This window comes from Mytilus galloprovincialis, chromosome 1, assembly GCF_965363235.1.
Source record: "Mytilus galloprovincialis chromosome 1, xbMytGall1.hap1.1, whole genome shotgun sequence".
Lineage (NCBI taxonomy): Eukaryota > Metazoa > Mollusca > Bivalvia > Mytilida > Mytilidae > Mytilus > Mytilus galloprovincialis.
Genome location: NC_134838.1, coordinates 15,084,914 through 15,201,705, shown reverse-complemented (window position 1 = coordinate 15,201,705; position 116,792 = coordinate 15,084,914). Strand labels below are relative to the sequence as shown.

At 32.4% G+C, this 116,792-nt stretch overlaps 3 protein-coding genes and 3 long non-coding RNA genes across 8 annotated transcripts; 4 read left to right on the top strand and 2 right to left on the bottom strand.

Moving 5' to 3' along the window:
• Positions 1-5,529: 5,529 nt before the first annotated feature.
• On the bottom strand, positions 5,530-57,790 carry LOC143066735 (4-hydroxybenzoate polyprenyltransferase, mitochondrial-like). 3 transcript variants are annotated; one of them, XM_076239554.1, is made up of 8 exons: positions 57,709-57,790; positions 19,146-19,564; positions 18,171-18,337; positions 17,381-17,502; positions 16,490-16,575; positions 15,949-16,079; positions 9,656-9,844; positions 5,530-6,436 (listed from the first exon to the last, which is right to left on the bottom strand). In XM_076239554.1, coding segments are annotated over exons 1-8 (1,269 nt in total). In that variant the 5' UTR covers positions 57,711-57,790; the 3' UTR covers positions 5,530-6,283. The 3 variants fall into 3 exon arrangements, with proteins under 3 accessions (XP_076095669.1, XP_076095664.1, XP_076095676.1); XM_076239549.1 differs by lacking the exon at positions 15,949-16,079 and adding an exon at positions 11,751-11,884; XM_076239561.1 differs by lacking the exons at positions 15,949-16,079; positions 57,709-57,790 and adding an exon at positions 11,751-11,884.
• Positions 30,114-42,992, top strand: LOC143066714 (uncharacterized). Its single transcript, XR_012975762.1, has 4 exons — positions 30,114-30,391; positions 31,727-31,766; positions 36,504-36,593; positions 38,505-42,992. It is a non-coding gene; the product is annotated as an uncharacterized LOC143066714 (long non-coding RNA).
• On the bottom strand, positions 33,621-36,137 carry LOC143066707 (uncharacterized). Its single transcript, XR_012975755.1, has 2 exons — positions 34,766-36,137; positions 33,621-34,335 (listed from the first exon to the last, which is right to left on the bottom strand). It is a non-coding gene; the product is annotated as an uncharacterized LOC143066707 (long non-coding RNA).
• LOC143066757 (uncharacterized) lies at positions 55,540-56,637 on the top strand. The gene is made up of 2 exons (XR_012975765.1): positions 55,540-56,036; positions 56,266-56,637. It is a non-coding gene; the product is annotated as an uncharacterized LOC143066757 (long non-coding RNA).
• A 4-nt stretch (positions 57,791-57,794) lies between the features above and the next one.
• On the top strand, positions 57,795-93,541 carry LOC143066724 (uncharacterized). The gene is made up of 9 exons (XM_076239539.1): positions 57,795-57,920; positions 60,922-61,084; positions 61,548-61,825; positions 62,074-62,151; positions 64,417-64,554; positions 71,005-71,113; positions 75,051-75,136; positions 84,479-85,769; positions 89,764-93,541. The coding sequence occupies exons 1-9, from the start codon at positions 57,882-57,884 to the stop codon at positions 89,808-89,810; spliced, it is 2,229 nt and encodes a 742-aa protein (XP_076095654.1). The 5' UTR covers positions 57,795-57,881; the 3' UTR covers positions 89,811-93,541.
• A 622-nt stretch (positions 93,542-94,163) lies between these two features.
• LOC143066695 (universal stress protein YxiE-like) lies at positions 94,164-108,448 on the top strand. Its single transcript, XM_076239520.1, has 5 exons — positions 94,164-94,258; positions 99,090-99,183; positions 104,203-104,283; positions 105,013-105,104; positions 108,131-108,448. Exons 2-5 carry the CDS (start codon positions 99,111-99,113, stop codon positions 108,320-108,322), a joined length of 438 nt encoding a protein of 145 aa, XP_076095635.1. The 5' UTR covers positions 94,164-94,258; positions 99,090-99,110; the 3' UTR covers positions 108,323-108,448.
• The last annotated feature ends 8,344 nt before the right edge of the window (positions 108,449-116,792 follow it).

Here is a 116,792-nt window from a genome sequence, read left to right as displayed (position 1 = left end):
GTAGGCAAATACATAACAGAGAATAACATATAACATATATTTAAAAAATGTATTAAAACTGAAAAGGCTGCATTTATTCAATTTATTATACATCCATTTTTAGAAAGATTTCTTGTGGGTAACTCATGCATATATATTGTTTCTGTGATAATATTGTTGGGAAGAATTGTTAAGGTTTATGAAATTGTTTTTATGAAATAAATTATTTATACAATGAATATAAGTTTTGTAATAATACAAATTTAACGTGTTAGCATTAGAAATCATTTCAGGTAATAATGATTCCCATCATAGAATCTTTCTACTTTTTTCATTGTACAATAGTCCTCATTGTAAGGACATGTAGCAATGACAGGCAGACATTTTAAAAACAAGTTATTTGTAAAATTGAGAATGGAAATCATGAATGTGTCAAAGAGACAACAACCTGACAAAGAGCAGAAAACAGCCAAATGCAAACAATAGGTCTTCAACACAGTGAGAAAATCCAGCACCCAGTGGCAGGCTTCAGCAGGCCCTAAACAAAATGTGTACTAGGGTACTATTTCAATGAAAATGGATGTCACATCAAACTCCAAAACATATAAATGAACTAAAATTGAAAATCATACAAGATTTACAAAGGCAAAATAGAGGCTCCTGACTTGGGACAAAAATATGACGGGGTTCAACATGTTTAGTGAGATCTAAATTCTTCCCCTAATCCTCTAATCAGTGTAGAATAAGCAATCACAAGAAATATGAGACCAATGTCAGAATAGGAAACAAAAGAAACTACGCAAAATGACAATGATAAATTAATTAACAAGGCACTAGTAGTCTTTTTGCTGTACACCAAAATTAAAAACTACCACCATAGTGGACTTCCCTGTACATCAATGTCACATCAGTGTACAATATTTCCCTCACCCTCATTTTTCCAAGACTAATAAATGTTTCCTCTGTCCTTTTTCATTGGAAACTGACATCCTTATGAAATAGACTTCTGTATTCATCTCTGTGAGTTTTCATTTCTACAGAGATATTCTTGCTGGTTTCTTTTTGTAAATACAGCTGTTTCACAAACCATGTCCCTTTTAGAGAGATATATAATATTCATAGATATTTTGTTTTGTTGACAATTTATGCCTACATTTTTTTGTTCATTGACAGTGCAACTAGCTTTTGCATTTAATCAAAGAGCTGAATAGCTCTGAGGGGAAAGACGGCCCTTGTTTCTATTTCATTTTTTTGAGGTGGGGGTTGGGGGTTATCTTTTGATAGTCTTCATATAAAGAATGAAAAAAAGAACAGCTAGAACATGTGGAAGGTTGACACTATTGGAATCAATTGTTGTTTAATGTAATTTCGTTTCTTTAGTTTAGGATTCAATTTAGACCAATGGAAGAGATCTGCATCTTCTAAATCTAAACATTCAATTAAAGTTGATAGTTAATTATCTAAAATTCAACTAGTTGAATTCTGTCATTTAACAACAACTACAATTATTTTTATACGACCGCAAAAATTTTAATTTTTCGTCGTATATTGCTATCACGTTGGCGTCGTCGTCCTGCGTCGTCTTGCGTCTTGCGTCGTCGTCGTCGTCCGAATACTTTTAGTTTTCGCACTCTAACTTTAGTAAAAGTGAATAGAAATCTATGAAATTTTAACACAAGGTTTATAACCACAAAAGGAAGGTTGGGATTGATTTTGGGAGTTTTGGTCCCAAAATTTTAGGAATGAGGGGCCAAAAAGGGCCCAAATAAGCATTTTCTTGGTTTTCGCACTATAACTTTAGTTTAAGTAAATAGAAATCTATGAAATTTTGACACAAGGTTTATGACCACAAAAGGAAGGTTGGGATTGATTTTGGGAGTTTGAGTTCAAACAGTTAAGAATTAGGGGCCAAAAAAGGGCCCAAATAAGCATTATTCTTGGTTTTCGCACAATAACTTTAGTATAAGTAAATAGAAATCAATGAAATTTAAACACAAGGTTTATGACCACAAAAGGAAGGTTGGGATTGATTTTGGGAGTTAAGGTCTGAACAGTTTAGGAATTAGGGGCCAAAAAGGGGCCCAAGTAAGCGTTATTCTTGGTTTTCGCAACATAACTTTAGTATAAGTAAATAGAAATCTTTGAAATTTAAACACAAGGTTTACGACCATAAAAGGAAGGTTGGGTTTGATTTTGGGAGTTTTGGTCCCAACAGGTTTTTAGGAATAAGGGGCCCAAAGGGTCCAAAATTGAACTTTGTTTGATTTCATCAAAAATTGAATAATTGGGGTTCTTTGATATGCCGGATCTAACTGTGTATGTAGATTCTTAATTTTTGGTCCCGTTTTCCAATTGGTCTACATTAAGGTCCAAAGGGTCCAAAATTAAACTTAGTTTGATTTTAACAAAAATTGAATCCTTGGGGTTCTTTGATATGCTGAATCTAAAAATGTACTTAGATTTTTTATTATTGGCCCAGTTTTCAAGTTGGTCCAAATCGGGGTCCAAAATTAAACTTTGTTTGATTTCATCAAAAATTGAATAATTGGGGTTCTTTGATATGCCAAATCTAACTGTGTATGTAGATTCTTAATTTTTAGTCCCGTTTTCAAATTGGTCTACATTAAATACCAAAGGGTCCAAAATTAAACTAAGTTTGATTTTAATAAAAATTGAATTCTTTGGCTTTTTTGATATGCTGAATTTAATCATGTACTTAGATTTTTGATTATGGGCCCAGTTTTCAAGTTGGTTCAAATCAGGATCCAAAATTATTATATTAAGTATTGTGCAATAGCAAGAAATTTTCAATTGCACAGTATTCAGCAATAGCAAGAAATCTTCAATTGCACAGTATTGTGCAATAGCAAAAAATGTTCAATTGCACAGTATTGTGCAATAGCAAGAAATCCTCAATTGCACAGTATTGTGCAATAGCAAATATTTTCAATTGCACAGTATTGCGCAATAGCAAGAAATATCTAATTGCACAATATTGTGCAATAGCAAGAAATTTTCAATTGATTGGAGTTATCTTTCTTTGTCCAGAATAGTAGTTGAATCAACTTAAATCATTGTTTTATACAATGCACAATGTATATTCACTTTTACTACCAACTGATAAATTAAAACACTCTTTACCATTCAGTGATAACAAGCACTTTTTGTTACATTTTAATATTTTATGATGTATTTAAATGAGTAGTTATTGTTGCAAACTCCATTAGAAATTTGAATTGAGATCAGTTTTGAAAAAAGGGAAAGGGGGATGTGAAAAAAAAAAATGGTGGGGGGGCGGGGGGGGGGGGGTTAATTTTTCTCATTTCAGATTTCATAAATAAAAAGAAAATTTCTTCAAACATTTTTTTGAGAGGATTAATATTCAACAGCATAGTGATTGCTCAAAGACAAAAAAATTATTTTAAGTTCATTAGACCACATTCATTCTGTGTCCAAAACCTATGCTGTGTCAACTATTTAATCACAATCCAAATTTAGAGCTGAATCCAGCTTGAATGTTGTGTCCATACTTTCCCCAACCGTTCAGGGTTCAACCTATGCAGTCGTATAAAGCTGCGCCCTGCGGAGCATCTGGTTGAAATCTTAAAAGTGTACGACTGAACTGTAGGCTAGGGCCATTTTCCATTTTTTGTGACAGTACTCTTAAAATTTTTAATTTTTTTCTTAAGAAAGTTAGGACTGAAAAATCTATTCAGTTTTAAATTTCCATTGATAAAGTTCCCAGTTATATCTCTCATCACAGGGATACAGGTACTAATAAAAATAACAATATGATTGATGTAAACTGTGTGAATCTTGTTTCCAAATCCTACATTTTGAAATATTTGTAAAATTTCATGAATAAATATATTTGTAAAATTTCATGAATAAATATGTTTAAACTACAAAATGCAACATTTGTAATTTTTTTGTAACTATTACAATGATTATGTTGGTACACAAAATTTAGTTTTAATGAAAGACTACTTATCATATACTAAATGTCACATTTTAAGTGTTTATTTTAGTGGATAATTAGCTCATAAATTGAGGTGCTCCTGAATTGGAGGAAGATTCTCAAAACAGAGTTTCACAGAAAAAAACGGAAAAGATCGTTTCTCTCCCCGGACTTCCTGTTTACTTTGAAAGTTGTTGACCTACAAATTAAAGTATTGCATGTTTTGCAGGGTTGATGTTTAAATCATCTACAGCAAACATCATTATGTTTAAATTCAACAAATAGTATTTTTTTAATAAGTGCACAATCTTTGAGAACGATTTAAATAACCAGTGAAGGATATCCCTGCTTATGCGTAGTGTGGCATTCCAACAATGACTTCACTATAAAATTTAATGTAGGTTGGATATATTTAGAATATCTCGTCATACTGATTTTTCCAGATTGTAAAAGAAACGTAAATAGTGTAAAGGAGAGCTCGATATACGATAATTTCGAGAGAAACAGAAGGGAAATGTGTAAAAAAGTGTTTAAAGTCAATTTATTCATTTGTGTCTCCCCATCTCATCATTCTTAGTAAGATTTGTTGGGAGGTTTTCCACACTATAAAAACAAAATGAATGATGTGAGGGAATGTCACTCTGGTCAACCCCATTGAGGATTGACGGCTTGAAGCCATCTTCCCCAAAAACCCTGTAAATATTATTTAAGCATAATTTTCTTTAAATGTTGGTATCTTTTGAGAAAAGAATCAGAATGAAAACAAAGGTATCATTTCATTTTACCCTCACTCCAGGACTAGGGTCCATATTGCAATCACCTTGTCTGGTGTCTGACAAATCATTTTGTCATACAATTTGGCTGAACTATTGAATAGAGTGACTTGATATATAGTCGGTCTCTTGATAGTGACGAGTTCTATTGTGTAAGTAAATCTCTTACCTGCAAGACACATCAGAGTATTTCTTTTTTGTTGATACTTGGGAATTGTTCAATAAGACGAAAGAAACAAATATTTTCATCAAACTTTTCTTAAGAATCACTAACCAGAATATTTCCTATTTGGTCAGTAGCCTGATAGTGATGAGTGCTTTTGTTATATGTAGAACACCTACTTCCTATTTTCTGATACTTAGGTATTCTTAGCTCAACTTCTTGTTCCTTCTGACCAATGTAAGGTTTGTGCCTTCTGACCAATGTAAGGTTTGTGCCTTCCAAAGGAGAGATTTGTACTTTGAAGTTTGTTTTTTTTAAATCGTTTTTCTTGTTATCTAGATACCTGGTAATCAGGAGATGTTTGAGATGTTTTTAAACTTTTCTACTAAATGCATATGGTTGTATAGCAGCTCATGAATATAGAAAGAAGTCTTACATCTCTGGCTTGTCTGATTTGATATTTTCTGATCATTGTAAATTCCTTTTGCTCATTCTTTTAAGCCAGCATAGTTTATTCTATGGTTTAAGCACCTGTTGGATACTGACAACCACTGGATGAGCTTATTTCGTTGCTATTAATGCTAGTTTGCTGTCTCATCTTTGTAAACCTCTTATTTTCCTGGTATGTGAATACTACTGTCAGCAAAACAAAAAACTTTATGATAAATTTTTAATTTTATTTAAAATTCATTCAAGTTTGTAAACATACAAAATGATGACACAATAAATATATATATTTCATTAACAACCATGATTCACCCATATACTACTATCATACATTATGCTCAGCTGACTGTATTGCTCATTGGTGCTCTAAATACACAAATGTAACAAAAGTATTATATCTATCGGAAACATTTCTTTGAACTCAAACATTATTAAGTAATTTCATACCTGTATTTTCTCTTAGTGTCTTTATCCATGGAAATCTATTTTGGTATTGTATAAATTTTGTTTGCAGTTAAATCAGAGCAAATCAATGAATCTTTGTACCTTAGATTCCTCATTTCCATTCAGTTATTTTTTTTTTAATTCAATTGATATGAAGAAAATTTAGATAAACAAATCAGCACCATTGTGGCCATCCATTTTGTTTGTTGAAAAGTAAAAATGTAGGCTTTTATAAACAAAACTTCATATAAAAACAAGAAGCTCTGGTATGGTTGCCAATGAATCAACTCTCCATCAGATGTTTTGTTTAGATACACTTTTAAGTTTAGTTTAGGAATGTAATGTTAAGGTTCAATGGAGATAAAGAATTGAAGAATGCAACGTGATGGGCATATACCGGTAGTTAACTGGGTTCTTTCATCCAGAATATTTAACAAAATAACAGATTAAAAATATATTGTTACAAATCTTATTGTCATATAAAATATAGAAAAAAATAATCAGTTCAAGATAACAATTTCATTCTACATTATCAAGTTGATCATTTTTATTTTTCTGTGTTTTCATCAATGTTCCAGTAACTATGCCGATAAACATCACAAAACCAAGTCCTGTATTAGATCTAAATTTTGCAGCACAATCATCTGCATTGTTCAAATCTACTGTATATAACTGTAAAAAAATAAAAACAATTGCATATTAGATAGGCTACAGATAATTTCAAGACACTACAATAGATTATGATTTCACATTTAACAACTTTATTAACTAACAAGAGGCTCTCAAGAGCCTGAATCGCTCACCTTAATTCTTTTGGTTAAATCTCTCATCAATGATTATTTTGGCTTTTCAATTTATTTAAATGTTTTTTGGATCGTCCTATTTTCTTCAAAAGCCAAAAAAAATAATCATTTTCTCCTATGTTCTATTTTAGCCATAGGAGCTATGTTTCTTGACATACAAGGAAATAAAATATAAAATTTATACTAGATACTCTGAAACTCATTTAGCCTAAGTTTGGCTGAAATTGATACAGCAGTTTCAAAGGAGAAGATTTTTTAAAGTAAGTCAACATGATGAACAAATTGTGAAAAAAAGTCTTTAAAGGGCAATAACTCCTTAAGTGGTCAATTGACAATTTTGGTCAATTTGACTTAATTGAAGATCTTACTTTGCTGAACATTATTGCTGTTTACAGTTTATTTCTATCTATAATTATATTCAAGATAATAAACAAAAACAGCAAAATTTCCTTAAAATTATCAATTCAGGGGCAGCAACCCAACAACAGGTTGTCTGATTCATCTGAAAATTTCAGGGCAGATAGATCTTGACCTGATAAACAATATTACCCACGTCAGATTTGCTCTAAATGCTTTGGTTTTTGAGTTATAAGCCAAAAACTGTATTTGACCCCTATGTTCTATTTTTAGCAATGGCGACCATGTTTGTTGATAGATCATAACTTCGGATACAATTTACAAACTAGATACCCTAAGGAACATTAAGTTAAAGTTTGGAAGTATTTGGCCCAGTAGTTTCAGAGGAGAAGATTTTTGTAAAAGATTACTAAGATTTACGAAAAATGGTTAAAAATTGACTATAAAGGGCAATAACTCCTAAAGGGGTCAACTGACCATTTCCTTCATGTTGACTTATTTGTAAATCTTACTTTGCTGAACATTATTGCTGTTTACAGTTTATCTCTATCTATAATAATATTCAAGATAATAACCAAAAACAGCAAAATTTCTTTAAAATTACCAATTCAGGGGCAGTAACCCAACAACAGGTTGTCTGATTCATCTGAAAATTTCAGGGCAGATAGATCTTGACCTGATAAACAATATAGTCCCATGTCAAATTTGCTCTAAATGCTTTGGTTTTTGAGTTATAAGCCAAAAACTGCATTTGACCCCTATGTTCTATTTTTAGCAATGGCGACCATGTTTGTTGATAGATCACAACTTCGGATACAATTTACAAACTAGATACCCTAAGGAACATTCAGTTAAAGTTTGGAAGTATTTGGCCCAGTAGTTTCAGAGGAGAAGATTTTTGTAAAAGATTACTAAGATTTACGAAAAATGGTTAAAAATTGACTATAAAGGGCAATAACTCCTAAAGGGGTCAACTGACCATTTCCGTCATGTTGACTTATTTGTAAATCTTACTTTGCTGAACATTATTCCTGTTTACAGTTTATCGCTATCTATAATAATATTCAAGATAATAACCAAAAACAGCAAAATTTCCTTAAAATTACCAATTCAGGGGCAGCAACCCAACAACGGGTTGTCTGATTCATCTGAAAATTTCAGGGCAGATAGATCTTGACCTGATAAACAATATTACCCCATGTCAGATTTGCTCTAAATGCTTTGGTTTTTGAGTTATAAGCCAAAAACTGCATTTGACCCCTATGTTCTATTTTTAGCAATGGCGACCATGTTTGTTGATAGATCATAACTTCGGATACAATTTACAAACTAGATACCCTAAGGAACATTCAATTAAAGTTTGGAAGTATTTGGCCCAGTAGTTTCAGAGGAGAAGATTTTTGTAAAAGATTACTAAGATTTACGAAAAATGGTTAAAAATTGACTATAAAGGGCAATAACTCCTAAAGGGGTCAACTGACCATTTCCGTCATGTTGACTTATTTGTAAATCTTACTTTGCTGAACATTATTGCTGTTTACAGTTTATCTCTATCTATAATAATATTCAAGATAACCAAAAACAGCAAAATTTCCTTAAAATTACCAATTCAGGGGCAGCAACCCAACAACGGGTTGTCTGATTCATCTGAAAATTTCAGGGCAGATAGATCTTGACCTGATAAACAATATTACCCCTGTCAGATTTGCTCTAAATGCTTTGGTTTTTGAGTTATAAGCCAAAAACTGCATTTGACCCCTATGTTCTATTTTTAGCAATGGCGACCATGTTTGTTGATAGATCAAAACTTCGGATACAATTTATAAATTAGATACCCTAAGGAACATTCAGTTAAAGTTTGAAAGTATTTGGCCCAGTAGTTTCAGAGGAGAAGATTCTTGAAATAGTTTACGACGACAGACGACGACAGACGACGGACGCCAAGTGATGGCATAAGCTCACTTGTCCCTTCGGGACAGGTGAGCTAAAAAGGTGTGTAAAATAATAATTTGGTGTTTTCCATAAATATCATTGATACCTTATCCAGAGTTACTGTCTCTTGATTGTCTAGCAACATCCCCATATAATGGGGCAAGGTGCTAATAAAATAAACAGATGATATATATATTCTATTTAAAGCAGAATTTGTATTATGCTGTTTTCAATTTAACAGTATTTAACTTATCTTCTAAAAGACTACTGGACATGCTTTATTACTAGTACCAAACCAGTATATTATGGTTTATATCAGACTACCAGATGTGCAGTTATTGCAACTCCTGTTTTCTATGATCTACTATGCTTATTTTGATTGATTGATTGGTAAGTGATTTCTTAACAGCATATCAATACAAAAAGGCTATATTGCAGCAACAGAGAATTTAAAATCTAAACAAAAGACAGTGTTTTAAAAATCAGACAAAAGGCCCTATCTTCTGAAATTCTATCTGATAGATTTCTTTCTGTTTATAAAATAGTATTTTTCATGAATAATCTATGCATAGTTGAGCTTTTTTGCACAAGCTCAATTTTGTACAGCTTGAAGCTTGAAAAATAACATGGTGACACATACTTATAATTATATATTTGAAAAAGCAGGGTAAATCTACATATTGGCAAAGTATCAGAAAATTGTATCAGAGGAATTATTTAGGGGTGATCCATTGGTAACCTTATATGGAATTGCCCATCTCTTGATCTCAGATCTACTGCTATTGTTTACATAACTTACCTGATATGCTAAATGAGCAGCTGTTATTGATACACCAGTATAATACGGCCAGGTCTGATCTAATGCTACCCCTGTCAATGTCAAACCTCCAATCATTATAGTTCCAAAACCAGTCAACCAATGCTTTGTCTTATCACCAAATTTCAATGCTGTTGATTTGACCCCAATCAGCATATCATCATATTTATCCTGAAAAAAAATTAGTCTTATTGAAATTACTTTTTATTTAAACGTTCTGAAATATTGTACAGTATGTTGAAGTACAAATGTATTTAGTATTAAAATATATATATATACAAATGTATATCAATCATTTAAGCTTATAAATCATTTTATACTAAACTAAAACACTACATTACATGTATGTTTCATTAGGATCTCAATATTATATTTTATTTTCTTATTGAATACAAAAGCTTTGACTGCACATCATGCTTAGCTTATCAGTGACTTAGGTTGAAGAACACAAAGCTTGATAAAACTCTTATTTCATAGTTTTAGCTTCTTTGAATAATTCTATAGGGCTGTAAAAGCATTTCTTAATAGGAACACAAGTTGTTGATTAAGAGCTGCTCTTTTACTGTTTGTTCTTTACAGAGAGGTAATGTTACTTGAGTGTTGACATCAAAACTTAGTTTTTTTACCAATCATATAAAATGAAAGCTTCGAAGCTTTTTCAGCATTTTAATCTTCTTTACATCAAGTCCAGAGTTAATAAAAGCAACCAATAAAATGAGTGCATATCCGTTTTGAAACATTTAAAAGTAATCATAATAGCCAGGGATCAAACTTATGACCTACACATGAAGCAAGACGGTCTCCACAAGGCCATCAAATATGCTGAATGTCAGGAAATGTGCAGACAAAAATACCTTCAAACAATAAAAGAGAATGAGCCCTAAAAATGACTAAAAAGTAGATTTACTCTGAAAGGGATCCTATGCAAAAAGTTAAGCTCTGAAAGGGATCCTATGCAAAAAGTTAAGCTCTGAAAGGGATCCTATGCAAAAAGTTAAGCTCTGAAAGGGATCCTATGCAAAAAGTTAAGCTCTGAAATAGTCATTCAAATTGATCAAAAGATTTGATGGTGATAAGTATCCAGCTGCAAGTATTACATGCATACACAGGATAACAAGTTGATATACCCTTTTTTAAATGTGTTTACCGTACATACCCAGTCAGACTATATAAAATTACCTTTCTCAAGTCTTTTCTCCTGATTTTTACAACATTGAGTAGGTTTGTTAAATTTTAAGTACTTCCAAATTGATTGTATACTTATCTACAGAACGCTGAACTTGTAATATATGACCTGATTATGCAGGTGAACTTGTTACAAATACATTATAAATAATCAGAAAATATTTTACTTTGTAAGAATTTCAATCCCATGTGTTGGTTCACTGCTGTAAAGTACACAATCAGGGTTTACATATAATATATTATGGGTACAGGTATTAATCTGTGATGTGCTGAGGTAGGAAGAACTATATATATTTCTGAACAAACAAGACATTTTAAGATTACTTTTAAAAAATGTCTTTGTTAAGAATAGTAGATTTTTAACTTTAATTAATATCTCTTTCCAAGACAAAAAATTACTAACCAAAAAACCATAACTTTTTCAAGTGTGCATCTTTTTCCCAAGAAATATGCAGGAAATATGTGGTCTATATTATAAAATACTACCACATTTTTGTGGTTATTTCACCAGTGTACACAAAAATAAATAGGGAATTATTAGAAACACCAAATGAGTTAAGGTGTACAAAAGGAATGTGTATTTTTGAGCACTTGACTATCAATTAAACTTTCTTCATTTACAAATAAAAACAAATTTTTTTAAATTTCTAAATTTCTAAATTGTACTAAATTCAATTTTTACAATTTTTAAAGAATGTCATAAATAAAAGTACAAAACGTAACAGAGAAATCATACTGGAATATTAAAAAAAAAAACTGAATTGAAAATAAATATAATTGAAGTGCTTCACTTACCTGCTTCAAACAACGTACCAACAAACTAGAATTAACAAACCAAAATGAAGTGCCAGGAGAACAGAAACCAAATCTATAAGTTGTATATCTTACTCACTTGATGAGCATATATTGTGTCATAGGAAAGAGTCCATGCCATACTGCCAATATAAAGGGGAAGAACAACGGTCCAATCTATCCCGCCTGTAACTGCAGCCCAACCTAACATAGTCCCATAGTTGAAGGTTAACCCTAACAACAAATATGCATGTAAATGATAAGAAAGCCAAGCAAGATTACTGAGCTACAAATTAGGACTGGTCTCTAATGGGGTGTCCTGAATAGCCATAGCAAATTGATGATTCCATTTAAGTGACCATTCCAAGTAGTAATTATAGAAGATACCAGATACCACATGTATATCTTGAGGGTTGGTTATTTTTAGAATTTGTGCTTCTATGTGCTCTTATGATATCCTACTTCAATGTGACTTAAAATCACCATTTTACTTCAAACTCAATTTCTCCTCCAAAATTTAGATGAGGTATTTGGGCACATGGGCTCCAAGTAGCATGTATTGCTCACGCAGCTACAATACCTCTTTAGAAAAATGCAGTGACAAAATATTTTGGTTTTCAAAAATGCTAAGTTATACTATAGATAAAAAAGTCTGTTAATTTTTCACAAGAATATTTTAAAATCACAGCTTAAAGTTTTTAAACATTTCACAAACATTCCGATTGCCGAAGAGCTTTTTGGTTGAGAGCTGATCTTTTTTAAATTTAATATTCTGATATTGAAATTGATTATAGGGAGGATGAAGTCATTGTTCACCTATTAGTATTTTCACCACCTCAAAAACACTGCAAGATGTTAAGAAAACTATAGATGACAACAACAAAAAAAATAAAAAAATGGTTCAATTCTGCCAAAAATATTTTTTTGGAATAAATTTTTGATGCTTTTATCTTTTCTAAGTAGCAGTAGTCACCAAAATAGTTGGGAATTTGAGTTCTTAAAAATTGTGGAGAAAAGTGGCTTTATACTATCCTTTTTGATAGATTTTTAATCAAATTTTCTATTATCAATACTAAAGAGTAATAGTTGAAGCTTTTGTTTGGGTTGGCAATTATCTTTCCTAAGACAGATTGCAAACCTGCTATAATTTTTATTTTTTGTTTTATTTGGTTGCAATTGGTTCAGTGGTTTCTGAAGAAAAATTCTGTTTTACATTTAAATGAACACTGCATTTTCATGAAAAGAATGAACAGATAACAAGTGATGGCAACAGCTAATATTGGTCATTTCATGATTTGGACTAGCTACAGCCAAAAGCAGCAAGCAAAGATCTACTTCTATAATGCAATGTTAGGATCACACATTTTAAATCATTCTATTTTAAAATCGCATCTTGAAAGCACAAGTACATCAAAATTTTAGCTTTTATATGAGTTTTAACATTTCAATTTTGTACAAAGTTAATATCAGACATTTCAACTTAACGAATAAAATTATAATTTACAAGACTGAATGTCATATAAAATATTAAGAATTATAGGTTATGATTAATTGTCAATTGTCAGTGATGGTCTGTTCACATCAGTAAACCCTGGTAAAAAAAACATTGTCCACCAGACAAAATTTCTAGTGGACCATCCAGCAGTGCTGCACATTTCCTCAAGGAGGAATTGAAGTCCAATGTAATAATAAATACAATTTACTGTAAATGCAGAAATTATTGCGAGGTTTTTATGATGGTGAATGATGTGACTGGATGAGTATTGCAATAATACAAACTCACATTTTGATATCTAGATATGTTCATTTGTATGAAGATTTTTCTGAAATCACAATGATGAATCTTCCATTTTTGTGTACCTCCAAAAATTTCTGAATTTACTGTAAATTCCTAAAGTTTACAGATTATTATTAAAGAATAATATTTACAACAACAAAAGAGTAAATGCATATGATTGTATAATTTTGTTATAAAAATAAAGATAGAATAAATATCCCAAACTCATATGAATTTTGCATTACAATGCTTGATTAATCAGTTGTAATTATTTTCAATATCTTTGCTTATTAAGGGGTTTTAAGGCCAAAAGAAAAGAAACTGACTTGTTATTAGATTTATAAACACCCTTAGATAGATTAATTGATAGTTAATTGATTTGTGTTAAACACCACTTTCATCACACCTGGTTATATAATGGTGGTCACTTTATATTGGTGGAAGAAGCTAGAGTACTCAGAGAGAATCACTGACCTTTGGCAATAAAACTGGTAATCCTATTCAATTAAGATCAGAGTCAAATGCACCTTGCCACAATCCCCATTCAAACTCACAACTTCATCAGTCCAAAAAACCAACATATTTTCATTAAGTAATTTATAAACATTTGTACTTCAAATTGACATACAACCATATATGACCATTGTTCTAAAATAAAACTCTCCGTCCTTCCACAATTATTCTAAAGGAACTCCACTTGGTTTTGACATGAATCACATGCAATAACATTCCAAGAAATCATTAATATAGATGGATTCATTTCTCATAAAAAAAAACTTCCAGGGCACTTAAAAACTGGCAAAATATATGCTTTCTTATAAAAATACATATTAGAAGTGGCTATTCTATGATATCATTTTCCTCAAGTTAAGTACAAGTATAAGAGTTTATCTTCAAAAGTTTTTCAAATATTACATTGAGTTGACTAAGGGTGCTACCGTTTACCTGTAGCTCTTGTTCAACCAGATTGAAACATTGACAATACAATAGGGACATTTAAATTGACCAGTTGGTTTTGTTAGATTTAAATCTACCTTGATGCTACCTGTAAAGATTTTTATTCACCTAACCAAAACTTTCAGCATGCTTTTTTCCTGAATTTTTTCTTGACCTAGGATTATTCTATCAAAAAATTAAAAGAGTAGAACTGTTTATGGTTTTCATTGTTTTAAAACCCTTGTATTGATAATATTTCTAAAATTTACCAAAAAATTGATCTAACACTGACACACCAAGTCCGAGTGGGATAACTATTTTACATCCCAGCTGTTTTTGATTAGACGAAAAAACCATTTACAATTCATACAATCTTGTTTAAAACACCATACAACCATTACAGTATATTATATTTCATATATTACTATATGATGTATACCCTTTATGATCCCCAAACACGATGAGTAGATATCAAACAATGTCAACTCGCCCCACTTGCCAATCGGCCCACACTATATCGCCACTTTATAAAAAAATCGCCCAACTCTTGTTTACCGACTCGCCCCACTTTTGAAAAAGTGTAAAATCAAATTGAACAATCAGTCTGTAAAATCACTTATTAACGAAAAAGGTTTAAACCCCACTGAATAAAGGTCTGACAACTCGCCCCACTTAAAAATAGATCTTGCTTCCTTTAAGTATGTCAAATTACTATCAATTCGTATCCAGTTGTCCTGGTGTAGTGGTAAGTGACGTGGCTTGATATGCTAAACGTCTTAAGTTCGAATCCCAGCATATACATGTACACTGGATTTTTTTCTACGTGAATTTTGATAGATAGTCTTTTCCGTATAATTAACTATAAGTTTTATAGTGGATTTGACATTCCCGCCAAAATGTTACAGAACAAAGGAAAGCATGCATAACAAAGAAACTCAAACTGGGGTGATCTGGCTCAGATCACCCCTGTTAGAACAAAGGAGCTGGGATGTAACTATTGTATTGTCAATGTTAAAATCTGGTTAAACAACAGCTACAGGTAAACGGTAACACCCATAGTCAACTCACTGTAATATCAAATTTATCTATCCCTTAATTAAAATTCTTTTACCACTAAATTTATTTATATCAAACATATGACACTTTTTTGTATTAACGGTCATAAAGAATTGTTGGAGCATGCTTTCATTGTTAGTGGTATATTTTAGGAATCTATTTGATTTCTGATATGAAGCAAAGTATTATATCACAAGCATTATAATACATAGTTTATAAAAGATGAGAAAAGAATTTGTGAATTACACTAGCAGAAAAGTTAAAGGAGCTAGCAGATCTATACAAGTTGCAAAAAAAAATCATGCTTCATGCTTATACAACAAACAGACCATGGAACTTCCTGTTTATATTTTCTCAAAAGTATGGCACAACCTTGTGGGAAAATTACATTTTGATAAGCTAACGACCAATTTTAACCGACCATCTTAGGCAAAAACCCACTTCTAGAATTTTTGCCTGTGATTATAAGGACTACAATGAAAGTTTACCATATCCAAGGCATTATTAAAGTACTACAACTGTTAGGTACCTGATGGGAATAAATGGAATCGTAGATCATTGTGTACAAAACACAAGCTAAGTAAAGGGAAGCAACTGGTGTTTGAATACTTCCTTGTATTGCAGACCAGGCTATCAGAACACCCCAATTTAAAGTCACTCCTAAAATAGAAAACTAGCATGTATACAACAAAACATACAAATGTTATAAATCATTTTATAGAATAAATAATACCATTTTTCTAGTATCTACATGTATAAGAAAAAAACATTTATGTAATGGTAAGATATTGAGTAGTCTAAATACGCTCGTGTTGCATTTCATGTTTTCTTAATATTGCTTGAACATCAATTCTGAATAACATTACAGTTATACTGTGCTTTTTAATTTTCAGTCAAATTAAATTGTCTTCTATAATTTACAATGTTAACCTTGAAAATGTAAAGTATACACTGCTTCATGTATAAAATATTTTCGATGTATAAAAACTTAGTACAGTTTATTTTGTTGCAACCAATTCTCTGTTGCTTTAACTAATATATTTCCAGCAAAATTTGATTGCCATACTTACCTAGCATTGCCTGTGGCCAGAATGTTACCCTCTTGGCAAGTGGATATGTAATGACCAGGACCATAGAAGCTGCTCCCAAAACAACACTGTCAACAAAATTACAATGTGAAACATTTGCATCTACAGCTTTACTATTGAAATCATACTTTTTAGTCACGAGTGTCCAGTATTATCTATTAAACATGAAAATGTACAATATCTATAGACATACCGGTAAATATTAAGGAAGCTGGCTTGTCATGTTTTAGATTTTTTGTCAGATTTTCTGAATCCTCTGGTTTTATCCATTTGAATGTCTTGAAAAAATTTGCCCGGTGACCCCCATTTTTCTTTTTGTAAATCTTTTACATGTATAATTATAAGCCATCTGTAAAAGTCTTATAAAATTTTAATTACATTTTAACAGTTTTTGAGGACTTCAACTTGTCAATGATAAAGCTATGAAAAGTCAAGAGAGAATATTTTCCCGCCAAAATTTCAATGGCTAATATCTCGAAAACAAGCATGGTGACCTATATATTTTTTTTGCTCTTTGGATTCCTTTATTAATCCCCTATCTATATAAACTAGTTTTTTGAAAAGTTAATTACTTTGAAACTGAGAAGCGAACTACCTTAAGCTGATTGTAAGTATTTTTGTTTCCAATCAGTAAGTATTAAACCTGTGAGTGTTGTTCTTTTTTACTTTCTTTAGAACTTATAACTGTGTAGTCCTTGAACTAAACATTTCTATTTTCATGTGTTTTCTGCTTTGTTATTTAATGGTTCATGCAAATAATGTGCCTTTTTGATATTTTTAACCAACTTCATGGTCATTAGACTTATAAATCTCATGTTTTTGTGACACTTTTTCTGCAATATATTATAAATGGACAAATACAAAGTAACATACCTGTACCAGTTTAACTGTAGAAGGATTCCTAGTGAGACAGACAACATCCCACCAAGACAACACAAACCCTGGAAGTACGTCAATTCTCCACTAGCTAAAGGTCGAAGCTTTGTTCTTTCAACCTGTTTAATAATAAGTGTGGTTTCTTCATATCCATTCACTATAATATTAATAGCTTGCATTTAATGTATCTCAAAATATAGAGGCTGACTTTGTGTTCGATAGTTTAGTCTCCTATAGTTTAGTTTTACATGTCATATTCAAACATATCAAATTTGGACATTCTTTAATTTCCATTACTTTCAGGTTAAGGTTTGGATCTTACAATGTAATGTTTTTGTTAGGGATAGATCTGATACCATTCAATAAGAGATACATGTATCAAGGTATAATAATCAGAAACTCTTTAACCCCTCATACATGTCATACATGTCATACATGTCATTGGTATTGGTCCACAAACAAAACTAAGGTAAAGCAAGCCTTAATCTGTTTCATTGAAGCCAGGTCTGGTAAAAAAAAAAGAGGTATGAAATCACATAACAAAACAAAAATATTTTCATAGTACACAATTGCCCCACCTGCACTATCATTTACTATGTTCGGTGGAAATTATTAAACGCAAAGAGTCAAAACTACATTCCCTCTTAAATTTCCCACTGATTAAAGGGTTATAGTATTGTAACCCCCTTGTCAAATCCACCCTATTCATTTGGCCACATTGTCAATACAATGGGGCTGATGTGCACATATTTTTAACATTTTTCCAAATTAAGTAGTTATCATTCACCTTTTTATCAATATCTCTGTCCCACATATCATTAACAATACAGCCAGCACCTCTCATGAAGAATGCACCTGCTCCAAACAAGGTCAAAAGCCAAAGGTCAGGAAGATGACCTGGTGCTGCAGCTAAACCTATGCTCCATGTACAGGGCCAGTACAACAACCAAGTTCCTACAATAATTCACCAGATATAATTGTATTTGTATACATATCACCTTCAAATAAGACAACAAATTATCAATAAAATAGTTTTATAGCCAGCATTTTTCATGTTTGTTGTACATTGTACTTGTACATCTGATTACAGTGGCTGACTTAGGGTATGATGATTTTGTCTCTTAGGCCAAATAAAAAAGTATGTGTGGTTCCAGTTACATCTGAAAAAAAGTTAGGGTAGGTAGATAAGGATTTTTTTATTTTATGTTTTTTTTCTACATTGAGTCTATGGGAGCAACATTCTGACTTTAACAGTGCTTAATGAAAAATTACAATAAAATCTTTAGGGTAGGCTTTTTTTAAGCCGAAAAAGTAGGGACGGTAGGGTTACTGGAACCACACATATATTTTTATTTGGCCTTAATAGTTTTACATGTCATTTTGATGATTTTGTCAACAATAATTTATTGTCATTTTTTTAAGTTATCATAATCACACTTCTGTTGTCATCTTGAATTTTAAAGTACAGTTATGTTCCATTGTTTTAGTATCGAAATTAATCATACTTTAAAAGCATGACTGCTTGTTGTCATGAAAAGACTAATATTAATATCAAGTTATCTTTATAATAACTGTAGATTCAGAATTGCGAAAAATGCGCCAGGATTATAATAGCAACAATTAAAACTCACATTTTTTTATATATGAATCAAACATGATTTTTCTAAAAATCCCAAAAAATTAAAATCGCATTAAAGTTTAAAATGACAAAATCGCACACACAATATTATAGTTTCTGAATTTACAGTAATTGGGAAATTACCTATTGGTTTATCAAATCTGATAAGTCTCAGATATGGCTGTAAACTTTTTGGGGATGCATCTAAAATAGCTTTTGGTGTTACACTTAAGTTTCTTGTTTGTTTCCTATAAGCATCCTTCCCTTTAAAACAGCTGCCATCTGGAGGAAAGTTGTGCTGTCTGATACCACTAAGCGAAGTTTTTAAAGATTGTTCTGGAAAAAAATTTGGTTGCAAAAATTTTCTACCATTTAGTTTATTATGACTGAAATGGTATCCACTAGAGAACTTCCTTGAACGGCTGAATGTATTATTGTTCTGGTTATGTAAACACTGACAGCATGGTGCTAAAGACACATTTATTCTGCTATGAACATCTACTACACTTTTGCTTGTTCTGCTTTTCAATAGCAAAACACTTTTTGAAATGTTCATCTTGAACCTGAAAAGATACATAAAATATTTTTATCTTTAAATAAAATAATATTTCAACTTCAACTTGTTATCCTGACTGCTAGACTATAGAAAAAGAACTTTTCTAAACAATTTAATTTTTTTTGGACCTGCATTAGTATTTATTACTTCAATCTAGTAGTAGTAAGGAACTCTTGTAAGACTTTTGTGTATTCCATGTTTATCCCTTCATCATTGCCAAGGGAAGTAACTCAAACTCAACAAACATCATTTTAAACCTATAGACGTCACTATGTGCGCACAATCCCATAACTTCAGTTCTTTTATTCATTATTTTATACATATTATATAAACATGTAATGATGTATTAGATTCAAGAATTTTTATCATCCAATCATGGGCCCAAAAAAAAACAACAATTTTAAATGATTATTATCATGACATTACAAATTATTGTTAAAGGTTCATTCACATTGGTAGTGTACAATTTGATTTGATTTTTGGTATTTGAGGCACTTTTAAGCACCGCATTTAGGCTAATTCGTGGCAGGTAGTGTACAAATGTTTGACAAAAATGGAACGAACAATATAATATTGTAATGATTGTATAATCTTATATACCCAGACATGTGACAGAGTTGTCAAGCCACAACTGGAGATTTGGAAATTTTCAGCTGGAGTTTGGACTTCATTACTGGAGATTTTTAATCGACCTTTTATCGACGCACGCAATGTTTTTTTTGAGTGTGTTCAAACTGCATATATCTTCTTTTTTTTGTTAACAAAGTAATGATTCCATACCTTTTAACACCTGCATAGCCATTTTTACTTGAAAAAATAGAAGATAATGGGTTTTCAAATATTTATTACTATGTATAGTTCAAGAGTAAGTGAATAGCCATGATACATAGTTGGCAAAAAGTATCTCTGCTTAAGCTACATTGTCAACTTTTGGTACCACTATTGATCATGCTAGTAACAGAAGGTGTTGAAATGATAAACATTTGTAGTTGGCTTTCTGTTGGGTAGCTGTCTCCATATTTGGTCATGTCATTAGGGCCACCATAGTCAGCTTTGCATGAAGTGTAGTAAGCATGGTCTTGTCCAAGGCTAACATACTCATATTTGTATCCCATTGGCTTTGATGAAATACAAGCCATAAATGTCATATTTGAGTTCGTTTCATTAGTCTCTCAGATTCAGTAACTGATCCTTGCAGAATTGTTATCAACAGCATCAAATTAATTAAAACATAAAGTCATTCATTTGTCATTGTTTATACAACTAATCTGTTGTCAGTATTTCGCTTTTTACCTTTGAAACAAAATCAAAACAGGAAATAGTGACTTCCGGTTTTCTCGGACTTTTCCCATATCAATTTCGAGTTTCTCGGACTTTTTCTCTGCCTGTAATAAAATTTTGTAAACAAAAATGTCTACTGAAGTTTTCGAGGTTGACATTTTCAAAAAGCGGAAGATTTCACATTCTAACGGGAGGGACGGAAGAGGGTCTGAAAAGCGGGAGATTTTGACTCCCGATTGAAGAATCACATGTATGTATACCAGTCATTATAAAAATCACCATAAAGTATATTAATGATTGTCTTTTATTAAAAACATCTGTATAACTTTTTTTAATATGCAACCTAATTTTTGTTTATATTCTTTTTTTTTAATTGTTCATGAACATTAACAATGTGTTAACTGTTGATATTTATAGCCTTTTTCTTCTTCGCTGTGAATACCACTGTCACTCTAATATAATTATAATCAATTTAACTATTGTCAGTTTATTGTCTTAATTTTGTATGCCATAACCATTTAATGTAAATGTGTTTGTGCGAATAAAATATTGTCTATTGTCTATACTTGTATGTAATGTGATGAAAGCTCTTTTTATAGGTTTCTGTTAATTGGAAATAAAATATTCTTATTCTTATAATACCTTGATTTTTTTTTTAATGTAAAACGTAAGTCAAGCTGTATCAGCATGCAATCATAAAAAGTAAAATCACAAAAATACTGAACTCAGAGGAAAATCAATTCGGAAAGTCCATAATCACATGGCAAAATCAAATAACAAAACGCATCAAAAACGAATGGACAAGAACTGTCATATTCCTGACTTGGTACAGGCATTTTCAAATGTAGAAAATGGTGGATTGAACCTGGTTTTATAGCTAGCTAAACCTCTCACTTGTATGACAGTTGCATCAAATTCCATTATATAGTCACCGATGCGTGAACAAAACAAACAGACATAATAGGTAAAAATGTCAAAAATAGGGGTACAGCAGTCAACATTGTGTTATCATCTTAATCACTATAAAAACAACAAATGTAACGAAGAAGCACAAAAAGGCATACATCAAATTAACATCCTCATTTTGATTATATTATACGATTATATTTGTCTATGTAAAATGCACCCATCAAGGAAGGAGGGTATGGGTACTGGTGTAAAATTGCGCGTTTGAAATTCGCACAGGTAGACATGAAATAATTTTGTCGTTCAAAGTATGACGGGATGCATAAATACAGTCACGCAAAATAGATATAACAAACACTGACTTAGCAGTTAAAGTAATAATAATAAATATAAAATAATAGTGTGGTTCAAAGTATGACGTGATACATAAGTACAGAGTCACGTAAAATGTATATCACAAACAAAGTTGGTTAACAGTAAAAGTAATATTAATGAATAAAATAATTTTGTCATTCAAAGTATGACAAGATACATAGGTACAGATTCACATCATAAAATAATTTTGTCATTCAAAGTATGACAAGATACATAGGTACAGAGTCACATCATAAAATAATTTTGTCGTTCAAAGTATGATGGGATGCATAAGCACAGAGTTACGTCAAAAGGATATCTCAAAAAAACAGACAACAGTAAAAGTAATATTAATAAAGACAAAAAAAAAAAAAAAAAAAAAAAAAAAAAAAAAAAAAAAAAAAAAAAAAAAAAAAGGAATAATATAACACGTAATTAAGATGATAAACAACGTCAGTACGCAAAATCTATACTTCAAGACCATCGTGTATTATTTGTGAAGTTGATACGGAATATTTATCAACAAGTTCTGGGTACCTTCCGATGAACTTTTTTAGAAAAAGGACGAGACGTTCTTTGACATACCCCTGGTTCATCAACTTTCTGCTCAGACACTGGTGACGTTTTACAAAGTCTGAGTAGGAGCTGCAAGCTCTTGAATACCGAATAAGTTGGGAAATGTATATTCCATATGCAGGTGAAGTTGGTATGTTGCTACTAAGGTGGGGGAAGTTGATAATTTCAAAATCAAAATCGTCTCGTTTGTCATAGATTCTGGTACTAAGATGACTGTGTATGTCAAATTCGAGGTATAAGTCTAAAAATGAGGCGGATGAAGCCGTGTCTGTTGTCTCTTTAATTTCTAGTTCTGGTGGATATATTAATGGAACCCAATCAGAAAAGTTAGGATTGTTAATGGAAAGAACATCATCAATATATCTGAAAGTGAAATTAAATAACCTGGCTTCTTTGATCTTCTTGTTTTTGACAAGTGTCTGAAGGAACTCCGATTCATATGAAAACAAGAAGAGGTCAGCAAGGAGAGGCGCGCAGTTCGTTCCCATAGGAATGCCGACAGTTTGTTGAAAAAGTCTACCTCCAAACTCAACAAATATGTTGTCGATAAGAAACTCCAGCATACTGACCACTTGTTCTTTTGTGTAGCAGGTTTTACCTTTTTGTTTGTCACTATTAACGAAATATGCCTTATGAAATCCCAAAGTAATAAATTTATAGCGTATGCTACCATTTTTATGTTGAAAGGCATTGTGGATTATTTCTTTTAGGCGATTTTTCAATTTCACATGGGGAATGGTGGTATACAGGGTTGAAAAATCAAAAGTTTTGATAGAACTAATTTCAGAAATAGACCGAGATTTAAAATTGTCTAGAAGTTCTTTAGAATTTTTAAGAATCCACATATGGTTAATACCACTACGCGAGTAAACAGTTTCACAGTATTTCTGAAGACCCTCTTTCACTGCGGATAAAATTTTAGTCAATCTAATGGACAATTCTTTAGTGGAACATGAAGATGAGCCAGCAATATACCGTTGTTTGTACGGAATTTTATGAAGCTTTGGTATCCAATACAAACAAGGTAAGTCCTCCGATTTGGTGTTCAATGTAATGTTTATGGAAGCCATGAAGGACTTATGATTTGCTAAAATCTCATCCTTGTCAAATGATATGTCTTTGTATGTGGGATTACCTGAGTGCTCCTTTATACCCAATTCTTTTACAAGACATTCGTAGTAATACGATTTACATACAAAGACAATATTATTTGAAGCTTTGTCCGCAGGAACAACAACATACGTATCATGAAGAGATGATAGACATTTCATGGCCTCTTTGTCTCTGAAAATGGACTTTGGTCGATCGTTAACACAGTTTTTCAACTTGTGAATGCGACGTTTTATCAGAGACCTGATAGTTTTAACCCATTCTGACAAAGTGTCCAGTTCAACTTCTTCTCGTTTAGCCCATGCTCTGGCGTAGTCCTCAATGGAATCCATAATTATTTTGAAGTTATGGTTCCAATTGATGTGTTGGGGTTCTCTAAACTTAGGACCATGAGAAATCACCTTTCGGAGATTTTCATGTTGAATTATGTTTAGATCTCCAGTTATAACATGACCAGAGGGGCTGTAATTATAAGGCGAGTGGGAACAGTTACATGTCGGAGGGCTTTTTAAGTATTGTTCTAAGTCAAGGTCCTGCAATGCTTGTTTATAGTTAAATATTTTAGGTGCAATGGTTTTGGTGTAACTGTAGGATACAATAGGAACAGATTGATTTTGAAAATAAATAGGAATTTTAGATGTTACCTCCTTGTGATGTAGAACGTTGCCGAGATTGATTGCATCAATTCCTCTATTGGCAAAATCAACAGGAAGGAATTTCCTCTTTTCCTCATGTAAAGGTTCCGATCTTACTGGTTTGAAAAGTCGGAAAAGAGCTACATCACAAATAATACTGACTAGTCTGTATATTGCAGAAAATGTATTGGTGCCTCCTTTGTCAAGTGCATAATCTCTCAAACGTTTTAGAAAATTAACTGGCAGTGAAAAGAGAATAGTTCTTATGTAATGTAACCCTAGTGGATGATGAAGATGTGAAAGAAGGTCATCAAAGCTCCCAGAGAGTGATCTAGATTTGGAAGACTTTTTAACATTAGGCCGATGGTAATGTTTTTGCCCATGACTACGTTGTTGTCGTAAGGTAGTATTAAATAAACTCATTACATTAATATCACTGCAGGCAGGACTTGACAAATTTCCTACTCCTTTAATATTGTCATTGCAACCATATGGCATTGCAGTCCCTAACTCCCTTATCCAGAAATTTTCTCTATCTTTGCGGAAAGGAGTACTTAGTACGGGGCTATTTGTGTGGTGATAAATTTTCTCAATGATGCGTACTTTCATAGATAAAGAAGGATCATGGTCCGGTTGATTAAAATGGTTATAAAGAACTCTAAATTGAGGATCTTTATTATCCGACCGGTGTTGATTCATTCTTTTACGCAAAGTTTGACGAGTTTCACCAACATAAAGTAGTCCACACAAAGTACATTCGATTCCGTACACGACATTGTCCGTGGAACAGTCCAGAGGCTCGAAAGATTTAGTATAATAAGTTTTAGATGTTAAATTACTAGTGAAATCAGGAGTCGTGATTAACATATCACATGTCTTACATGTGCTCCTTTTTCCTTTTTTATGTTTACAAGAAGAAATAATAGGTGTTGATTCACTTGTAGCAGGTGTCTTTAAACAGTCAAAAATATTGACACAACATGGCTTTAATTTATGAAAGGTATCTGAATTTTTGAAATAGTAATTACCTTCTGGCTGAACATATGTCAAATCAGGGGTATCCCGGAGGATATTTCGTGGAACACACAAATCAAATGCTACAGTGTTCCGTGCAGCAAAAGAGGACCTTGGTAACCCGGGCGACGTCCCAGCCGGTTTGTTCTTCGTATTATTTGTATTCATCATGCATAAAGCTACCAAGTTAATGATGCCCTCGGGGAATAATCCACCAGCAGTAAAGTTTCTTCTGTGAAGAAACTTGACATCGACTTGGTTGTAGTAAAAAGTAAAATCACAAAAATACTGAACTCAGAGGAAAATCAATTCGGAAAGTCCATAATCACATGGCAAAATCAAATAACAAAACGCATCAAAAACGAATGGACAAGAACTGTCATATTCCTGACTTGGTACAGGCATTTTCAAATGTAGAAAATGGTGGATTGAACCTGGTTTTATAGCTAGCTAAACCTCTCACTTGTATGACAGTTGCATCAAATTCCATTATATAGTCACCGATGCGTGAACAAAACAAACAGACATAATAGGTAAAAATGTCAAAAATAGGGGTACAGCAGTCAACATTGTGTTATCATCTTAATCACTATAAAAACAACAAATGTAACGAAGAAGCACAAAAAGGCATACATCAAATTAACATCCTCATTTTGATTATATTATACGATTATATTTGTCTATGTAAAATGCACCCATCAAGGAAGGAGGGTATGGGTACTGGTGTAAAATTGCGCGTTTGAAATTCGCACAGGTAGACATGAAATAATTTTGTCGTTCAAAGTATGACGGGATGCATAAATACAGTCACGCAAAATAGATATAACAAACACTGACTTAGCAGTTAAAGTAATAATAATAAATATAAAATAATAGTGTGGTTCAAAGTATGACGTGATACATAAGTACAGAGTCACGTAAAATGTATATCACAAACAAAGTTGGTTAACAGTAAAAGTAATATTAATGAATAAAATAATTTTGTCATTCAAAGTATGACAAGATACATAGGTACAGATTCACATCATAAAATAATTTTGTCATTCAAAGTATGACAAGATACATAGGTACAGAGTCACATCATAAAATAATTTTGTCGTTCAAAGTATGATGGGATGCATAAGCACAGAGTTACGTCAAAAGGATATCTCAAAAAAACAGACAACAGTAAAAGTAATATTAATAAAGACAAAAAAAAAAAAAAAAAAAAAAAAAAAAAAAAAAAAAAAAAAAAAAAAAGGGATAATATAACACGTAATTAAGATGATAAACAACGTCAGTACGCAAAATCTATACTTCAAGACCATCGTGTATTATTTGTGAAGTTGATACGGAATATTTATCAACAAGTTCTGGGTACCTTCCGATGAACTTTTTTAGAAAAAGGACGAGACGTTCTTTGACATACCCCTGGTTCATCAACTTTCTGCTCAGACACTGGTGACGTTTTACAAAGTCTGAGTAGGAGCTGCAAGCTCTTGAATACCGAATAAGTTGGGAAATGTATATTCCATATGCAGGTGAAGTTGGTATGTTGCTACTAAGGTGGGGGAAATTGATAATTTCAAAATCAAAATCGTCTCGTTTGTCATAGATTCTGGTACTAAGATGACTGTGTATGTCAAATTCGAGGTATAAGTCTAAAAATGAGGCGGATGAAGCCGTGTCTGTTGTCTCTTTAATTTCTAGTTCTGGTGGATATATTAATGGAACCCAATCAGAAAAGTTAGGATTGTTAATGGAAAGAACATCATCAATATATCTGAAAGTGAAATTAAATAACCTGGCTTCTTTGATCTTCTTGTTTTTGACAAGTGTCTGAAGGAACTCCGATTCATATGAAAACAAGAAGAGGTCAGCAAGGAGAGGCGCGCAGTTCGTTCCCATAGGAATGCCGACAGTTTGTTGAAAAAGTCTACCTCCAAACTCAACAAATATGTTGTCGATAAGAAACTCCAGCATACTGACCACTTGTTCTTTTGTGTAGCAGGTTTTACCTTTTTGTTTGTCACTATTAACGAAATATGCCTTATGAAATCCCAAAGTAATAAATTTATAGCGTATGCTACCATTTTTATGTTGAAAGGCATTGTGGATTATTTCTTTTAGGCGATTTTTCAATTTCACATGGGGAATGGTGGTATACAGGGTTGAAAAATCAAAAGTTTTGATAGAACTAATTTCAGAAATAGACCGAGATTTAAAATTGTCTAGAAGTTCTTTAGAATTTTTAAGAATCCACATATGGTTAATACCACTACGCGAGTAAACAGTTTCACAGTATTTCTGAAGACCCTCTTTCACTGCGGATAAAATTTTAGTCAATCTAATGGACAATTCTTTAGTGGAACATGAAGATGAGCCAGCAATATACCGTTGTTTGTACGGAATTTTATGAAGCTTTGGTATCCAATACAAACAAGGTAAGTCCTCCGATTTGGTGTTCAATGTAATGTTTATGGAAGCCATGAAGGACTTATGATTTGCTAAAATCTCATCCTTGTCAAATGATATGTCTTTGTATGTGGGATTACCTGAGTGCTCCTTTATACCCAATTCTTTTACAAGACATTCGTAGTAATACGATTTACATACAAAGACAATATTATTTGAAGCTAACTGACAGTCAGTAAGAGTAGAGTTTACAGACGATCCGAAGTGTCTCATCAACCAACCCAACTGGTCTTGCCACATTATTTATGTATGTGCCTGTCCCAAGTCAGGAGCCTGTAATTCAGTGGTTGTCGTTTGTTTATGTGTTACATATTTGTTTTTCGTTCATTTTTTATATAAATAAGGCAGTTAGTTTTCTCGTTTGAATTGTTTTACATTGTCTTATCAGGGCCTTTAATAGCTGACTATGCGGTATGGGCTTTGCTCATTGTTGAAGGCCATACTGTCCACGGTGACCTATAGTTGTTAATGAGTTATAGTTGTATGGGCCGTTGCCAATTATTGTAATTGAGTTTGTGCCAATAAAATATTTGTATATTTATTTGTATTTGTTAATGTCTGTGTCATTTTGGTCTCTTATGGACAGTTGTCTCATTGGCAATCATACCACATCTTCTTTTTTATATATTGGTTGGGATTTTAGGAAAAATCTAATAGTTAACTACCACAGTGAGGTAACCCGCACAGTGAGGTTTTAAGACACGCCTCTTTTCATAAATTAACGCCCCAAAAAGCGATCTTTTATATAAAGGTACAAAAAGCGTTGTATTTTCATATTCCAGAGGGATCAAAGTGCCAGACAGTAATGAGCAGGGGCGGATCCAGCCATTTAAAAAAAGGGGGGTCCAAACACAAGACAAAGGTGGGGTTCCACCTATGTGTCCCCATTCAAATGCATTGATCGTCAAAAAAAGTGGGGTTCAAACCCCGACCCCTTCCCCTGGATCCGCCACTGACATTTTTTTTTTGCCAGACCAATGCATTTGAATGGGAGCAATTAGGTGGAACCCCCCCCCCCCCCACCCCTTTTTAAAATGTCTGGATCCGCCCCTGCACTGAAACGCCACAATATAAACCATTTGTAAGCACTCATTGTTTGAAGGAACTAGGAACAGTAAGTCAATATATATATATATGTTCCTGGTGGAAACGATCAATTGAAACCAACTGGCAGATAAGGTAATGCATGCTTCTTCTTTAGGGTATCAGGTCCATTTCGCTCCCAATATACTTTTGCACCCTACACGTTCGCACCCAAGGTCTGTTTGCACCTAATTTTAAATCAAATTCCTGTTGAATAATTAGAAAATTAGATTGTAGTTTTAAATACACCTTATTGCCAATCCCGGCTGACCCGGCCGCTTGTACTTTTGACACATACAACAATCACTTTTCCATTGTGGCGTCAGATATTTTGTTTTATGAACAAATACACTAACCAAACATGATTAAAATTTATTCAACATGTGAGAATCTCACTTTATTTTGAAACAATGATTTTTTAAACTTGACTAACCAAAGATTTATCAGCACAAAAAAAAACGTTCTCACTTCAATTTGAGACAATGATATCAAAAATATTTATAGCAAAAAACTTGCCAAAACTTGATTACAAAGTTATTAGACACAAAACCAATATAAAAAGGGTGCGAAAGTACAAGGTGGAGAATGTGAATGGGCGCGAACATGTTTTTGGGCGAACGGACCTGGATTTCTTCTGTAGAGGCATTCAATACCGCTCTACAGACACACTGCTCATAACAACAGGGCTCTTCTCCACCTTGTACAATAAAGTGGTCGGCCATTCCTTCACACCGAAGGTACATGTTGGAACCATTGTCACATCGGCATTAATTTAACGAGTCTTTAAAGTTCTATGATTCACTACGGAATTGATCAATTATATTAACAGGAACTTGACCGCAAATGTTAATACTGTGATGCTGCAAAATAAATAAGTATCTGTTAATTAACTCCATGGTGACAGATAAATACCCCACGAGCGTGTTATTATGTTCTTCATAAACTGAGTCGGTTATTTTCTTTTCTTTTATTCTTTTAGAACTCAGTAGGTATATAAATGTGCTAATTTCTCGTTTGATTTCCTATCTTTATAATTTTCTCAGGAACAAGAGAAAAGCCGCTGGAAAATGATCATGATAACTACCTAGAGCTGGTTTTGATAAATCGTGATTTTATACTGCATATATATAGGAGGTCATATGTCCATGACAACTATCCAGGACTGATCTTGATAAATAATGAATAAATTATGTATTTTTGTTGTTTACAGAAACGACAATCATCATTTATCTTTTCCAACATTATTGCTGGATTACACATTTCTGTAAAAAAAATGAAGACAATGAAAAATTGTAATGGCAGTTTTGTTCCTGTGATACAATGTTGTCCATCCATTTTGTTTTGGAAAAAACAGATGCAGCCATCATGCTGATAAAGCAGATTAGCCTGAGTACATGTACTTTAAAAGCTGTAATTGTGAGGTAATTATTAATTAAAAAAGAATCTTGATATGATTTGAATCATTTGTTTCAGTATTAAAATCAGTTTGTCAACTTTTATATATTTGTGTCAAATTAAACACAAAGCCATGGTAAACGATGAAATATTCAAATATCATAGCTCAACTACTATGTCATGTATGTACTGATACAAAAGTTGAAATGAGTTTAAAGGGTGTTTCCATGTACATTGTACTACCCTTGTTAAGTAGCAAGTATATGCAGTCTTACTCTTACATTGAGTGTTAATGAGGAAACTCAATTGAAAATTGCACCTTTGATAAAAGTTGTATGCCACCAGCAGCACATTTTTAAGGAATGAATATAACTATAACAACAACACATTTCATACAGAAAATTACAAAAAATCAATGTACAATAATATTTCGTTTGTAAATAATATTGTATGTTTTATAGGGCTAATGCAGCTTCAAAGAAGAAACATATCATCAGTGACAACAAAATTCTTTGTACTTTAAAGACAAAATAGTCTATTGAGTTAGCACATTTAAAGAGCAACAATTTCATTTAACAATATCATTGGAATAAATTTAAACCATCTGCTTTGAAATACTGTAAGTCAAACTTTTGAGTTCAGAAAATGAAATGAAAATATGTAATTACTTATAAACAGCTTTTGGTTTGATATTGCAGTATTATTATACCCTAAAGTAAATTCTAAGCCTAGATGCAATTGTACAACCATAAATATGGTTGTTATAAATGCTGCAATGCTGATAAACATATATATGATATTGTTTTAAGCCAATGAAAAATCTGAATAATTGAATCTGAGATTTGTATCAATGTCAAAGCCCTATGACATCGTTATTTTAAGTTCAAAGCCAAATATTTTCTAATATGATATGTGTAAAAGAATGTTTTGTATCAGAAACAAAGATTGATTTTCCAAGCTGTATACAAATTGTAAAACTTGTAGATTTATGGGAGTGGTAGTTTATGGAGAAGTTGTAGTCGCATCAACTTTAAAGGAATTTACGTACCCATGTTCAATATAATGCTATGTTTCTTAATCTTGTGCCAAATTATGATTTTGATCCTATGTCATGATTCATTAATGTTGAAAATGATAGTGCGAGCGAGCATTGTGTAGACTTGCAAGGTTATGCTTTTATAATTGTCAACTTCAGCCAATATTCACCTTATTGAAATAGAATCCACCATACTGAACTCTCCAGTTTGAAAACATTTTTAAGCTGAATGTTCTTCGTAACACCATTTGTATTTCAAAGTCAATCAGTAAAAAATCAATACTTATTAACAATGTTTTGTATCTTCTTATGTTGTTTGATTTAGATGGAGGATGGAAGAAAGCAAACAGAAGCAATAAATACAAGTAATTATAAAATTACACATTTAAGATTGACTTATTGCAATTACACGTTGTCATATGTAGTATTTTTCACATGATTTACATTAAAGTTATGTATAAAAAAAGAATTTGCATCTATTATTGTTTGTTTATAAGAGGAAAAATATGGTGTCCAATGCTGTAACAATTAATTTAAAGTCATACTAACTAGTGCTGACAATTAATGAACCTTCTCATTAATTTAATCAAAGCGCGAAAGCGCTGTAAAGGCAGTTAATTACAGGTTGTGTGTATTTCTAGTCCAGTTATATCATTATCTTCCATAGAACAGAGGTGGTTTGTAGTATTTAAGATTTAGAGTTCTCTTGTACCTAGTTCACCTATATCTATAGTCTACTGTTTACAGTATATTTTCTGTACCTCGCCATGAAATGCATTTTTAAGACATAAGAACTTTTCATTTTTAATGTAAATAAAACTATTTTTAATTATTGATTATATACACATATTCAATTACTCCTATCCTATGAAAAATAATTCACAAAGATTGACTAGTCTCCGTTCTGTGTGTATTGCTAGAACATCAAGTAACATAATGGTTAATGTACATAGTAACATGTCAACTCTTTTGAAGACAGAACTTTTTTAAAATTCTCCCTCCAAGCAAAATTATTTTTCAGTATAAACATGATAAAGTTATCTACCTGTATTAATGACCTAGAGACTCTCAAGAGCCTGTGTCGCTCACCTTGAACGGTCTATGTGCATATTAAACAACGAACACATATAAAATGACAAAATTGTGTTTTTGATGATGGGGATGTGTTTGTAGATCTTTCTTTACTGAACATTCTTGGTGCTACAATTATCTCTATCTATAATAAACATGGCCCAGTATTTACAGTTGAAAGTATTTTTTAAAAATTAACAAAAATACAAAAATTTATGAAAATTGTTAAAAATTGACTATAAAGGGCAATAACTCTTTAAGGGGTCAACTTAAAATTTTGGTCATATTGACTTATTTGTAGATCTTACTTTGCAGAACATTATTGCTGTTTACAGTTTATCTCTATCTATAATAATATTTAAGATAATAACCAAACTCTGCAAAATTTCCTTCAAATTACTAATTTGGGGGCAGCAATCCATCAACGGGTTGTCAGATTTGTCTGAAAATTCCTGGGCAGATAGATCTTCACTGAAGAGACAATTTCACCCATGTCAGATTTGCTCTAAATGCTTTGGTTTCAGAGTTATAAGCCAAAATCTACATTTTACCTGTATGTTCTATTTTTGGCCATAGTGGCCATCTCGGTTGGTTGACCGGGTCTAACCACACATTTTTTAAATTAGATACCGCAATGATGATTTTGGCTAAGTTTGGTTAAATTTGGCACAGTAGTTTCAGAGAAGATTTTTTGTAAAAGTTTATGGACGACGAAACCAAGTGATGAGTCAGGTCAGGTGAGCTAAAAACGAGTTTTTAATCAAGGTAACAATGACATCTGGTGGCCATAAAAGCTGTCTCATTAGCATTTTAACCACTTCCCATATTTGCTTTTAAGACAATAGAAGAAAATTATTCAATGCAAAAACAAAACTTACTTGTAAATATGAAATTCTCTTTACAGTATGAGTTTTTCTCATTGTTGGAGATTGTACAGTAGTACAGTCCTGTAACTGCTTATACCCATTTCTTATCCCCTTTAGTTTGATAAACTCACAGAATATCATATATTTACATTGTGCCACATCTCCTTATTTTTATATGCATTACAATAACATGAACAATTGTAATTCAAATCTATATATCAAAGCAAAATGAATTTCACTACTTTCATTCATGCATCCTTTGGAAAAATATAAGTTCTAAAATGACACAATATATGTTTATTTATATAAAAATGATATTTAGTTTTCGACTCTTAACAGGTATAAACAAGAATGTGTCCCCAGTACACGAATGCCCCACTCGCACTATCATTTTCCATGTTCAGTGGACCGGGACATTGGGGTAAAAACTCTAATTTGGCATTAAAATTAAAAAGATCATATCATAGGGAACATGTGTACCAAGTTTGAAGTCGATTGGACTTCAACTTCATCAAAAACTACCTTGACCAAAAACTTTAACCTGAAGAGGGACAGACGGACGGACGAACGGACGAACAGACGAACGGACGCACAGACCAGAAAACATAATGCTCCCCTACTATCGTAGGTGGGGCATAAAAATGCACAGCTGTGTCATGATTTGTGAAATCTGTGCTAAAAACATAGGCATTTATGGTGTTTGAGTAATTCCATCTGTGAAGCTCAACATTAGCTCGTCAGTTGGTGGTGGACAGTTATAAATCTTTCCTGCAGGATGAATGTACATCTGTTCAGGAAAACCAATTTCACAAATCAAAACTTTCCTCTAGATTTCTCCTACAATATTCATCCAGTTTAGTTCTTTTGGTTTAACGGGACACGTACCGTCCTGATTTTTAATTTTGTAAACCATTCAGTCTCTTGCTTACAAATGGTGCATGAAAATAGGATGGGAATGCATGGCAGTAGACAAGTCTCTATAAAGTGGGTATGTGCCCTGAAAAAAGTTTTATAACATTAGCTTTTTTGAAACTTGTGAAAGACTTGTGCAACACACATACCTAAATAACTATAACATAGGTGGAGAGCATCATTCATGTCAATGTTTTGTTCCTGTTTACATTGTCATTGATATTTTTCAAGAAAGCCCGAAGCATAGCTCATGAATTCTTGTCATTACAACCGAAATTTACATAATTACTGTTAAAATAATTATCAGTATAATATATCTCTTGTAGAAAAACCATACAATTGTAGTATTAACCAAAAAATGTCAAACAGATGATATTGAATCGTAATCCCAAAAGTTATGACGTCTTGAATTCACCCCCCTTTTTATTCTAAAACGATAATTGCGGTTGCAAACAGACTTGCATGGCGATTATATAAATAACAGTATATATTTCTTAAAGAAAATAAAGTTTTACCATGAATAGTTTCCTGAACGTAGTCGTTTTCAGTAAAATGTGCCTTGCAAACAACAGCTGATTGATATGGGTTCTACGATTGCATCGCACATGACAATCTACGTTTGAGCCATGGCGTTGATCCAACTTTTCCTTCTTATTAAGTCATTTAGAAATGCAAGTCCTCCTCTTAAATGACACTCAGGTACACACCAACAAGGACTAGGCATCGTTAATGCAGTGCAAAAACGGAAGTTAAGGACGGAACTGACTGGTCTCACTAATAAGAGACAAGAAGAATTTTAGAGACAAACAGCGACAAGAAGTTTAATTTAGTGACGAAGCGACAATCACTAACAAGGGACAAGCGAATCGTAATTCTCTCACGAGGCTATTCTCATTTGATGTGATAGGGTGAAGCTACACCTATCAAATATGTCCCTATGAAAAAGAAGAATTTCACTGTTAGAAAGGAAATGATATTGCATGGTTTTGATTCAATAAATTCTTTAAAAGGAAATTGAAATTTTTTTGTTTTGATGGCCAATTTCTAGCGTGTGCATAAAATATATTTTTTTTTTATATCTAATAAAAACTAATCCCTTTCTTCTTAATAAAAACATATTTTTATCTATCAATGTACAGTAATATAAAAAATGTTTTATAACCGCCCCTATAATAAAAAATAATGCATGTTTTTTTTTTAATATCTATGGGGAATAAGTTTTTGCAATGACATTTTTTTTATTTATGTATAGTCGCTATATAGTCTTCTTGACGCTTCTTCTCGCTAAATTAATTATATTGTCGCTTCTTATCGCTATTTTAATTTTATTGTCGCTTCTTATCACTTTTTGACGCTTCTTGTCTTTAATTAGTGGAACCCTATTCAGGAACGATAATTTCATATTTTACATAACTGAGACCGAAATAACTATAACGTCATACGGCTTCACGTACAGAAATACTTTAAATTGTATATTATGCAATATAATTCACGGTCAGTCGACTTTTAATTATAATATCATGTTATATCAACGAGTGAAATGATTTTAAAATATCTTTAGATCGCAAATAGTACTCGAAATTGAACGGACCTCTTTCCACACGGAATTCGAATAATGATAGTTTGTAATCAGATTGACTGCTTATAATGCAAAAGACACATTAATAAACAGATTTTTAAAACGAACAATACACACTGATCGTTTCTTTATTTCCCAATGTAAATGAAAGGAACAAAAACCAATACATACCACAAAAAGTAGAGGAGAAATTTAAACATTTCCGGATCTATTTCTTGCAAAATGACCCCCAGCAAAGATTTGCGTAAGGAAAGATGAACCTCATGACTTGAAAGTCAGGCCTTAAAGCACTGCCTTTAAAAATAATTGTGTTTTAATATAAAAAAAAAAATAGGTATGATTGCAAATGAGACAACTCTCCATGTGAGATCACATGTGGTTGGTGTCAGCAACTTCATTACTTACCATTTATGATACAAATCGAACAAACTATAAAGAGTCACAAAATGACAAGGATAAAACAATTTAAACAAGAAAATAAGAAAATAAAAAGGCTTGTTGTTACTAAGTTTACATGCTGATATGAATAAGCCATCATACTAAGAGGAAGAAGTGTCTGGTCATGCATGTATTCATGTAGTAAATGTTAAGATAGGTAAACTAGTTTTGTTCTTTGTTATATATGTAATATATATAATTAATATTTACTTATATTTTTGCACACTTATAAATAGGTTCATGTATGAATTGCTCCTCTTATAAAAATCCTGGAAAAGAAAACCATGAGCAAGCTTCAAAAGATAAAATTTTTGATAATGAATCCGGTAAGTAGATCATTTATTAAAATGCACCTATGGTTGTAAATTTTAAAAGCCTTGACCTTTTAGCTCACCCGGCTTACACAATTCACCATTGGTTATACTTGGTATAATAGATCAAAGTAACCACCAAGATGAGGTTTTATATAATATGACCTCTTTATTGGTTGTACTAACTGCAATAGATCAAGGTAACCACCAGGATGAGATTTAATATAAAATGAGCTTTTTATGGGTTGTACTAGAATAATAGATCAAGGTAACCACCAGGATGAGGTTTTATATAATATGAGCTTTTTATTGGTTTTACTTAGTATAATAGATCAAGGTAACCACCAGGATGAGATTTTCTGTAATATGAACTTTTTATTGGTTGTACTAGTATAATAGATCAAGGTAACCACCAGGATGAGGTTTTATATAATATGAGCTTTTTATTGGTTGTACTAGAATATTAGATCAAGGTAACCACCAAGATGAGGTTTTATATAATATGAACTTTTTATTGGTTGTACCAGTATAATAGATCAAGGTAACCACCAGGATGAGGTTTTATATAAAATAAGCTTTTTATTGGTTGTACTAGTATAATAGATCAGGGTAACCACCAGGATGAGGTTTTATATAATATCAGCTTTTTATTGGTTGTACTAGTATAATAGATCAGGGTAACCACCAGGATGATGTTTTATATAATATGAGCTTTTTATTGGTTGTACTAGTAAAACAGATCAGGGTAACCACCAGGATGAGGTTTTATATAATATGAGCTTTTTATTGGTTTTACTTAGTATAATAGATCAGGGTAACCACCAGGATGAGGTTTTATATAATATGAGCTTTTTATTGGTTTTACTTAGTATAATAGATCAGGGTAACCACCAGGATGAGGTTTTATATAATAAGAGCTTTTTATTGGTTTTACTTAGTATAATAGATCAGGGTAACCACCAGGATGAGGTTTTATATAATATGAGCTTTTTATTGGTTGTACTAGTATAATAGATCAAGGTAACCACCAGGATGAGGTTTTATATAATATGAGCTTTTTATTGGTTTTACTTAGTATAATAGATCAGGGTAACCACCAGGATGAGGTTTTATATAATATGAGCTTTTTATTGGTTGTACTAGTAAAACAGATCAGGGTAACCACCACGATGAGGTTTTATATAATATGAGCTTTTTATTGGTTTTACTTAGTATAATAGATCAAGGTAACCACCAGGATGAGGTTTTATATAATATGAGCTTTTTATTGGTTGTACTAGTATAATAGATCAAGGTAACCACCAGGATGAGGTTTTAGATAATATGAGCTTTTTATTGGTTTTACTTAGTATAATAGATCAGGGTAACCACCAGGATGAGGTTTTATATAATATGGGCTTTTTATTGGTTTTACTTAGTATAATAGATCAAGGTAACCACCAGGATGAGGTTTTATATAATATGAGCTTTTTATTGGATGTACTTAGTATAATAGATCAGGGTAACCACCAGGATGAGGTTTTATATAATATGAGCTTTTTATTGGATGCACTTAGTATAATAGATCAAGGTAACCACCAGGATGAGGTTTAATATAATACGAGTTTTTATTTGTTTGTACTTAGTATAATAGAACAAGGTAACCACCAGGATGAGGTTTTATATAATATGAGCGTTTTATTGGTTGTCATTTTAACATTTAATAGATCAAGGTAACTACCAGGATTAGGTTTTATAGGATATGAGCTTTTTAATTGGTTAAGGTCTGAAATATTATGAGCTTTTTATTGGTTATACTTAGTATAATAAATCAAGGTATCCACCACACTATGAAGTGGTACTAAACTACAAAATTTAAAGAATTTCTACCAATATGAATGCAAGGCTATGTATTTCTTTATTTCTCATTTTTGTAATCTTTTTCAGAATAGCTGATAATTATCTTTATTTTTACATGCTGGAAGAAGCTTGGTGGTTTTTTTTGGAGGAAACTGGTGAATTATGTTCTGCTACAGAAGAGCATGTAGTTAATATATTGAAGAGGAAACATCCAAAGTAGTAGATCTGTGATGGCTACACTTCTGATAATTTTATATGTTTACAATGTCTGGATTATTTTATTTTTAAGTACAAATGGATCAAAGTGTCCATTGAAGGAGTTGCAATATTTGTGTCTAATCAATGTAAAATGTTTACAATGTCATTGGAAATACATAAAGTAGAGTTATTTTTTTGGTATTTGAGATTAATCAGAAGTACAATTTTTCTGAAGATTTTAATTAATGCTATGTATAGGAGAAATTAAATTAAACAATTTCAATAGATTTAAGCGTACATGAAACAAATATGTAAACAACAGTTATTATGAAACAACTTTTTAACAAAAATGATTTAGAAATTGTGAGTACTAGATTAAAAGCGATAACCATACAATAAGTATAAGAAGAAATGTATATATTTTCCTATTTCATTTTTTTTTTTTTTTAAATTGATAGTAGTTTACTCCAATGAAACAAGTACTTATAGTCTTATAATTCTTTTTAGATTTGAATATTTGGTTCTGATTGAGCATTGTAGTCAATTTTAATTAAGCTACCTTATAGGTTGCACCTTGTAAATACAGCTGTTTCTCAAACCATGCCTTTTTTGGGAGATATAGAATATTCATATAAAATTAATTCTGTTTACGTACTGGTTCCAATACATGATCTCTATGTTTCATCTTGTAAAGAAATAACTTGGGGAAAGTTACCAGTAAATATACATATGCGTTTTGGTCAAATATGTGAGAACCCTTAAGTCAAGGTAAGGGTAGGACATAATTTTAGTGTAAGTTTAAACTCTTAAGAAGTTCGGGGCATATAAATGTTGAAAATATGCGGCACAGCCCTATATTTTGACCTTGGAAAAAAAAATAGTGCAGATGAACTTCCCATTCTAAGGCATGATTTTTTTCAAAACTTCATAGTACAATTGGTACGGTACGGTTTTAGCTGTAAAAGGAGTTCCTATGGGAAATTGCATTGTTGATATTTACAGAAATGCAACCTATAGGTAATGATACATTAATGACATCATTTTGTAAACCACATATTTATATAAGAGACAACATTTTGAAAGTTCCATGAAATTGCAATATAATTTTATTCATTTATTATTGAATGTATTATACAAGGTATTTTATTTATGCTATACTGATATTGAAAGTGTATATTTTTTCTTATTTTGCTGTCTTTTTTAAATTGATAGTAGTTAGCAACAATATGACATGAGTGTGACATGAGTGTATTAATAATTCAGCTGTGGTTAAAAAAAATGTCTGAAAAAATTTACGATACTGGTAGTCTAAAAATTCTTCTAAGATAAAATAATATGAGTATAATTGAACACTGAAGTAACTTTTTCATTGAGTAATTTTCATTGTTCTTTTCTTTCTTTCCTTCTTTGCTAGAACTTGGTGGTTTTTTTTTATAGGTTCACTTACTATATTTTATCAATTTTGAGAACATTTGTTTGCCATTTTATAGATTATATTCATATTAAAAATGTACTAGTACTTAGAATGATAAAGTACTAAGGTTAAGGGCTGTTCAAGAAAAAACTATGTCCCCCAGGGACGGAACTTTTTTTACCCCTCACCATCCATAGAAAAATGAACTAAATCAACACCCCCTTTGGTTTTTTTATTATTTCAAATACATCCACCCACATTAACTTTTTAAAAATTGCCTTTTCTGGGATGGAAATAGTATTTTCTGGAATAATCCTAAGAACAGGTTTAAGAATTAATAAAAACTAGAATTCTCACTTCTAACTAAATTCAAAAAGTCACCTTTAAAAATTTCTATAACTTTTTTAGAATGAACTTGGATTTTCATGGACCTCTACAGTTAACTCTTTTACAGATTAATCTTTCTTTCCAAATGCCAGGTTTTTTTTGGAGTTTTTTAAATTGGTGTCAAATTAAATGATTTAATTAATAGGTAAAAATAGCTAGTATTTCAATTTTGACAAAAATAGATAGTCAACTTTAAAAAGTTCTGTTACTTTTTCAAATCATTATATATTGATCTTACTAAATGTCAAGTTATTTGGTAGTTTGGTTTATTATTGTCAATTTTAACAATTTCATCAGTAGGGGAAAAAATGGAATTTCCAAGTCAGAAAAAAAGTATGACATTAAACTTTAAAGATTTCTGTAACTTTTTAAAATGAACTTGGATATTCTTAGTATATAGTAGTTTATTATATTGGTGTCAACTGTAAAGATTTCATTAGTCAACTGTAAAAGGCTCTGTAACTTTTTCAAATGGTCTTGGATATTCATAAAACTCTACAGTTTACTCAATAACATATTAATCTTACTAAATGCTAGGTTATATGGTAGTTTATTATATTGGTGTCAACAGTATAGATTTAGTTGATAGGTAAAAAAACTGGAAATTTTCATGTCGAAAAAATTTATGATAGTCAACTTTAAGGGCTCTGTTACTTTTTCAAATGAAATTGGATATTCTTAAAACTCTACAGTTTACTCAATTACATATTAATCTTACTAAATGCCAGGTTATATGGTAGTTTGTTATATTGGTGTCAACTGTATAGATTTAATTGATAGGTAAAAAAAACTGGAATTTTTCATGTCAGAAAAAATTATGATAGTCAACTTTAAAAGGCTCTGTAACTTTTTCAAACGATCTTGGATATTCTTAAAACTCTACAGTGAACTAGGTTACATATTAATCTTACTAAATACCTGGTTATATAGTAGTTTGTTATATTGGTGTCAACTATAAAGATTTAATTGATAGGTAAAAAAAACTGGAATTTTTCATGTCGGAATAAATTTATATGATAGTCAACTTTAAAAATTTGTGTACTTTTTTCAAATGGTCTTGGATATTCATAAAACTCTACAGTTTACTCAATTACATATTAATCTTACAAAATGCCAGGTTATATGGTAGTTTATTATATTGGTGTCAACTGTATAGATTTAATTGATAGGTAAAAAAAACTTGAATTTTTCATGTCGGAATAAATTTATATGATAGTCAACTTTAAAAATTTCTGTAACTTTTTCAAACGATCTTGGATATTCATAAAACTCTACAGTTTACTCAATTACATATTAATCTTACTAATTGCCAGGTTATATGGTAGTTTATTATATTGGTGTCAACTGTATAGATTTAGTTGATAGGTAAAAAAACTGGAAATTTTTATGTCGAAAAAATTTATGATAGTCAACTTTAAGGGCTCTGTTACTTTTTCAAATGAAATTGGATATTCTTAAAACTCTACAGTTTACTCAATTACATATTTATCTTACTAAATGCCAGGTTATATGGTAGTTTATTATATTGGTGTCAATTTTAAAGATTTAATTGATAGGCACAAATAGCTAGTATTTTTATTCTGGACAAAATTTAGATAATTTTAACTTTAAAAAGTTCTGTTACTTTTTCAAATAAAATTTGATTTTCATAAAACTCTACAGTTAACTCAGTTACATATTAATCTTACTAAATGCCAGGTTATATAGTAGTTTGTTATATTGGTGGCAAATGTAAAGATTTAATTGATAGGTAAAAAAAAACAGGAATTTTTCATGTCAGAAAAAATTATGATAGTCAACTTTAAACATTTCTGTAACTTTTTCAAATAATCTGGGATATTCATAAAACTCTACAGTTAACTCAATTACATATTTATCTTACTAAATGCCTGGTTATATAGTAGTTTGTTATATTGGTGTCAACTTTAAAGATTTAAATGATAGGTAAAAAAATGGAAAACAATTTTGAGACTTATTTCTGATAGTCAACTTTTAAAATTAATCAAATTTCTGCAAATCAACATGGATTTTGATAAAACTTTACAGCCATCTCCATTGTTAATTGATCTTACACAATTCAAATATAATTTGTATATTAATGAATTAAATACGCAATGAGTTAGCCCATAATTGACAAAATATTTTTTAACCTCCCTACACTCTGATGTATTCAATTTTATCAATTTATGCCCATATGTGTTTTAAAACAATTTGATCCACCTTTAAAGATATGAGTACATTAGTACTGTGCAGTATATCTGAGGTAGTTAATGCACACTTTATCTGTACATAAATCAAATTATAGCACAATTAGAACAAAGAGATTTTGCCTATGTCATGTGTAAACTCAAAATGTAAACTTTTTATTTATTTATTTCCTCTTAGCATATATTTCCAAATTCTTTTAGTTTTTATTCAACGGATATATTTCATTGTTTCCTTGTAACTCGTCAGGGATGTGATTTTTAACAGATTAAATGTATAACATATTTATCCCTGTTGAGCTTTTTGGGATTTTAAACCCAATCAATATCATTTAGTGGGATCATTTTAACAATAAAGCTGGTTTCCATTGATTTTTATGCCTCGTTTATGAGCATTATGTTTTCTGATCTGTGCATCCATCTGTTCGTTCGTTGTTCTGTCCGTCCATTCGTCTGTCCATCTGTCCCACTTCAGGTTAAAGTTTTTGGTCGATGTAGTTTTTTATGAAGTTGATGTCCAATCAACTTGAAACTCAGTTTACATGTTCCCTATGATATGATCTTTCTAATTGTAATGCCAAATTAGAGATTTTCTCCCTTTTTCACGGTCCACTAAACATAGAAAATGATAGTGCGGATAGGGCATCTGTGTACTGGGGACACATTCTTCTTTGTTAACAGGTTTTATTGTCGAGCCTGCAACTTTTGTTGCAGAAAGCTCGACATAGGGATAGTGATCCGGCGGCTACGGCGGCAGCGGTGGCGGTGTTAGCTCACTTCTTAAAAGCTTTATATTTTAGAAGGTGGAAGACCTGGATGCTTCATACTTTGTATATAGATGCCTCATGTTACTTTGTTTGTTCTACATTAAGTCAATTTTGATTGGTCACGATAGCCTTCAATGATTTGTTTCTTACTTGAAACTTTTAACATGTCTATTATGTTTTGAAATTCTAAGTTATATTCAGAATTCAAATTTGGACTATGATATCACAGTTCACTACATGGAAATGTAATCTTGTGAAATAAATACATCAACCAGTAAACACTTCTGGTTTTTGTTGAGCCTGTGACTTTTGTTGCAGAAAGTTCCACATGGGGATAGTGATCTGGCAGCGACAGCGTTAATTAACTTCTTTTAAAGCTTTATAATTTAATAGGTGGAAGAACTGCATACTTCATACTTTGTATGTAGATGCCTTATGTTACCGTCTGTCACATATACACTGTTCTAGGAATTTCTCATGTTCAGTGACTACTTGAAAAAAAAGTTAAGATTTTTTGGTAATGTTAATTACTCTCTTATTACGAGTAATATGATAACTATTTTTGGTATGTGCGTATCTTACAAGGTCCTCATGACCGTCAGACAGTTTTCACTTGACGTTGACCTCATTTCATGCATCAGTAAACAAGGTAACGTTTTAATGGTTATCTCAGATATTATAAGCAATAGGTCTAGTATATTTGGTGTATGGAAGGATTGTAAGGTGTCCAACTTGCATGTGTCATCTGACCTTGACCTCATTTTCATGGTTCAGTGGTCAAAAGTTTTGAGTTCTGATCTCTTTTTCTAATACTATATACAATAGGTCAACTATATTTGGTGTATGGAAATATTCTATGATGTACATGTCAGTCTCACAGTGTTTATTTGACTTTAACCTCATTTAAAGCACTTCATTGCTCAGCGTTAAGTTTTTGTGTATTGATCTCGTTTTTGGTAAAACTATAAGCAATAGGTCAACTTTATTTGTTGTACGGAAGGATTGTGAGCTGTTGTCTGTCTAGCAGGTATCATCTGACCTTGACCTTATTTTGGTGGTTCATTGGTCAATGTTAAGTTTTCATAGTTTAGTTTGGTTCTAAGATACTATAGGAAATAGGTTTATTTAATGCATGGATTGATTGTAATGTGTACATGACTGCCTGGCATCGTTCATCTGACCTTGACCTCATTTCCATTGTTCATTGGCAATGTTTAGTTTTCGTGGTTAAGTCTGTCACTTAAAAACTATAAGCAATAGGTCATCTATATTTAGAACATACTCACCCCTTCTCGTCTAATGAAAATTAATTTTTTTTCCCTCTAACTTTCATAGTACATGGTTTTCCATGCACTATGAAATGCTATACATGAATGACTTTTCATTGTCATTTAATTATGAAAGTGAACTCTTAATAACTGCACTAACAAAGTGTACAATTCCCTGAGGCATTTTCCTTGGGAAAAAAAGTCTACTGATTAAAGGTGAAAGAGCATAGATTAAAACAAAACATTTTTAATTTTGCAAATTTTCATACATTTTCTAATGGTAGAATTATAAACAAAAATAATTGGGATAACTTCAGGATATAGGTAAAATAGTATTTATTTAAATTATATACCTGACATTTGAGGGATTTTTTTTCTTTCAAGCAAACGATGCCAGAATGCTGATATATACAGCAAAGGATTTTTTCAGAGAAACACAATACATGTAAATTTATCAATAAAAAGTAAGCACTTAATGTTGAATGGTCTGAATTTAAATATTGATACGGAGAGTTTTATATTTATAAAAAAAAATCAAATTTCAAAAAGGGAATTTATATTATATTGTGTTGCTTTTAAAAGAAAAATATCTCACAATAAATAAGTATCAATTTTACCTGAAGCAGAAGAAAAACAATTTATCCATTTGGTCCTGACAAACTATGTCAGATCTTTTTCCTTCCATCCATTGAAATGATGATTACCTATGTTTTACATTTAGTTCATTATAAAAAGTGAACTCTTATTTAGGTTTTAATATATTACAATGGGAAAGGATCGTTTTGTAAGGTCACTCGAAAGTGTGAATATGTTCTAAATTGGTCAGACAATACTTGGTCATGTTTTATGAAGATTTAAACCCTCGGCTTCGCCTTGGGCTTAAATCTTCATAAAACATGACCAAGTATAGTCTAACCTATAATTAGTGTATGAATGATTGTAAGGTGTACATGTATTTCCTTTTATTTTAAGGGTTCTTTAGTGAATGTTTAATTTTCGTAATTATGACAATTCCTTTATACCATAAGCAATATGATACATATATTTGGTCTATGGTATGGTTGTAAGTTGTACATGTTTGCATGGTAGGGTTCATATGGCCTTTACCTCATTTACATTGATCATTGATAAAAGTTAAGTTTAAATGGAACTTTGAAACTTTCAATGGCACACTTTAAACACCAATACAATTTGATAAGTAAAGCAGGCCGGTGAGTGCACTCTTGTTACTTGTAGCAAGAAAACGAGTTTAGGGACACCATGTTTTCTTCTAGATTTTTAAAAGTACATTATAAAAGATATCTTCTTGTAATTTTTGTTTTCCTGAATGCAAAGTATAAGAAGGTTCTATCTGAGTAAATTATTAGTTCTGATCTACATTAAACTATTTTCCACAGTTATTGAATTATCATATGAACTCATAGATATGTTGACATAGAAAGCTGACTAGAAATATTTTTGTTATTCAATTAGCCTGGTGGAAAAATCCCTGCCACATTTCCACTATAATAATAATTAAATGTTCAGTCATTCATAACTGTCTGATAATGAGATGGCAACAATAAATTGGCATATAAATTTCAAATACAAAAACAGAAGGCACATTATGATAACTTTGGTATAAATTTGACCACAACTTTAACTGTCACAAGAGTGCAATGCTGAAATGTCTCACATTCTTAAATTTCTCGCCTTCCTTACTAACCATTGATATTATGTTGATAGTCCTAAATATAAAGCTTTACTACAACTATCACATAAACTTAACGTGATCCAAGAAAATGAGGTCAAGGTCAGATGAACCATGCTGAACAACATGGTACACCATACGTTTATTCCATAAACCAAATATAGTTCAACCATTGTTTACAGTATCTAAAAAAAAAATAACCATGCAATTTACATTGCCTAATGAACCATGGAAATGAGGTCAAGGACATATGAATTCTGCCAGACAGACATGTACACCTTACTATCATTCCAGTCATTGAATATAGTACAGTTGACTTATTGCCTATAGCATCTAGGAAATAAACATCGCTATGGAAACTTTCAATTGCCTATGGATTGATTGATTGATTGGTGTTGAACACCACTTTCAGCACTATTGTGCTATTTCATGGCAGGCTGTTTTTATTGATATAGGAAGCATGAGTCCCCATAGAGAACCACTGACCTTTGGTAGGAAAACTGACAATCCTTGTCCAATGTAATTGAAGTGGAGTCTACCTGCCACGTTCAGGATTCGAACTTCTATGTTGACAGACAGACTAATGATACAGTAGTTCAATTACTTACACCACCATCGATGCCCCTTTGCCTAATGAACCATGAACATTGGCCAAGGTTAGATAAGCACTACCAGACATAGCTTTATATGATGAACTACTTAGTATTGCTTGTGATTTTTGAAGTCCAATATGTGCTCTTCAAGTGTGTTCATTAACGTCTATTTGTCTTTGATTAGAGGATATAGGTAGCATTGGGAAATCACATTACATCTCCTTATGTTCATATCAAGCGTGTGTGTATCCTGACTCACAACAGCATGTGATTATGTTTAAAACTGTGCATCAAAGATAAAAGAAATATACCAAAGGGACATTCAAACATCTAAGTCGAAAATAAACTGACAACGCCGTGTCAAAAACAGGAAAGGACCAAAATTTATTTGCCAACAGCATGAGATACCAAAACAACAGCACAAACAAACAAAATACAGTTACGGGTAATACATCTCGGTCTTCAACAATTAGCAGATGTATACAAACTTTGACTCGTCCAGTAAACTTGTAAATGTAGTGTTTATAATGTAACACAAACCATATCAGCAATTAATATGAATCAAATGGAAAAAAAAGCTTTAAAAAAATGATAAAGTTACAAACATCAAGTCATACTATGGACACACTATAACACTAAATTACTGTTATCGCCACCTTTCGATAACACTATTCATTATTGTGTGTTATTTACAGCAATAATTAAAGGCAAAAATGTATTGCAAATACAAGACTATCAAATTTTCGCTAAATCCACCAGATTTATTGTCTTTGACCACCGGTCTTTATTCTTTTTGTTTCAAGAGTCCTGCAATAGATACAAACAAATAACTGTATTCATACCACACTTTTCAAGTAAAGTCTTTACCTTTTGAATAGCTGATAATGGTTAAGAACAAATCGTAGACCTCCCAACACGCAAAGAAAACACCTTGGATTTAATACTTGCCTCTCATCCATCATTCAAACTAAGATGTAAACCTTTACCATAAATAGGAAACAGCGACCATGACAACGTCTTACTTGATATAGCATGTAAACCTTTAAAGCCAAAACCAGTATTAAGAAAGATATACTTATTGAAAAAAACAGACATATATATGAGATAAAGGAAGACCTCGTAACATTCAAGACATCTTTTAAAAACATCAACAACAGAACTGTAGAATCCATGTGGCAAAGCTTCAAATCAGAAATTCACAAAAACATTAAGAAGCGAGTACCAACAAAAATGACTCAATTTAGACACGCATACACCCATGGATGAACACAGCAATAAGACGCAAGATCAACAAAAAACAAAAAGCTCACAAGAAAGGTAGGAAAACCATAAAGAAAAGAGACCCAGACAGATACAATAATCAAGACAAGAAGTACAATGGGAAGTAAGACAAGCCATTAAGAAATACATCAAAGAAGTCAGCTCAAAACTACAAGGACAACTCCAAGAAATCCTTGGCCTTTATTAAAAGCAAAGGTCAGGAATGGACAGGAACAGCACCATTAAAGAACATGATTGGATTCCTCCAAAGTGACAACAAAAGTAAAGCTAACATCCTTAACGACAAATATATGCAACTGGACAGCCTTAATCAATGAGAAAATCCCATACCGTATAGTCGGCTATGAATGATTTGACATAAAACTTGTGAAACAATTCTTACGAGAAAACCAATGGCTTAATCAATAACAAAACGATTTACGAAAACAAAAATATGACAGATATGAATCACTATCATTAAACTGCATGCTCCTGTTTTGGGACAGGCACATACCGAATGTGGCGGGGTTAAACATTTTTGTAAGCACTCAAACCCCTCTTACCTGGGATATTGGTGTAACAACGCAACATAAGAACACAATGTAGGAATCAAAAGCAATTGCATCAAGCCAAAAGATAAAAACAATAGAAATAAATCACCGAAATAAGAGTTCTTGATGTTACTGAAAGCTATCCCAAATTAACAACTAATAAATATATTGTTTTCACCTAGACTAAAGTAACAATCCGTACGCATACAACGTATTAAGTCTAGTGTAGACCTTCATAATTAGTACAAAAAACGCGTGTTACCTTGTGCAATGCCACAATATAAATATCGACAGGATGTAGGATAATGCGTTTTCATAACTACATATATAGCAATATGTCATATTCAATTATGTTTTAATAAAAACTGGACAAAGTGATGCCCCGCACTTCACTGTTAAGTAACTGTATCATAACAAAGTCAATGTAGGACTTTCTTTGAGATATTATTGTGTCTGGGAGACACAATTGATGCCCCCGGAGATGCAACGTGTTGTTTTAAATAACTATAGAATTTAACTGCTTATACCCCAGAAATGACAAAGTTCAACTATCTCCCAAAAGAGTACATAAGAATTAAAATCAAAACTCTGACCACATGCAAACCTTCAATATATGTACAAATAGCCAGCGAGGTGAAAACTTCCTAAGATTCAAACTTTAGGAGAATAACAACATACCAATAATGGAACAGACGAACGATCTATTACACTTAGTACAACCAATAACAAGCTCATCCTGGTGGTTACCTTGGTCTATTATACTAAGTACAACCAATAAAAAGCTCATATTATATAAAACCTCATCCTGGTGGTTACCCTGATCTATTATACTAAGTAAAACCAATAAAAAGCTCATATTATATAAAACCTCATCCTGGTGGTTACCTTGATCTATTATACTAGTACAACCAATAAAAAACTCATTTTATATAAAACCTCACCCTGGTGGTTACCCTGATCTATTATACTAGTAAAACCAATAAAAAGCTCATATTATATGAAACCTCATCCTGGTGGTTACCCTGATCTATTATACTAAGTACAACCAATAAAAATTTCATATCATATAAAACCTCATCCTGGTGGTTACCCTGATCTATTATACTAAGTAAAACCAATAAAAAACTCATATTATATAAAACCTCATCCTGGTGGTTACCCTGATCTATTATACTAAGTAAAACCAATAAAAAGCTCATATTATATAAAACCTCATCCTGGTGGTTACCTTGATGTATAATACTAGTGCAACCAATAAAAAGCTCATATTATATAAAACCTCATCCTGGTGGTTATCCTGATCTATTATACTAAGCACAATTAATAAAAATCTCATATCATATAAAACCTCATCCTGGTGGTTACCTTGATCTCTTATACTAGTACAACCAATAAAGAGGTCATATTATATAAAACCTCATCCTGGTGGTTACCTTGATCTATTATACCAAGTACAACCAATAAAGAGGTCATATTATATAAAACCTCATCCTGGTGGTTACCCTGATCTATTATACTAAGTACATCCAATAAAAAGCTCATATTATGTAACACCCCATCCTGGTGGTTACCTTGATCTATTATACTAAGTAAAACCAATAAAAAGCTCATATTATATAAAACCTCATCCTGGTGGTTACCCTGATCTATTATACTAAGTAAAACCAATAAAAAGCTCATATTATGTAAAACCTCATCCTGGTGGTTACCCTGATCTATTATACTAAGTAAAACCAATAAAAAGCTCATATTATATAAAACCTCATCCTGGTGGTTACCCTGATCTATTATACTAAGTAAAACCAATAAAAAGCTCATAGTATATAAAACCTCATCCTGGTGGTTACCTTGATCTATTATACTAAGTAAAACCAATAAAACGCTCATATTATATAAAACTTCATCCTGGTGGTTACCTTGATCTATTATACCAAGTACAACCAATAAAGAGGTCATATTATATTAAACCTCATCCTGGTGGTTACCCTGATCTATTATACTAAGTAAAACCAATAAAGAGGTCATATTATATAAAACCTCATCCTGGTGGTTATCCTGATCTATTATACTAAGCACAATTAATAAAAATCTCATATCATATAAAACCTCATCCTGGTGGTTACCTTGATCTCTTATACTAGTACAACCAATAAAGAGGTCATATTATATAAAACCTCATCCTGGTGGTTACCTTGATCTATTATACCAAGTACAACCAATAAAGAGGTCATATTATATAAAACCTCATCCTGGTGGTTACCCTGATCTATTATACTAAGTAAAACCAATAAAAAGCTCATATTATATAAAACCTCATCCTGGTGGTTACCCTGATCTATTATACTAAGTAAAACCAATAAAAAGCTCATATTATATAAAACCTCATCCTGGTGGTTACCTTGATCTATTATACTAGTACAACCAACAAAAAGTTCATATTATATAAAACCTCATCCTGGTGGTTACCCTGATCTATTATACTAAGTAAAACCAATAAAAAGCTCATATTATATAAAACCTCATCCTGGTGGTTACCTTGATCTATTATACTAAGTAAAACCAATAAAAAGCTCATATTATATAAAACCTCATCCTGGTGGTTACCTTGATCTATTATACCAAGTACAACCAATAAAGAGGTCATATTATATAAAACCTCATCCTGGTGGTTACCTTGATCTATTATACTAGTGCAACCAATAAAAAACTCATATTATATAAAACCCCATCCTGGTGGTTACCTTGATCTATTATACTAAGTAAAACCAATAAAAAGCTCATATTATATAAAACCTCATCCTGGTGGTTACCCTGATCTATTATACTAAGTACAACCAATAAAAAGCTCATATTATATAAAACCTCATCCTGGTGGTTATCTTGATCTATTATACTAGTACAACCAATAAAGAGGTCATATTATATAAAACCTCATCCTGGTGGTTATCCTGATCTATTATACTAAGTAAAACCAATAAAAAGCTCATATTAAATAAAACCTCACCCTGGTGGTTACCTTGATCTATTATACTAGTACAACCAATAAAAAGCTCATATTAAATAAAACCTCATCCTGGTGGTTACCCTGATCTATTATACTAAGTACAACCAATAAAAAGCTCATATTATATAAAACCTCACCCTGGTGGTTACCTTGATCTATTATACTAGTACAACCAATAAAAAGCTCATATTAAATAAAACCTCATCCTGGTGGTTACCCTGATCTATTATACTAAGTACAACCAATAAAAAGCTCACATTATATAAAACCTCATCCTGGTGGTTACCCTGATCTATTATACTAAGTACAACCAATAAAAAGCTCACATTATATAAAACCTCATCCTGGTGGTTACCCTGATCTATTATACCAAGTACAACCAATAAAGATGTCATATTATATTAAACCTCATCCTGGTGGTTACCCTGATCTATTATACTAAGTAAAACCAATAAAAAGCTCATATTATATAAAACCTCATCTTGGTGGTTACCCTGATCTATTATACCAAGTACAACCAATAAAGAGGTCATATTATATTAAACCTCATCCTGGTGGTTACCCTGATCTATTATACTAAGTAAAACCAATAAAAAGCTCATATTATATAAAACCTCATCCTGGTGGTTACCCTGATCTATTATACTAAGTACAACCAATAAAAAGCTCATATTATCTAAAACCTCATCCTGGTGGTTACCTTGATCTATTATACTAAGTAAAACCAATAAAACGCTCATATTATATAAAACCTCATCCTGGTGGTTACCCTGATCTATTATACTAAGTACAACCAATAAAAAGCTCACATTATATAAAACCTCATCCTGGTGGTTACCCTGATCTATTATACCAAGTACAACCAATAAAGAGGTCATATTATATTAAACCTCATCCTGGTGGTTACCCTGATCTATTATACTAAGTAAAACCAATAAAAAGCTCATATTATATAAAACCTCATCCTGGTGGTTACCCTGATCTATTATACCAAGTACAACCAATAAAGAGGTCATATTATATTAAACCTCATCCTGGTGGTTACCCTGATCTATTATACTAAGTAAAACCAATAAAAAGCTCATATTATATAAAACCTCATCCTGGTGGTTACCCTGATCTATTATACTAAGTACAACCAATAAAAAGCTCATATTATCTAAAACCTCATCCTGGTGGTTACCTTGATCTATTATACTAAGTAAAACCAATAAAACGCTCATATTATATAAAACCTCATCCTGGTGGTTACCCTGATCTATTATACCAAGTACAACCAATAAAGAGGTCATATTATATTAAACCTCATCCTGGTGGTTACCCTGATCTATTATACTAAGTAAAACCAATAAAAAGCTCATATTATATAAAACCTCATCCTGGTGGTTACCCTGATCTATTATACCAAGTACAACCAATAAAGAGGTCATATTATATTAAACCTCATCCTGGTGGTTACCCTGATCTATTATACTAAGTAAAACCAATAAAAAGCTCATATTATATAAAACCTCATCCTGGTGGTTACCCTGATCTATTATACTAAGTACAACCAATAAAAAGCTCATATTATCTAAAACCTCATCCTGGTGGTTACCTTGATCTATTATACTAAGTAAAACCAATAAAACGCTCATATTATATAAAACCTCATCCTGGTGGTTACCCTGATCTATTATACCAAGTACAACCAATAAAGAGGTCATATTATATTAAACCTCATCCTGGTGGTTACCCTGATCTATTATACTAAGTAAAACCAATAAAAAGCTCATATTATATAAAACCTCATCCTGGTGGTTACCCTGATCTATTATACCAAGTACAACCAATAAAGAGGTCATATTATATTAAACCTCATCCTGGTGGTTACCCTGATCTATTATACTAAGTAAAACCAATAAAAAGCTCATATTATATAAAACCTCATCCTGGTGGTTACCCTGATCTATTATACTAAGTACAACCAATAAAAAGCTCATATTATATAAAACCTCATCCTGGTGGTTACCTTGATCTATTATACTAGTACAACCAATAAAAAGCTCATATTATATAAAACCTCATCCTGGTGGTTACCTTGATCTATTATACTAAGTAAAACCAATAAAAAGCTCATATTATATAAAACCTCATCCTGGTGGTTACCTTGATCTATTATACTAGTACAACCAATAAAAAGCTCATATTATATAAAACCTCATCCTGGTGGTTACCTTGATCTATTATACTAAGTAAAACCAATAAAAAGCTCACATTATATAAAACCTCATCCTGGTGGTTACCCTGATCTATTATACTAGTACAACCAATAAAAAGACAAGACCGAGATTACACCTAAATAAAAATTCAGAAATTTTTTTTTCATCCTAGCCCCACCCCCTTTTCTATAAAAATTAAATGGTAGCTCTCTAAATTAGGATATCTTTGACATATGTATACAATGGCTTGTGTCTCTATTTCTTTTCAACTTCATCCCAACAAGAAAACCCAGGCATAGGTATGTGAAGGCTAATAGTAAAATCAAGGCAGTGGCGGATCCAGGGGGGGGGGGGGGGGTTCCGGGGGTGCGCACCCCCCTTTATTTTTGCCGATCAATGCATTTGTATCGGGACATATGTTTTGCACCCCCCCCCCTGCACCCCCCCTTTGCCCTGGGTTAGCACCCCCCCTTTCGAAAATTCCTGCATCCGCCCCTGCAAGGATTTTTATAGTTAGTTTTACTATACAAATTCTTGACAAAATTCAGGTGCCCAGACTAATTTTTTTTTACAAATTCATCTCCAGGGCTCTTAGGTAAAAAAAAAAAAAGTCCCGATATTCCTTATTTTGATGGGAATTTTTTTTATGAAAACAATGATTTATATGTAAACAATGGAAGTTCTTATTCGTATATAGTTTAAATTGATTAACAGTTGTGCATTAATATTTCACTATTTCATTAAAATATGGGTTTTTTAATTATTACACAGGCTTTTTTACCTAGGAAAATTGATATCACAGACTTTTACTATGTACGTTCTTAAGAATGTTCCTTTCTTAATTTTATTATTAACATTGATTCATTTTAAAAGGACCCTTTTCAAAACAAAAACAATAAGAATACGGTTATATTAAAATTTTCCGCTAGGAAAACGTGCCAGACATGTTTTACTAGCTATAGAATTATTTTCCATGGGTAATGTACCCATAGACTTATGCCTCGTTAACACGGACATTTAATTCGAATTGAATTCGAATCGAATGCAAATTGAATTCGCTAATCGCGTTCACACACTCTTCTTTTTTAATTCGACTTGATTCGAATTGGCTTATTCGAATTATCCAATTCGAATTAGAAATACGTTTTTGTTAATACGAATTAAAAGTTAACGTCGTTTGGACAGTACAGCAAATTTACGCGCATTGTAATTCGAATTAGAATTGACGTTAGGACGTAAATCGTTTCGAATGCGAATTAAACTAATTCGAATTAGTTAATGCATATCGAATTCGAATTACGTGTGAACTCAGCATTACATTCCCACTTAAATTATGGTCACGGACTTGATTTATACTAAGGAAGAAAAGTCTACAAATTTTACTACCGGAATGAGGATTTACTGGTACATAATTGTACAGCAACAAACAGAATGTTGAAGTCCGTATTAGATAAAAGCTCATGCTTGTGGCTATCTCTATCTATTTTCGACAGGTCAGGAACATAAAAAACATTGTTAGATATACTGTTATATTTCCTATTTTGTAAATTCGGAATTTCAAAATATATCTATAACATTTGAAATTCCGAATTTACAAAATAGGAAATATAACAGCTTTGCAAGCTTTCTTTTATTAAGTATTATATTTTTTATTCTCAAAATGAATTTGTAAAAATGGACAATTTAGAAGAAAATAGATTTTACAGATGTTTGACAAATATTGATAATTATTCATTCATTAATTATACATGCTATATTTTGAATAAAAGAAAGAGTGTAGGCAATTAGGCCTATTGTCAAAATTACATAGGTTGTCGCAACATAGGTATACGAAAATCAATAATTTAGATTAAAGTGTCAGCTTGGTTGACAAGACAAAATTATGAGTGACCAATTAAAATGTTGTGGTCAGTTATGAAATTATGTAACGATAATTTTCATTGGTAAAACGAAGAAAACCTGGGATCTCTAAGCACGTGAGCAACGACCTTTTTAAACTAGTGTTTTGGGCTATTCGTCAGTTGCCATGAGATCTCAGTTGTAATAAAATATAGTTATTTTGGAATTCTTCGTTTTTACCAGGTAATTCATTATTAATATTTTAAAGCATTCTTTTTATGAAAATTACATTTCACATTTACTTTTAATTAAGTTTTATTTATTTAGTTCTATTTATTTAAAATGAGCGTTTTTAGTTTATTACATTACGATTAAATAGATGATTTTTTAAGTGAAATATACAGTAAACATAAATTCCGTAAATGTTATTTATTTCATTAATTTTCATTATTACATGCAAATTTGTTTACAGGAGATTTGTGAATTTGACGCATAATTTATTCGTAGTAAAGTTAAATTCTGTTATTTGGTTATATTTAATATTCAACGAAGTTTAAAGAAATCTTTGTTTGTCACTTTGGTTTACCTTGACAACGCAACAGAACACAAAGAAAATATTTGTTGTTTCATGTATATTGAAATCGTACCGATGCAGGATTGATCTCCAGAACAGAAATATTTGCGTATTACGTAATAGCAAGAAACATTTAATATATTACAGCTTGACATTATCTATGTATGATGAACTATAAATATTGTGAAATATATTGTATGCATTTATATGAAATTGTATTATAGAGTTGCCATGAGATCTCAGTTGTAATAAAATATAGTTATTTTGGAATTCTTCGTTTTTACCAGGCCAGCTAAAGTCCAGACGACATAGGCTGAAAGTCAAGTACGACAATACTGTTCCCATGATAGGTATAGCAAAAAATAAACTGCTCGTAATAAGGGCGTATTATATAAAACCTCATGAATCCTGCTCGTTACCTCAATCTAGTTTACTAAATATAACAAAGAAGAAGCTCAAATACATTATACCCGGTAGACTAGTCTTCTCTTGGATTTATACTTACATCTTGTTCTTAATTTCTAATATCTTTTAAATACATTCTGATTATAGTTAACATACAAATTCTTCATGATCGTCATAAACATGCATGAAATATTTGCCACTGGAACCATCAATCAATCAATCAATCTATCAATCTTCATGCCGAAAAATGTATATTCGTAAATTTGTTACTGGATACACATTCCATAGAAGAATGATTGAATTAAAACAAAAAGCCGAAAGATATGTCTCACAGTTTAATCAAAATACCCGGATTTTTTGTCTTTTTTAAATCAATTTTGAGACACCCATCTGATCAATATTTTTCAAAAAGTTCTAGTTTTTGTCTCTGCTTATCCTCATAATTTTAGATTTTAAATTTAATTCTTAATTTAATGCTCACATTAATCTGTACCGATACAGGTTCCAAATGCTTCCTTTATACGCCATAACTCATGGTGGTGATCCTTATAAAGGATGCTTATACGGAGACAAGAAGAAGAAGTATTTCCATTTATTTTTAACTATTATTACTTCTTTATTAGTATATCTTTTCATTCTTTGACTGTGATTATGATCGGAACTACGAATATTTCTTTTATCTACATAGCTGTCAATCATCGCGTAGTCATGAATATGCATTACCTACCCTAGGTGGTTACATCATTCTAAGGGTTAACTAATAGACACAACCGGGATTTTAGGCCGACGGATCTTGGTCCGACTTGACCCATATAATTTCGGAAGCGAGTGGTCTCTATTTGACAGAAAAAAAATAAACGATTCCCTTCAGAGATAAATCATGCTACACGTGCATTTGCTGGTCTCTAAACTTTTATAAATAAGTCATGTCATTACATGTAAGTTATTTCTCAGACAACGCTGACAGTGCAATCCATCTGTGAGGACCAAGGTTGTAGGATAAAACCGGATATGTGTTCTGCCCCACTATTCGTGACGTATTCTACAAAGTACACACATTGATGCAAGAGCGGTGAAATTAAATACTAAAGATCCATCTTTCAATCAAAATGTTTGAAATTCCAGATGATGATGATAACTTTTGGGAGGTTTGTTTATTAAACTAACTATTTCGGCCTTGTTTCACTTTAAGGGTCCCTATGTAACTTTAGGGGTAGGGTTCGTTCATGCCTGTAAATTATTATTATGGTTAGGTTAGGGGATGTTTTATGTAAGGGTTATGTTTTCTGGTTAGTGCTAGTGTTATGGTTGAGTATGGGTTAGGATAAGATTTTAGGTTTAGGATAGTTTAGAAATGCTCTATAAGGGTTGGGACCCCTAAAGTAATAGAAGGCCAAAATTGTTCTCAGCACCTTTCAAGTTTCATAAATCATGATATACACTAGAGAAACTAGCACCACATTTAATTTATGTCCCATTTACTGCAGGGATCTTCATGTCTTTTTTATGATGGCGATCCGCCACCGTAAAGATATGGTAGTGTCTGTGCGTACCTGGCGGGGCGGGTACGAATAGTTAAATTGTCGTTCGTAGGCTACCTATGTATGTGCACCACATAAAATGTGTGTCCCATTTACTGCAGGGATCTCCATGACCTTTTTTATGATGATGGTCCGCCTTCGTTAAAATATCATCCGCCACCGTTTAAATATGGAAGTGTCTGCGTGTACCCGCATCATGGCGCATGGGGATACAAATGTACAAATAGTCAAATTGCCGTTCGTAGACTACATCTGGTTTTATAATAAAATACCATCAGATCGGGAATGAAATGTGAAATATAAAGGGGATTTCGTGTAGAATGAGTGAAGAGTATGAAAAACAATATTTTCAAATTGTATTTATAAGTAAATTATACATAATAAACATTGCAAATTAAAAGCACACTGATGGAAAATGAAACTGTGCAGTTCCTATTTATAAGAGAAAAACATGATAAAAAATATTACTATTATAAAATGTAAATGCAGATTCAAAGAATTAATTTAAAAATATATTTGATTTGTTACTGAATTTGAAAAATACCTTCATGAGATTTGAAAATAATCTTTTAGTAAAATGTAAAACAGAAACAGAAATTTTAAAATATTTTAAAGTAAACTACTAAAATTAAAGCTTGGATATCTATATAAAAGTTAAAGAAGCAAGTAATAATGTCCAATTAAACCAATTTTAAAAGATTCATGTAACTAATTAAGATTTGGCACACATTTTACATATCCAATAGGATTGTTTTGTCACATATTTCAACCCTGCACATTTCAAATGTTGCCAGTCCAAACAACGATCATAGTCCAAAGAGTCCAATTCATGATTTCTTTGAAATGCCTTCCCCACATGTATATCACTCTCTTCCATTTAAAGAATATTTATTATACCCCACGCAATGGGTTGCGGAGGGTATAATGTTTTTGACCTGTTTGTCCGTCCGTCAGTCCTGTTTCTTGTCATAGCAAGTCCTCTCAAACCACACATTGACAACAGAATTTCAGGAAACTCTTTTAGATAATAAGAACATACTATGTAGTTGTGCATATCAACAGGAAATTTCGATTCAATTCTTTTTCTAGGAGTTACACCCCTTTGAACTTATTTACTTTAATGTACTACTGCAACAGTTTGTCATCGCAACTCCTATCAAACCACACAACAGAATTTCACGAAACCTTATTATCTAGTTATTTTATTTCTCCAGTGACAATGTGGGGACGTGGGGTATATGAACTCACAAAGGTTCTTTAATTAAATGAGCAAAACTGGTCACTTGCCTATATTATGAATATTTATAAATTTCTGAGTATTTTTAATCAATTTATTCACTAATTGCGACAAATTTTGTATATATTTCGCGTTTCATTCCCAAACAGTAGGTGTTAAAATAAACTAAGTTGGGTTACAACTTTGAGAAGCTCCCTTTCAGGTAAAAACTGGTTTGTATTAATTGATTGTCCTTGATTGGCATGATGATATCTATAGGTGAATTAAAGGTAGAAACTGAGTTGACAGCATCAAATGCAATTCAGGTGTTTATTTATTTTTACACCTTCTGCAGAAAGCAAAAAAAATGCCCTTTAAGATCCAAAAACGATTTTATCTTTCTGTTATGCAAAATAAATTTAACTTTTATATATGTAGTGGATGCCTTAAAACTTTCAAAACTGCACAGGTAAGTCTGTACACAGAGTGGTTTTTCAAGTGAAAATACGGTGTGTCCATTTGTTATGATAAACCTTAAATTATCTTCCGCCAATGTCAAAATTTGTGTTTTTTCTAGCCTCTGCCATTTTTGTTAGTAACTATAAACAATTAACTCGTAGGTTATTGTATTGTAATCCAAAGGGTACTCTTGATACAGTTTTCAAGCTCTGAGGGATATCCGGCTAAAGATCACTAATCACTTGTACAGGTAGATTAACACACATGACAGGAGAACTAGATAGATGACAGAATGCATTATTTAATTACGTTTGCAGCAAATGGAAAGTTTGATAAAAAAAATAAATGCTTAATCCAGTAATAAAGAAAAAAATCACAAGTCAAACATGTGCTTATATTGATGACTTGCACAATCAGCATGTCCCTTTTTAAACGGGTACAAAACTAGATGTTAAACTGAACATTATTCATGCCATTAAACACAAGCACAGCAAAATTTTATCAATAATATTTAATATTTTTACAAGTTGAAAAGTAAATACATGAACTTGGTATTAACTGCAACTTGATAATATCTGAAGAAAGTTATTGTAATTCAGAATTCATTCCATAGTGTACAATCATATTGAAACATCCAGTCTTCTGGTTTTCATTCAAAATCGAAAGGTTGCAGTCTTGTCATTGACTGCTTGCTTACATATAAAACGGCTGATCTTTGAAAATGAAGAAATGAAAAATAAAAAAATGCTACATAGAAAAAAAGTGATAATCAATAAATGTTTCTATAAATAAAAACCCTATTAAAATTCCCTTGTTTTCATGAGAATACAATTCAAGTGCACTTGGTGAATGTTGATGACTATGACAAAATCATGTTTAAAGCCTTTCTATTATAATAATTTATTACTTATTTTTAGTTTTTCTTTTTTTAAGGACCTACCACTGGATGATATTACAGATAGGAGAACTCCTGCAAAGGATGGGAATTCTAGTGGCTGTAAGAAAAGATTATCCTCTGAGTCTGATCATCAATCATCTAACAAAAGGTTAAGACCAGGTCTGATACAATCACCAGATGATAAGTACATTCAGAGAGGTAGGTCCAACAAAAATATTCATTTGTTCCCAACTTCATGTATATACCTTTTAGAGTTTAAAAAACAATTGGATGATTTTTTTCCCCTATATTTATTAATAAAAAACTTTCACATTTCTTATTCTACTGTCAGTGACAATCAAAGAGACCCTTATTTTCATGGTTTGATAGACCATTCATTAGTTAACTTTCCAACAGAGACAATATGACATAGATAATAAAAACTATAGGTAACCAACCTACCTTCAACAATGAGCAAATCCCATACCACAAAGCAACTAAAACGCGTGCAAATGATAAAATGTCAAACAAGAAAAAATGGTATAAATGTATAAATGCATGAAATATTATTGTCGACAGTCAATTAACACTAGCAAAATTTGTTATAAACTTCATTACACATGAAAGCTACTAAATAGTTAAATGCAAGTCAGTACAATATTTTTTTCTTTCATTCTTACAGGGGCTTACAGGCATTCAAGCACAATTCTTCAAGAGAAACAGATTCAGAATACAAACTGTCAACAGGAAATAAGACAAGATTCCAGGATAAGTGAAACAGACCATACACAGGCTAGAGTACCAGCAGTATCCCAGCACATTGTAGTAACAGAGAACCAGGAACCAGCAAGTCATTTTACAAGACAGAGTAAAACTAGACAGCATGAAGAAAGCCATCTAAAGACTCCTGTTAGAACAAAGAGGAAATTCCCAGGTCCTGCCGGACTGTTGCCAAGGATTGTAAGGAAACTTATTTAATCAAGTATAGTTTGGTATCCTCAAGCATATGAATGTCTAGTTGACCACTCCTTCTAAACTAAGATAATAGGCACTTGTGGAAAAACTAACAAACTGTACTTAACTTTGAAAATACAATCATTTGAATTATAAAGAAATTGTGGAGATAAGCTATCATTCACCATGTTCACAATGGCTACAGTTTTTTTTTATATTTCTCAATTAAATATAAAAATTCATATGTTTTTCAGAGTCCAGGAAGCATAAAAGACAATCAACAGTTACAAAAGCAGACAGTGTCAACAAGCCCAGAGATCTTGCATCAACAGGTGGGTCAAAAAGTTTGCTGGTCCATCTGTCCATCCCATTTTCATTTCCACGCTCTAGCTTAAATTTTCCTCACCCAAATTTATGAAACTCATACACAATGCTAAAATCCAAAACAGACAGACAAAGTTCGAATATGGTCGGTGAGTAGCTTACTGTACTAGAGTTATTCCCATTTATAACCTTGACATTTTGCTAATTTTTAACGTCTTAAGTTTGTCTCATCATCCAAATTTTATGAACTCATTAACACAATGCTAAGAACCACAACACATAGACAGAGTTGGTATTTGGGTTGTAAGTCATTTACTGTTCTAGACCATGTAGACTCATCCCCCTTTTTAACTTAGGGCATCTGTATCCTTAGTCATATTCTTCTTATATTGTTATTAGAATTGCATAATCATGATAATGATATTGATAACACAAATGATTTAAATGATTAAAAAATTGAAAATAAATAGTGTTCCCTTACAGCCCTATACTTTGTCAGGAAAAACATGATGACATATGTAAACATACATAAAGGAATTAACAGTTTCTCTTATCTGTACTTCTTGCTTTTAGTTCTGCCTGGATAAAAAATTACTCCTGCCCGACAATTACAATTTTGGAGGAAAAAATGTGAAAGCCTGATTTTGATACTTAGGCCACACCAATTTAATTTCTTGTTCTACAGATTTTTGGACTCCAAAAATTGGGGCGAGCGAGCGATTTGAAAATTTTAATAAAAAAATATTTAATTTGCAAATTTTTGAGGCGAAGCTTGAAAAGTAAAGGCGAGCGATTATAATTTTTTTTTGTAAACATAAAATAGTAGGATTTGACAATATTAAGACTTGATTTATCACTTGTACTTTGACATTTCTTTAATTTATGAAGTATTTTTTTCCCTGTTTACCAAGAAATAATTGAATAATTAAATCTGGTCTTTGTATGTGTGACTTACAATGAGACAATTCTCCATCCAAGTCATAATCAGGTTGGGAACAACCCCTTAATGTTATAAATATCCCTTTTAATGAGGGGTCAATATAACTTTATAATATATTTTTTTGTAAAAAACACTTTTTAGTACAAAAGGGCTCATATTTTCCCAAAGAACTATATATCTATCTGGTATTAAATGGTCCAAGAATTTTGTAATATTTCTGGACTTTAACCATGTTAAGTTAACACATTTACTTTTACAGTTTAATATTATTCAAAATAAGTGGACCCCTCTTTTAGAAAAGTTGTTAAAATATGTTGTATTTAACCTCTTTTTGAGTAAAAAATGCTAAGTTATCAAAGGTTTTGTATAGTAGCACTTTACAAATCCTTGGTATTTCTATTTTCTTTTCTACAACAGTAAAATGACCCCTTGTCTAAAAGGGGAAGGGGGGGGGGGGGGGTATCATTGTTCCCAACCTGCTAATAACAAACACAGGTCAAAGTAGGACTTTTACACAGGGCTTTGATCAATACCAAACAGCAAGCTACAATGTATAAGGGACCCCAAAATCATTAGTGTACACAATTCGAACAGGAAAACCAACGATCTAATTTATATATCCAAACGGGAAAATACCAATGCACCACATCAACAAACGACAACTGCTGAACGACAGGTCCCTGAATCAATCAGGACAGGTGCATAAACATACAGCGGCTATGGATAGTTTTGTTTCGCCAGCATACAATATAATTGCAGTTGAAGGCAACTCTTTCAGAAGTTCCTTGTATTTAATTCTAACAATGAACATTTTGTGATAGGGAATATAAGTAAGGGGGAAAGAAACCTATGTTTTGTTCTGTATAGGTATTTCCGCTGTTATATTTCGGAGCACTCCAACTTGGGATTAATTGGTTTCACAGATATGTACAGTGTGGTGGGGTGCTAATAGGTTTTAAATCGTTATATATAGGTTTAAAAGACTTTGATCTAAAGACAAATGTTTATATCTTTTAATAATATTTACAAAAAAACGGTGCGGGAAATGGACATGATTACATTTACGGATGCGGGAAGCGGGAATATAAAAAAAATTAAAAAAATCTGTTTTGAAAAAAAATAGGTGGGGGCGGGTCCGTCGAACAAGGAATTAAATTGGTGTGGCCTTAACTAGTGTTCCATCAATATTTTTAATTTGCCTAGATAGAGTGAGTGGGGACTTTGGGTTTAGACGCTTCCCCTAGGATCCCCAACAGTGTGTCTATGTTCATTGTATCTTACATATTTTCAAAAAAATCTACTTTTAACTCAGATATAAATTTTATCATTATAGGATGAATCGGTAATCTTGAGTTCACAGTCAGGAGAGGAGGTATTTAATGAGGTGGCTTGGCAGACATTACTTAGTGATCTTGGAGAGGATGGTAGAGAACAAATGGTCAAATTCTCTATAGCTACAAGCTTTCAAAAAGTAAGTTATATAATTATTTTACTTTACAAGGACAAAAAGTAAGATTTGTTATTATATGTTTAAAAAGTTTACTGAAATAAAAAGACTTGAGTATATTTTCTCAAAAGGAAAATCAAGGTTGGAGTAATACACGTATGTGCATGTTTGAATTATGTTTTATGTATGTTATAAATCCAACATGAGAATTTGAGTCACATCAGTGAACACAAATTTGGCAGCCAATGTCCCCTTGAATGTTCTATATAAATTTCATTTTTTCAGTGACTAACAATTACAACTTTTCACATGGTCATCCATCATGAAATTTATAAACTTATTATCTCTCTTTGACTTAAAATAGTTTCAAGCTTTAAGCATAAAGGAAACATGACCATGATGACTAGGTATAAAAGTTTTTGACAGTAAAGAGTTGACTGATAAATAATTTTCAGGAGATAAATCGTAAATTAAAAAGGTTATTTTCACAGGGATTTGATTTCATAATTCCTAGAACATAGTGTTGACAAGATCTTGATTCAATGTTCATGTCTTCCATGCTGTTGATTCTAACGTTCCTCTGGTTCAAATTGGCAAGATGGGATTTATTCAAGATTTTGACTTAAACACAAATTAAGCACACATAAAAAGTTATAGCTAAAATGTCACTGTGGACATAATTTAACTCTACATGTATGATCTTATGTTGACCATGAGATTACATTTTTAACCCTGTCCTGTCCTGTCCTGTCCTGTCCTGTCCTGTCCTGTCCTGTTTTGTTCTGTTCTGTTCTGTTCTGTTCTGTTCTGTTCTGTCTGGTCTGGTCTGTCCTGTCTGTCTGGAACTATTGACTTGAGCTCCCTTTTGATTTTTATAAATTTTAGATTTTATGTTTCCGAGTGATTGGATTTTGAACAGATAAATCAAGAACATGCTATTTCTGTTTAATTACACTGAATGTTAACCTTCAAAAACTCATTGATGATCGTGACGTTACAAGCGTCCAGTCGGATAAAGTATTTTTTGGCAAATACCCCGGCAGAGAGGGTAAAAAAGGCATATCTGGCTATCAACCAATCAAAACCCAGGATTATTACATAAGGTGTAATATTCATAAAAAAAGGGCGATTTTCCTGTTTTCAGACAAATGCTTTGAGCAGTTTTCATGAAACCTTGGTGACTGGTTTAGATCTATTATTGCGAACCAAATGAAAGTTTACCATAGAGTCGTCTGCTCTTGACCAAGGTATTTAAACTTTTGCAAGTTAACCTGTCCCATTGAATCAATACAATAGCTATTGTTCTCTGTGTAGTTTATTCACTTGGACATTTAAATTTCTTCTTGGAGAAATCTATCACTCATTGATTAATTTGCCTGACCAAAAAAATGTCTTCTTTATTGATTGAAATACATGTACATGTATAAACTCACATAAACTGCATGTGATACAGTATTTATTCAATATCAATGATATATTTTCAATCTGTTCAATATAAGCACTGATTTAATTATAAAAAAGTTTATTTCTGATTTTTTAGCTCACCTGGCCCGAAGGGCCAAGTGAGCTTTTCCCATCACTTGGCGTCCGGCGTCGTCGTCGTCCGTCGTCATTCTTTTATAAAAGTCTTCTCCTCTGAAACTACTGGGCCAAATTAAACCAAACTTGGCCACAATCGTCATTGGGGTATCTTGTTTAAAAAATGTGTGGCGTGACCCGGCCAACCAACCAAGATGGCCGCCATGGCTAAAAATAGAACATAGGGTAAAAATGCAGTTTTTGGCTTATAACTGAAAAACCAAAGCACTTAGAGCAAATCTGACATGGGAAAAGTTGCTAATCAGGTCAAGATCTTTCTGCCCTCAAATTTTCAGATGAATCCGACAACCCGTTGTTTGGTTGCCGCCCTTAAATTGGTAATTTTAGGGAATTTTTGCTGTTTTTGGTTATTATCTTGAATATTATTATAGATAGAGATAAACTGTAAACAGCAAAAATGTTTAGCAAAGTTAGATTTACAAATAAGTCAACATGACCAAAATAGTCAATTGACCCCTTAAGGAGTTATTGCCCTTTATAGTTAATTTTTAGCATTTTTCATAAATTTTTGTAAATTTTTAGAAAATATTTTCCACTGTAATTACTGGGCCAAGTTCATTATAGATAAAGATAATTGTAGCAACAAGAATGTTCAGTAAAGTAAGATCTACAAACACATCACCATCACCAAAGCACAATTATGTCATGAATTTATCTGTGTCCATTGTTTAATACGCACATAGACCAAGGTGAGCGACACAGGCTCTTGAGAGCCTCTAGTTTTAAACTACTGCATCCATTTATGTTTCAAAGAATTTGCATGTTTTTTGTGGTTATTCAGTTATAAAGAATACAAAATTTATGAAGACCTTTATTTAAACATTATCATTTCAAGTTTTTATTTGTGAACAGACTAAAAAACTAGAGGCTCAAAGGGCCTGTGTTGCTCACCTTGGTCTATGTGAATATTAAAGGAAGCAGATGGATTCATGACAAAATTGTGTTTTGGTGATGGTGATGTGTTTGTACATCTTACTTTACTGAACATTCTTGCTGCTTAAAATTATCTCTATCTATAATGAACTTGGCCCATTAGTTTCAGTGGAAAATGTATTAAAAATTTATGAAAATTGTTAAAAATTGACTATAAAGAACAATAACTCCTAAGGGGGTCAATTGACCATTTCGGTCATGTAGACTTATTTGTAAATCTTACTTTGCTGAACATTATTGTTGTTTACAGTTTATCTCTATCAATAATAATGTTCAACATAATGACCAAAAACAGCAAAATTTCCTAAAAACTAACAATTCAGGGTCAGCAACCCAACAACGGGTTGTCCGATTCATCTAAAAATTTCAGAGCAGATAAATGTTGACCTGATAAACAATTTTACCAATGTCAGATTTGCTCTACATGCTTTGGGTTTTGAGTTATAAGCCAAAAACTGCATTTTACCCCATGTTCTATTTTTAGCCATGGCGGCCATCTTGGTTGGATGGCCAGGTCACCGGACACATTTTTCAAAATACTAACCCAAAAGATGATTGTGGCCAAGTTTGGATTAATTTGGCCAAGTAGTTTCAGAGGAGAAGATATTTGTAAAAGATTACTAAGATTTACGAAAAATGGTTAAAAATTGACTATAAAGGGCAATAACTCCTAAAGGGGTCAACTGACCATTTCAGTCATGTTGACTTATATGTAAATCTTACTTGGGTGAACATTATTGCTGTTTATAGTTTATCTCTATCTATAATAATATTCAAGATAATAACCAAAAAGAGCAAAATTTCCTTAAAATTACTAATTCAGGGCCAGCAACCCAACAACGGGTTGTCCGATTCATCTGAAAATTTCAGGGCAGATAGATCTTGAACTAATAAACAATTTTCCCCATGTCAGATTTGCTCTAAATGCTTTGGGTTTTGAGTTATAAGCCAAAAACTGCATTTTACCCCATGTTCTATTTTTAGCCATGGCGGCCATCTTGGTTTGATGGCCAGGTCACCGGACACATTTTTCAAACTACTAACCCAAAAGATGATTGTGGCCAAGTTTGGATTAATTTGGCCCAGTAGTTTCAGAGGAGAAGATTTTTGTAAAATATTACTAAGATTTATGAAAAATGGTTAAAAATTTACTATAAAGGGCAATAACTCCTAAAGGGGTCAACTGACCATTTCAGTTATGTTGACTTATTTGTAAATCTTACTTTGCTGAACATTATTGCTGTTTACTGTTTATCTCTATCTATAATAATATTCAAGATAATAACCAAAATCTGCAAACTTTCCTTAAAATTGCTAATTCAGGGGCAGCAACCCAACAACGGGTTATCCGATTCATCTGAAAATTTCAGGGCAGATAGATCTTCACCTGTTTAACAATTCTACCCCATGTCAGATTTGCTCTAAATGCTTTGGTTTTTGAGTTATAAGCCAAAAACTGCATTTTACCCCTATGTTCTATTTTTAGCCATGGCGGCCATCTTGGATGGTTGGCCGGGTCACCGGACACATTTTTTAAACTAGATACTCCAATGATGATTGTGGCCAAGTTTGGTTTAATTTGGCTCAGTAGTTTCAGAGGAGAAGATTTTTGTAAAAGTTAACGACGACGATGGACGACGACGGACGACGCCGGACGCCGGACGCCAAGTGATGAGAAAAGCTCACTTGGCCTTTTAGGCCAGGTGAGCTAAAAAACAAATTTTAATAGGTAAAATGTTGAAATTTGATCAGAAATCAACTTTTAATTTTTAAATTAGTGTTTATATCAAACAAATTGAAAATGTGTTATTGATTGAATAAATACAACATCACATGCAGTTTTATAATTACTTATTTGTACATGTATTTTCATCATTGACAGTTCAATTTTTTGTTCAGGTAAATTAATCAGTGAGTGATAGATTTCTTTAATAGTTATCCCACAAGGACGCAGTGTGTCAGTGTAAGATCACCTGAGGCCTGAGGCCAGAGGGTGATCTAACACTGACACACCAAGTCCGAGTGGGATAACTATTTTACATCCCAGCTGTTTAAGATTAGACGAAAAATCAATTACAATTCATAAAATCTAGTTTAGAACGCCACACAACCATTATAATATACTTTATATAATTATATTACTATGATGTATACCCTTTATGACCCCCAATCATGATGAGTAGATATCAAACAATATCAACTCGCCACACTTGCCAATCGGCCCACACTATATTGCCACTTTATAAAAAAAACGCCCAACTCTTGTTTACTGACTCGCCCCACTTTTGAAAAAGTGTAAAAGTGTAAAATCAAATTGATCAATCAGCCTGACAACCCACTTATTAACGAAAAAGGTTTAAACCCCACTGAATAAAAGTTTGCCAACTCGCCCCAATTATAAGAAGATCTTGCTTCCTTTAACTATGTTAAAATACCGTTAGTTTTTATCCAGTCGTCCTGGTGTAGTGGTATGTGTCGTGGCTTGATATGCTAAAGGTCTTGTTCGAATCCCAGCCTATACACTAGATATTTTCTACATGAATTTTGATAAATAGTCTTTTCCGTATAATTAATTATAAGTTTTATAGTGGATTTGACATTCCCGCCAAAATGTTACAGAACAAAGGAAAGCATGCATTACAAAGAAACTCAAACTGGGGTGATCTGGTAGGGGTGATCCGGCTCAAATCACCCCTGTTAGAACAAAGGAGCTGGGATGTAACTTGCAAGAAATGTAAAGGTCCCATTGAATAAACTTAACAGAAAACAATAGCTATTGTATTTCTTAGATTGGACAATAGAACTTACAAAAGTTTAAATGGACAGGTAACTTGCAGGTGAATCTGTGGAAAACTACGATAGGGTTCGCAATAAGATAACCTCCCTTTAGTTTTTCAAAAATTAATGATAGATAATATTGAGAAGTTATTTAACTTTATTCTTAGAAAATGTGACTGGCGTATAATGCTCTTATGGCACAACTGTTTATTGGTGAAAGTAGTTTACATAAACTAGAACCTGAGCTCATGTTTTTTTATTATGAGAAATTTATAGCACACCTGATCCAAAGAGTCATGGGAATATCTTTAAATTTTACAAAAAATCTTCTCCTCTGAAACTGCTAGGCTAATTGGAATCAAATCGGCAAAAATCATTCTTAGGGTATTTTATTTTGAAAATTAATTGACACCACAGGTTAGCCAATACCATAAAGATAGATAAAAACTTTAAATGCAGAAATGATCAGCAGGTCAAGATCTTCACATATGTCGTCAAAACTGAATTAATAGTTAACTCATTCTGGAGTTATTGACCTTTAATGATGTTATATTTTACAAGTTGAACATGCAGGTGAACAACACAGCCTCTAGTTTTATAGAATGAGTGGTTTCATTGTTCACTGATCATGAGCAGGGAGACTGATAGTGCAAGCTGGGCATGGTGTCCTATGGGTACATTTTCTTGCTTTTATTTGCTTTACAAAGGGAGCTAACTAAGATAATGTAATTTCAAATAAGAATGAGCAGTTGATATCTTCATTTTTTCCGAAAGAAAATTTTAAGCACTCATGTATTATTTTTCTCAAATGCCTTTTCTGTGTAGGTTATTCATAAAAAAAAAGTTTAAAACGTGTTGATTTTTCTCAGTCTTTAGCTTGGAAACAGGAATTGGTGAGCTATACTTTTATTATATATTTTGAAAACTTCAATGCTTCCTTCTTATTTATTGAAAAGGAACTCTGGAAGGACTGGAGTGCAGTCGTTCCTTGCTGCAAGTAGTTGAAATTTTGCTAATGTTAGGCCTAAGAAGGGAAAACATTTCAAGTTGATTTAAACGAAGGTAAATCATAGCCAATTTCTGCTTTTAATGCTTTTTCCTTTATTTATGTATACCTTCATCAGTTTTAAAAATACATGTATATAGTATAAAATACATTTTTAGGCCAAAAAGAAACTACTACCTAAAGGAAAGGTACCCCTAGTGATAGCTGTTATAGAGAGTGTGGACTGGCAGGGGTCTGATGCTAGTATTTGTTTAAAAGATAAATCTGGTAGGTAAAGGTATATTTATATGCATGTTAGTTGGCCAAATAAAAATATATGTGTGGTTCCAGTTACATACTTTTAAAAAAACAGAGTCGGTAGGTCTTCATTTTTTTTTTGATTGTCAAAATCCGGAAAAAAAATCAAGTGCTTACCGAAATTGTTTCCGGAATTATACACGCCCCAAACGGAAGTCCGCCATTTTTACATGTGTTTGGTTGTAAAATAAACAGTCATGATACGTTTTTAGTTAATGTTGCTGCAATCTGTTATGAATTCTTGAATTTTAGCTGTAACATATACTTCTGATGGAAATTTAGATGACAGATATGATTTTAATTATTTTAAATCACATTCCTCAAAATTTGATCGTTTGAAAATTTATTTTTCAGAAATGAATAAAAAAGTTCTAGGGTCAGGGGGTTTGAACTAGGGTCGGTCGGGTAACTGGAACCACACATATATTTTTATTTGGTCTAATAAAATAGTTAAGAGGGTGTCCATGGAAAAACCAGGCAGTGGATGGCACATGACATATTTTGTTTTCAAAATTTTTTCATCTATTTCATATCAAAAATTCATTCTTTCTCAAAGTTAAATTTAGTTTTTTTATTAACTGCAACAAATAAAGAGAGAAAAAATACATAGAAAGCACAGAAAATTCATTGAAAAGGGGAGATTACTCTTCATTTTGTACAAAATTTGGTTGCTTTGTTAATGAACTTTTAAGTCATTTTCTGAGCCATCCACTGTTCATTCAAAAATATCTTTGACATATATATCCTTTGCATGATATAAACATTGCATTGGATCCAAAAATTCAGTGGGAAAAAAATTATGTTGTGCCACCGATATCATAGGATTTGCCTGATATTTACTTGGACAGCCTCTTAACTGTGAAAATCCTTTTTAAAAACAAAGTTCTGTGAGTTCATTAATATTCGTTAGATACTAATGTTCGTGGATTTCGTGGGTACAAGAGAACCACAAATTCAAATGATCAATGAATTACAAATTTTCTGAAGGAATGTATGCAGAATTTGCCAAAACCATGAAATCAAATATCCACCAATATGCAAATTTTCCTCAAACCACGAAAAAATTGGTACCCATGAAAATAAATGAATCCACAGTATACTCATCAACACAAAAAAAAACTTACTGCTTTTTCCCATATAGTTTCACAATTTCTAGATTTTTTATTTTCCATGTGTCTCCATGCAGTGTTCTCCCCAGGCCGTTTTAGCGTCGCAGTACCGCGACGCTATATTTCTTCCCGTGACGCTATAATAATTACCGCAACGCTATATATATGGAGTCCATGTATATTTTTTTTCAATGTTGCATTACATTTTAATACTATTTACCTTCCGGAGCATGGTTGTTTGCATTATTTCATCACGATTTTCCCCTTGCACTTCCACTGTGCGCTGTCTGAAGATTTTACAAGAGGTCTCATGAATTAATAGTAGTGCATTTATTCAGATTTTGTTAATAAATTGGATTTTCTTGGACAAAAAATGTTCATGTACACTTGTTTCATAGTAAAGCGTAGCCATGCAAATTACATGTTTAAAAAACATAACTGTTTTACCTCGTCATAACACATTGCGGGGGACATCGAAATACGAGGCGTCTGTCTATGTGTCTTATAGCAATATCTCTTCGAGTTTTATAATAGTGAATGAGCATTTATTTTTTAAAAAGTTATGCCCCTTGGAAATTTAAATTTATGGAAAATAGCCTTGTTAGTGCTCTCACAGGTACAATTCTTGCTAGATTTTTATAAATCTAACACTATAGGATAAAATCAGCAATATCTCTTGACAAGTTCTATAAAGGTGGGCAAACAAATTTTTTAAAGAGTTACATGTATGCCCCTTGGAAAAAAATATGTGCAATGAGGGGGACATTGGAACTCTGTTCTTTTATATTGAATTTGAAGTATTATATGATTTTAAGACTACAGGAATTTTATGTCAAAATGTTTGGCTGATTTTGTTGACTTTCTAATAAAATACCTATGCACCAAAAACATTTACTTTCAAGAAGTTGGAATTGGTGTGTTTCTATTTCTTTGTTAGTATACTTTATTCCATTTTGTTAGTTACTGGTGCACAGGCCATTAATATAGCTTAATTTCACAGCTACAAGTATAGATTATTCCATGTATACAGTTGATTAGAGTGTTCAGGCCATCAACATGATCAATCATCATTTATTTTACTCTTTGTTAACTACAAGCACTGCTATAGCTGTTATACAATTGTAATAAAACATCATTGAATGGTCAAATAGTAAATTATGGATGAGAATTTGTGTCTATCACGTTTCCTGTCAGGATCAATAATTGTTCCATCAACAGCAATTTGTTCTTCCATTAACCCAGACATGGTTGGTTATTGATTGATTGATTTACATTTATATTGAAAGATTAGGGTAAATTGTGCTTGTGCTGTCAGATCTGAGACAATCATCTGATGAAAAATGATCAAGGAATTAAACAGGACTATAGACAGTCAAATGGAATTCAGATATTTGGAATGCTTTGACAATTTCTTTATGTAAATGTCCTATACTTTTTTGATGAATTTTTATGAGACGTTGCCTTGAGTTTTATCTTCCTTTTTCTGTGGCGTAGTTAAATATTTATTGGTCAAGCTGGACATTTATAGCTCAGAAACAATGTCTAATACAGAAATGCTTTAGCTTTGTATCCATGGTATTACCATAGAACATATTCATACTTCTACAAGCTCTTTGATGGTATCAGATTACATTGTTTATCTTTTCTTAGTACTGTTTTGTTTTCATGTCCCTAAGCACTTTGAATTTGTAATTGAAGATCATCATGCAGAAGCAATATTGGAAAATTTACCTCTATTTGAATACAAAAGCATTACTCAGCTTTCTTTTAATTACATTTAAAATCCATTTCTATATATTCTTTTAAACTATAATACATTTTAAAGTAGAACTATTAAATCAATAAATTGATGTTGCCCCTCTTCAAAGTAATTGAGATTTGCATTTGAATTAACCTTACAGTTGATCAGATTGATTTAACTATACTAAAGTAATTAATAGTTGCTTAGAATTGCTTCAGGGCATGTGGTTTTCTTCAACAACCAATTGACTTAATTATCAAAGAGAAAATTGAGATAATCATGTTTATACTTTAAACATGATGGGGAAAAACAGTTTTTTACTGATTTAAAAAGACTGGTTCTGACTTAAAAAAAAGTTGCATTATTCATTTTATTGTTTAACTAGAAGAAAGCTCTCTATTTCTGACTTTCTTTTTTTTTTTTATTTGCTGGTTTGTTGTTCCAGAGTTAGGAGACATTTAGATAGATTTTCACATATTGTACCATAATTTGGCTTTGCTTGGAATCTTTACATAATTGTTGAAATTAGATATCATAACCATTTTTTCTACTATAGGTCATTCCATTGGACTGAACCGTTAGATAAATAAAAGGCATTTTTGAAGTATCATGCATTAACTCTAGTATGATTGCAATTGAATTAAATTAAAACAAGGTATTAACAGATGTAGATTCATTTTTGATTTTGAATATTTCCAAAAGCCTGCTCATTTAAAGCATGGCAGCTTCATTCCTTGTACAAATGTGTATATATATGCTGTATGAAAGGAGGTTGACTGTCTGACTTATATCAATTGCCCTTGACCTAATTCTCATGGTTGGCTGACTGCTTAAAGACTGTTTTATAAATTTGCTAGAAGCACAATACAGACTCCTTAAAACCACTTTATATAAAATTGAAAGCAAGCTTTTAGTTATTCACAATCTGCATATAAAATTAAAACCTGCTATCATTTAATATAAAGGGGGTGGGGGGGGGGAGTATATTAATGTTGTAAGCATAAAATGCCCAGTGAGTAGATTTAATATCAATACCTGTTGTTACTATAAATTACAGGAAGGATTCATGGCACAGTTCATCAGAGTTTGATGAAAGAACATCAGGGTGACCTTCAACCTGGAACTGTTGTAGTACTCAGACAGGTAGGTTAAATAACAAAGAACATCAGTGTGACCTTCAACCTGGGGCAGTTGTACTCAGATCGGTAGGTTGAATAACAAAGAACATCAGTGTGACCTTCAACCTGGGGCAGTTGTACAAAGACAGGTAGGTTAAATAACAAAGTACATCAGTGTTACCTTCAACACGGAACTGTTGTTGTACTCAGACAGGTAAGTTGAATAACACAGAACATCAGTGTGACCTTCAACCTGGAACTGTTGTTGTACATCAAACAGGTAGGTTAAATAACAAAGGACATCAGTGTTACCTTCAACCTGGAACTGTTATTGTACTCAGACAGGTTGGTTAAATAACAAAGAACATCAGTGTGACCTTCAACCTGAAACAGTTGTTTTACTCAGACAGGAAGGTTGAACTACAAAGAACATCAGTGTAACCTTTAACCTGGAACTGTTATTGTACTCAGACAGGTAGGTTAAATAACAAAGGTCATCAGTGTGACCTTCAACAAGGAACTGTTGTTGTACTCAGACAGGTAGGTTAAATAACAAAGGACATCAGTGTGACCTTCAACCTGAAACAGTTGTTGTACTCAGACAGGAAGGTTGAACTACAAAGAACATCAGTGTAACCTTTAACCTGGAACTGTTATTGTACTCAGACAGGTAGGTTAAATAACAAAGGTCATCAGTGTGACCTTCAACACGGAACTGTTGTTGTACTCAGACAGGTAGGTTAAATAACAAAGGTCATCAGTGTGACCTTCAACAAGGAACTGTTGTTGTACTCAGACAGGAAGGTTAAATAACAAAGGACATCAGTGTAACCTTTAACCTGGAACTGTTATTGTACTCAGACAGATAGGTTAAATAACAAAGAACATCAGTGTGACCTTCAAGCTGTAACTATTGTTGTACTCAGACAGGTAGGTTGAATAACAAAGAACATCAGTGTTACCTTCAACCTGGAACTGTTGTTGTACTCAGACAGGTAGGTTGAATAACAAAGAACATCAGTGTGACCTTCAACCCGGAACTGTTGTTGTACTCAGACAGGTAGGTTGAATAACAAAGAACATCAGTGTTACCTTCAACCCGGAACTGTTGTTATACTCAGACAGGTAAGTTGAATAACAAAGAACATCAGTGTAACCTTCAACCTGGAACTGTTGTTGTACTCAGACAAGTAGGTTAAACAACAAAGAACATCAGTGTGACCTTCAACCTGGGGCAGTTATACTCAGACAGGTATGTTAAATAACAAAGAACCTCAGTGTGACCTTCAAGCCCGAACTGTTTTTGTACTCAATCAGGTAGGTTGAATAACAAAGAACATCAGTGTGACCTTCAACCTGAAACTATTGTTGTACTCAGACAGGAAGGTTGAACTACAAAGAACATCAGTGTGACCTTCAACCTTAAACTATTGTTGTACTCAGACAGGTAGGTTGAATAAAAAAGAACATCAGTGTGACCTTCAACCTGGAACTGTTGTTGTACATCAAACAGGTAGGTTAAATAACAAAGGACATCGGTGTTACCTTCAACCTGGAACTGTTATTGTACTCAGACAGGTTGGTTAAATAACAAAGAACATCAGTGTGACCTTCAACCCCGAACTGTTGTTGTACTCAATCAGGTAGGTTGAATAACAAAGAACATCAGTGTGACCTTCAACCTGAAACAGTTGTTGTACTCAGACAGGAAGGTTGAACTACAAAGAACATCAGTGTAACCTTTAACCTGGAACTGTTATTGTACTCAGACAGGTAGGTTAAATAACAAAGGTCATCAGTGTGACCTTCAACCTGGAACTGTTGTTGTTCTCAGACAGGTTGGTTAAATAACAAAGAACATCAGTGTGACCACCAACCCCGAACTGTTGTTGTACTCAATCAGGTAGGTTGAATAACAGAACATCAGTGTGACCTTCAACCTGAAACAGTTGTTGTACTCAGACAGGAAGGTTGAACTAATAAGAACATCAGTGTAACCTTTAACCTGGAACTGTTATTGTACTCAGACAGGTAGGTTAAATAACAAAGGTCATCAGTGTGACCTTCCACCTGGAACTGTTGTTGTACTCAGACAGGTAGGTTAAATAACAAAGGTCATCAGTGTGACCTTCAACCTGGAACTGTTGTTGTACTCAATCAGGTAGGTTGAATAACAAAGAACATCAGTGTGACCTTCAACCTGAAACAGTTGTTGTACTCAGACAGGTAGGTTGAATAGCAAAGAACATGAGTGAGACCTTCAACCTGGAACTGTTGTTCTTCTCAGGCAGGAAGGTTGAATAACAAAGGACATCAGTGTGACCTTCAACCTGGAACAGTTGTTGTACTCAGACAGGAAGGTTGAATAACAAAGAACATGAGTGAGACCTTCAACCTGGAACTTTTGTTCTTCTCAGACAGGTAGGTTGAATAACAAAGGACATCAGTGTGACCTTCAACCTGGAACTGTTGTTGTTCTCAGACAGGTAGGTTGAATAACAAAGGACATAAGTGTGACCTTCAACCTGGAACTGTTGTTGTACTCAGACAGGTAGGTTGAATAAGAAAGAACTGTTATTATTATACCTTACATATATTACAAATAATTCATGGCAGCTGTAGATTTGTTTTCATTTAACCATGGGTTGGGCATTTATATTTGATTATATAAAATACGAATATAAATGACCAACCTATGGTTAAATGAAAACAAATCAATGGCTGCCATGAATTATTTTGATTCTAATAGGACAAATTCAGGTAGGTTAAATAACAAAGAACATCAGTGTGACCTTCAACCTGGAACTGTTTTTGTATTCAGAGAGGTAGGTTGAATAACAAAGGACATCAGTGTGACCTTCAACCTGGAACTGTTGTTGTACTCAGACAGGTAGGTTGAATAACAAAGAACATCAGTGTGACCTTCAACCTGGAACTGTTGTTGAACTCAGACAGGTAGGTTGAATAAGAAAGAACATCAGTGTGACCTTCAACCTGGAACTGTATTCCTCAGACATGTAGGTTGAATAAGAAAGAAGTTCAGTTGTGTTCAGAATAGATCATTCTAAAATTATTTTATCTCTGAAACAGCAAGGCAAGACTTTCTCAAATTTGATAATAGATAATAGATATTTTGGATAAGCTAAGGACTATCAAATTGAAATCTGCTGCGCATGAAAAAGTTTTCTTTTCTTTTTCTTTGAAAATGCAGGAAATCAAATAGGAACAACATCTCTATACACAGAAAATAATACCCTTAAAGTTGAATAGACAAACTTTGAGATGTTCAACACCAGAATAGTTTGTCAAATTAGTGCCATTATGATGTCATTTACCAAGCCTGTATCCCTACCAGGCATTGTTAAAGTTCATCAAGTGTCTTAGTAATGGTCATTATGCATGATCAACTAGTAAAAAGGGTTGTTTCATAGGTACTTGAAAACAGGAAAACCAACAACCTATACAAAAAACAAGAAACACATATGAAGGACACCAACAAATGACAGCCACTGAACAACAAGCTTGTTGTCTTCAAATTTCATTTTTTTAGCATATATTTTGATACCTAGCTTAAACACTTTAATATTAAAAAAAAATGTTTATCGAGAAATGACTATTAACAAGAAGAAAAGGTCACAATATTATATTCTTTAATAGTCAAATTATAATTCCTCATTTTTTTGCATTTATTATATGACATATCATTCAAAACAAAGTCCTATTAGTTTTCATGTAAAGTGACAAACTTGGACAAGCTGTCACAATGAAACAAGCTTTGTAATTATCCATACCAGAAAATTTCAACTTAAATGAATTGGTTTTAAACTAAACCTGATTACAACAGTAAGACTTTCTACTCTTATTATGTCTTGTCCCATGTGTAACATTAATATGTGAATAAATCATAACCACTTTATTTCAAAGACACAATTTAAGATACCCTAGTGTGGCTTGAAAGATATATGCCAATCATAGAAATTAAAGAAAGGACAAAACTGTAGACTATTTATATAGTTTGTTGAAAGACAATACAACCGTATATCATAACATACGAGGATGAATGGATAAATTGTGAAAACAACTGTGAAAATAAATTAATGATATTTCCAAATTGTCACAATAAATCTTTATACTCTTCCAATAAAGGCTGACAGTAATGTATTGTTTCTATGGATGACTTTAACAAATCCATTTGTTAACATGTACAGCTTTTAAGGTATTTTGTTTTACAAAGATCAATAGATGAGAAGACTTCCTGACGAGTAGTAATTTGTTCTTTCTTAACTTTGAAGCATATTTTTTTACATTTAAATTATGATTTAAAATTGCATGCTAGGTTCTAATTAAGTTGGTGATAATGGTATAATAATACAGTTTCAGCTTTACTATTTCTTCATGAACACATTTCAAAACAGAATGCACAAGATACTGAACAATGTAGATTTTAATTTTCTAGTGCTTGTTTTGTGGAAATTAATAATATATCTATACAACCAGCAGTAAAAAAAATTCTTTGAACTTAAAACAAAAAATAGAAAAATTACATAAGATTATGCCAGTTGGTGAATTGGATCTTTGAATTGACAGAGAATTTTAACCTTCACTGAAAAGAAATGCTAAAACAGGGCCGTGAGGTGACCTTCAAAACGGAGCCTTGGCACACCCCCAATAGCAATCTCAGCTTCTTTTTGCATAAAAATTGCTCCCAGGTTCAAGCAATACTGATGTAAGGAAATCGAAGGAAAACGGTCATTTTTAGCCATTTTACTGAAAGAGGAAAAAAACCCAACCCTCCTCAATCGCCGGCCCCCAAACCCCTGCCTCCTCTGAATTCGAACCCTAGTTACGGCCCTGTGCTAAAAAATAAGGAGTTGGCACTTGCATAATAGCAGGGGTGCAAAAATATGACTGTTTTGATTCGTCCTGGAATAGTACTAACAGTATGACAGGGAGCATGATCATTGGTGCAGTGTAGAAAAAATGCAACAATATCCTGGCAAAATTAGGATCAGTATTAAAGTTCATAGGTCCTCCTTATGTGAATTTTTTTTCCAAAAAATTTACAACCCTTTCACCACTAACCAGAATGGTCCATATTTAGGAAAGTGTAAGGAAAAATCTATTTCATAGATACCATCTAGAGGCCTGTAACTTCTAGAAAAATTGACACAATACTTCAGATATACAAGAGACATGAAGGAAAAGAAATACTCAGTCACTGAAAGCTAAACTATGCTAAAATAAATCAGGCCAATGCTATTGACATAAAACCTTGTTTTTATACGACTGCAAAAATTGAAAATTTTTTGATCGTATATATTGGTATCACTTTGGCGTTGTCGTCCTCGTCGTAGTCATAGTCAGAAGACTTTTGGTTTTCGCACAATTACTTTAGATATAGAAATCTATGAAATTTAAACACAAGGTTTATGACCACAAAAGGATGGTTGGGATTGATTTTGAAGTTTTGGTCCCAACAGTTTAGGAATTAAGGGGCCAAAAAGGGCCCAAATAAGCATTTTCTCGGTTTTCGCACTATAACTTTAGTTTAAGTAAATAGAAATCTATGAAATTTTGACACAAGGTTTATGACCACAAAAGGAAGGTTGAGATTGATTTTGGGAGTTTTGGTTCCAACTGTTTAGGAATAAGGGTCCAAAAAAGGGCCCAAATAAGCATTATTCTTGGTTTTTGCACAATAACTTTAGTAATAGTAAATAGAAATCAATGAAATTTAAACACAAGGGTTATGAACACAAAAGGAAGGTTGGGATTGATTTTGGGAGTTGAGATTCCAACAGTTAAGGAATTAGGGGCCAAAAAGGGGCCCAAATAAGCATTTTTCTTGGTTTTCGCACCATAACATTAGTATAAGTACACAGAAATCTATGAAATTTAAATACAAAGTTAATGACCATAAAAGGAAGGTTGGGATTGATTTTGGGAGTTTTGGTCCCAACAGTTTAGGAAAAAGGGGCCCAAAGGGTCCAAAATTAAACTTTGTTTGATTTCATCAAAAATTGAATAATTGGGGTTCTTTGATATGCCGAATCTAACTGTGTATGTAGATTCTTAATTTTTGGTCCCGTTTTCAAATTGGTCTACATTAAGGTCCAAAGGGTCCAAAATTAAACTTAATTAGTTTGATTTTAACAAAAATTGAATCCTTGAGGTTCTTTGATATGCTGAATCTAAAAATGTACTTAGATTTTTGATTATTAGCCCAGTTTTCAAGTTGGTCCAAATCGGGGTCCAAAATTAAACTTTGTTTGATTTCATCAAAAATTGAATAATTGGGGTTCTTTGATATGCCCAATCTAACTGTGTATGTAGATTCTTAATTTTTGGTCCCGTTTTCAAATTGGTCTACATTAAAGTCCAAAGGGTCCAAAATTAAACTAAGTTTGATTTTAACAAAAATTGAATTCTTGGGCTTCTTTGATATGCTGAATCTAAACATGTACTTAGATTTTTGATTATGGGTCCAGTTTTCAAGTTGGTCCAAATCAGGATCCAAAATTATTATATTAAGTACTGTGCAATAGCAAAAAATTTTCAATTGCACAGTATTCAGCAATAGCAAGGAATCTTCAATTGCACAGTATTGTGCAATAGCAAGAAATTTTGTATTGCGCAATAGCAAGAAATATCTAATTGCACAATATTGCGCAATAGCAAGGAATTTTCAATTGGAGTTATCTTTCTTTGTCCAGAATAGTAGTTGAATCAACTTAAATCATTGTTTTATACAATATACAATGTATATTTACTTTTACTACCAACTGATAAATTAAAACAATCTTTACCATTCAGTGATAACAAGCACTTTTTTTACATTTTAATATTTTATGATGTATTTAAATGAGTAGTTATTGTTGCAAACTCCATTAGAAATTTTAATTGAGATCAGTTTTCGAATAAGGGAAAGGGGGATGTGAAAAAAAAATTGGGGGGGTTCAATTTTTCTCATTTCAGATTTCATAAATAAAAAGAAAATTTCTTCAAACATTTTTTTGAGAGGATTGATATCCAACAGCATAGTGAATTGCTCAAAGGCAAAAAACAAATTTTATTAAGTTTATTAGACCACATTCATTCTGTGTCAGAAACCTATGCTGTGTCAACTATTTAATCACAATCCAAATTTAGAGCTGAATCCAGCTTGAATGTTGTGTCCATACTTGCCCCAACCGTTCAGGGTTCAACCTCTGCGGTCGTATAAAGCTGCGCTCTGTGGAGCATCTGGTTTTAACTTATTATACTCCCTTTATATGCTAAAAAGTAATTGCATGGTGATAACAAAATCCTGAACAAAACTATTCTCCAGTAATAAATTGTTCTGTTATTGAAATCCCAAATGTCATTGCAGGATAAGACATGAGTTGGCATATTACACACTGATAACTGCAGTCATAGCAACATCAACATCTTTATAGAAAATTGTCAGTCAAGATAGAACTTCATTTGTTTTCTGGGTTTTGTTGTTGTTTTCAAGAACAAGAAGTAAATTTGTAAAGATTCTGGAACAAATTTACTTTAAGTCATTATCAGAGATTTTTTTTTATCACCCCTCAATAAAAAAACACTTTAGATTATGATTAAACAAAACGTGCATTAAGAAAGAGATTAAAACTAATTTTTACTTCTTGTGCAATTGATTTTAGACCATATATAACCTGTAAAACTTATCAGAATTGCTTTGGTAAATAGAAATCATTGTGATATTAGATTTCCTATAAGAAAACTTAATTAAATGCCAGCATATACTTCTTAATATTAAGTTTGAAGTCTATTGTAAATGAAGTTAACCAGAAATCTGAATAATGCTCTTATTTATAAACAAAGCCCAAAAAATCGACTTGACTTCTTTATCAGATGGTATAAATAAATTTGACATTTTGTTTATTTGATTGATTTTTCAGTGCATTTCTGGAGATATTTTAATTAATTATCTTGGCAACGAAAAGTTTCCATCAATACTATTTAGATATGACAATGATTGCGTTTGTTGTTGCAGCCATTTAAATAATCTTGCAAATCGGTCACTAACATGTTTTAAATGAAATTAGTTGATAGGGTTACAAATCGTGACTGATCATTGTGTTAATTTTAGAATAAAAGTTACATAACATAATGGCAAAAGAAATTGCTGCTTTGTACAATGATGGTTTCTTATCATCAGATATTATGTAAGAGGCATCTAACTTTTCACTGCAGATGGATTTTTGAAAGCCCATCTAAATATTGTAAACAAACTATTCTGACATAATGTAATAAATAAAATCAATGTAAGATTCAAACTTAGTAATATTTAACATATGGTTGTTTAATTGTACATGCAGATTCATGCAGATTATACATGTTTGCAGTGCAATCTTGAACCTTAGTACTAAAATATCCTTTCAATCTATTTCAAAGCCAAGGCAGGTTTGAGAATAAATAAACAAATCAATAAGACAGCAACCAAACAACACAAAAAAATAAAATAATCTTGAGGTCAACATAGGGTCTTTAACAAAAGACAGGTATCCATTGGTTCTCAATTACTGATAGACTTTGACAGTTTTTGAATGTAGGTCCATAGTTTGAAACAACCATAAGGGAAATTTTTCACAGTTCTCAACTTTTGTTTAGTCACACCTTTTTAATTTGAAGTTCATGAGTCAATTTCACAATAAAACTTATAGCTAAGAATGATCCTAAGCCATGAACAATGCAGTATAAAGATCAATAGACAACTTTCGAGTTCGATGCATTTCCATCAAAAACTCTGGTTTTAGTGAACGTCATTTGTGCATTTAGGGGTGTCGTCACTTCCACTCCAATGTTGAGCGAGTGGTTGGAAAACTATAATTCTATATTGTACGAATTATTCGGCAAATTGAATTCTCAAAATTGACAATCAGCATTGCTGTCATTAGGGAATTGTCATTAAGTACCTACAGAACAACCATTATTTCTAGTTTATCCTGCACAATGACGATCACTAAGACGCTTGATGAACTTAAATAGTGCAGGGATACAGGCGACCCCCTCTATCTGGTAAATGACATCATAAAGGCGCGTATAATTGACGAGTTTTTTCCGGTGGCGAATGAACTCGAAAGTGGTCTATTGTAGTCATGTTCCCTATGATATGATCTTTCTAATTTAAATGCCAAATTAGATTTTTTACCCCAATTTCACAGTCCACTGAACATAGAAAAGATAGTGCGTGGGGGGCATCCGTGTACTATGGACACATTCTTGTTTTCTTATATACCGGTATATATTTCTATTTATAAAACAAGGGATAGTATACTTGGAATGTTTCATATGATTAAAAGTAATGAATGAAAATATAATTAAAACCGATTTGTCTTTTCAGGTTAGCATGATAAGTCCAACAACCAGAAACCACTATCTGAATGTCACTCCAGCCAATGTTGTTGTTATTTATAGTAACACATCAAATGGATTGAGAACCATAAGAAATATAGAAAAAAATACATCCTTAAACTCAGTACTTCACCAAGTGGAACCTTATATCAGTGAAGATAGTAATATCCGAAGGAGATCTGGTCAAGGAAATATGTCTACACCTGGTTCCTTGCCAAACAATTGCAGACATGGAAATATGTCTACACCTAACTCTATCACAAAACAACTTGGACAAGGAAATATATCTACACCTAGTTCAATCTCAAACAAATTTGGACAAGGAAATATGGCTACACCTGGTTCTATATCAAGCAAATTTGGACAACAAATTACACCTTCCTTCTCAATCAAATGTGGACAAGGAAATTTATCTACGCCTGGTTCTATTCCAAACAATTCTAGAAATATAATAAAAAGCAGTAACTTAGCAAGATCAGATCAGACAGGACGCAGTATGGGTGTGACAACTCCAAAACTAACTCATAATCCTACTGTACATACTCCAACAATTCAACAGAATTCTTCTAATCAGACACCTCAGAGGCCACAAAGTTCCAACAAGTTTAAATTTGTGAAAACACCAAATATATTGAACACTGCATGTAATTCAGTACAGAGTGCTGGAAGTCACACAGCTCAGTCAAATAACACAGGAAGTCACATAGCTCTGACACCAAATTTAAACAATAGCCAAGTATTGGCAAAACCAACAGTGCCAAATAATGTGAACATAACTCCATCTGTTAACAGTAGAGTTCCCAATACACCAGTTTCTATGAATGAAAATAAACAAAATTTAAATCAAGCTTCGTCTTCAATAAGCTTGACACATGCATATGATGAAAGAAAAATTAATGAGAAGCCTTATTTCAGTAGAAATCTGTGTTCAACAGACTTTAATTCTAACAAGATTGGCCATGACAATACCCCTCTTGAAGTGAGAAACACAAATGCAAGCAATAATTACGAAAGAAATGTTCCCAATGTACCTAGTAAATCTGGTAATAGTGTAAGGCAGGCATCAAATAGTGAAACTACTGAATGTAGTGCTAGTCCATCAGTAAAAAATGGTTTACGGTTTAAATCATCAAATCGGACTCAAGTGACAGCTGATATATGTAAAACTACAGACACTCATATGACAGTAAAATCTAATGCTATTCCTACCAAGAATGTATTGAAACATGTTAGAGATCCACCCAGACCATGCTTTGAAGTTGATTCCATGTGGCATGATGGTGAGTTCTTATTTAAATGCACAATTTAACTGTGCACAATTTTTCTGATTTTTTAAAAATTGATATATGTAAAGTTATTTTAGATTTACTTTACCAGTACTTTTGATTTTATTTTTTAAATATGATGAGTTAGAAAAAGGGACCTAAAGAAATTATTAATATACTTAAGCAACCATATCCTGTGAATGTTGATGAGTAAGTAACGTAACAGGTCAAGGTAAACAAAACAATTTACAGGACATATTATGGTGTACCGTTGTCCATTCGTCCATTGTCAAGACTTGTCAGACAACATCGCAAATAGATTTCATTTAAAGCATGAAGAAAAGCTAAAAGGGTGTTGGGTGTATCATGTGTTCATGGTGCAGCTCTTTATTAAATATATTTCAATTAACTAAGAACTTAGTCATAATATTGATAGTGCATATATATATAATTGGGTATTTCTTTTATTTTCTTCAACAGGCAAAATAAAGGTACATGTTGTCTAAATAATCTGAATGTCTATACAGGTTACATGTACAATATTCCAAGCTCCAAATTGCCCAAATTAAAAAAAAACTTTGAATTACCATTTATAACAGACCATAAAAGATCATCAATTGACAATTGACTACAAATTTGCTATAAAAGGACTGGACAAAACACAATAATGATACTGTTATGGCTGTATCAAAGAATACAGTTACTTAATTAGCAGCTAAAAGTACTTCACCCCATCTCACCGGCTAAGTTGTTTGTCTTATCTCACTTTAAATTCTGATTTATAGTCCAATTTCTCAATTTAGTCCTCAAAATCTCTCTTTTAGTGTCATGCGATAAATATTTACTCATGACTATGTAAGCATTAGTATTATTTATCACATTAAATCCTATTTACTTTCCAAGCTAAGTAATCAAAAATCATGTGCAAGCAACCATTTTATTTCAAAACTTGATTAACTGCATCTAGACACATGCTAGATATCTGATACTGAACAATTCTCCAAAGCTTTTACAAACTGTTTTATTACTGATTTTGTATGGGATAATCATATATATATCTATCTATTATTTTATAAGAGTCAGTATTGTAATTAGAGCTTATAATGTACAAAAATCTCTATGGATTTATCAATATTTCACAAGTCAGGTATTTCTGATATAATAATATTTTGTCTGCTTTTACAATTTTACCCTAGAGAAGTGAAAAATTTGTCAAAGAAACAGATTTATGCACGACATTGTGTGACTATTATAATGGTTGACAAAATTTTATATCTCCCAGGAATTTCCACAACTTCATGTTCAAAGTCTCTGTCTTATTTTTTGTTTTTTCCAAAGAAACTCATGATCATTTGGTGAGGGATTAATTAGATTTGTCTGGTCAGGCAATGAATGGTGTACAAAATCAAAGCAACCAAACTTAGTAAATTGAACAATTTCGTGATTGAATAGGATTCACCGTATTGTGACCTATAGTTTTTAGCGCCAACATCATCATTGATCATTTTGTCATCATACTTTATTTTACTTTTATATAGTTGTCATTTAAATCAGTTTAAGAAAAAATGTTAAAAGAATTATGATTATTTTTTTTTTTTTGGTACATGAAGTTTAACTTTCATGCCTTTTGGTTGTAAAACGTCTATTTGATGTTAAAAATATTGATATAGTCAAATGAAGCTGTTTTGGGGGCTCAGCAATATTAACTTCAACACTTTATATCTGGTGTAGACATGGTAGATGTAGATACAATTCAAGTAAGAACTGCAGCTGCCAAAAAACCACAGGTTTATGGTTTTTGTTGTAAATAACTAATGAGTATGTTATATATACCATATATATGTTACAGGCATTTTCTAAATTTAGGCATTTTGTAAAATGCCTGAAAACTTTAGGCATTTTATAAAATGCTTACAAAATTCAGTCATTATACATAATGACTAAATTTTCTAGGCATTTTTCAAAATGCATGGAAAAAATGAAATGCCTGAAATAATTTTATAGAATGAAATGTTAAGAAAAACAGTTCAAAAGTTTGAACACCAGAGCAGTCTTATTTATGGTAGTTACAGAATTAAAACGAAGAGCTTAAAATATAATAAAAAATCAAGAATAAATTTGACTGAAGCAGATTTGCCCATGACAGGGTGATGCCTCTTTTAGCAGGAGACACTTATCTTGTCAAAGTATCGTTATTTTTTTTCTTTGTCGATTTTAGCTCTCCTGGACAAATGGGCAAAGTGAGCTTTACTCATCACTTGGCAGCTGTCTTCCGTCTTCGTCACTTAACTTTCACAAACATTTTCTCCTATGAAACTACAAGGTCAAATGTAACCAAACTTGGCCACAATCATCATTAATAGAGTAACTTGTTTTTAAAATCTGTTAAATCCCGACTGCCAAACAACATGGTCAACATGATTAAAAATGGAACATAGGGGTAAATGCAGTGTTTGACTTAATATTTCTCTAAATCTCATGTATTTAGAGCAAATCTGACATTGGGGTTTAACAGTTAATAACCTGATATACCAGCCTTAAAGTTTGCAGTTTCCGGTTATTTTCTTCAACATTATAATAGATAAAGATAAACTGTACATGTAATCAGCAATAATGTTCAGCAAAGTAAGATCAACATTAACAAAATTGTCAATCGACCCCTGAAAGAGTTATTGTCCTTAAAAGCAACACTTTCTGCACGTTAATAACGCTATGCAGTGGGAATTTTCTGTCCCTGTCCAAAATACCTTTATTTCACATGCAAGCTGCAGTCTAAAATTTGCAACTGAAAGCAAAAAACGTCAATCAGTGAATTAAAAAACCAACTTCATTTTTCTCTGCTTCATATGTTTCACTTTACTGTTTTAAATCTAGATTTCCTACAAAATTAATGTGATTGTAAATTTTCTTCTATTAACAGAACAACTTGTCCTCCTGCCATTTTAACAAAATAATCATAAATTTACTATTATAATTAGTATCTGAAATACAAAGAGAGGATGTATTTTATGTAGTTTCGCTAAAAAGAACATATCATAAGACACAATCCTTCCCACCTGGGTTTTGAATAATAAATAAATTTTACCAAAACATTAGTTATTTTCTTTGCAAGATATTGACGATATTGTGTTCTTGTCCACTTTTGTCATATGCATCTCATTTTGTATAAGGCCTGTCAAGGTTAGGCATTTTATAAATTGACTGAAAATTCAGTCATTTTACAATATGCTAAATTTAGAAAATGCCTGTAACATATACATATGCTCACATTAGAGTAAAAAAAGGGAAAGTAAGGGTTTTATGTGCATGATGTGTGTTGGTAAAAGGTGTTGGACTTCTATTTTATCATCATCAATAAAATTTTCTTTGTAGAAGATAAGCCATCCCGCATAGTCCTAAACCACACTTAAGTGACAATTTTAAATACAAGTATTGATGTCATGCTGATGCATCATTTAGTGTGGGTTCGTGGTCTAGTGGTTAAGACCAATGGCTACAGTGCTGAAGGTCCACAGTTGAAATCCGACATGGGGTGCTGGAAATTTCAGTACATCACAAGGGTGATTTTCACCCTCCAACACACTTTTTTTTCTGGTACCCAGACTGGAGTTTAAACTAGAATGTGTACTTTGGGGTCCTCAGTTGGTCACAGTTGTCCCCTACTTTGACCTGGAGATCAATCTTCTGATTTCTCTCCATTTTTTCTGAGAACTTCAGCTTCCTCTACCATAATAACAGACTTCCCCGTGTCCTAGCACTCCCTTTGTGTTGGATGGGGATTGATTGTCCTTGTAAAAATAATTGTCGTATAAATATACGTTAGTTACAACTCTCCATTAATCCCGATAGGGAGTGTACATGGATGCCACTGTACCCTTTGCAGCTTTCAATGGGGGTCTTCAGATAACAGAGGCATTTACCAGTACATACATACATGTATAATTGAATTGCAGCTGAAATTTACATTTTATTGATGTTTTATGTGTATAATCTTTATTATTTATTTCAGATTTAAGTGATGATCTTTTGTCGCAGCTGTCAGAAGAAATGATGTAGAAAGAGAGACATTCATAATTTGAGTTGTGGTCTGGAACAGTAACATTGAAAGACAATAGTGCTTCAAAAAGATGTTGATACATGAAAATATAAACTAGCTGTTGTTTAAAAAAAGTTCTGATGAGGGGCACTAAAATCTGTAATCATGCATGTAAAAAAGATTCATATTGCTGACATTGAAACTATTTAAAATATGAATCTGTAGCTAAAGAATGAAATATGTGTTCAAATAGTGTGATCAAATAAAATAGCAATTTCAATTATAATTTAAATTCAATATTTATTGTGTGCTTTTATGATTTCAGGAAAATTTAAACACCAGATTTGTTTAAAACTACTCCCTCTTGTGGCTTAAAATAACTTGACACAATGAAAATCTTTTCTTAAATACTGTTTATTCTGAAATTATTGGGTGCATTTATTTTACTGTTTAATTCATATTTAAAAATTCAAAATGCGAGTTTAAATAATTGCGACTTCAATGTATAACCCTGTGGCATTTTTCGCAATAATAAAACATAGCAATAATTTCTGAAGTACAGTAGTCTTTTCCAGTGGATACATTTTTGATTTCTGAATCGATAGATTGTATTCTATATTTCATTGCTAGAATACATTCACTTACATAGAGTAGAAGGTGTACTGCAATCACCTTGTCTGCCTGTCTGTCCAAAAAAGTGTCTTTCTGCCCATAATTTTTGTCGAGTTGCAGAAAGCTCGACATAGGGATAGTGATCCAGCGGCGGCGGCGGCGTTAGCTCACTTCTTAAAAGCTTTATATTTTAGAAGGTGGAAGACCTGGATGCTTCATACTTTGTATATAGATGCTTCATGTTACGAAGTCTCCGTCAGTCACATGTCCAATGTCCTTGACCTCATTTTCATGGTTCAGTGACCACTTGAAAAAAGTTCATATTTTTTGTAATGTTGAATTCTCTCTTATTATAAGTAATAGGATAACTATATTTGATATGTGCGTACCTTGCAAGGTCCTCGTGTTTGTCAGACAGTTTTCACTTGACCTCGACCTCATTTCATGGATCAGTGAACAAGGTTAAGTTTTGGTGGTCAAGTCCATATCTCAGATACTATAAGTAATAGGGCTAGTATATTCGGTGTATGGAAGGACTGTAAGGTGTACATGTCCAACTGGCAGGTGTCATCTGACCTTGACCTCATTTTCATGGTTCAGTGGTTATAGTTAAATTTTTGTGTTTTGGTCTGTTTTTCTCATACTATATGCAATAGGTCTACTATATTTGTTGTATGGAATGATTGTAAAGTGTACATGTCTAGCGGGCAGATGTCATGTGACCTTGACATCATTTTCATGGTTCAGTGGTCAAAGTTAAGTTTTTGAGTTTTGGTCTTTTTATCTAATACTATATGCCATAGGTAAACTATATTTGGTGTATGGAAATATTTTATGATCTTTATGTCAGTCGCGCAGGTTTTATTTGACCGTGACCTCATTTTCACGGGTCATTGCACAGTGTTAAGTTTTTGTGTTTTGGTCTATTTTTCTTAAACTACAAGTAATGTGTCAACTATATATGTTGTATAGAAGCATTGTTAGCTGTACATGTCTGCCTGGAATGGTTCATCTGACCTTGACCTCATTTTCAAGGTTCATTGGTCTTTGTTTAGTTATCTCGATTAATGTTAAGTTTATGTGACAGTTGTAATAAAGCTTAGCTTTATACTTAGGACTATCAACATAATATCAATGATTAGTATAGAAGGCTAGACATTTCAGCGTGTGCACTCTTGTGTTTACTAGCAACTTATCTTCTATATAAAAGAATAATTTAATGTTTGGTTGAAACTTGATTATAATAAGTAAACTATTTTCAGATCAACAGGGCGTTCATTTCTGTTTGAAGGTACTCATTTTTTTCCCCTCATTTTCATGGTTCAGCAACTATTTGAAAAAAAAAACATTTTATTTTTTATGTGAATTTTACACTTATTATGAGTAATATTAATAAAATAACTATATTTGGGTTGAGTTCACTTGACCTTGTCCTTGTACTCATTTCATTGATCAGTGATCAAGGTTAAAGATACATGATTAGGTCTATTTCTCATATACTATAAGAGTAGGTCAACTATATGTGGTATGTGGAATGATTATAATGGTTACATGCCAGTCTGACCTTGAACTCATTTTCATGGTTTCATTGGTCAATGTTAAGCTTTTGTGTTTTAGTCTGTTTTTCAAATTATATAAGCAAAAGGTTAATTATATTTGATGTATGAAATGATAGTATAATGTCTACATGTCTATCTGGCAGGTATCATTTGTCCTTGACCTCATTTTATGGTACATTGGTTAATGTTAAGTTTCTGTAGTTTGGTCCTCTTCTCAGATACTAAAAGTAAAAATGATAAACAGGTTAACTGTATTTGGTATATGGAATGATTGTAGGGTTTACATATCTGCCTAGCAGGGTTCTTCTTACCTTGACCTCATTTTCATGGTTCATTAATTGATCAATATTTAGTCTTCATGTTTAAGGATGTACACCTCTCAGGAGCCAAAAATTTCTAGAAGTAAACTTTTTTTCTTAACCTGATTTTTGGGTTTATAAGACTGTAACAAAATAATTGGTGAAGAAAAAATCATAGGGTGGTGCACTTCTCTTTTAGATACGGCCCTTTGAAAATGCCCAATTTTGGTGATTTTCCCATTTTTCATCGATTTTTACCTATTTTTGGCCTATTATCGTGAAAAAAATCAGTTCCACAATTAAACTTTTTTTTCATACTTTCTATAAAGATGAAGTGGACCAATCTGAATAAATTTTACTTAAAAAAACTATAGGTAGGTGTTAATATAAGAAAGTTTTATCATATTTTGACGTTTTTTTATGTAAAATTTACCATGCTCTCAATTTTGTATTTTTGTGATTTTTCTCAGTTTTAAGATCAAAATTCATATTATTTCAACATTTTTGTTATAAATGATAAAAAAATACATATCTAAGAAATCTGAAAAGACCTAAATGATATGGGATGTACATGATTCTTGTAAAATCATTTTTTGTATCCTTTACCCATTTTCTCAAAATTTTGGCTAAAAATACTGACCTGATCGGTCGTAAAATTTGAAAACTGGATTACTCAAAAACCATTCATTGTAAATACACATTTTTTTCACAGAGTTATGTTTGATTATAGTTTTTTTTTAAATTCATTGATATTTTCCACTTGTATCACAAGTTTTGGAAATAATTCAAGAACGAGATTTCAACGAGACTGAAAAATCATAAGAATACATCCTTAAGCCTGATTCTTAGATATTATACGCAATAGGTTCCCTATATTTGGTGAATGGAATGGTTGTTAGGTGTAAATGTCTTTCTGTCATGTATCATCTGATCTTGACCTCATTTTCATGGTTCATTTGTCAACATTAAGTTTTCTTAGTTTGGTTTGGATTTTTTATAACAAAAAGCGACAAAAGGTCAACCATATTTGGTGTATTGAGTGATTTTAAGGTGTACATGTATGTTAGCCAGGGTTCTTTTGACCTTTAACTTATTATCATTGATCATTGATGAAATTAAGCTTATGTGATACTTGCATTACGGCCATTATTTATAAGACTTTCTACATTAAATCAGTCATGGACAGTACAGATGGTAAGATATTTCAACCTGTTTATGTTTAAATCATAGATATATGTGTCATTGTTATTAAAGAGAAATCATAATAAATATTAATGTTTATACTTACTGGAATTTACTGTTAACATTCATGTAGTTTATTTCAGGTTAATATTAATTGGCAACTATCATATCCTCATGTAAAAGAGGCTTCATTAATTTTACAACCATGGATATTTTTGACTTGAGAGTATAATTTTATGTGTGTCACAATATTAGTTTCCAGGTATTTAAAGTACTGCTTGACTGAAATCTTTTAAAATTTGGAACAATGTCATGGACCATGAAATATGGGATACAAGTACATGTATATGTAAGCAACTGTTCCAATGACAAGGGTTAAAATGTGCTATATGAGAATAGGATATAAAAAAGAAGATGTGGTATGATTGCCAATGAGACAACTATCCACAAAAGACCAAAATAACACAGACATTGACAACTATAGGTCACCGTACGGCCTTCAACAATGAGCAAAGCCCATACCGCATAGTGAGCTATAAAAGGCCCCGATAAGACAATGTATCACTAATAAATAATTATTGCTCTACTGATGAATGGTTAGAGAGATCTTTCCTGTTACTTGCTGTTATATATGAACATTGGTTGTTTAAATATATCTACAAGTTCAGAGTTCATTTTTCATTCCTTATCTCTATTTTTACTGAAATTTTCTACTTTCACATTTCTATTTTAAAAATTACTATCTGCATTTGATATGGATACTAGTCTTAGTTAACTTTATTCAAGCCAAAGAGAACTACTGGTTTTCATTTCTGTGTGAGTATGCCCTGTAATTTGTCATATGCATGTAAATGTAAAGTTAAAGGAGAGCTACAATTTTTTTTAAATGGTGGACAAATAAACCATGTTTCAAAGTCACAGGCTTTGTCAAAAATTTAACATCAGATTAATAAATAATAATCTGTTGTGCACAAAAAAAATTTCAATTGCTCTTATTAGATGTTCAAAGCACAAATTTTTCACATAACAATGATCCCACATAGGGTTTATTGTTGGCCAGATTTTTATTTCTCAATCTTTAATTTTTAGTGCAAATTTTTACGGAAGGGTTTGTCTTGTTAATTTCATTAGTTCACACATAATTTCCATTTAACCTATTGCTGTTACTGGTTGACAGTGTCAACTTAAAAAAAAATCATCTGAAACCAAGGAACAGATTTGAATGAATTTTTTTTTAAATGTTGCTAGAGGTATCTAGTTTCCCAGATTTTGATTTGTAAAAAAACAAGACTGCCTTTAATTAAAAAAGAGGGACGAAAGATACCAAAGGGACAGTCAAACTCATAAATCTAAAACAAACTGACAACGCCATGGCTAAAGTAAAATGTAAAATCTTTATTATAAAACTGTCTGATCATCAGTTCAAAATCTATTCACCTGTTCCTTAATAACTTGAAAACCTTTAAGAAATATAAGACATTATCAGAGTTGTTGCCCCTGAAATGTCCATTTTTGCATTTTGCTTTTGTTTGAAAACTAATATGCGGCAATTGATTGACGGAAAGAAAATTAACACTGACCTTAATCCTTTATAGGACAAAATCTACAAAATAATCAACATGGTCAAAATCTTCGGTGGTATTCTCCGTTAAGTGACGCTTTTAATAACTTTTTATGTTTTTGATCTTGAAAACTGCAAAATAGTTAGTAGTCTTAAGGAAGTTCGCTTCTCAATTTCAAAATAAATAGCTTTCCATAACACTAGTATATATTAATAAGGGATTAATTGAGGAATAAAAAAAGCAAAAAAAAATATAGGGGTCATTGTCGGGTCAATGTGCTTGTTTTCGAGACTCATCAGTGACGCTCGAATAAATCAAAGCGCTGTAAGCGCTGAAGGCAGTTAACCAAAAACCAAGGCAACCGTAATTATGAAAACTGTGGCAATGTTGCCTCAACATTAAACATTCATATATAGTACATTCATGTTTATCTAATGATTTATTTATTAAGGTAAATAATTTATATGTTATCAAGGTTTCAAAAGCAATGCATATATCAATGTATATTTTTATTGTGAGTCTGCAGTGGTACAAGTTCCCAATGATTGCAGTTGTTCTACTTGGTAGTTAACCTTGGTTTTATTTGACTGCTAGAAGTTCAATTTGACGTAGTATGAACATGTAATAGTATGAATGGACTGGTTTCCCTGGAAAGAAAACTGAGTTTGTGTTCTATGGTACAAAAGTTATGAGACACGAATCAGACAAATGTTCACTACAACAGGGATCAAAGATGAGGTCTGACTGACTTGCCCATAGTAAATGTAAATGATTTGTTATTTTGTCCCATACATATGAATATATATAATTTAGGGGTGGGGATCTCAACGGTTTTCAAGTTCTCAAACAGGTAAGGGTAGGCAGAGGATTTAGGGGGCAGGGGGCCTGCCCCCCCTTTTTTGGGAAAAAATTTGGTTGCTTATATAGGGAATCACTGGAGCGGGCCCCTCTTAGGTCAGTCAGTGGGCCCCATTTATGAAAATTTCTGGATCCACCACTGGGGGTAGGGTGACCCTAGGGACTTCCCCTACATTTCATTTATTTGTTCTCATACATGAATATATATGGTTTAAGGGTGGGGATCTTATTGGTTTCCAAGTTCACAAACAGGAAGGGTAGGGTGACCCAAGGGACTCCCCCTATATTTCATTTAATTAGTTATATTGATCCATACATTGTACATGAATATATATTGTTTTGGTGTGGGGATCTCGACCTTTCCAAGTTCTCAAACAGGAGGGTTGGGATGACCACAGGGACTTCCCTTATATTTCATTTGATTTGTTATATTGTCCCATACATGAGTATATATGGTTTAATAGGGGTAAGGATCTTGACCATTTCCAAGTTCTCAAACAGGAGGGTGAACAGTGACCTCAGGGACTCCCCCTATCTTTCATCTGATTTGTTATATTGTCCCATACATGAATATATATGGTTTAGGGATGGGGATCTCGACCATTTTTAAATTCTTAAACAGGAGGGATGGGGTGACCCCTAGCGACTCTTCCTATATTTCATTTGATTTTTCATATTGTCACAAACATGAATATATATGGTTAAGGGGTGGAGAGCTCGACCGTTTCCAAGTTATCAAACAAGAGGGGGTACAGTGGCCCAAAGAATGCCACCTATATATCATATGATTTACTTACATTAAGGTATATATAATATAGTTGCATTATTTGTGAAAATAAAGAATGAAACTTTCAGCTACTTTAATTGACCCTTCAAAATTGAGAAAAAAACAAATAACCCCTCGAAATTGCAGTAATATGTTTACACTTTAAAAGCATCTCACATGCATTATCATCATTTATCATTTATAAAGAAAATTTAGACTGTGACCATGAACATGTATATTGTTAGATATACTGTTCCCAGCTGTCACGTTGTATTGGATTTTTAAATTAAAATTTATCAAAAAGTAATTTTTAGTTTCTACATAAAAGATTTTTCTCCTTTTTCTTTCTTTTACATATATCTTTGGTTTACAATACTAGTGTTTATATTCATTTACCATGCATAGATGTATTTTTTCACCTGCATGGATTTATTTTGTAAATGATCGTCAAACCCGGAATTACCCTTATCCGCTTCCGGAATCGGATCCGATTTTGTAAAATTTTGCCTTCACGGCCGCCATTGTTATGTGTTTACAATGTTGTTTTTGTCAATCAGATACGATTTTACTCGAATTTATACAATATTTGTCGGCGATTTTCTGTATAAAGCTAGCGGTTGAACAAAATGAACATCGCCGTCATGAATAATAATGATAAAAATAAGTTTTTAGCTCGTTTAATTGGAGACTTTGGTGAACATGGTGAAAAGGTTTGCAAAGTAATTTCTTATTTTCTTTCAAATGTATAAAGGCGACTACGTCGGGCGTAGCTAGAAACCAACTATCCTAGTCGAAATTCCGCTTGCAAAAGTGGAAGGTCTCGGACCACCGCTAATTTGCTCACCTGCCTCCAAATTGAAAAGCTACGAAAATTTCTTTTTCTAATTTGAAATTGCCGCCAACAGCATGAACAGTTGAATTATATAATAGACTACTGACGTAGTTGTACTACGTATTGATGACAAACAATATTCCTACGACTTTTGTCATTTGGGAAATTTAAACTGCTTGTCTTCAGAGATTTTCGGCGATTAAATATTTCATACAATTGTTCTTTGACATCTTAGCTAAAAGCACAAGTCATAATGAACTACACAAGGATTTTTGATAAGCACTACTTCCTATGTGTAACTTTAAAACTTTTGGATAAATCGACGATCATTTAAGGTTTTTCTGGTCATTTTTTTTGTAATCCAGAATAAAAAGTATTAAAAAAGTGTTCAATTAGTTATATATAACATAGTAACAAGCTAGAAAATAACAATGGCAAGTATTTCAGGATTTATTGGGTAGAACACAAATCTAAGGTGCTCGCATAATGCAGCTTAACTGCATAAAAATGGTAAAAAGGCCAAATAAAGAGCATTGAGTTCCGAAAAGTTAAACTACAGCTGAGGTAGAAATTAAAGCCTTAGTTTTTCAAAAATTCAAAGTTTCTAAATAGCAGAGGCGGATTTAGGGGGGGGGGCCCAGGGGGCCCGGGCCCCCCCTTTTTGGGAAAAAATTTGGTTGCTTATATAGGGAATCACTGAAGCGTGACTGGAGCGGGCCCCCTCTTAGGTCAGTCAGTGGGCCCCCACTTATGAAAATTTCTGGATCCGCCACTGAATAGTTAATTTATAATTGTGAACATATCAATATAACCTACCCTCCTAACCTGTTCCAGCCCTGACTCCCACTTCCTTTCTCCTGTTTCCTGATTCGTGCACCCCCCCCCCCCCTTTTCACGTAATCCCTTAACCTTCTCCAGCCTTTCATTTATGAGCTCTTAAGGCTATAAATATAACTTGGATTTCAGGGGCGGATGCAGAAATTTTCGAAAGGGGGGTGCTAACCCAGGGCAAAGGGGGGTGCAAAACATATGTCCCGATACAAATGCATTGATCGGCAAAAATAAAGGGGGGGGGTGCGCACCCCCGGACCCCCCCCCCCCCCCTGGATCCGCCACTGGATTTCAATAATCGTTGAGTTAAAGCAGTGAACTTAAAATCATACTAATTTTACAATGGGGATTCATATTTTCAACATCAAAATTGTATCAAAATACTATTTACATGATCATAAACTTGTAACTGATAAACCACCGATTAGCGAGGTCTTGACCTTATTTGTGTTAATATATGATATTAATAAATAATAGTTCGATTATGCATTCAAGTGCATATGATAGCACATATTTTGTCTAAATAATAGAAAACACGTGGTAAATTTTGGTGCTCCGCTGAAGATTCCGTAAATAAATTCAGAGTGATGCAAGTGTTTTAATCATAGTATTTATCAGTAACTCAACAAATTAACGTATTCAAAGTACAACCTTTGTATTGAAGTTTATCTAATTGATTTGTTTGACTCTTCATTGATTATAATTATCCACATCTTAATGACCTTCGTTGCTGTGCTGTCTTGGTGAATGTTTTTAAAGTGCTATAAATAGTGTCGTTCATTTCCCGATACATTCCAGCATTAGCAACTGACCAAGATCATGGCTTCAAACACAAAACGGATAATTGTGATCGGAATTGATAACAGTGAGTTTGCAGAAAAATCATTTGATTGTAAGTATGTTTACACTTCTTAAAACTTTATTTAAAATATTGTCCAGAAACATCACGTGGAAAGCCATTTCCCCTGGTTACAAGTCAATCAGTTACAACGCAGAGTTGGAAATTTTATCAATGCAAGTCATACTCATACATGCCACTTATAGATCACTTATATAGTCAAATATCCTGTAGCCCTTTCATATCACTTCAGTTTGGTCTATATTTCATCCGGGATTATTATAGTTCATACAGGCTGATACTGTAATATCCCGACTCCTAATAATGGGTCTTATTCTGGCACAGGCGCTAAATTTTGTATTTGTTACTCATTTTTTTAATATTCTGTAATGCATTAATATTTTCAATTATTTAATGATCTTTATTTGGTGTTCACTCATATCCACAACCCTATATTATCAACATATATATAGAGGGTAAACCTCAGTGGTAAAAATAATAAAAGGGGTTCAAAATGCACTTCATTTTTGAACTGGTTGTATCAAAGTGTATTCCAAGCACGAACAAAACCAGGCAACATGCCAGATCTAGATAATGGGTTTTTCAAAAACCCATAATAGTGCTAATTCGACAGAAATGTGATGAAAGTAAAGTATCTGACTTCAGTTTTGTTTTACCCTGTTTATGAAAAAAGGTTATCGTAAACACAATAAGCGGAAAAGCATAGGACATCAACAGTTGCAAGATAATATGATTAGTATATATGCATCATGTAAAACACGGAAATACTTGATATTATCTTAACAGTTATCTGCATGTATATAACACAAGTATGAGCAAACGACAGATATATATACGAGCATAAAAAAAATATTATCAAAGATAATGAAGTCAATGAATACAAGACTGACTAGAGGAAAGTTATGTTATATTTGATGAAAATAATTTCGACTACATCACTTTTTGGATGAAAATAAATTATATAAAAACAATGTTTAGAAAATATTAAAAATTTAAGATAAACGTGTTTTGTGTTCGTTGAGCATGTTAAGCTAATCGTGAGATTTAGGGTGCCCATTACCTAACTTTGCTGTAACAAAAAACTTGACTCAAGGAAATTTCGTTACAAAAATAAAAGGTGCAGAAATAGAAAAAAAAAGATGTGGTATGATTACCAATGAGACAGCACTCTAATAGAGATCAAATGACACAGATAAATCAGTGGTGTATCCAGACACTTTCTGGAGGGGAGGGGCATTGCTTAAGAGGGGGCCGATCCAGACATGCCTATACACTGCTAAATTGGCACAAAGCTATGAAATGTGACATTTGTTTGTTAAGATGCATACTTCCCAAAAATAATTTAATTTTTTGTTGTTGTTCCTGTCACCTGCGCCAGCGGTGTTGGACATACTAATAGTCTTCGTCCGTACTAATCACGACAGACTTTAAAATACCTGACACCCTCATTTGATTTAAATTTTTGACAGGAGTTATGGGAATTTTGACCATTTTGTTACACAATGACACCTCGTGAACTGAAATCCTGAGAAAATTTGCCAGAAAGTTCTCAACTTTTGTAGAAATGTTTGACTTCATGTGTAGTTACCGATATTTTTTTGACATTTTTGGTTTGACATTTATGCATGCGTGTGTAATGGGACTTTGAGCATTTTAACTACATGGTATTGTAACACAATAATACCTCAAGATATTTAATCATTATTGTAACGCAATGACATATCTTGTGAACGCAGCTCTTCTGAGATTATTTGCCTCAAAGATTGAAGATTCATTGAATTTGTTTGTGACTATACTTGACCGTCATTTTAAATTGATATTATTGGACTTATACTACTCTCGGCGGCGTATCGCAGCTATCAGTATTTCACAGTTCACAGGAGCGTTTGACGTTGGTTTGGGTTAATTGTTTTCGAATCAAGGTGTGCGTCTTTATTATTTAAAAAGGATTTAGCTTTTCCCTGCTTTTGGGTGTTTTTTTTCAACTAAAGCGATTCTCTTTAGTGTGGCGTAATAATGCATTAGTATTTAAAAAAAAAAACATACTATAGATTCTTTATCTACGTATTCTTTAAGAACTTAAATAGTTCTCGTTTAACTTTTTTTTCTTTTTTTTTATCTCATTGTTTGTATTGTATTATGAAAAAATTATTGATGTTGTAATGTTTATGCCCTTTGGGGCCCATAATTGGAAAATAAAATATCTTATCTTATCTTATCTTATCTTGTAAGCATTTAAAAAAGATACGTGTTTATAAACACTAAGCATTTATGCACGATATTCGAACATTCAAGTTATATGTTCGAAATTCAGAGTTCATTGATTTTTTACGTTAATATATATTTTCATACATCCACACTTTAAAGTCTAAATTACTCGATAGCATTTTAACCATAACAATTAGAAAAAAATCTTTACTTCATGCAATCCTTTTTAAATACCAACATGTTTTTATTCAATAAGGACAAATCTATATTGATCTATCATCATGTGTTGATACCAAAGAGTTTATAATCGACAAAAAAAAAAAAATATAATGCAGAAAACAACTAAATGGAGCGAGCTACTTCAAAAATTGTATTTTGTTGTAAATCTAAATATAATGTTACATCAAATCAGAACTGTTTTATTTAATTATGTTAAAACATGTAAAATAACAGAGATATAGACAAGAGATGCAGATGTTATATGAAGTCAGCTGTTCGGGTGAATTAAGAACAAATTCATACACATGTATTTGCATTGCCAGATCTTTTTTAATAATACAGAAGTTCTGCCTTAAAAATGGTAAATAACAGTGGGTTTATTATTATTCGTGGGATATCAATATTCGTTGATTTCGTGCTTAAAGGTGAACCACGGATTTCAACGTATGACGAAGAGCATATTTAACAAAATACTGTATGCAGACTCAAAACAACAAAATCAAATAATCTCAAATACAATCTTTAAAAAAACTTTTTAATTTAATGTAAACTGTTTCCTGTTCGTTTAAATGAACGAAGGTCTTTGAAAATTCATACATTTTTTATAGATTGAACATGAGGTGAATTGCAAATAATTGCAGGATATTTTGAAAATCATAATTGATTTGAAAGGGACAAAAAGGCTCAGAATGTCAAGATTTACCAAAATTATAGCTCCCCACAATTAATCCGTATAAGAAAGGAGTATACTCAGACCAAAAAATATGGCTTTTACCATATATCCCACACTAGTTTTTGTCAATGATGTTGCAATGCATGCTGAGGTCGTGACATGGACGAGCTTGGGTCTTTTCTGAAAGAACTTACCGGTTAAGTATATAAAATAAGTTTATTTCTAAGAGGCTAATGAATGTAGTTACATATAATTGTATAGACTAGAAAAAGTTGACGACAGCAAGGAAAATCGAAAGGTTGTTTTTTTCACAAATAGACTGACACTTTCCATACCTTTATTTGCCTGTACTGCGTCAGTCAAGACGTTGATAGTATAAAGTATGGTGGCCGGTTAAGGCCATTTCGCGTTTTCGCCTTTCATATTCTATAGGACGAAAACGCGAAACCGATTTCGCGTTTTCGACTTTGCGTTTTCGACTTCGCGTTTTCGACTTCGCGTTTTTGACTTTGCGTTTTTGACTTTGCGTTTTCGACTTCGCGATTTCGCCTTTTCGCGATTTTGCGTTTAAGCGATTTCGCGATTTCGCCTTTTCGCGTTTATACGATATACATGTTATTATACCATAACATTTTAAATATAATTGGTCTGTCCCACTTCCGGACCAAGACAAATCAGTACCTCATTTTGCTACCTTATTCTGTTCCTTATAATAAATACCATACCGGTAATTTTTTCTATTTACCATAAAATTCACAAAATCATATTTGTATTTTCATAAATCATAGACAGTTTCTTTACATTCTTAGTTGACAATTACTGAACAAATTTAAAAACAGATGCATTTGTATAAAATGCTTTTGAATATACAATTTGCTGGAAGTTATAGTTTGGACATTTTAAAATAAATGAAATTAATCATTACTATCGCCATTGTTACTTAAAAGACATAATCTTTCATTTAATGCTCTTGTTGTGAATCTAAAAATTTTAATATTTAAATTAGCTTGTGTGAAAAAAGTTTGAAATTTAATACATTATGGAGATAAGACTTTTGTCAAATAAAACTTGGGACGGTTTCGCGAAGCTATCCTAAGACCTGTTATAAGATACTAGAATATCTTATGACATGTCTTATGATGCTCTTATGACTATCCAAGACCTCGCCTCAAAACTGTCGTAGGTTGATCTTAGTAAAGATATCCTAAACCTGTCGCATGTTCTTTTAATTGAAACAAAAAGTAACCTGGATTTATGGAAAATTCATGTAAATGTAGAATGTGTTTCCCATATATTACTAAACGCATTGATTGATATTTCAAATTTTCAAAGATGGAAATATTATCATCTACAGGAGACACACCAAGGGACAAGTAATATACTGTTGAATGCGGTAGACAATAACAACAATCCTCCCTGTGTCAGAACCAGATTAACAAAACAAATAGAAAAACTGAATCTGGTCAATTAACAAATTTATTTTAAAATGTAAAAAATATGATTTCAAGCAAATTGTATACTCAAAGGCATTTTATACTTGTTAGAGTATTTGAATCAAAGAATGTAAAGGAATTGTCTAAGTTATGAAAATATTTAAAGTAAACCACAGATATGAAATTTATATGACAATCATTTGAATGACTTATACTTTAGTTACTTTGTTGTCTTGTCTCCAATTATATTTAAAATGTTATGTTGAAATAACATGTATATCGTAAAAAAGCGAAAAGGCAAAATCGCGAGAACACGAAATCGCGAAAACGCGAAAAGGGGAAGTCGAAAACGCGAAATCGTGAGGTCGAAAACGCGAATTTCGACTTTGCCTTTTCGCCTTCGCGTTTTCGCCTTTAGAATATGAAAGTCGAAAACGCGAAATTGCCTTAACCGGTCACCATAATAAAGCTTTAATGCCTTATTTGAGTTTGTTGCTTTATATTGATTTTCATTTTAAGGGTATGCAGACAATATCAGAAAACCAGATGATGAGGTTATTTTGGTGCATTGTCCTGAAACATACGACTTCACTATGGCAAGTGAGTATATATATGTATATAAGTAAAAGCAAAGTCAAAAGATTTCTTGCCACAATTAACAGATTTTCCTAAGCATGTTATAACCAACTCCAACAATATTACGTTGTTCATCATAACTATATTCATACTTCAAGGTTAGTTTATAAAATTAAGAAGATATCAGTGGATAATGAGACAACTCTCCATCGGAGACCAAATTGAACTTTTTTATACACTGGTGACGCATTTTAATTAATTTTGGTCCGATAATTGGAACTATAGTTTAATACATGGTTAGGAAAATTCCCTGTTACAATTACAGACTTGCCTAGTTGGAACAACAAAAAACTATCGAACGAAAAAAGTGGACATCAACACATGTAGGCCTTCATTTTCATATTTAAACATGTGAAATTCGACCTAACACCACTTTTAATCGTTTGGGGATCACATATTAATATCGACGTAACTGTAAAAGAGATAATCAAATGTATCGAACATGCCTTTGCCTCAATATTTGAATTTGAAAAGAATTGTTTGAACAGAAGTCTAGTAACGTATTACATGGAAACGACACTCAATATAAGTTGCCAACTCAAAAACAGCATAATTTGCTAAAGCACAAAATGCTCCGTATCGAACATTACCTCCATTTTTCATCGGTAACAGCTTGCTAAAATTGAAATGCATCTTAATTGAGAATTATTACAGTAGGGAAAAGGTTTCATCTGACATATTTTCTTGTAATAGGTCCAGGTGTTGTGAAACAGTTGTTAGAGGAACTGGAAAAAACAGTTAAAACTCTCGAAGATAAATACAGAGCCAAAGCAAAAGGGAAAAATGTGAGTACCATCAGTCTTCTGTCTTGGTCCGTTCGCTTCATTTGGTCATTACTGAATTGAGAAATAATTGATGCAAGCTATACCTTATTGTAGTTTTTTAACATGGGTAGGCATTATATTCGTGATTATTTTTGCCCGAGCGATAGTGAGGACTAAAATAACACGAATATACTACCATGTTAAAACTACAACAAAGTGTAGCTTGCATAAATTATTTCGATTCTGATTAGGACCATTTAGGTAGTTTCTATATCCGATGTGCATAAGTGTACAGCGTTTATGCAGGCTCTTCCATGAACCACCCTTTTGTGTTTTTAAACAAGCAGACGACTGGCAATGTGATTTTTCAAAGGAAGGAGTTTTGAACTCCCAGCATGAACGGTTGTCGTATCTAGGTCAAATATGTCAATTTCGAATTGCAACACCTTACAGTCATAATAAATGAACTATTTACAACATGTGCATCAATTAAGGGGATTGAAGTATTTTAAGTTAAGGAAATAAATTAAATGCATGACAATTTGGTAAAATTCATTATTCTGCAGTATTCAATATACGTATGTGCAAACAAATATTATTGGATTTAGAGCATGGGTTTATTCTCAAAGCAAATGAAGCACGTCTGACATTATAATATATGAATAATTGCACATAATGTTTCAAAATTGTCCAAGATTGTTTGATAAGAAAGAGTGAATGGATCCGAACGACAAAATGTTGTCTGTATTTCCAAGAGACTTATATGTAATTATCGACTCCTAGGAGTCGATATTAAGAATTGAACGATGGACAGTGAGTGCATGAATTTTTCTTGCTACCTGATTGGAAGATATTACGAGACGTGAATAATCAAAGTCTATTGATTGGTTAGGAAAATCCAAACCTAGTAAATGTCCTTCAATCCCGTAGAGTATCGGATTTGTCCTCTCTATTTTAGCAATTAGATTTTGCCTGGTCATTAATCATGCATATTCATGATATTGGTACACAGGTAACTTTTATCTATAAATAGTCGAATCTTCTGGAGTTTCGTAGACAACAACGGTAAACGTTAAACGATATATACTACTTCATAACGTGTGACCTCACGTGTGTGGTAAAATTTGTTGATTGATACAAGTGGCTATTCTAGTAAATGAATTAATCGCGAGAGCACTTTCCATTTTCATCAGCTAAGAGTCGACTAGCCCTTTTTGAAAGGCTAATACTTGTTTTATATTTACATTTAAATCATCACAACTATATTTGCAAAACCCATATTTATATAAAACTATGCTATTACAGCGTTGTTTTCATATTCTTTTTCACTTGATATAAACAATGATTTAAAAATACTTTTCAAATAGTTTCAAATAATACAGGAAATTTTTTTTTTATAGTGACTCTATAGTGAGCATTCCGAAGTACTACATCTTCGCTAGCCAAGGGTTACGACCAACTGCCCTCTTCTAAACGAGAGCGGCGGAGAGTGGGTCTGGTAACCCTTTGCTAACGAAGATGGAAGTATTATTGTACATCAAATCAATTTGACACGTCAAACTCGTTCAGTTACGAACTACATTTGTAGTACTGGTGTGTGAAAAGAAAGATAATCACAATTTAAAAGATGTCATCTTTAATATCCAGTGTTACCTTTTAAATCTGTTTCAACGCTAGATTTTGTTATTTCAATTTGCTGTTTTATTGACGTTTGTTTATTTATAATATGCTGTTGATGTTCTGCACTTGTAAAATTGTAAAGACAGAACCTTAATTTGAAGTTCATACAACAATTGATGCATTTTTAAATTTGCCAATTCAAAAATGGAGCAAAGCACGTATTCCTTTCAGTATCATTCCTTTCATATAAATAGTTTACTTTTTCGCTCACCTGGTCCGAAGGACCAAGTGAGCTTTTCTCATCACTTTGCGTCCGTCGTCCGGCGTCGTCTGTTAATTTTGTACAAAAATCTTCTCCTCTGAAACTACTGGATCAAATTTAACCAAACTTGGCCACAATCATTATTGGGGTGTCTAGTATAAAAAATGTGTTCGTTGACCCGGCCAGCCAACCAAGATGGCCGCCATGGCTAAAAACAGAACATAGGGGTAAAATGTAGTTTTTGGCTTATAACTCTGAAACCAAAGCATTTAGAGTAAATCTGACATGAAGTAAAATTGTTTATCAAGTAAAGATCCATTTGACCTGAAATTTTCAGATGAATCGGACAACCGGTTGTTGGGTTGCTGCTCCTGAATTGGTAATTTCACGGAAATTTTGCCAATTTTGGTTATTATCTTGAATATTATTATAGATAGAGATAAACTGTAAACAGCAATAATGTTCAGCAAAGTAAGATCTACAAATAAGTCAGCATGACTAAAATGATCAGTTGACCCCCTTAAGGAGTAATTGCCCTTTATAGTCAATTTTACCATTTTTTCTTAAATTTTTTTCTTTACAAAAATCTTCTTCTCTGAAACTACTAGGACAAATGTTACCAAACTTGTCCACAATCATCATAAGAGTATTTAGTTTTAAAAATGTGTCCGATGACCCTGCCTGTGAACCATAATGACAGACATGGCTAAAAATAGTGCATAGGGTAAAATGCAGTTTTTGGTTTATATCTCTGAAACTGGAGCATTTAGAGCAAATTTGACTGCTGGCAAAAATGTTCATCAGATTTAGATATATCTGCCCTGAAATTTTCACACAATTCCTACAACCAGTTGTTAGGTTGCTGCCCTTGAGTTAGCAATTTTACGGAAATTTTGCCGTTCTTTTTGCTATTATATAAGATATTATTATAGTATCTAATGATATCTTATACTATAAATTATGATTTTTACCTTATTTTACATGATTTCCAAAGCATCAGAAAATACAGGTGAGCGACACAGGCTCTTTAGGCTCTTTAGAGCCTTTAGTTTGGACTTACCGAGAGTCATTTTAATTGTGACTGTAATTAAATACGAGCGCAACATGCAAAATGATTCTTAACTGATTGCTTCAATTTAAAGAAGACGTTTATTTTCTTCTTCAGATTGATGGAAAATTTAGGACTGGTCAAGGGAAACCTGGTGAACTACTTATACACATCGCAAAAGAGGAAAATGCCAGCATGATAATAACGGGATCACGTGGTTTGGGGAAAATCCGACGTACAATTCTAGGAAGTGTTAGTGACTATGTCATTCATCATTCACATGTACCAGTGTTAGTATGTAAAGGCTAAAAGTAGGTCACTGCTACCAAAGCCGAAGAAACTTTATAAACGTTTAATGAATACAAAGTTTAATGTACGCATTTGTTTTGAAATAATTTAATTGTTTATCATATAATAAAGGTTTGATTCAATCAATTTACTTCTCCATGTAACATGTTTATTACTCAAGTTTCGAGATGCCATTTTTCAAAATCAATGCACATAAAAAATACATGATTTTGTTTTCGCCCCCTCCCCCCCTTCACTTAGTTGCAAGGGATTATAGTGGTACCCTTGTCCTTCCTGTCTGTCTCCTAAATTCAAACAGATTTGCTATATCTGCAGATCGGGCGCTTAGGTATAGACTAGTTACAGTAAGGTTTTGATGTCTTACACTAAGACTCAGATGGTTTTGATTTGTTTTGTTTCGGTTGATCGACTTTCAGGAGAATTAGTCCCTTAAACCTATGAAATTTTATGGGGTTGTTCTTGTCCCGACTTTTAATTTGCAAATTCTGTAGTAATGGAGCTTGTACATATCATAATCATAAGTGTAAAGTTATGGCTTGTCCAGATCAAGTATGCGTTTCGGTTAGATTTATCGTCTTTTTTTTATACGGTATTACGGCCCTTTGAAAAAAAAATCAAAGAATGTGTAATTATCCGAATTAGGCCTGCAGATCTTGCGTGGTTTGTTTGATACATACGTGCATAATGATGACCTACAGATCGAGTATGCCTTTTTACCTAGTTTACCATATTTTCAGGAAGAATTATCGTGCTTGGGCCTATTCTTGTCATTTTGTAATGTCTGCAGATATCTGGAGTTGATTTTCGATACACACGTACCTTTGGTTTATGTAAATGCATGAACGTACAATTGATCTTATGTGTGTCACTGTGTGTGAGGGTTGGAGGTTGGGGGATGATTTTGTATCTCCACACAAGCATTTGTTTTTACTTCAAAAATAAACTAAGTACTTTCTTTGACTCATTCATATTTCGGAAGACGAGCATGCATCAAATAATATATTGAAAGGGTTTTATCTTAATTCTTTCTACTTGAAAGGCAGTTAAACTTTCACATGATGTTTTGTATGTAGGACCTCTACAAAAAGTAATATCTTGAAGGTAAACTGTCTAACCTCGAAACGTATTGAATTTTGGTCATAGCCACATTTAAACTTGGCTTTATTTTTTTAAAGATACTGAGTATAGAGAAAAGAGTACTTGATGTTGTGGTTGGCTCAAAGTAAAGCCTTAGAATAATGGCACCTGCTTCTCCGTTATAAACGCGCAATATATAGGGTTTAAAAGCAAAGACCGGTCGGCTCGGGGTTAGAATAATGTATCTGGGTAGGATGTCATGTCTATATTTGTACAAAGCTAGCAGGTATTATCATAATATCACATTATCATGTTCTCGTCCTGAGTAAGTATTTTAATATTTTGCCGCTGGACATTAAACAGCAGTCTATCTATCTACATCGTTTTGTATTACATTATGCGTAAAAGAGAGGCAAAATGAACAAAGGGACATTCAAACTCATAAGTCGAAAATAAATAGACAGCCATGAAAAAAAGGACAAAAAGAAAAAAAACCGTACACAAAACACAAAATCGAAAAATAAAGATTAGGGAACTCAAACTAAAATATCAAAACATTTACACGACAGAACATTAAATACCAGAGTGTCTAATCTTTGATTTATTGTTTATTCATACTACCAGTATTAAATGGTCACTTGCACCGAAACGACACCATGTAAAATAAGTTTTACACTTTTATGAACACACACGTTTCCTTTTACTTATCACCTACACAAAAATATGTTTTTAGTAACTTTTTTACAGATGTATTTTTATAAAATGATTCTTAAAACATTTAATATTACTTAACCACTGTGAAAGGCATATTTTTGTTGGCTTTTAAGTAATGTCAGTGACCCGTAGAAACTCAGGTATAAGCTTTCAGTAGACGGATGTTTGTGAATTTCACATAAACACATCAACTAGACTACAAAGAGGTTAATAACATGGCGGGAACTGGAAAACTTGTATTGATTTCTGTAGATGGAAGTAAACATGCGGATTATGCGCTTGAATGTGAGTATTTTGTGCTTATTTGTAAACAATGAAGAATCTATATGTATTGCATTTTAATCCTTTTAAAAACCCAAGTGGTATAATGCTGCATAGAAAGTTTTGTGATTTTAAGACTACACATCTAGGTCACACAAGTTAGTATTTCTTGTGGTCATGTTCACTTCCGTACACATAAAATATAAGATAATTTAATAGTATGTATATACGCTTTTTAATACATATATAATATATATATATGACTGGATTTATCTCATACAACGCTCTTTTTTTTGTAATGCCTGTGTCTATGTACAATGATTTCAACTGAAAATGAAAAGAAGAAATAATGTACATTCTCCCGATGTCATCTGTCATTGTCTTCATATCCGTAGTCAGGGGGGTTCGGACGACACCCCCCCCCCCCCCTTTTTTGAAATCAAATAAGCACTGTTAAAAGTCAACGTTTTGTTCAAATTGTGACTGTTAAAGTCGAGTTCATGAGTCCAACGAACCCCCCTTGGAAATTCCTGGCTACGGGCTTCTAAGGCAGTTTCAATTAAACGTCATTTATTTCATGTCCCACATTTCAGAACCTACCAATTGTTTTAATAATGTATTAAAGCTAGTTTCTCGTCTCGAAATTTCATGAAATAATTGCGACTGGACATTGAGCAAGGAACAATCAATCACTCCTCAGGTCATCCTTTACATTATAATTGACGTTTGAAAGTACATTCATTAGTATGCACATAATATGTAACGAGTAAGTGACTATGAATTCCATGCTGTATAACAAATGTATAAATAGCTAAATGTTTACATATAAACAAAATTGGTAAATGGTATAGACAGAGGCTGCCCAAAACCAGTTCTGAATGCATATTTTTATTTTTAAACGCAGTTACAAGTTCAGTTCAAGGCAACTATTCGACATACCTGAAAGATTTTATTGAAAAGATAAAAAGGTCAAGGAATTTTAACACACTAGTTTTAAATTTAAAGTGCAGATTAAAACTTATCATTTTTTTTTATATGGCAATACAATTATTTTCATTTAGAACAAGACAGTGAAACGATGATGCTGTTTGTGATCGATCTCGACTGGATAAAATGATATGCATATTTTATGTTGTTATAAAACCTTCCATAGAAGTTAATATTTTATGTTGTTATAATCCATCATTGTCCATAGAAGTTTATATTTTATGGTGTTATAAAACCTTCCATAGAAGTTTAATATTTTCAAAAATTTGAAGATGATATAAAATCTTTTAATCCAAATAATTGTTGGCCAATGCCAAACAAAATTGTAATGTTTGAGACAAGCTTTTGAATAGAACTGAAAAAAAATAATATGGGAAATATGTCAAAGAGACAACAACCCGTCGCAAGAGCAGATCATGAGTTCGTAAATGTTGGCGACGTTGGCGAACATTTACACAATCCTGTACCAGTTTGCGTTTTAACAGCCGAAGGGTACCAATGGGTCTTCAACACAGCTAGAAAATCACACACCAATGGGTGAGCCCCTTAATTAAAAACTGTAATAGTTCCGTGAAAATGAACGTCATAATAAACTCCGAAACATATAAATGAACTAAAATTAAAAAAAAAAAACCGCACACACACACAAGACTAAGAAAATTAACGGTGCCAATGCACCAGATGCGCATTTCGACAATACATGTCTCTTCAGTGATGCTCGTGGCCAAAATATTTGAAATCTAAAGCTTATATAAAAGATGAAGAGCTATAATCCAAAAGGTCCAAAAAGTATAGCCAAATCCGTGGAAGAAATCAGAGTTTTGCATGAGGGAGATACGTTCCTTACATTATAATAATTTCTATCATTTTGTAACAGCAAATTTTAGTAACACAAAAAATTCGTTTTTTTATGCCAGTACTGAAGTACTAGCTACTGGGCTGGTGATACCCTCGGGGACTAATAGTCCACCAGCAGAGACATCGACCCAGTGGTAGTAATAAAATCAACGGTACCAATTTTCTTGCACCAGATGCGCATTTCGACAATACATGTCTCTTCAGTGATGCTCGTGGCCAAAATATTTGAAATCCAAAGCTTATAATATAGAAGATGAAGAGCTATAATCCAAAAGGTCCAAAAAGTATAGCCAAATCCGTGGAAGGCCAGAAACTCCTGACTTGGGACAGGCGAAACATGCGTTGAAGTTCACAATAACCGGCGCTTAGTGTCAGTTGGTCTACTCTAAGTTGCGGAAGTACTATACAAAAAAAATAGACATATATTTAGCAAATTTTTTATGCATTATGCTTTATTTACATCATTTGTCATGTTGCTTATTCTATTCTATTCTATATGTTGTGACACTTGGATTACGCAATGTCACATTTATCATATGTGTTTTATCCAATAAAATATTTGAATTTATAGATATGTATTTAAAATTTATAGTTTCTGTATATTTCAGTTTATGCAAAGCAAATTAAAGCACCTGGTGATAAACTGACACTACTACACATTCCACAATTGTACTCAATGAAGGACGCCAGTAAGTGTATAGATGTTCTGTCTTTTTATATCTTTTCTCGCCTGAATTTATAATGAGTTATTTACATCACTTGGCGTCTGTCGTCGCATTATATTTATATATATATTCTACTCTGAAACCAAAGACTAATTTGAACTAAACGTAAACTTAGGCTGTATGATGCTTATGATATCTAGTATATACATGTTTGTGTTTTAGCTCAGAGTGTTTTGGTCTTAACTCTTCTGACCGCCATGGTTAATAACATCTTCGCTAGCCAAGCGGGAGTGGATCGTAACCCTTGGCTAGCGAAGATGGGTTAATAACTGACTGAGGGATAAAATAAATAAACTGTCATATTCCTGAAAACCGCAATTGATAGGGAATAAATATCTGACATGAATTTAAGAGGTGAAAATCGACCTTCATTTTAATAACAACAAAATTATCATATGCAAGATTTACAAAATGACAATATGACTGAAACCATTTGAAAACTCACTTACGATTTCTTGATTAATTTTAGTTTTTTTTTTGCATATTCTCTCCTTAAGGGGCACTAGCTCCGAGATATGTAAAAAATAAAATATATTATTGTTTATGCCCAAGCCGTAGTGGAGGGGGCATTAAACTTTCCCCTTGTCCGTCTGTACGTATGTCCGTACTTCCCAAAATTAGTTTGCCTCAACCAAATGTAAGGAAATTTATCCAAAAACACAGATCAGTTTGAATTTTAGTGGCGTCACTTTTGTCGTTCTAGAGTCATGCCCCTTTACAAATGTTTTTTTTTTGTTTCTGTTCTCTTACTTTTGTTTTCCTCAACCAAATGTTATGAAACTTATGCACAATACACAAAACACAGATCAAGTTAAGATTTCTGTGGCGTAACTTTTACCGTTCTAGAATTGTGCCCCTTTACAAATGGAAACATTGCTAATTTTTTGTGTTTCCGTCTCTCTAACTTTAGTTTGCTTCAACCAAATGTTATGAAACTTATGTACGCAATGCTGATTACCACAAAACACAGATCAAGTTTGAATGTTGGTGGCGTCACTTTTGCCGTTCTATAGTTATGCTCCGTTACAAATGGAAAAAAATCATTTTTTTTTTCTTTCTCCAACTTTAGTTTGCCTCAACCAAATGTTATGAAACTTATACACAAAGCTTATTACCACAAAATATAGACCAAGTTTGGACTATTATGGCGTCACATCTACCGTTCTAGAGTTATGCTCCTTTACTTGCTAGGTTTTTCGTTTCGTTTCAGTTTTCCAACTTAAGTTTGCCGTAGCTATATGTTTCCAATGAATACAAAATGCTAATTACTATAAAAACTCAGATCAAGTACTTTGGATAGCGTCACTTTTACAGTTCTTGAGTTATGTCACTTTATAGCCTATGCAAGCGGGGGCATCATCTGTGTCCCATGGACACACTCTTCATCTATTTTGTTCAATCATTAATGAAAGTAAATAGTGTAATAATGATTCGCTTTTAGCGGTCAGTATGGTTACATTTTATCAAAATAAGCTAAGAAACATTGATAATGAATTATTCACTTGCAAGTGAATAATTCGACCTCATAAAATCAATATTGATGTGAACTTCAATTTAACCCCTTAGCTAGAGATATATAACGAAAGATATGCGTGTTTTAAAAGTTGTTAAAACGAAAAGAATGTCAACATCGAAAGTGAAACAAAGGTAAACCATTCGATAGACTGATTCGATCAACAAAAACTAATTCTTATACAGGTACAAACGATGATTTATATCATACATTGTTTACCTATAATATGAAATGAAACAGACCTTGAAAATCCAATAGCACGAGTTCGCTGTCTATTTTCATCTAAATTTATGTTTATATCGTTTATATGACCGATGGCAGTCTTCAGAGGTCAATTATATTCAATTAGATAGCTTCTAGACGAAAATAGACATGAAAAGATGATTACATATTATCGAGCTTATGCCTTTTTTGTAAATTGTTTAGTTGAGACTTTTAAATATTTGGATATATATTTGAGTATGTTATAAATCAAATATGAGAATTTGAGTCAAATAGATGAACATGAATTTGACAGCCAATGTCCCTTTAAAACTTTTATCAATTTCTTAGAGAATGAATGCTTCAGTGAAAATGAAATGTGATTTTCTGTATGATTATGATTTATAAATATCGTTGAGTCCTTTGAAATTCATTGATTTAATATTGTTGTTTTAGGTCCAGGTATCATGCAAGATCTTATGAAGAAGATGAAGGCCGGGGCAGATGAAATGAAGGCGAGATACGTTGCTAAAATGGCTGAACTAGGAGTACGTACTTCGATCATATTTGATAAATAACTGTTAAAACCGTGTAGACGATATTGCTCAAACAAATTATTTAAATATATGTTGTGATATAGAAACTAACTTTTAGAGTGATACTGTTCTTAAAGGCGGTTAGTAATGTGTAAAATCGGCCGACATTGAAAATGAATAACTTGGGCCGAAATATCTGAACAAGACAGAATATAAAATTTGTACAAAAGTGAAAATAAATTTTTACGCAACAAAACCGTGAAAAAATTAAGCATGCGTTAAGCAACCGATGAAAATATTTAATCAATCGGAAAAAATCCTTCTAACCCCCAGCCCCAGAATATTTAAAAGTCATTCTCTTATCATTGCATGCTTACAATACAAAACCCTTCGATCATGTCCAGATACAATCAAAATCAGAATTCTTTACACAACTATTTGGTCTATGATAATGCTTGTGTCTTCAAGAGATGGGCCCGCAATAGGTGATCAAACACGTACATGTATTTTGTTTACCATATTTCGTTGCTATATTGCATTTAATACCAATAGATACGAATTAAGACCAAAAAACTATGCCAATGTAAATACTTACTTCGTACAAACAATGATGTATAAACAACGAGATATTTGACAAAACACTGTTAGTGTTGTTGTTTATTTTCAAAACTTCTAAAACCAAAAACTGAAACAAATGCAATATTTAGTTTGAAATTTTACTCTTTTTCAGTTGCAAGGAGATGTACAAATTGGATTTGGAGATCCAGGAGAACAAATTTGTGCTTTTGCAGCTAAAACTCATGCTGCTATTATAATTATGGGAACACGAGGACTTGGTGCTATTAGGCGGACAATCATGGGGAGTGTTAGTGACTATGTACTACACCACTCACACGTTCCAGTTTTAATTTGCCGCAATTAAAAATGTCATATCATTCTTTGGAAGATTAGTATATATGTGATTATATCTATAGATCTATAACCAAAACTATAAAAACAAGATATTTACATAGTACATATATTTGTGAATTTATTATTGCTTCATTTGTATTACTACCTTATATTATCCCTTTATGGTTTTGATGTACCAAAAGAAAGATATAAAGAAAAAAATCGGAAATATTGAAATAAAAAAATAAGAGCCAACAAAATAAGATTAATGCCAGACCTATTTTAGTTTATATGAACAATGGTAACGGATATGGGGCTTGTAAGATTCAAAATATCAGGTTGTACATTTCTCGATTTATTTATTTTCGTGGATTGATGAGAATTTCCCCCCGTGGATATTGTTAATATAATATTTCTTGGTTATGCAAAAGTTTGTATACAAGCCTATAGAAAATATAAGCCTCGTTGAATATTTAAATTCATAGTTTTCCTTTACCAACGAAAATTGGTAGACCCTAAATAATGATGAACCCACGGTGCTTCCTATGTTTAACAACGAACACGACTGTCATACAAGTATAGGGTATGTGCCATAAATCTGGTTTAATTTCAGCACTTTCATTATCAGTAAATATCCATAGTCCATCATCATTCATTTATTTTATTGTATTTCGTTTATTGTCATTGACATTCGATCATTTGTTCCT

Coding starts and splice junctions, on each gene's coding strand:
- LOC143066695 (XM_076239520.1), top strand. CDS start 99,111: ATGGCTTCAAACACAAAACGGATAATTGTGATCGGAATTGATAACAGT. Junction 99,184..104,202: donor TGCAGAAAAATCATTTGATT/GTAAGTATGTTT, acceptor TTTCATTTTAAG/GGTATGCAGACAATATCAGA. Junction 105,105..108,130: donor CCAAAGCAAAAGGGAAAAAT/GTGAGTACCATC, acceptor TTTCTTCTTCAG/ATTGATGGAAAATTTAGGAC.
- LOC143066735 (XM_076239549.1), bottom strand. Junction 18,338..19,145: donor CAGATTTGATAAACCAATAG/GTAATTTCCCAA, acceptor GAATTATTGTAG/GAACTTGGTTGTTGTACTGG. Junction 11,885..16,489: donor CTGGCCACAGGCAATGCTAG/GTAAGTATGGCA, acceptor ATTTGTTGTTAG/GGTTAACCTTCAACTATGGG.
- LOC143066724 (XM_076239539.1), top strand. CDS start 57,882: ATGTTTGAAATTCCAGATGATGATGATAACTTTTGGGAG. Junction 61,826..62,073: donor CCGGACTGTTGCCAAGGATT/GTAAGGAAACTT, acceptor TATGTTTTTCAG/AGTCCAGGAAGCATAAAAGA. Junction 64,555..71,004: donor TAGCTACAAGCTTTCAAAAA/GTAAGTTATATA, acceptor ATACATTTTTAG/GCCAAAAAGAAACTACTACC.